Source organism: Pygocentrus nattereri, chromosome 13 (genome assembly GCF_015220715.1).
Source record: "Pygocentrus nattereri isolate fPygNat1 chromosome 13, fPygNat1.pri, whole genome shotgun sequence".
Lineage (NCBI taxonomy): Eukaryota > Metazoa > Chordata > Actinopteri > Characiformes > Serrasalmidae > Pygocentrus > Pygocentrus nattereri.
This window is the reverse complement of record NC_051223.1, coordinates 8,573,467-8,717,645: the sequence shown is the minus strand read 5'-3', so window position 1 is coordinate 8,717,645 and position 144,179 is coordinate 8,573,467. Positions and strand designations below refer to the sequence as shown.

Here is a 144,179-nt window from a genome sequence, read left to right as displayed (position 1 = left end):
AGGAGTGGTTGAATCGAGGACAGGCTGACTTTTCAACGTAATATATTACTGATTCAACACAATAATAAGAACATCTTTCAGTACAAAGAAATACAAATGATGTAGTTTACAATGCATCGTTTGCATCATGCGCACAGAATTTACACAAATTTTTATTGTTAATGTGCATCCATCTCATAATTCACTAATTTAAATACATTTTGTTCCAGTGCAGAAAGTCTTAATGAGCCCAGCAAAGCAGGCCACAGTTTTTAATTTATTTTTTGGGGATATTAACATATATTTAAATATTCTGCATCTCGATGCTCCTACAGGGAACTGTGTTCAGCTGGAACAATTATGAATCGCATATGATGCATAATTAGGTAACTAAAAGAAGCACTAAAACAGCACTATGTGGATCTCTCTCTCTCTCTCTCTCTCTCTCTCTCTCTCTCTCTCTCTCTCTCTCTCTCTCTCTCTCTCTCTCTCTCTCTCTCTCTCTCTCTCTCTCTCTCTCTCTTTCTCTCTTTCTCTCTCTCTCTCTCTTTCTCTCTCTCTTTCTCTCTCTCTCTCTCTCTTTCTCTCTCTCTCTCTCTCTCTTTCTCTTTCTCTCTCTCTCTCTCTCTCTCTCTCTCTCTCTCTCTCTCTCTCTCTCTCTCTCTCTCTCTCTCTCTCTCTCTCTCTCTCTCGGAACAGCATTGTTTGTGAATTGATTTTCAGCCCTGGGCGTCTGGAGAATTACTGTTCCCTGAGCTCAGAGGTTTTTAAAGAGAATTTGCAGTTTTATTGCAGCCTCAAGGCCGTCCTTGTCCAACATGATTTGAGTTGATTTTGGTGTCTTCCTTTGTGACGGCGGTGCACAAAGCTGTCACACTGTGTTGTATTGTTTTCCTGCAGCACACACTTCAACTTTTTCCACATTGTAGAATAAAAACACAGCCGTCAAAGTGATGAAACAAAACAGTCACTCTGAACACAGATGTTCGTCCAGATAGAGCAACTTAGTCCTGCCCTGCCAACAACACACCTGGCTCAAACACTTTAACAAGGGTGCACATTCCAGTAATGAACCTTTAGCAAGGGACACATTATAATTAGCCTGATATAATGATAGGCCTTTGACGTTTTCCAACTCTAAATTGCACTAAAGCTCTACACGAAAACTAGTTCTTGCATTTTTGGCAGGTATTTTTGTGGTGAAATTGAGGACTTGTCATGCTGCACTGCTTCTTGGAGGAGATATTAACATATAAAATTTGATCTTTTTGAAACCTAAATGTGAAAAAGCGTCCAGACACCCAGATTTTTGCACAGATTTGAGTTCGCAAATGCTTTTTCGCATTTAGTTATTGTTTCTTAGCTCCAGCACTTCGTCTGATACTGGATGAGCGATGTTTTCGTTCAACACTGAGTTATTAAAGCCTTTCTCAATCTTTCTCTCATCATTTAGGATCTGTTCATCCTCCTCAGCCCTCGAGCACACCCACCGGCAACCAACCACCTCAACACACAACACCCAGCCCTGGACAGGTAACAAGCACCATTCGTAAATCTTACTGTTCAGTACGTTTACCTCTAACTGCTACATGCAGACAAGTGACTTGTATTATTTGCAGTGGAAAATGTTCGAGCATTTTCTAATCATGGTTCTGGAGTATCTCTGTGCTGCCCTTGTTGGAGTTTCCTCTGCTTCCAACACATCTGATGCAACGAGTGAACTAATTAATGAGCCCTTCCTGAGGTGAAATGGGCGAGTTCATGCAGGGAAAACACTGCAGTGTGCATGGCAGTGAGTTGTGGTGTTACCATATAGTTGCCACCTGAACAAAACCTGCCATCTCTGCTTCAACTCCAATTCAAGGTCATAATGTCTGAAAATGACCTTTTTTACTATACATTTACTAGACAACTGAGCATTCATTGGATGCTGTCGTGTATTGTATACCCTACATTGCTGTTGTCAGAAGAAAATCTCCAAAATGGTAACTTTACAGGAGAAGGAAAAAACATACTTTTAATGTAAGTCAGTGGAACCAGAGTTTTTTCCAAGTTGTTTTGGGCCATTTCTTTTGGTCCACTCATCATTAAATGTACATACAATGTAAAGAGGAACAAGCATTTTCAAATTGTGTTAACCCAAAAACAACAAAAATGGAGATATGAGGTTTTCTTCTGACAGCAGTGATGTACAGTTTACTGCAGCAACCAATGTCTTAATAATTAAAAAAAAACTTTTATACATAAGTGTACAGTGTTCAGTTGCTAAGTAAATAGAATGATAAAGGAAAAAAATTTAATTTTAAGAATTATGACCTTTGTGTGCAATGTGTACATATCACTGGTGGAATAAAACAAAAAATGTCTACGTGTATAGATAAACAGTGGATATACGTTGTGTCTACACAATTGGTTCAAAGTCAGTTTAAAACGCACTTTAGACTAAAATCCTTGGCCCTATACCTTAATTTTATTACACTTATTTAAAATAAATGATCGAATTCTCCATTTTGTCTCTACCAAGTTGATCATAACATTTTGTAAAATTTTACCAGATGTTTCAGTAGTGGCTGTTACGGTAGTGACAACTTTAGCTCATTTTGTCAAAAACGCAGCCAGCACATGACTAGCAAACACAGCTTTCAGCAGCTGTACACAACAGAATTATAGTATTTTGGGACATACACTACTCACAAAAAGTTAGGGATATTTGGCTTTTGGGTGAAATTTATGGACAACATAAGTTCATGCTACAGTGATATTATATCATGAAAGTAGGGCATTTAAGTAGAAGCATGCGATGGTGATTTCCTCATCGTTTTTAGGTTTAGGTTTTCTATGGGATTCAGTTCTGGAGAAAGTGCAGGCCACTCCATTTTGAGGTATCCTGGTCTCCAGCAGCCGTTCCCTAATGATGCGCCCTCGATGAGCTGGAGCATTGTCGTCCATGAAGATGAACTTAGGCCTGTGTTGTTCATGCAGAGGCACAATGACTGGATTATAATGGTGTTATTCAGTAGTATTGGGCCACTGGGTCACTGTACCATTCACAAAGTGTAGGGAGCGGTTTCAAGACAATGGGATCTTACTCACCATGAGGGACAGGGATGCAGTCTCACTTCCTGCTCTAAAATGCAGGGGTGTAGCTAAAATAAAGCTCCATCTTTGAGCTAAATCTCAGTGTTTCAGTAGTGACATGAAAACATAGAACAGTGTTGTTTTTTGTGTGAACACTTTAATAGAAATTATTTTTTGTTTTTTTCTTTCATGAGCCACCTTCCAGAAGGAAGCGTCCTACAAATAGTTTTTCTCTTTTTTATGCATTACTAAACTTATTAAATATTTAATGTTTTCATTCTCTCTCTTTCTCTCTCAGACTCCTCAGTCCGGACCTCAGTCTCTGTATCACTCTGCTCCACTCTCTGCCGCGACCCCCCCGAATCTGCCTCCAGGCCACTCGTCCCCACAGGCCTCTTACTCACTTCAGGGTTACGGCCTGCATGGACCTCAGGCCATCACACACACATACTCTGCTTTGGGGCAGCTTGCACAGGTATGACTGGATTATGGGCCTGATGCATGTGGAGGGTGGGAAATAGGGGGATATACTAGATCAAGGGTCGCAACCCAAATGTTAAGAGGTTCAACAAAAATCTTGCCACCTTGGGAACCACAACATTTTCGTAAAACTTTTATTGAAGCAATGTTTTACCATCTTGGCTATAAACATGTCTTAGTATGTGCTAATGTACTAGTATATAATATAAACGAAAACACACTTATTTTGCTCTGCTTTAAGCTTTAGCTCAGCTATAGCCACTTTTCTCGCATCTCCAGCAGGAAACTTTTCCTCAAAAGTAGAACAGTTTCTTGTAAAACTGACTTTTTATGAGGCTGAAGTCCCTTCTCTTTCGCCAGCTTGGCGTTTAAATTTTCCTGTTCCACTTTGATTGGTGCCTGAGGTGCCAGAATGTAACTGCTGCACCATTTAGGGTGGAACATGAAAAATGTTAAACTCTGGTGACTTTTTAGTGTTTGTCAGTTTCCCACTACAGATTAAACGTATCAGGAAACCAACTGGAGTGAATATAAATGCAAATAAGTCAGTTCGTCTCCAAATTATTGATGTTTGTTTTAAATCTCTATGCCGCTTCGTTAGCTACTAGCTGGGCGAGATTGGTGTCTGTGTTGCTATGGTGGCCAGCAGTCTGTGCTGATCTTCAGGGTTAACGGGTGAATCAGCAGTTCTACGTTAACTCCAGTGTTTTAAGAACATTTACTGTTAAACTGTGTTGAACGATCAGCAGAGCTTTATTATACTGTAAAGGATGATTATTTTATTATTACCTACTGATCTAATTCAGCTGTGGAGCCACATGGTGCTGACCCTACATTATGTGTGTGTGTGTGTGTGTGTGTGTGTGTGTGTGTGTGTGTGTGTGTGTGTGTGTGTGTGTGTGTGTGTTAATGCAGTGTCGATTTTAATGTGATGTTTTTTTTTTTTTTATTATTAATTTTTTTTTAATGTAAGCATATTTAGTGCCTGTTATGCAAAGAGACACTTGCATTATGGATTAAAAAACGCTAAGCACAGAGTGATGATGATGGTAAAGCTAATGATAATTGTATTCCAAACCAAAATAATTTGAATTTGTTATTGTTGTTTTGAAAGGGTTCTCAAGGGTCATTTAAAAAGTCTTTCCAGTTTATATATTTTCTCTCTTGAGGTCTTAAATCTTTACCAGTGGAGTGTCACTGCATCTACCATGTCTCATGTATTCGTCCACAAAAAGTGTTGCCAGGCTTTACTGACCTGCAGAGTTGGTTACTGCCAGAGGTGGGTAGTTCAGGTCCAGAAGGTAAAAATCCTCACTGCCTAGGCAGTTGGAACATAAATATGGTGAAGATGTTAACTTTTTATCCCTGAATTACTCACCTCTGGTTACTATATATGAGAAATAATTGGAAAATCCATCTAATGGAGGCTTTTTACTCTCTTTGCTTGCTTTATTTGAATGTAACTATATAGGAAAGTGTACATAAAATCGGTTGGAACACAAGTTTACTGCTTGGTTTAAAAAATGCTAATTTGTTTTAAATTGTATTACAGCTGGCATTGAAAAAAGAAAAATGTTCATTTTTAAACTTACACACCCAGTTGCGTTGCAATAAGTTGATGTATTCGTGTGTGTTACGTCAGGCTCATGTTCCAGGCCCGATGTCTGCACCTCATCACTCAGGCAATCACGGCCCTCCACAGGTTGTCATGCTGCATGCCCCACCCCCACAGGCAGGCCATGGCTCCGCCCCCCAGCACCCACAACACGGCCCCCAGCAAGGACCACCACAACACTTTGCCTATATAGGACACCATTCAGGTAGGACTGACAAATACCTGCAAACGCCAGCAGCCATTTACACAGCGTCTGTAACGAACAGCTACTATCCCGTTAGAGAAGTACAGAAAGATCCGTTTTTCATAGCCTCCACACCGGTTAAGCAGACCTCACTGTGCAGGCATGTTTTGAGCACTATAGTTCTCTCTTCACTGAGAGAGATGTTTTGTTGCTGTTTTTGCCCATTGATCAGAAGGCTGTAAATCTGAGTCTACGCCCCTCAAACATGACGCTATTCTCTCTCCAACTGTTCACTCTGACTGACCCAAAAATCTGCAGTCTAGAGAGAGGTAACCAATTCAGACTGAGAATCATGGCTAGAGTCAGGGTAAAAGTCTTGTTTTGTAGCCCTGGCTGTAGAGTAACTGGTTTCTATTTAACACTCTATGTATTTTGTTTTTTTCTACAGCCGTACAGGTTCAGCCTCATCCTTCACAGCAGATTCCATTTCACCCTCCTGGAAACTGATTACATTTTATGAACTGAGATTAAACACCTGAAACCCTGCGCTCACCTTCGGACTGACAAGGAGACATGGACACCGAGGGGAAGACGGGGAGAGAGGGTATGAAAACAAGGCAAGAACTTTTCTCCTTTTCTCTCATTCCCACGTTTTTGCCAAGGACTGCCCATCGTTGCAGTATCTGCCATCAAGATGTGAGATGAAAATACACAGGAGCAAAGAAATTCCATGGCCGATGTCCTTCCTCCAGTCCTTTTTTTTCCCCCCTCTTTCTTTTTTTAAGGTCAACTCCTCCAGCGTCGTCAGATTTTAAAAGAGAAAGCTTCGTTGTTTTAGATGAGAAGAATATGAGAATGCAACCAGAAAAAAGGTTTTTAATTTTAGCTGGACAGTATCAATAAGATGGTTTTTCTTGAGCATACAAACCTCTGGACAAAAAATTAAATACGTTCTAAGCGCATTTTGGAGGGTTGGGGTGTAAAATAACAAAGGAAACCAGGACTTCTGTGTCAGCAACGAAGGGACGAAAAAGGACACTTTGACCAGAGGGGGGATAAAAGAAATTGCAATACCTCTGCCCTGTAACTACCTGTATTCCCTGAAACCTCTAACTCCTTTTTCCACTTTATTCCTCCGTATCCAGGGGAAACAAAACTTTGAAAACCGGAAGGAAAAAAAAATCACAAAACCCAACAATGACCAAAAAAAATAAAGTTTTAAACTTCATGCTGTTGTATTTTTTTGTATTTTATATGTATTTTTGTTCCGGTTATGTTAACGTGCACTTTTATTACCTGATGTGCCCACAGCAGCTTGCATGTTGCACGTTAGGACAGCAAGCGCAGTGAGTGACGGCAAAACCCCATAAAAAAATCAACAAAGTCTTTCAGGTGCATCACTACTGTGGCCAACGTGACCCAATGCAAAGTACAATGATGGGCTATGTTCACATTACAGGCCTCATTGCTCAAGTGCGATCTCTCTTATGCGATGGTTCACACTCTTTTATGAATCATGTGCATCATCAGCACAAACTAACAAGCAGAACGAGCTTCTCTGAGAAGATCATTAACTCTGACCAGCTCTCAGCTTCATTATTAGAGCCAGGCGAAGGAGAAAAAGTTAAGATGAGCTGCTTTTCCACCGTTTACAGGCTTTAACTTCTAAAATTAAATTCTGATCTTAGTATTCTTATGAAAGTTGCATGGCTACGAATTGGATACGAATCCGATCTAGAACCACATATGAAAGGCTATGTTTACATAGCAGGTAAAAGTGGCCCAAATCCAACCTTTTTCTTCATGTGCGACACGTGTCTGTGTGAGCAAATACCCACACATTTATTCTGACATTTTTAGTTCTAAGTTGAAAGGCTTTCATATGTGGTACTGAAATCCAATACGCGGCAATGCGACAGCCAGAACAGAATTCATGCAACTTTTACGTCAGTCCAACTGGAAGCATTGATCTTTTGCGTATGTGGGTCAGTTTAGGAGCTGATCTGTACAGACTGATGTCCCATACAGATCACATTTAAAAGATAATGTGAACATCCAAACAAAAAAAATCGAATTTGGTGAGAAAATCAGATTTGGGGCCCCTTATACCTGCTGCGTGAACGTAGCCAGTGGCTCAGGTCAGATTTGAAAAGATCAGATTTGTGTGTACACAGATCTGAAAACATCACATCTGAGTCACATTAGGGCAAAAAATCCAATTTTTGCCACTTCAACCTGGTAATGTGAACGTAGCCAGAAAAGACTTTCAAATTGGAAACACCTGAACTATATTTCACAAATTCACAGTAAATATAGAAACACTGAACCCCCCCCCCCCCCCCCCTTCATTTATGATGATGTATTTCTTTTTTAAGCCAGAAAATTTGACCTTACCAGCTTTGAGAAGAAGGGAGAGAAGGATTTTGATCTGAACTAAAACGAATTTCCAGAGCACAGCAGGACTTGACAGAACAAAATTACATAGTGGTCAGTCGTCCTTCCGGTCTGCTTGACTCACCCAAGTGCTAAGGAACACCATCAATCTGAGAGAATATTAGCATACACAGTCTGGCAGCATGTTGAATTTATTACCAACCACACTTTCCCCTGAAGGTGAATGAATGATTGCAGTTTATTCACAGTAGCTACAAAATTTCACATTAAATGTAGTGATTTAAACTCTGAATTCATTCACATTGCAATTAACTAATAATTAGCAAGAGTAGCCAATGAATCAGTGATTGGATTAGTGCAAATTACAGTATTAGAGCTGCACAGTATGGACAGAAGACTACCAACCTGCTACTTACTGTGACTTTGATCAATATTGTGATCATGGTTTAGGCTACGTTCACATTACAAGCCTCATTGCTCAGATCAGATCCTCTCTGACTCGACGGTTCACACTCGTTTAGGTAAGTGATTGAAATATGTCGTTAATGTGATGAACCGGCCTGAAGTGACCCCCATAAGCTCATCCTACTCAGTCACGTGACGATCATTGCATCATCAGCACAAACTAACGAGCTTCGCTGCGAAGATCATTAACTCTGATCTGCTCTTAGCTTCATTATTAGAGCCAGATGAAGGAGAAAAAGGTGAGGTGAGATTTCCACCGTTTACAGGCTTTAACATCTGTTCAGCACTGTTGCCATGGCAACGCATTAAGCATTAAGGTCGCATAGCCCCGAATCAAATCTAGGACCACATGAAAGTGGCTCAAGTGGGATTTGAAAAGATCAGATGTGTCCACACAGCCCCGAAAACATCAGATCTGAGTCACATTAGGGCAAAAAATCTGGTTCAACCTGGTAATGTGAACAGAGCCTAAAAGATTGTGTTGTGCATGGCTAATTGTAACAATTGAGTTGAGCACATTGTTTTAAGGCATTTTACTTCTTTCTTCCTTGCAAAGGACTAAAGTTTAAATCAAGAGCAAAGTACCATCCTTATTTCCCCAAAGTAGCTGTCTTCTATTTTTAATCTAATTTAATCGAATTAATCTGATTTAACACATCCACTGTCCTTTAAGACATGGTGAGTGTTGTCGCTGTATGAGGTGATCTCTGCTTCAGTGCGACAGCTTGTAGAGTTCCTCTGCGCTCTTCTCCAGTCGGTCTCTGTACTCCAGATTGCTGTAGTTACACGGAGGAACTCCCTCTGTTCCGTACAGCAAACCCCAACAGCAGCAGGCGATCACTGCAGTACTGTCACTGTCTCCTACACAGGAAAGAAAGAAGGTCTGGATATGAAAGATGTAGATGGACAATTTAGAGCTACATTGATTAGTTGACAGCTCCTGAGTGGTACAACCGTGTGAAACTCGACCACTAAGAGGGCCATTTTAACAAATCTCAACAAATCCGTGGGCCAGAGAGTCAGAGCGCAAATCACATTGCAGTGCATTGTGAAGCAAGCTAATTATTAATAGAAAATTCAAATATATTTATGGGCTGGATGGGATTGTGTCATGGCCCTTTTTCTGGCACATGGGTCTTGTGTTTGACAGATGGGGTCTAAACGCTGTCCTTATCAGGAGATGTATGTTTGATCTCTGGTGATGCTTCAGCCATCTATGGCCAGGAGAGCAGAATAACAACGCTCCTCCGAACACACTCAGCTGTCCAATGACGCTGTACGAAAAAGATGTAGTGGCGCTTCACAGGACTCAGAGGAACGCCTGTGTTTGCTTTTCACCCTCCTAGTACTGGTGGTATCGTGTAATTTGGGAGAGGCCTAAATAGTGGGTGGAAATGGATACAACTAAACTGGGAAGAAAAAAAAACTTTTGTACACTATATTGCCAAAAGTATTTGCTCATGTGCCTTCACACACATATGAACTTGAGTGACATCCCATTCTTAAAACATTGGGGTTTAATATGATGTCGGCCCACCCTTTGCAGCTATAACAGCTTCAACTCTTCTGGGAAGGCTTTCCACAAGGAAAGGAGTGTTTCCTCCAGAAGCGCATTTGTGAGGTCAGACACTGATGTTGGACGAGAAGGCCTGGCTCGCAGTCTCCGCTCCAATTCATCCCAAAGGTGGTCTATCGGATCAAGGTCAGGACTGTGCAGGCCAGTCAAGTTCTTCCAAACCAAATTCACTCATCCATGTCTTTATGGACCTTGCTTTGTGCACTGGTGCGCAGTCATGTTGGAACAGAAAGGGGCCGTCCCCAAACTGTTCCCACAAAGTTGGGAACCTGAAATTGTCCAAAATCTCTTGCCGCTGAAGCATTAAGAGTTCCTTTCACTGGAACTAAGGGGCCGAGCCCAACTCCTGAAATACAGCCCCACACCATAATCCCCCCTCCACCAAATTTTACACTTGGCACAATGTAGTCAGAGACAAGTACCGTTTTCCTGGCAACCGCCAAACTCAGACTCATCCATCAGATTGCCAGAAGGAGAAGCGTGATTGGTCACTCCAGAGAACACATCTCCACTGCTCTAGAGTCCAGTGGCGGTGCTTTACACCACTGCATTCAACTTTTTCCATTGTGTTTGGATATGTAAGGCTTGGATGCAGCTGCTCAGCCATGGAAACCCATTCCATGAAGCTCTCTACGCTGTTCTTGAGCTGATCTGAAGGCCACACGAAGTTTGGAGGTCTGTAGAGATTGACTCTGCAGAAAGTTAGCGACCTCTGTGCACTATGCGCCTCAGCATCTGCTGACCCCGCTCTGTTATTTTACATGGCCGACCACTTCGTAGCTGAGTTGCTGGAATTCACTGAGCTCCTGAGAGCGACCCATTCTTTCACTAATGTTTGTAGAAGCAGTCTACAGGCCTAGGTGCTTGGTTGTTTACACATGTGGCCATGGAATTCCCGAATTCAATGATTTGGATGGGTTAGTGAATACATTTGGAAATATAGTGTATGTACTCTAGTCCTCAGGAGAGTGGGTGGGAACACTGATATACTGGGGTGGAAATAAATTAGGTGTGAAATTTTAAATAAACCAATCCATTTGAATCCATTGAAATGTGAAATAAGCCCATCAAATTCTTCATGGTGTTTATTTTTATCATTTAGTATTCACGTTACAAGATAATGTGTGGCCCTGCGTGTCTACCCCCCAGAAGGACAGATATGTGATTACTGACCTCCGTGGAATCCCGCTCGACTCATCAGCTCCTCCCAGTTTGAGCCCGCCCCCAGAAGGGCATCCAGAGCTATCATTGGTGCATCATGGCCGCTGCGCCCAGCCCACCCGGAGTGACTGAAGCTTTTATAAGCCTCATCACGTTCAGCTGGCCCATATTGGTCCGGCCAGATCACTGGCTCGGTCCCCAATGACAGACCCCTCAGTTCAAGATACCTGAAAGAAGAAAATCGTTTTTTTGGGTTTTTGAAAATTTATGACCTCAACCATGGCCTGTTTTGTAATTATACCCCAGTCTGAGATATTTCTCACAGTCTGGTTTTGGATGTATATTGTAATCTACACTAAGCGTAGCTAAGCTTAGGGGTCGCAACCCAAACGTTAAGAAAAGCTATTTTGTCCTTTTGAGCCACATTTTATGTCCATTTTCTTTATCTTATCTTAAATATGTCTCAGTATGTGCTGATGAACTAGTAAAGGCTAAAAATATAAATGAAAACAGTTTGCTCTGCTTTAAGCTTGAGCTCAGTTACAGCCGCTTTTCTCGCATCTCCGGCAGGAAACTTTCTCAATACTAGAACGTTTTCTTGTAAAATGTCTCTCTTTTAGTGATTTACAGTTTCCATTCGTCTCCAGTGTTCATCTTAAATCTCTCTCTTTGCCGTTTCATAGCTACTAGCTGGGCGAGACTGTTGTCTGTGTTGCTATGGTGATTATACAGCAGTCTGTATAATCTTCAGGGTTAAAGGGTGAATCAGCAGTTCTACATTAACTCCAGCGTTTAAGACCATTTACTGTTAAACTGTGTTGAACGATCAGCAGAGTTTTATTTTACTGTAAAGGAGCATTATTTTATTTTTACCTACAAATCTAATTCAGCTGTGGAGCCACAACAGGACAGTAAAAGAGCCGCATGTTGCCGAATGCTGGCCTAGCTTTTATTCACATTGTTGAACTATAGTGAAAACTTGGTAGGGCTGAGGCCTGTTCTCAAAAAAAAATGTTTTAAACCTTTAATTTCTGGGAGTTCATCAATTATACACAAGAATAAGACAATTATGCGAAGAAGCAGTACAGCGTGCAAGTCATTGGACTGGAGCTGAATCCAGCACTTTTCTGTAATTTCTTTTCAACGCTGTACTTCTTGTCCTCCGAATTTAAGCTAGCTTTAGATGTTACATGAAAGAAGTCTATAAATCTTAAGGAAAGCCACAGGACAGCTGTGTTGGATGATCATGCCGATGGGAGCATGCAGGTCAGTTCAGGAGCCTGACTTGTTCAGACTTGGTCAGATGTAAAAGCTCCGTTTATAAGCTAATGTCAACCACCAATCCCAAAAAATTTGGAATGCACCATATCCCATTCTCACCATTCCCATTTCTCAGTGAAGAATCCCCAGTCCCTCTCCGTCTCCTCCACAGCATATCCTGCTGTTTTCACAAACTCCTTCGCTGCTGGACAGGCTTCCTTCACTAAGCCCAGTCCCCAGGTTGTGATTGGACGGCGCTGGACGGCGTAGGCCGTGAACAGAGCCGAAGCCACAGCGCCCAAGAATCCGGTTGGATGAGGGTGGGTCATTCTCCCCGTCTCCACGGCAACAGCCACCAGTGAGGACAGCTGTTCAGGCTGAGGGTATCTGGTACAAAGAGAGAGTCTTTTGGCAAGTAGTTTAAAGAGGTGAAAATATAGCTCTCTTATTCTCTCTTATAAGTTTCATGAAATCACAGTTCGTGATCAACCCGAAATTCCAGGTAAAGTTCTCTCACTGCTCTTCTGCCCTGAGGAAAACTCTCAAATGAGTGATAATGTGTTTAGTTCAGGCAACCCAAATGTTAATAAGATCCATTTTGTCAAGTTTCAACAAAAAGATCTAACCACCTTGGGAGCCACAACATTTTATGTCCATTTTATTGATGTAACGTTTCACCATCTGGGCTGTAAATACGTCTCGTTATGTACTAATATAGACTAAAAAATATAACACAGTCTTACTTTGCTCTGCTTTAAGCTTTAGCTCAGCTGTAGCCACTTGTCTCACATCTCCGTGAAACTTCCCCCAAAAGTAAAACGTGTTTTGTAAAATGTCTCTTAATGTTCGGCTTCTTGCGAAGTTGAAGTCGCTTCTCATTCACCAGCTTCTTGTTCGAGTTTTCCAGGTCCACCTAAAATGGTGTCTGAGGCGCCAGTATGTAGTTAACAATTGCAGAATTTAAGGTGGAATGTGAAAATTCAAACAAGAAGCTGGTGAATGAGACTTCAGCTTTCTTCAACTTCAAATTTCTTTTGCTTTCAAAAGCAGATAGAGCTGCTATAAGCAGTGTAGCAGTGTCCTCCAGATGAAGATGAAGTTGTCAAGCACTATTATTTGACCAATAAGAGTACTTAAATGTAAACTAGGGTGGTATGTTGAGGTGTTGATTTGTTGTTTTTGGAATATTACTTTATAGAGAGGTCAACTTAAGGCGATGTGAGCTAATTTTTATGTCAGAAGCCAGTGCAGTAGATCGTTTCATATCAGCAAGTAAGTAAGGTAACTGACAAACATGCCGAATTAGACATAAAATGGCCAAAAAGAACATGGAAATGATCTAGAACTAGTTGGTTCCTGCTTGGGTGAGTTCTTGTTTTCGTAAAACCCTGCAATAAAATGTGTGTGCATGTTTGTGATTATATGACTAAACCACACATGAAGTCATGAATTAATCAACTTGGCAGGATCAGATTTAAAAAAGCTTTCTATTTTTTCAATATCTCCGTTAAATATGTCTCAGGATTACCACAAAATCCTGTTGTCTCTGTGCAGCATCCTTGCTCTGCTGTTCTTTGCTGTTGTGGCGCATTAAGAACATTAACTCTTGACCTCTGAAGGTTAATACCAATCTAATATTGTGAAACTCTTCCTCACCTCAAGCCAATACACATAGACCTCATAGCAGCGCCGCAGCCTGTACCTTCTGGGTTATACGCCACCCTGTAGCCTCCTTCCGTGCCTGGTTTTAACTGAGACACACCTACAAACAGCGAACTTTGGTCAGAACAGTAGCATATAAACAATAAACAAAATGGTCATGTTCTTAACTTTGCATGGATAATAGTGGAATAAGATTTTTAAGCAAGTAATTTTAGAGCATTTTATTGCTGCATTTGTCATGAAATGTCATGTAATACAGTGTAAAAGTCAGTCTGTTCAATTTCAGTTTAAAAACAACAAAATTGGAGATATGAGCTTTTGTTTCAACAGTAATGATACACAATAGCTAGCTTTACTGTAACCTTGTGAATTTTGCAAGTGATAAAATGAAAATGATGCCGGAAGTTCAGTTGACAAATAATAAAAATTTTTTATTTTTTTTTGTACATCATAAATTGTGTACACATCATTCTCGTTTGTTGTCTTCTCTGACGTTTCCACTGAGCCCAAAAGCTCACCAAAAAAGGAAAGAGTTTATTAAAGTAATAAGCCAAGAGAGGCTGTGTGTTGTTGCGATTTGATCACGGGGAAGGGGTATTGTTAGGCACGGCATGAAGCAAAGAGTACCTAAAACTCCCTTCCCTGTGATAAAATTACCATAACACACGGCCTCTCCTGGCTTACTGCTTTTATAAAACGGCAGCCAAGATAAAATATTATAAAATATACACTTATTTTTAGAAATTATTAATAGTAATCAACATAAACAAGAATTCCACCAAGAAATGTAGTTCCTTTAGAGTATGGTATCATTGCTAAGCAACCATGGCTCATGGCTCTCAACTGGCTCCCTGCTCCCTACATAGTGCACTACGTAGGAGTTTAAATACTGGATCCTGCAGCCCAGAGCAAACAGAGCAAAATATAGCTAAGGAATAGTCGTTTGGGACTCAGACACATCCACACTCGATAAACGATGCACTGTTCGGCTGTAGAGGCTAGAACTTCTAAACTTTCATAGCTAGAACACTATTTAGGGAGTACAGAGCAGTTTGAGATTCAGCCTGGGCTTGATGCCATTTCTGACTGAAACTTGGACTTTTGAAGTTGGTCAGTCATTCAAGTGATATTCTTCAGTGTTTTATACTGCAGTTTTACAGTAAATCAGACTGTAAGTGCTTTTAATTAAAGCCTGTGATATTAATCATGGAGCTGTTTAGGCTGCTGGCTCTTTTAACCCGTTAGCCAGCTGACCAGTCAAGCTGTCAGCCCCTCAGTTTAAACAGAACCGGGTTCTTACTTCATCAGTACACTCAGTGGTCCACGCGAGCAGCATTAGAGTCAAAGATTATTCTATTAACAGCACAAGGGTTTTTCATGCAGTGGCGCATGGATAGTTCAGTTGCTGTGAAGTGGTCATAGCTTTGCGCATGTCGTGGATTTGTCGGAGTGGCTCCGAACGCTGCTCAGCCAATCAGATTTTAGGATCGGAACTATCAGTTTTATAATCCAGCTTCTACATCGTTACATACGGAAATCTAGCCGCAAAAACCTTTACACATGTTCACCTACTCAGCCTACAGCAGTTTAGCTACACCCACTCCCACTGAAGTTATAAGTAGTGTTTCACCCCACACTGCTTTTCTTTTTTTTTTTTTCTTCTTTTACCCAGAATGCTGGATGGTCCTGGCTTCCTTCCCTCCATGTCCTTCATTCCTTCCACATAACGTGAAGCCACTTCTTGCAGAAGCTCCTCCCCTTCCTTTCCTACAGGAAAGCGAAGAGCGTCACCTGAGCTTATACCGGAAATTTAGCTGAAAGTTTTTTTTTTTCTGACTGGGTGAAGAAACCTGTTGCTAAAGCTTCAGCCGTGGCCAGGTGGAGGACAGTGTCATCGCTGACTGGCCAGTCGGGCAGTTGAACTGTGATGCTCTTCAGTCCCCCAAGCTCCTGCAGCTCCTATACAAATTATGATATGATTATGATTATGATAGTTATGCAGGTAATAAGGCAAAAGAAAAAAAACCCACTTTTTTCTCAAACCATGTTGTTCAGTGATCTCATACAGACATGCTTATGTGGTTTCTGATATTGTATGAGTGCTACCAATAAACATGGACAATCATATAATCATACTGGATTAAAATCACTCCACAATTATTACAGTCAGTCTGTAAAACCTCCTCGAGCTGAATTTTCCATGACAAAAAGCCCAGGATAATATTTGTGCGGCCCACCAGGGCAGCATATCTGAAACATACTGTCATCATCCAGCCCATTTACACCCTCATGCCATCTGCTCCACGCTCTTATAGTGTCGGGCTAAATCCAGCAGTTAGAAACCTTTTTATTCTTGGCATGAGTGAAGCATCTGAGACGACTTCAGCTCTGCTGGAAAGGCAGACGTAAACAAACGCCTCCTTCTCAGATCTAGATATTAATCTGAGAATGCTGTGCAGCTTTCTGACAAACCCGGCCTTGGTTCATTTCACGGCCCAACACTTTTCTTTCTGCTGTGCAAGAAGCTTAAAGATAGTCTTTTTAGTTATTATAGTTTTTATATATTCTTTAATCAAGCTGGGATTTGCAGAAGCCAGACAGACGCTACAAATAAATCAAAAACATCTGAATCCAATCGCAAAGCTTAGCCTCAGGCGCTACACCTGCTGCAGTATTTTTTTCTGAAAGTCAAGGACATGAACATGTACACAGGCTACAAGCTGACTGAAGGAATGCGTAACAGGCCATGCTTAGCAGTAGCACTGCATAATGTATTGTTTACATGAGAATTGTGGGCGGATGCTAATCATTCACATACCTGTCGATGGCGATAACAATATGCAAACTCATAAAATCAGAAAATGTGTCTAAATTGGGCCTAAATCTTCCCAGATTAGAATTACAGAGAAATAGACAAACATTTCACAGAGTATCAACAGAATCACAGTATTGTGATATCATGATTATCGCAATGTGTCATGATAGTATCATATCATGAGATGCCCTGTGATTCCCGCCCCAATTTGTGATCTCATCCTGCATCCCTCACGGTTTCGTAATCGTCACTGCAATATTGTCCTTTGCGATACTGATATCACAAAAAAGCAGCAAATAACTAATCACAGTCTTGCTGTGTTCTGAGTTTCCTGATCAATCACAGCTCCAACTGAACGCTTTTGTGGGTGTTTTAAATTAATTATTTGTGTAATCCAACAAAAGTGTCATGTCACATCACTGATTCACAACTACATTCTAACATATTGCAAGGAACAATCGCGATACTAGTATTTTGTCCATATCAGGCAGGATAAAAGTTACTGCACTGCAATGAGAAGGTGGGTAACCGGCTACCGTCTTCCTTGGACTGACCTGGTGTATGGCCGGGCCGGACTCGTTGTACTCCCACAGCTCGTTCCTGTAGCCAAGAGCATCTCCAACTCCACTCAGCAACATGCCAGCCTTGTAGTGCTCAAGGGTCGTAAGGCTAGAACCAGAAAGCAGGTTCATTAGTTACCTAATGACTGAAGACTTTTATAAAGGCTTATGCCATGACGGTCAGTTGTCACAAAATCTGCATTTGACCATTTTTCACCTCAACCGGTGTTATGACAGTTGACGCCCGTTGGAATAAGCCTTTATAAACATCCACGTGGGTTAATGTTAATTGTCATGAAAAGGTCTGTAGGAGTTGTGTAGCCTTAGAAATGGTGCCCTTCAGTGAAGTGTTACTAAATATACATTGTTCTAAACAGCCTATGACCAAGGGTGGGCAATATGATGATATTTTATCCATTTTTATCCATTATCCATCCATCCATATATATGTGTATGTATGTATGTATATATATATATATATATATATATATATATATATATATATATATATATATATATATATATGTGTGTGTGTGTGTGTGTGTGTGTGTGTGTGTGTGTGTGTGTGTGATTGTGATAAATTATGTCTCAATACACTTTTCTGAGCATATTGTAAAATTAAAAAAAAAAAAAAACACTGACGAACCACACGCTCCATTACAAAGTGAACACAATTAGGCTGTTTAATTGGATTTACTGCAGCACACTTAATATGACCATTAGGCTACTGGTTTCATAGAGTCATAGATAACTGAATATTAGCTGAAATAAGTTTTTTTAATAGTCATAAGGGTTAAGTCAGAGTTTTTCATATGCACAGACTTAGAAAGAAGATCTGACTCTATATTTAGGCTTGAAATGCAAAAATCAGCTTTATATTGATGAAGATATGATGACAGCAGTAGATAATTCATGAGGGCTAAAGCACAGCCCACATTACAAAATCTTTTTCTGCACGTTGTGTGCAATTACACATTTCCACCAGAGGGGTCTCCAAATCCCCAAATCTTCCATGGTGTAGCCTTAATGAGATTTTTCATGGATTGGTGTGAACTAGCTTGATATCAAGCTAACGTGAGGCTAAGAAAACACAGACCAGACTTAATTCAACAGGTTAGGGTACATATCTTATTAGTGCTTTTAGTATAATTGACTGTTTAAACAACTAACAGCAGGAAAGGGTCCTGTATGGAGTCCTAAACCAGTCCATATTCTACTGTGTATTACAATATATGAGAAACCAGTAAGTATCATATTATGAAGCTCGGTTTGGATGGGACACCAATTAAAGACATCATCTCAGTCATGACAATGCTTTTTTGATGAAGAGAGGCAAAATAATACGACAGAACAAAAGCTTTGGACTAGCGATGGGCGATATGGCAAAAATATTTTCACTATACACAACATACATCACAAGATTGAACTTTTTCTGAGATTTAATAAGTTGGAACTGACAAAATATAATAAAAAACAAGAACTACTATTATTACTGGGCGTTATGGTGGTGTAGTGGATAGCGCTGTCGCCTCACAGGAAAGAGGGCGTGGGTTTGAGTCCCCGGCTGGGTGACCAGGGTCCTTTCTGTGTGGAGTTTGCATGTTCTCCCCATGTCTGCGTGGGTTTCCTACCACAGTCCAAAGATGTGCAGTCAGGCCAATTGGACATGCTAAATTGCCCCAAGGGTGTGTATGACTCTGTCTGCCTGCCCTATGATGGCCTGGTGCCCTGTCCAGGGTGTATCCTGCCTTTCGCCCAATGACAGCTGGGATAGGCTCCAGCATCCCCCACGACCCAGAAGGAGAAGCGGCTTAGAAGGTGTGTGTGTGTGTGTACTACTAATAATAATAAACCTATGACAGCAGTGATTTTAGTCAACATTTTACAGGCATCACTGCATTAAATCCAGTTAATCATGTTCACTTTGTATACAAACCTATGGAGTCTGCGTGGCCACGCCTTATTAACGAGTGGGAATGAGATCCTAATGCATGGCCCTGGCTTGGTAAGGCGTGGAAATGAGATCACGGCTTACTAAGTTGTGGCCACACATTAGGATCTCGTTCCCACGCTTTACTGAGCACAGGATGTCAGCAGTGGGGCTCCTGTGGGTAGAAACCTTAAATTCACCATTGCTTTTTACTGACAATGTTCATGAAATGCTCAGAAAAGCGTCTTGGTACATAATTTATCATAACAATAAAACATCATCATATTGCCCATTTCTACTCTGGACAGGCCTCGATCATGGTCCAGGAGTAGCTCTGCCAGACCAGACCAACTCAGGAAGGGCCTGTTAATGTGTTTATCAGTCAAAATCAAATAGTAGTACAAATATTTGGATATTATATATAAAAATATGTATTTTAATATACTATACATTTGGAGTAGTCACAAAATACGTGATTAAAGCTTGATCTGCAACTTACGTACTGTATATTTTTATACTGCTTTCTCTTTTCAAACTTTGCAGTTAAATAAAAAAATACAACCTTAATTTTTACAAAGTATTAATTAGCAAAGTACGTGTTTAGGGTTTTGTTTTTAATTCACATTAAAAAATTCAGCATGTCGACCTCAAAATAAGGTATAAATATGTTCAGAAATTATTTAATACCGACACATTATTGTACTAAATAATGCGAAAAATGTATCGAAACATGCTGAGGGGGAAACGAAGTGCTTTTAGGCGTTGTTAGCTTCAGAATATGTGAATATGAAACGCGAACTAGCTCACCGGGCCATGCTCGGGTCTCCAGCCGGGCTCAGCGACCTGCTAGCCGTTGAAGCGGTGCAGGAAAGTGCCGCGGATCTTCTCGGTCTTCTCCTGCTTTACCGCCTCTAAATTTCTCAGTACTGCTTTAAAAGTAAGATCCACGGCCAGTCAGAAGTGCAATATAATCTCTTGTGCTCTGTTCGCCGTTATTTGTCCGCCCACCGTGTCCGCTCTGTACTACAGAACGAAGCCGTTTTAGACTCCACACAAGCTGCGAGCTGTAAACGAGCGAAAACACCAGTAAAGCTTATTGAATTTAAAGCGTGTAAGTAAACCAAACCTATACGATTACTACTGCTTAGACTGAATCAGCAATATTCAGATAAAATGCTATATTCAGACAGAAATGAAGTCAGGAAAGCCCAGAGCTGAAGAGTTTTAAAAACTAGCAAGTTTCTGCAAGTTGTAAAAACGAACTAGGCCACCAGAGGGCGCCGCGTTTAACGTGCTCTAGATAATCAACTGAGGAGCATATTGACCCGCACTCAGTTCCCCTGACCATAAATCCTTACCTTGTCCTTTCACGGCTGTTCAATCCTACCTCATCCATCAAATACGCTGTAGTGCTGTGGAAGAAGGAATACAGCATTTAAACAAATCCTTCATATTAAGCAAATTACAAGTACTTATATTTTTGTGAGACCCATAATTTGTTGTATATGGTTCTATATAGCACCCATGAACATGGATCTCTATAGCATGGGAAAGGGTTCTTCTATTGCTGCAAGCCTGACATTGTGACAATAAAAGAACCCTTTTTGGTGGTAAATAAAACCACAGGCAGCACATTCTCCATCAATCTGAATGGCCATTTAAGCATGACATGGTTCTAAATAGAGCTCGTGGTTCTAAACAGAACCATAGCTTTTACGAAAGGACTCCTTGACGAAGCATCATTTTTTTAAACTGTGTAGCTCGTTTTCCCTCCGCACTGTGATGTGATCCTTAGAGTTTACTGCTGGAAGCCGAAAATCTCAGACGCTCTTTGTGTTATTTTATAAAAGTAATGTTTACAGAGCAGATCACTGAAGCGACGCTGTCTGTTTATAGTTTATAGCCCAGATTTGGGCAAAAATGGGTCGACTTTCAGTAGAAAAACAAACTGAGTTCAGCTTCTTTCATTATAAGGGTTTAAAATGACACCAACTATTAGACTAGAGAGAAGAGTTACAGCCTCATACGATGCCCAGCTTCTGAATGTAGCTTATGAAATATACAAGTTATGAAGGATATGACCAAGTGCGTTTTGGAGCCACCCGAGGAGGTCCTGAGGAGCTGAAGAGGCTACGTAAATCGATCGTAATCAGATTGCTGCAGTTATTGATTATATATTTATTCAGATGGTCGTGTAAACAGCACACTCTGGCTTCTTAGATCGGAGTGAGGTCCGGAAATCCGATGAAGAAATCTGATAAAGGGGCTGGTTTTAGCTCAGTGATCAGATTTCTCAGTGCTGTGAACTCTCACTCTGATTTCTGAGCATGTGCAATAACAGACGGCGGTACTGGAAATAAGTGAGCAGCGTCTACACGCGATGCAGCAAAACACTTTTGGAGCAACGCTGAAACGAAATACATGCTTGAAATGAAGGATTTCAAGATTTTTCATCTAGCTGAAGTGTGTTCATATTTTCAGGGACAGCGACTGTTTTTGAAAAAGCCGCAGCATGAAGTTTGAGTTTTATGTTACATTTACGTCTCGATTTCTTCTTTGAGTTTATCGACTGGTTGTAAAGCAGAAATCTGATTACTGTCTGACTCATGCAGACCTGGAGTTTCCCCATGTAAACGTGTTGATCAGGTTACTGATAAAATCAGATTTTCTGCAGTTATGAGATTATTAAGCATGTAAACACAGTCAGTGATGGGTGGGAGTGGAGGTGCAACATGACTTTATTGGTTAATGTCGGCAGCACGACTCATCTTCAATCTGCCCAAGTAACGTCACCCCACTGCTGCGCTCCCTTCACTGGCTTCCTGTAGCTGCACGCATCAGATTTAAAACCCTAATGCTGGCCTACAAAGCCAACAATGGACCAGCCCCTACCTACTTGATGGCAATGGTGAAATCTCGAATTGTACCACGAGCCCTTCGAGCTTCAAGTACAGCTCGGCTTGACCCGCCATCCTTCAAGGTGCGTGGAAGACAAGCGTCGAGAATGTTCTCTGTACTGGCGGCCAGGTGGTGGAATGAACTCCCACTGGCTGTCCGAACAGCAGAGTCTCTTGCTGTCTTCAAACGCAGACTGAAGACTCATCTCTTTACACAACACTTAAATGAGCACTGAATTATAAGCTGCACTTATTTTATTGTACTTCACTGTGTATTGTAGTTTATTGTATTGTATTGTATCTTATTGTTATTGTATTGCATTGAATGGCACAGAGTTCTGCGTTCAACTCTGTTTCTTTTTCTCTTGGTGTCTGCAGTGACATTTTGTTTCTAGCAGTATCTGAGCTCAGGACCGTCTTTTTCTCTAAGCTATTGGTAACTAGCAAAGATACTTTCTCTAGATTGACAAAGCACTTCTTGTAAGTCGCTCTGGATAAGAGCATCTGCTAAATGCTGTAAATGTAAATGTAAATGTTATTTTGCCCCACCCACTGGTGCATGGTGATGTAATCAAACTTTAGAAGATGTTTTAGAGGTAGGTAAAAGCCATCAAGTTTTGATAGAAGATTAGGGAAAAACACGAATGTTTCAAGGCCAAAAGAGTCTCAATTTCTGTCATTTTATCTGCTTTTTTCTGGAAATATCACGTTTTTGAATGATTTACCATTTTGACCTGGCAAACATGCTTCGTCACCCTTAATCTTTACGCTGATTTAACAAAACCGTAATCGGCACTTAAGAATTCTGTTCTGAATGAGCTGATGAGTTTGCTCAGTAGGAAACACCCACAAACATTGTCGCACACACTGAAACTGATAAAATCATTCGACTGTTGCCAACAGGGACATGCATGTGGCGTATATCTTAATACAGGGTGTCCCAAAAAAACTGACATCATTTCATAGTCTAATAACAGCCAGATCTCCCTCAAATCATCTCAAATTTGATCAAAATGTGTGAAAACTAACCGAGTTTAATTTTTAATGTTTTTTTCAGGCTGAAGAAAGGCGTTCACTAGAAATGAAAAGGCATTTTGTGTGTTAGAATATGCTCGAGCACAGTCAAGCAAGAGTGAGCAGCGAGAAAAATCAATAAAAAATGCACCAACTGGAAAGTAGATTTGGACCTGGCACTTAAATTTCAAAGAGGAAGGCTGTCTGTGCAGGGCAGAGGGATCTGGACGACCACCAGTATCGGAAGATAACGTCAATCAGGTTCAGGTTCAGGTTATAAAATCTACATCCCTCTGAATTTCTTGTTTGAGTTTTGATAAATAAGTCTTATACTTAGACATCAGATATTCACATCTCAAATGATGTCAGATTTTTTGTGGCACCCTGTATTTCCAGGGACTGAACTAAATATGTTGATTGCACGTTGACGTATTATGTACGTGTGCAGGAACCGTAAACGAAAAACACAGAAAAAGCATTTCAGAAACTTTATTTTCTGTCTGTACAGCAGCCAGTTTTAGAAGTGTTAAAGTGTGTAATAGTGTCAGGACTTCATGAGCAAAGTAGGAGCTCTTTAGACTAGTTCCAGGATGTGATGTTAACCCACTTTCAGTGCGACAGCTCGAACAGTCTCACTGCGCTGTTCTCCAGTCGGTCTCTGTACTCCAGGTAGTTGTAGTTGCCTGGAGGAACTCCCTCTGTTCCATACAGCAAACCCCAACAGCAGCAGGCGATCACTGCAGTACTGTCACTGTCTCCTACACAGAGAAAAGAGACGTTAACATGAGTCCCTCACCTTCTTACTGCGGTGAAAAGCCACACATTGATTCTCCACAGACTTTAATGAACATCTCAGCAACTTCTGTCATGATTTGTGTTCTATATCTATAATCCTGTATCCATGTTCAACATCTACCACTCTGTGTGTTTTACTATGTTCTGTATCTACCATCCTATGTGTGTTCCACCATGTTCTACATCTACCATCCTGTAGGTGTTCCACCATGTTCTACATCTACCATCCTGTATGTGTTCTACCATGTTCTACATCTACTGTGTTCTGTATCTACTATCCTATATGTGTTCCATCATGTTCTACACATTTTTTTGAAAACCATTGCTGACCTCCATGAAATGCCACTCGGTTCATTAGCTCTTCCCAGTTTGAGCCGGCCCCCAGAAGGGCATCCAGAGCTATCATTGGGGCGTCATGGCCGCTGCTTCCTCCCCATCCACTCCAACTGAAGCTTTTATATGCCTCGTCTCGTTCAGCTGGCCCATACGGGTCAGGCCAGACTACGGGCCCGGTCCCAGATGACAAGCCTCTCAATTCAAGATACCTGAGAAGAGAAAACCTTTTTAATTCTATTATATTCTGATATGTTCATACACTATATGTCCAAAAGTTTGTAGACACCTGCTCATCCACTGTTTCTTCTGAAAAGTGTTGTCAGTTTGTCCCCCCTCTGCTGCAGTAACAACCTCTACTCTTCTGGAAAGGCTTTATACTAGATGTTGGAGCATTGCTGTGAGGATCTAACTGCATTCGGCCACAAGATTTTTAGTGAGGTCAGGTGCTGATGTTACATGATCAGTTCTGGATCACTCCAACTCATCCAAAAAAAGCATTGTGTATAGACTTTATACAGCCTATAGATGATGCTTGGCACTAGGCATGGTGAATTTACACTGCAAAAAATATCTTGTCAAGTGAAATGATCTTAAATCTAGTCAGTGTATCCAATATTTCCTATTTTGAGATGGTTGTGCACTTATTATAAGATAATTCAGCTCATTTACAGGCATATAGACAGGAGAAGATAGGAATCTTTCGATGTTTATGTCCAAGTTCACAAGTTTGTAAACATCTGCTTATCCGTTGTTTCTTCTGATATCGATGGTACAAACAGGGACTCAGCCAGAGGGCATTAGGGAGGTAGAGTGTTGGATAATCAGTTGGATAATTATTTCATGATCACAAACGCCACTCCAACTCATCCCAAAGGTATTTCATGGAGCTCCATCACTCCAGCCCAATGCTGTATCCCTCTGATGCTTTGCATTAAGTATGATGACCTTAGGCTTGTGTGCAGCTGCCTCTGATCATTCCATTCTGTTGGCAATGCTTTCCTATGAGATTACGGTGCTCAACTAAATGCTAATTAGATGAATGTCTGGATACTTTTGGACACATAGTGAACATTGATAATTTGGAGACAAATGGACTTATTTGCATTACAGCTGGTTTCCTGATATGTTAAATATGCAGCGAGAAACTGACAAAACTAAAAAGTCACAAAGCTGAAGTCAGCTTCTTGTTCGCCACCCTTTTGTTTTAATCTTCCCATTCCATCTTAAATGGTGGCAGAATTTAAGTGATGCACCGTTTAAGGTGGAACAGGAAAATTCAAACGAGAAGCTGACAATTGAGAAGCAACTTTGGCCTAATAAAAAACGCTGAGAGTTTTACAAGAAAATCCTTTTTTGCAGAAAAGTTTCCTGCCAGAGATGCGATAAATACTAAAGCTTAAACCAGAGCAAAGTAATCTGCATTTCATTTATATTTTATACTACATTTATGGCATTTGGCAGACGCTCTTATCCACAGCGACTTACAATTGGAAGTGAAGGTCGTGGCCCAAGGACTCTTATTGGTATAGTCTTGGGTGTTTACCCAGGCAATTGGTGATAAATAGCATCTCTGTCTTAATTTCGTAATGATTCATGCAGTGTTTTTACCAGCGGTGGTACAACCTCCTGGTGCCCTCCCCTTCATGTCCTTCATCCCTTCCACATAACGTAATGCCACTTCCTGCAGAAGCTCCTCACCTTCCTTTCCTATGAGAAAGCAACAAATCAATATCAGCTTTTTACCCTGGAATGAGCTGTGAGAATGAACAGCTGGTTAGGCAAAGATACCTGTTGCTAAAGCTTCAGCAGTGGCCAGGTGGAGGACAGTGTCATCGCTAACTGGCCAGTCGTGCAGTTCCACTGTGATGTTCTTCAGTCCGCCGAGCTTCTTTACAGCCTACAAAACGAAAATAGAAAAGTTATGCAACTTCACAGGATCAGTTCTGTCCTTGTGCTGAATCAGTGAATTGGTGCAGATTCCTCCACGTCCCAAAAAATCACACCATGTCACTCTCGCGCCAGCCTAAGCTAAATTTACCCTAAAAGATTTGAGAATGAAACTCAGAATCAAGCTGTCATCATCCAGCCCATCTACAACTCCGTGTGCCATCTGCACGCATGTGCCAGAAGCTAAATGTAGACACCGGATGAGAAGCCACTGTTGCTGAAGCTATAAAGATAGTACCACTTTCTTCTGGGCCTAGATGCGTCTTTATCAACAGTTTAGCAGTTGGTAACCGAAATTATGAGTAAACCAATATTGGATGTAATAAATATCCATCAATATCCTTCATTTAGATCATCCTTTGCAAGTTTTTCCAGTGTTTAACATGCCTAGCTGCTGTTATAATGGAATATTCCTCACAGTATAATGCTAATACATCCATTAAGATGCTAATTTGCTTGCTATGCTTGAATTCAGCTGAAGTTTGTAAAGTTTTATATCTTTAAGTCATCGGAATGAGGATTAATCATTAATCATTCCATCCTTACACCTACCTCGTGGATGGCCGGCCCGGAATAGTCGAACTCCCACCTGAAGCCGATAGCATCTCCAACGCCGCTTAGCAGCATGCCAGCCTTGTAGTGCTCAACAGTAGCAGGACTGTACCAAGGAAGCAAATGCATTAGTTTATACTGGGCATGTAATATCTATTAACTTGGATAAGGTACAGGAATCCATTAGGTTCATAGTGTTCATGGAAGCCATTATGAAGATTTTTTACCCTTCTTGACACTTGAGATGTGGATGCTAACAAGTATTGCTGCAGTTTACATGCAGGATAGCCGCTGTACAGTGTAGAAGAACAGCAGGATTACTTTGAGGTTCATTTCCAGCTCCATTTGTTTTAGGAGGACTGTAAAACATGACACTTTCGCTTGTATTTGCGATTAAGTATGTTCATTACATCACACAGGTGCCTGAACATGAGCGCGTCGCCAAGAGAAGGCAAAGGCAGCGTAGCTGGCTCTGCTGTGCTGCTTTCGCTAACTAAGCTAGCTACTCTAGCTGAAGTTAAAAAGGTCCAGAAACAGCGAAATTATATTTCTTGACAAACTATCATGCTGGTACGAAGCCCCTAAGGGGCCGTGGTTAAGTTAATGGCAATGTGTTTTCTCACAAATGTTTTGCGTTACGATGCAATAGTTTGCATTCGCCTGCAAAAGCTGTGTTTTGCTTAAGGTCAGACATGAAGCAGCTCATTGAATTTTTCATTGACCTTGGATTGAAATATAAAGACATTTACAGACACTGCAGAGAACAATAATCACTTAAATGAGCATTGAATTATCAGCTGCACTTATATTTTATTGTATTGCACTGTGTATTGTAGTGTATTGTATTTTATTGCATTGAATGGCACAGAGTTCTGTGTTTAACTCTTTTCCTTTTTTCTCTCTGTATCTACAGTGACTTTTTGTTTCTAGCAGTATCTGAGCTCAGGACTGTCTTTTTCTCTAACCTATTGGTAACTAGCAAAAGACTTTCTCTAGATAGACAAAGCACTTCTTGTAAGTCGCTCTGGGTAAGAGCGTCTGCTAAATGCTGTAAATGTAAAACAATAGTTGAATAAACTCTGCACAGACTGGCGAAGCTGGGAAAACAGCTTTTAACATTAGCTATGCTAAAAACAAAGCTCTAATGTAGGCAATGTCATTGGCCACCTCTGGTCCCACGTTTGCTTGCCGTCTGACATTATATTTTGTGGAATTATTATATTATAGGAAACGCATATATTTTGCAAGGGAATGCAAAACATTTGCAAAGAAATGTCCTTAGGGCTCTGTATGTTGGCACATAGTCTAAGGTCTATAGTCTACTGCACTTCAGATGTACATTTACCTCCATGTTCACCTCAGGCATTTTTACTAGTGCATTAGGTGCAGTATGATCATTCTGTACGTTGCTGCTCAGATAAACACCCAGAGCTCCTCTGAATGACCTGGATCTGTTTTCACTGTTTTCTCCCAGTGCTATTGCCAGTTCCCATCACTGCCACCCACTCACCATCACAAAGCAGCTGTTACTGATCCACCATGCACGACTTAACACTTGCCCCTTGTTGCAGGTACAGAGGAACTGTATCCTAGAGTCTCCCACTCACAGAACCCTCTCTTCTGGCCTGTACATGTAACTGTAATATTAGCTGGCTGAGCTTCTGCTTTAGTAATATGTCAGTGCCACCTTAAAAAAACAGTTTGAAAAAATCACATTTGCACATTTCCCCCCTTACCTGAAGTCACGACAAGTTTAGCACTGCAACTGCGAGGGTGGAAGCCTATAATCCACCAACAACTGTGCAGTTGTTATATATTGCTGCTGTCAGAAGAAAACCTCCTATCTCCATTTTTGATGTTTTTCAGTTTTTGACATAATTTGAAAATTCTTCAATGTTGGCCTTTACATCAATTGTTATTTTCAGGTAGAATGGACCAAAAGAAATGATCTAAAATGACTTGGAATAATGTCTGTTTCCACTGACTTAAATTGAAAGTAGAGAATGTTTTTTCCTTCTTCTGTAAAGTTACCAATTTGGAGATGCAAGGTTTTCTTCCGACAACAGCGATATTTCAAATAGACATTGCTTATGTGGTTTCTGATACTGTATGACCTACTGTTGTCTATAGAAATGCCAAGAAAACGACATTCAGGCTATTTGAAGCAAGTGCAATAATTTAGGTTGCACACTAGAAGTTAGTTAATGAATAACAACAACAGCAACAACAATAATAATAATAAATAATAATAAATGCTTTATTTAGGAAAATACATAAAACAGTGGGCAACAGCAACTCAGCCACAAAGTTGTCGGCCGCTTAACATGGCAGAGCGGGGTCAGCGGATGCTGAGGGGCATAGTGCACAGAGGTCACCAACTTTCTGCAGAGTCAATCGCTACAGACCTCCAAACTTCATGTGGCCTTCAGATTAGCTCAAGAACAGCATAGAGAGCTTCATGGAATGGGTTTCCATGGCCGAGCAGCTGCATCCAAGCCGTACATCGCCAAGCACAATGCAAAGTGTCAAATGTAGTGGTGTAAAGCACCGCCACTGGACTCTAGAGCAGTGGAGACGTGTTCTCTGGAGTGACCAATCACGCTTTTCTGTCTGGAAATCTGATGGATGAGTCTGGGTTTGGCGGTTGCCAGGAGAACTGTACTTGTCTGACTGCATTGTGCCAAGTGTAAAGTTTGGTGGAGGGGGGATTATGGTGTGGGGTTGTATTTCAGGAGGTGGGCTCGGCCCCTTAGTTCCAGTTAAACGAACTCTTAATGCTTCAGCACCAAGAGATTTTGGACAATTTCATGCTTCCAACTTTGTGGGAACAGTTTGGGGATGGCCCTTTCCTGTTCCAACATGACTGCGCCCCAGTGCACAAAGCAAGGTCCATAAAGACATGGATGAGCGAGTTTGGTGTGGAAGAATTTGACTGGCCTGCACAGAGTCCTGACCTCAACCTGATAGAACACCTTAGGGATGAATTAGAGCGGAGACTGCGAGCCAGGCCTTCTCGTCCAACATCAGTGTCTGACCTCACAAATGTGCTTCTGGAAGAACGGTCAAAAATTCCCATAAACACACTCCTAACCCTTGTGGAAAGGCTTCCCAGAAGAGTTGAAGTTGTTATAGCTGCAAAGGGTGGGCCAACATCATATTAAACCCTATGGATTAAGAATGGGATGTCACTTAAGTTCATATGAGTGTGAAGGCGGATAAGCAAATAGTTGTGGCAATATAGTGTATATTTTATATTTTACTAAACTTTCCCTTCAAGCTACAGCATTTATAGGCCAGTGTAGGCCAGATACTGAAATGTGCAGCGCATTAGGCAGGGAATACCGGAAGAGGCCTTCAGTGCTGTGTTCTTTGACCCATATTAGATATGGACGATACCGTAGAGCAGTATGATGATGCTCATTTTCTAATGCACCCATTTATTATACAAGAATTTCCTGGCACTGAGCTGCCTAGTGAAACAGGTTTGTTACCCTGGGAAACAGGAACATGTAAGGACAAGTTATTCCTGTGAAAGACTTCTATAGTACATAACAGGTTATAAGAAAAAGGTTTTAGGAACCACCAACTGGACTGTGAACTCTCTGAACGCTTACCTGTCCATCTTGAGAATCCTTTTCTTTTCTTCAGTTGTTCTTTAACACAAAGTCCACAGGTCACAAGACACCCTGTCACTGTTGCGCCAGACAAAACAATGTGCTGCTGTTTCAATAACTCACCTCCACACTCTCTCGCCGGTAGGGTGGGTCCAGTGGACCTGATCAGATTAAAAAAAACTGCATTGCTTTTTATCTTATGTGGTTTGACAGGGCAGGATTTCCCCTCTGATTAAAAATATATTTAAAAAAAAATTATATATAATTTTCTTAGCTATATTTTTACTGTATTTTTTACTATTATAAATGTATATCAATCCCTCGTTTTGTGTAATGCTTGACTACATAGGCTCCACACAAGCTGTGAGTTGTAAACGAGCAAAAACACCAGTAAAGCTTATTGAATGTAAAGCGTGTAAATAAACCAAACCTATACGGTTTCTACTGCTTAGCCTTACAGAAATGAAGTCAGAAAAGCGTTAAACTGAGGCACCAGAAAAACTGGACCCAGGATTCTGCAAGTGGAAACGAAAAAGACCACCAGAGGGCGCTCAACATGTTCTAATGATTAAACTGAGGGACTTTGGTGCAGCATTGAAGGTGTATTCGACTCAATTTTCCTGATTTTGGCACAATTAGATGGTTCAGATGTAAATCGGGACATTCAGAGTGGTTTGAAGTGAGATCCTTTGTTCTAGAGAAACTTACAGAATCAGAATTGTTCATAGCAGTGGTGATAGGAACCAGACGTCAAACCTCTAGACCAGTGGTCACCAGCAGACTGTGTTTGGAACCACGCTCTGCATAAAGGTGGATCCTAAACTCATTATTTGTCATTATTTTGAATCCATTCATCGTGGATATAAGGTGTTAGGAGGCAAACTAGCCCACAAAGAAAACGCTGCAGCAACACTGATGTGATGGTGGTGTTAGTGTGTTGTGCTGGTACAAGCGGATCAGACACTGCAGTGCTGCTGGAGTTTTTAAACACTGTGTCCACTCACTGTCCACTCAATTAGACACTCCTACCTTGTCAGTCCACCTTGTAGATGTAAAGTCAGAGAATAGCTCATCTGCTGTTGCACAGTTTGTGTTGGCCATCCTCTAGTCCTTCATCAGTGGTCACAGGACACTGCCCACAGGACACTGTTGGCTGGATATTTTTGGTTGGGGAACTATTCTGAGTCCAGCAGCAACACTGAGGTGTTTAAAAACTCTAGCAGCACTGCTGTGTCTGATCCACTCAGACCAGCACAACACAGACACCACCACCACCACATCAATGTTACTGCAGTGCTGAGAATGGTCCACCATCCAAATAGTACCTGCTCTGTGAAGGTCCATGGGGGTCCTGACCACTGAAGAACAGGGTGACAAAGTATCAGAGAAACAGATGGACTACAGTCTGTAACTGTAGAACTACAAAGTGCACCTATACAGTAAGTGGAGCTGATAAAATTGACAATGAGCATAGAAACAAGGTCAGAATGTTATACCTGACCGGTGTATAAATACATGTCTTTATATAAACTCTGGAGAAAGCAGGGAACTCCGAGGTTCGCTGTTCACCTTATTAGGAATCTTTACATTGTACTTACACAGCAGTTCAGTCTCATGTGATCCATCAGACAAATTATAATGATGTTTGAAGAATGAAGAGAAAAAATGAAGTGGTATAAAGTGAGTGGTCAAAGCAGTTTATTTATGTGCAATCACCATGCTAAACTGGTCATTCTGTTCCAAGGTTGCTTTAAATAAACAAAATGAAAACGTGCATGTATGTATTCTTATCCAATTTGAGTCGACAGGCTCGGGTTGGGTTCAAAACCAATCTGTCTATAATGCCTTATTTTTTTTATGCCATGTAAAAAAGGCAAAAATTTGGAGATTTTGGCTTGCAAACTACCATTTTGTACAAGAAAACACATGAATAAGGCCCAACCAGCAAGATGGAGCACAAGTGGCCAGTGGTGGACGAAGTACACAAATCATGTACTTGAGTTAAAGTAGAGATAGTCTTTACTCTAGATCTCAACCTGAGTAAAAGTACAAAAGTATTTGGCTTCAAATGTACTTAAGTATCGAAGTCTATTCTGACGTCTATTACAATGATCATAAGCACAAAACACTGAAGGTAAACAGTTTCCATCAGGGAGAACCGAGTGGCTCTGAAATCACTTTTACAAACAAGCAAAGTTTCAGTTTAAGATTACTTTGTAAATTAGTTACAAGTTGAATAAAAACTTGCTTTAACCAACCGAAACTAATTTACTATAAAATGAAAGTGTTTGTATGAATTCAGAAAAAAGAAACGTGCCAGTCACGACTGCATATGTGTACATATTTCTATATTGTGGTCTACTTACAGGTTAGGTTAGTTCCATCATTGGTGTTCTTGCTTTGCACTTCTGTTTTGACATGTTACGTTTTTATACACACAAAAACCAAAAGGAACGACAGATTTCTCAAAATGTAGTGGAGGAAAAAGTAAGATATTTGACTTTAAAATGTAGTGGAATGAACGTAAAAAGTCGCCCAAAATGGAAATACTTATAAAGTACAGATACAGAAAAAAACTACTTAAGTACAGTAATGCATTACATTTACTTAGTTACTGTCCACCACTACCCATTTCATAGGGAAGATTTCAACCACCAACCCTTGTAACTTCAAAAGGCAAGAAGACACTCGCTGTTAGGGGTCAAAATAAGAAATGGGATTGGACCTATTTATACGAGTCACACATCAATCAAGCTTTAGCGATACTCTGATGAAAAGAAACATTAAAAGTGCTAAGCTGACGTTTTCCTTGTTAGAAAAAATCCAACAAAAAAAACAAAGCCGTGTGCATATTTTATGTAGTGTTAGGACACAAATTAGCATTCAAAAAGCAGCAGTTCTACACATTGAAACTAATCAAATCCACATAGTGTAACTCCTGGCGGTAGATTTCTTTTGTTTTTGTTTTTTTCAGGCCCATCATTTTTATGTGGTTGATATGATCAATCCTGGTTAACATTCATTTTCTGCATAGCGTTTTCTACTTCCAGGACGTGATGTTAACCCACTTTCAGTGCGACAGCTCGAACAGTCTCACTGCGCTGTTCTCCAGTCGGTCTCTGTACTCCAGGTAGTTGTAGTTGCCTGGAGGAACTCCCTCTGTTCCATACAGCAAACCCCAACAGCAGCAGGCGATCACTGCAGTACTGTCACTGTCTCCTACACAGAGAAAAGAGACGTTAACATGAGTCCCTCACCTTCTTACTGTGGTGAAAAGCCACATATTGATTCTCCACAGACTTTAATGAACATCTCATTTTACTCACCACATTTCACACCTACCACCCCATATGTGTTCTATATCTATAATCTATAATCTATGTTCTATATCTACAATCCTGAATGTGTCCACCATGTTCTACATCTACCATTCTGTGTTTTACCATGTTCTGAATCTACTGTGTTCTGTATCTACTATCCTGTATGTGCTCCATCATGTTCTACACATTTTTTTTGGAAACCATTGCTGACCTCCATGAAATGCCACTCGGTTCATTAGCTCTTCCCAGTTTGAGCCGGCCCCCAGAAGGGCATCCAGAGCTATCATTGGGGCGTCATGGCCGCTGCTTCCCCCCCATCCACTCCAACTGAAGCTTTTATAAGCCTTGTCTCGTTCAGCTGGCCCATACGGGTCAGGCCAGACTACCGGCCCGGTCCCAGATGACAAGCCTCTCAATTCAAGATACCTGAGAATAGAAAACCTTTTTAATTCTATTATATTCTGATATGTTCATACACTATATGTCCAAAAGTTTGTAGACACCTGCTCATCCACTGTTTCTTCTGAAAAGTGTTAATAGTCAGTTTGTCCCCCATCTGCTGCAGTAACAGCCTCTACTCTTCTGGAAAGGCTTTATACTAGATGTTGGAGCATTGCTGTGAGGATCTACAAGATTTTTAGTGAGGTCAGGTGCTGATGTTACATGATCAGTTCTGGATCACTCCAACTCATCCAAAAAAAGCATTGTGTATAGACTTTATACAGCCTATAGATGATGCTTGGCACTAGGCATGGTGAATTTACACTGCAAAAAATATCTTGTCAAGTGAAATGATCTTAAATCTAGTCAGTGTATCCAATATTTGTGGATGGCTGTGCACTTATTATAAGATAATTCAGCTCATTTACAGGCATATAGACAGGAGAAGATAGGAATCTTTCGATGTTTATGTCCAAGTTCACAAGTTTGTAAACATCTGCTTATCCGTTGTTTCTTCTGATATCGATGGTACAAACAGGGACTCAGCCAGAGGGCATTAGGGAGGTAGAGTGTTGGATAATCAGTTGGATAATTATTTCATGATCACAAATGCCACTCCAACTCATCCCAAAGGTATATCATGGAGCTCCATCACTCTAGCCCAATGCTGTATCCCTCTGATGCTTTGCATTAAGTATGATGACCTTAGGCTTGTGTGCAGCTGCCTCTGATCATTCCATTCTGTTGGCAATGCTTTCCTATGAGATTACGGTGCTCAACTAAATGCTAATTAGATGAATGTCTGGATACTTTTGGACACATAGTGCATATTCTAATTCAGACAGTACCATTACTGGGGATGGGAGTGGTTCTTCAAATGTACAGATACTAAAAACTCATCTTAGTATTCGAATACTTATGAAGGTTTTCAAGTAATGCATGTGTAGTTTAAAATTATTTGATATTACTTCATATAAAACAGCCTCTCATGTCCATATGGTCCATTTTCATTTTCCATCTCACACAGACCAGTCTCACCATTCCCATTTCTGAGTGAAGTATCCCCAGTCTCTCTCCGTCTCCTCCACAGCATATCCTGCTGTTTTCACAAACTCCTTCGCTACTGGACAGGCGTCCTTCACTAAGCCCAGTCCCCAGGTTGTGATTGGACGGCGCTGGACGGCGTAGGCCGTGAACAGAGCCGAAGCCACAGAGCCCAAGAATCCAGTTGGATGAGGGTGGGTCATTCTCCCCGTCTCCACGGCAACAGCCACCAATGAGGACAGCTGTTCAGGCAGAGGGTATCTGGCACAATGTGAATGGGATAAATAATTAATAAAGACACTTATGCTTATGCTTCATATGAACACATTCACACGTGTTCTCACCTCAAGCCGATGCACATCGCTCTCATGGCAGCTCCACACCCGCCACTCCTTGGGTTATAAGGAATTCTGTAGCCGCCTTCAGTGCCTGGCTTTAACTTTGATGCAGCTGCCGAGAGAAATTTGGGATTAGTGTTTTTTGCCATTCAAATATCCCTGTTTTTACACAAATACTTTTAGATTCCGTTTTAGCTAAAACAAGGAAGGTTTAACTTTTTTTTTTTTTGCCTGCAGCACTTTGTATTTTAGGCACATCTTATTTACCACACCACCCGTCGACTTACAGAACCTTATACAACCCCAATTCCAATGAAGTTGGGACGTTGTGTAAAACATAAATAAAAACAGAATTTTTTGCAAATCCTTTTCAACTTATATTCAATTGAATACACTACAAAGACAAGATATTTAATGTTGAAATGGATAAACTTTATTGTTTTTTGCAAATATTCACTCATTTTGAATTTGATGTCTGCAACATGTACCAAAGAAGTTGGGACAGGGGCATGTTTACCACAGTGTTACATCACCTTTCCTTTTAGCAACACTCAATAAGCGTTTGGGAACTGAGGACACTAATTGTTGAAGCTTTGTAGATGAAATTCTTTCCCTGTTCACTGACACTGGTTTTCTGAAGTCTTCCTGAGCCCATGTGGTAATATCCGTTACAGAACGATGTGGGTTTTTAATGCAGTGCTGTCTGAGGGATCAAAGCTCACGGGCATTCAATGGTGGTTTTCTGCCTTCTGCCTTGCTGCTTACTTGCAGAGACTTCTCCAGATTCTCTGAATCTTTTGATGATATTATAGACTGCAGATGATGAAATCCATAAATTCCTTGCAATTGCACGTTGAGAAATGTTCTTAAACTGTTTTAACTATTTGCTCACGCAGTTGTTCAGAAAGTGGTGAACCTCGCCCCATCCTTGCTTGAGAACGACTGAGCCTTTCAGGGATGCTCCTTTTATACCCAATCATGACACTCACCTGTTTCCGATTAACCTGCTCACCTGTGGAATGTTCCAAACAGGTGTTTTTTGAGCATTCCTCAACTTTCCCAGTCTTTTGTTGCCCCTGTCCCAACTTCTTTGGAACGTGTTGTAGGCATCAAATTCAAAATGAGTGAATATTTGCAAAAACAATAAAGTTTATCCATTTGAACATTAAATATCTTGTCTTTGTAGTGTATTCAATTGAATATAGATTGAAAAGGACTTCATTGGAATTGGGGTTGTAGCTTGAGATTCAGCATTTTCATAGCAGATCTGCTTAGATGCTCTTAAACACTGGAGTTAATGTTGAACTGCAAATTCATAGACCTTTAATCCTGAAGGTTGGCATGCAGACTATGGTCACAAAAGCAATGCAGGCAACAATCTCACCTAGCTATAGCTAACAAAGTGGCAAAGGAGAGAAAGATTCAAAGTGAACATTGATCATTTGGAGACAAATGGACTTATTTGCATTACAGCTGGTTTCCTGATATGTTAAATATGCAGCGAGAAACTGACAAAACTAAAAAGTCACAAAGCTGAAGTCAGCTTCTTGTTTGCCACCCTTTTGTTTTAATCTTCCCATTCCATCTTAAATGGTGGCAGAATTTAAGTGATGCACCGTTTAAGGTGGAACAGGAAAATTCAAACGAGAAGCTGACAATTGAGAAGCAACTTTGGCCTAATAAAAAACGCTGAGAGTTTTACAAGAAAATCCTTTTTTGCAGAAAAGTTTCCTGCCAGAGATGCGATAAATACTAAAGCTTAAACCAGAGCAAAGTAATCTGCATTTCATTTATATTTTATACTACATTTATGGCATTTGGCAGACGCTCTTATCCACAGCGACTTACAATTGGAAGTGAAGGTCGTGGCCCAAGGACTCTTATTGGTATAGTCTTGGGTGTTTACCCAGGCAATTGGTGATAAATAGCATCTCTGTCTTAATTTCGTAATGATTCATGCAGTGTTTTTACCAGCGGTGGTACAACCTCCTGGTGCCCTCCCCTTCATGTCCTTCATCCCTTCCACATAACGTAATGCCACTTCCTGCAGAAGCTCCTCACCTTCCTTTCCTATGAGAAAGCAACAAATCAATATCAGCTTTTTACCCTGGAATGAGCTGTGAGAATGAACAGCTGGTTAGGCAAAGATACCTGTTGCTAAAGCATCAGCAGTGGCCAGGTGGAGGACAGTGTCATCGCTAACTGGCCAGTCGTGCAGTTCCACTGTGATGTTCTTCAGTCCGCCGAGCTTCTTTACAGCCTACAAAACGAAAATAGAAAAGTTATGCAACTTTACAGGATCAATTCTGTCCTTGTGCTGAATCAGTGAATTGGTGCAGATTCCTCCACGTCCCAAAAAATCACACCATGTCACTCTCGCGCCAGCCTAAGCTAAATTTACCCTAAAAGATTTGAGAATGAAACTCAGAATCAAGCTGTCATCATCCAGCCCATCTACAACTCCGTGTGCCATCTGCACGCATGTGCCAGAAGCTAAATGTAGACACCGGATGAGAAGCCACTGTTGCTGAAGCTATAAAGATAGTACCACTTTCTTCTGGGCCTAGATGCGTCTTTATCAACAGTTTAGCAGTTGGTAACCGAAATTATGAGTAAACCAATATTGGATGTAATAAATATCCATCAATATCCTTCATTTAGATCATCCTTTGCAAGTTTTTCCAGTGTTTAACATGCCTAGCTGCTGTTATAATGGAATATTCCTCACAGTATAATGCTAATACATCCATTAAGATGCTAATTTGCTTGCTATGCTTGAATTCAGCTGAAGTTTGTAAAGTTTTATATCTTTAAGTCATCGGAATGAGGATTAATCATTAATCATTCCATCCTTACACCTACCTCGTGGATGGCCGGCCCGGAATAGTCGAACTCCCACCTGAAGCCGATAGCATCTCCAACGCCGCTTAGCAGCATGCCAGCCTTGTAGTGCTCAACAGTAGCAGGACTGTACCAAGGAAGCAAATGCATTAGTTTATACTGGGCATGTAATATCTATTAACTTGGATAAGGTACAGGAATCCATTAGGTTCATAGTGTTCATGGAAGCCATTATGAAGATTTTTTACCCTTCTTGACACTTGAGATGTGGATGCTAACAAGTATTGCTGCAGTTTACATGCAGGATAGCCGCTGTACAGTGTAGAAGAACAGCAGGATTACTTTGAGGTTCATTTCCAGCTCCATTTGTTTTAGGAGGACTGTAAAACATGACACTTTCGCTTGTATTTGCGATTAAGTATGTTCATTACATCACACAGGTGCCTGAACATGAGCGCGTCGCCAAGAGAAGGCAAAGGCAGCGTAGCTGGCTCTGGTGTGCTGCTTTCGCTAACTAAGCTAGCTACTCTAGCTGAAGTTAAAAAGGTCCAGAAACAGCGAAATTATATTTCTTGACAAACTATCATGCTGGTACGAAGCCCCTAAGGGGCCGTGGTTAAGTTAATGGCAATGTGTTTTCTCACAAATGTTTTGCGTTACGATGCAATAGTTTGCATTCGCCTGCAAAAGCTGTGTTTTGCTTAAGGTCAGACATGAAGCAGCTCATTGAATTTTTCATTGACCTTGGATTGAAATATAAAGACATTTACAGACACTGCAGAGAACAATAATCACTTAAATGAGCATTGAATTATCAGCTGCACTTATATTTTATTGTATTGCACTGTGTATTGTAGTGTATTGTATTTTATTGCATTGAATGGCACAGAGTTCTGTGTTTAACTCTTTTCCTTTTTTCTCTCTGTATCTACAGTGACTTTTTGTTTCTAGCAGTATCTGAGCTCAGGACTGTCTTTTTCTCTAACCTATTGGTAACTAGCAAAAGACTTTCTCTAGATAGACAAAGCACTTCTTGTAAGTCGCTCTGGGTAAGAGCGTCTGCTAAATGCTGTAAATGTAAAACAATAGTTGAATAAACTCTGCACAGACTGGCGAAGCTGGGAAAACAGCTTTTAACATTAGCTATGCTAAAAACAAAGCTCTAATGTAGGCAATGTCATTGGCCACCTCTGGTCCCACGTTTGCTTGCCGTCTGACATTATATTTTGTGGAATTATTATATTATAGGAAACGCATATATTTTGCAAGGGAATGCAAAACATTTGCAAAGAAATGTCCTTAGGGCTCTGTATGTTGGCACATAGTCTAAGGTCTATAGTCTACTGCACTTCAGATGTACATTTACCTCCATGTTCACCTCAGGCATTTTTACTAGTGCATTAGGTGCAGTATGATCATTCTGTACGTTGCTGCTCAGATAAACACCCAGAGCTCCTCTGAATGACCTGGATCTGTTTTCACTGTTTTCTCCCAGTGCTATTGCCAGTTCCCATCACTGCCACCCACTCACCATCACAAAGCAGCTGTTACTGATCCACCATGCACGACTTAACACTTGCCCCTTGTTGCAGGTACAGAGGAACTGTATCCTAGAGTCTCCCACTCACAGAACCCTCTCTTCTGGCCTGTACATGTAACTGTAATATTAGCTGGCTGAGCTTCTGCTTTAGTAATATGTCAGTGCCACCTTAAAAAAACAGTTTGAAAAAATCACATTTGCACATTTCCCCCCTTACCTGAAGTCACGACAAGTTTAGCACTGCAACTGCGAGGGTGGAAGCCTATAATCCACCAACAACTGTGCAGTTGTTATATATTGCTGCTGTCAGAAGAAAACCTCCTATCTCCATTTTTGATGTTTTTCAGTTTTTGACATAATTTGAAAATTCTTCAATGTTGGCCTTTACATCAATTGTTATTTTCAGGTAGAATGGACCAAAAGAAATGATCTAAAATGACTTGGAATAATGTCTGTTTCCACTGACTTAAATTGAAAGTAGAGAATGTTTTTTCCTTCTTCTGTAAAGTTACCAATTTGGAGATGCAAGGTTTTCTTCCGACAACAGCGATATTTCAAATAGACATTGCTTATGTGGTTTCTGATACTGTATGACCTACTGTTGTCTATAGAAATGCCAAGAAAACGACATTCAGGCTATTTGAAGCAAGTGCAATAATTTAGGTTGCACACTAGAAGTTAGTTAATGAATAACAACAACAGCAACAACAATAATAATAATAAATAATAATAAATGCTTTATTTAGGAAAATACATAAAACAGTGGGCAACAGCAACTCAGCCACAAAGTTGTCGGCCGCTTAACATGGCAGAGCGGGGTCAGCGGATGCTGAGGGGCATAGTGCACAGAGGTCACCAACTTTCTGCAGAGTCAATCGCTACAGACCTCCAAACTTCATGTGGCCTTCAGATTAGCTCAAGAACAGTGTAGAGAGCTTCATGGAATGGGTTTCCATGGCCGAGCAGCTGCATCCAAGCCGTACATCGCCAAGCACAATGCAAAGTGTCAAATGTAGTGGTGTAAAGCACCGCCACTGGACTCTAGAGCAGTGGAGACGTGTTCTCTGGAGTGACCAATCACGCTTTTCTGTCTGGAAATCTGATGGATGAGTCTGGGTTTGGCGGTTGCCAGGAGAACTGTACTTGTCTGACTGCATTGTGCCAAGTGTAAAGTTTGGTGGAGGGGGGATTATGGTGTGGGGTTGTATTTCAGGAGGTGGGCTCGGCCCCTTAGTTCCAGTTAAACGAACTCTTAATGCTTCAGCACCAAGAGATTTTGGACAATTTCATGCTTCCAACTTTGTGGGAACAGTTTGGGGATGGCCCTTTCCTGTTCCAACATGACTGCGCCCCAGTGCACAAAGCAAGGTCCATAAAGACATGGATGAGCGAGTTTGGTGTGGAAGAATTTGACTGGCCTGCACAGAGTCCTGACCTCAACCTGATAGAACACCTTAGGGATGAATTAGAGCGGAGACTGCGAGCCAGGCCTTCTCGTCCAACATCAGTGTCTGACCTCACAAATGTGCTTCTGGAAGAACGGTCAAAAATTCCCATAAACACACTCCTAACCCTTGTGGAAAGGCTTCCCAGAAGAGTTGAAGTTGTTATAGCTGCAAAGGGTGGGCCAACATCATATTAAACCCTATGGATTAAGAATGGGATGTCACTTAAGTTCATATGAGTGTGAAGGCGGATAAGCAAATAGTTGTGGCAATATAGTGTATATTTTATATTTTACTAAACTTTCCCTTCAAGCTACAGCATTTATAGGCCAGTGTAGGCCAGATACTGAAATGTGCAGCGCATTAGGCAGGGAATACCGGAAGAGGCCTTCAGTGCTGTGTTCTTTGACCCATATTAGATATGGACGATACCGTAGAGCAGTATGATGATGCTCATTTTCTAATGCACCCATTTATTATACAAGAATTTCCTGGCACTGAGCTGCCTAGTGAAACAGGTTTGTTACCCTGGGAAACAGGAACATGTAAGGACAAGTTATTCCTGTGAAAGACTTCTATAGTACATAACAGGTTATAAGAAAAAGGTTTTAGGAACCACCAACTGGACTGTGAACTCTCTGAACGCTTACCTGTCCATCTTGAGAATCCTTTTCTTTTCTTCAGTTGTTCTTTAACACAAAGTCCACAGGTCACAAGACACCCTGTCACTGTTGCGCCAGACAAAACAATGTGCTGCTGTTTCAATAACTCACCTCCACACTCTCTCGCCGGTAGGGTGGGTCCAGTGGACCTGATCAGATTAAAAAAAACTGCATTGCTTTTTATCTTATGTGGTTTGACAGGGCAGGATTTCCCCTCTGATTAAAAATATATTTAAAAAAAAATTATATATAATTTTCTTAGCTATATTTTTACTGTATTTTTTACTATTATAAATGTATATCAATCCCTCATTTTGTGTAATGCTTGACTACATAGGCTCCACACAAGCTGTGAGTTGTAAACGAGCAAAAACACCAGTAAAGCTTATTGAATGTAAAGCGTGTAAATAAACCAAACCTATACGGTTTCTACTGCTTAGCCTTACAGAAATGAAGTCAGAAAAGCGTTAAACTGAGGCACCAGAAAAACTGGACCCAGGATTCTGCAAGTGGAAACGAAAAAGACCACCAGAGGGCGCTCAACATGTTCTAATGATTAAACTGAGGGACTTTGGTGCAGCATTGAGGGTGTATTCGACTCAATTTTCCTGATTTTGGCACAATTAGATGGTTTAGATGTAAATCGGGACATTCAGAGTGGTTTGAAGTGAGATCCTTTGTTCTAGAGAAACTTACAGAATCAGAATTGTTCATAGCAGTGGTGATAGGAACCAGACGTCAAACCTCTAGACCAGTGGTCACCAGCAGACTGTGTTTGGAACCACGCTCTGCATAAAGGTGGATCCTAAACTCATTATTTGTCATTATTTTGAATCCATTCATCGTGGATATAAGGTGTTAGGAGGCAAACTAGCCCACAAAGAAAACGCTGCAGCAACACTGATGTGATGGTGGTGTTAGTGTGTTGTGCTGGTACAAGCGGATCAGACACTGCAGTGCTGCTGGAGTTTTTAAACACTGTGTCCACTCACTGTCCACTCAATTAGACACTCCTACCTTGTCAGTCCACCTTGTAGATGTAAAGTCAGAGACAATAGCTCATCTGCTGTTGCACAGTTTGTGTTGGCCATCCTCTAGTCCTTCATCAGTGGTCACAGGACACTGCCCACAGGACACTGTTGGCTGGATATTTTTGGTTGGGGAACTATTCTGAGTCCAGCAGCAACACTGAGGTGTTTAAAAACTCTAGCAGCACTGCTGTGTCTGATCCACTCAGACCAGCACAACACAGACACCACCACCACCACATCAATGTTACTGCAGTGCTGAGAATGGTCCACCATCCAAATAGTACCTGCTCTGTGAAGGTCCATGGGGGTCCTGACCACTGAAGAACAGGGTGACAAAGTATCAGAGAAACAGATGGACTACAGTCTGTAACTGTAGAACTACAAAGTGCACCTATACAGTAAGTGGAGCTGATAAAATTGACAATGAGCATAGAAACAAGGTCAGAATGTTATACCTGACCGGTGTATAAATACATGTCTTTATATAAACTCTGGAGAAAGCAGGGAACTCCGAGGTTCGCTGTTCACCTTATTAGGAATCTTTACATTGTACTTACACAGCAGTTCAGTCTCATGTGATCCATCAGACAAATTATAATGATGTTTGAAGAATGAAGAGAAAAAATGAAGTGGTATAAAGTGAGTGGTCAAAGCAGTTTATTTATGTGCAATCACCATGCTAAACTGGTCATTCTGTTCCAAGGTTGCTTTAAATAAACAAAATGAAAACGTGCATGTATGTATTCTTATCCAATTTGAGTCGACAGGCTCGGGTTGGGTTCAAAACCAATCTGTCTATAATGCCTTATTTTTTTTATGCCATGTAAAAAAGGCAAAAATTTGGAGATTTTGGCTTGCAAACTACCATTTTGTACAAGAAAACACATGAATAAGGCCCAACCAGCAAGATGGAGCACAAGTGGCCAGTGGTGGACGAAGTACACAAATCATGTACTTGAGTTAAAGTAGAGATACCCAAGGAAAAATATTACTCCAGTAAAAGTAGAAGTCTTTACTCTAGATCTCAACCTGAGTAAAAGTACAAAAGTATTTGGCTTCAAATGTACTTAAGTATCGAAGTCTATTCTGACGTCTATTACAATGATCATAAGCACAAAACACTGAAGGTAAACAGTTTCCATCAGGGAGAACCGAGTGGCTCTGAAATCACTTTTACAAACAAGCAAAGTTTCAGTTTAAGATTACTTTGTAAATTAGTTACAAGTTGAATAAAAACTTGCTTTAACCAACCGAAACTAATTTACTATAAAATGAAAGTGTTTGTATGAATTCAGAAAAAAGAAACGTGCCAGTCACGACTGCATATGTGTACATATTTCTATATTGTGGTCTACTTACAGGTTAGGTTAGTTCCATCATTGGTGTTCTTGCTTTGCACTTCTGTTTTGACATGTTACGTTTTTATACACACAAAAACCAAAAGGAACGACAGATTTCTCAAAATGTAGTGGAGTAAAAAGTAAGATATTTGACTTTAAAATGTAGTGGAATGAACGTAAAAAGTCGCCCAAAATGGAAATACTTATAAAGTACAGATACAGAAAAAAACTACTTAAGTACAGTAATGCATTACATTTACTTAGTTACTGTCCACCACTACCCATTTCATAGGGAAGATTTCAACCACCAACCCTTGTAACTTCAAAAGGCAAGAAGACACTCGCTGTTAGGGGTCAAAATAAGAAATGGGATTGGACCTATTTATACGAGTCACACATCAATCAAGCTTTAGCGATACTCTGATGAAAAGAAACATTAAAAGTGCTAAGCTGACGTTTTCCTTGTTAGAAAAAATCCAACAAAAAAAACAAAGCCGTGTGCATATTTTATGTAGTGTTAGGACACAAATTAGCATTCAAAAAGCAGCAGTTCTACACATTGAAACTAATCAAATCCACATAGTGTAACTCCTGGCGGTAGATTTCTTTTGTTTTTGTTTTTTTCAGGCCCATCATTTTTATGTGGTTGATATGATCAATCCTGGTTAACATTCATTTTCTGCATAGCGTTTTCTACTTCCAGGACGTGATGTTAACCCACTTTCAGTGCGACAGCTCGAACAGTCTCACTGCGCTGTTCTCCAGTCGGTCTCTGTACTCCAGGTAGTTGTAGTTGCCTGGAGGAACTCCCTCTGTTCCATACAGCAAACCCCAACAGCAGCAGGCGATCACTGCAGTACTGTCACTGTCTCCTACACAGAGAAAAGAGACGTTAACATGAGTCCCTCACCTTCTTACTGTGGTGAAAAGCCACACATTGATTCTCCACAGACTTTAATGAACATCTCATTTTACTCACCACATTTCACACCTACCACCCCATATGTGTTCTATATCTATAATCTATAATCTATGTTCTATATCTACAATCCTGAATGTGTCCACCATGTTCTACATCTACCATTCTGTGTTTTACCATGTTCTGAATCTACTGTGTTCTGTATCTACTATCCTGTATGTGCTCCATCATGTTCTACACATTTTTTTTGGAAACCATTGCTGACCTCCATGAAATGCCACTCGGTTCATTAGCTCTTCCCAGTTTGAGCCGGCCCCCAGAAGGGCATCCAGAGCTATCATTGGGGCGTCATGGCCGCTGCTTCCCCCCCATCCACTCCAACTGAAGCTTTTATAAGCCTTGTCTCGTTCAGCTGGCCCATACGGGTCAGGCCAGACTACCGGCCCGGTCCCAGATGACAAGCCTCTCAATTCAAGATACCTGAGAATAGAAAACCTTTTTAATTCTATTATATTCTGATATGTTCATACACTATATGTCCAAAAGTTTGTAGACACCTGCTCATCCACTGTTTCTTCTGAAAAGTGTTAATAGTCAGTTTGTCCCCCATCTGCTGCAGTAACAGCCTCTACTCTTCTGGAAAGGCTTTATACTAGATGTTGGAGCATTGCTGTGAGGATCTACAAGATTTTTAGTGAGGTCAGGTGCTGATGTTACATGATCAGTTCTGGATCACTCCAACTCATCCAAAAAAAGCATTGTGTATAGACTTTATACAGCCTATAGATGATGCTTGGCACTAGGCATGGTGAATTTACACTGCAAAAAATATCTTGTCAAGTGAAATGATCTTAAATCTAGTCAGTGTATCCAATATTTGTGGATGGCTGTGCACTTATTATAAGATAATTCAGCTCATTTACAGGCATATAGACAGGAGAAGATAGGAATCTTTCGATGTTTATGTCCAAGTTCACAAGTTTGTAAACATCTGCTTATCCGTTGTTTCTTCTGATATCGATGGTACAAACAGGGACTCAGCCAGAGGGCATTAGGGAGGTAGAGTGTTGGATAATCAGTTGGATAATTATTTCATGATCACAAATGCCACTCCAACTCATCCCAAAGGTATTTCATGGAGCTCCATCACTCTAGCCCAATGCTGTATCCCTCTGATGCTTTGCATTAAGTATGATGACCTTAGGCTTGTGTGCAGCTGCCTCTGATCATTCCATTCTGTTGGCAATGCTTTCCTATGAGATTACGGTGCTCAACTAAATGCTAATTAGATGAATGTCTGGATACTTTTGGACACATAGTGCATATTCTAATTCAGACACTACCATTACTGGGGATGGGAGTGGTTCTTCAAATGTACAGATACTAAAAACTCATCTTAGTATTCGAATACTTATGAAGGTTTTCAAGTAATGCATGTGTAGTTTAAAATTATTTGATATTACTTCATATAAAACAGCCTCTCATGTCCATATGGTCCATTTTCATTTTCCATCTCACACAGACCAGTCTCACCATTCCCATTTCCGAGTGAAGTATCCCCAGTCTCTCTCCGTCTCCTCCACAGCATATCCTGCTGTTTTCACAAACTCCTTCGCTACTGGACAGGCGTCCTTCACTAAGCCCAGTCCCCAGGTTGTGATTGGACGGCGCTGGACGGCGTAGGCCGTGAACAGAGCCGAAGCCACAGAGCCCAAGAATCCAGTTGGATGAGGGTGGGTCATTCTCCCCGTCTCCACGGCAACAGCCACCAATGAGGACAGCTGTTCAGGCAGAGGGTATCTGGCACAATGTGAATGGGATAAATAATTAATAAAGACACTTATGCTTATGCTTCATATGAACACATTCACACGTGTTCTCACCTCAAGCCGATGCACATCGCTCTCATGGCAGCTCCACACCCGCCACTCCTTGGGTTATAAGGAATTCTGTAGCCGCCTTCAGTGCCTGGCTTTAACTTTGATGCAGCTGCCGAGAGAAATTTGGGATTAGTGTTTTTTGCCATTCAAATATCCCTGTTTTTACACAAATACTTTTAGATTCCGTTTTAGCTAAAACAAGGAAGGTTTAACTTTTTTTTTTTTTTGCCTGCAGCACTTTGTATTTTAGGCACATCTTATTTACCACACCACCCGTCGACTTACAGAACCTTATACAACCCCAATTCCAATGAAGTTGGGACGTTGTGTAAAACATAAATAAAAACAGAATTTTTTGCAAATCCTTTTCAACTTATATTCAATTGAATACACTACAAAGACAAGATATTTAATGTTCGAACGGATAAACTTTATTGTTTTTTGCAAATATTCACTCATTTTGAATTTGATGTCTGCAACATGTACCAAAGAAGTTGGGACAGGGGCATGTTTACCACAGTGTTACATCACCTTTCATTTTAGCAACACTCAATAAGCGTTTGGGAACTGAGGACACTAATTGTTGAAGCTTTGTAAATGAAATTCTTTCCCTGTTCACTGACACTGGTTTTCTGAAGTGTTCCTGAGCCCATGTGGTAATATCCGTTACAGAATGATGTGGGTTTTTAATGCAGTGCTGTCTGAGGGATCAAAGCTCACGGGCATTCAATGGTGGTTTTCTGCCTTGCTGCTTACTTGCAGAGACTTCTCCAGATTCTCTGAATCTTTTGATGATATTATGAACTGCAGATGATGAAATCCATAAATTCCTTGCAATTGCACGTTGAGAAACGTTGTTCTTAAACTGTTGGACTATTTGCTCACGCAGTTGTTCAGAAAGTGGTGAACCTCGCCCCATCCTTGCTTGAGAACGACTGAGCCTTTCAGGGATGCTCCTTTTATACCCAATCATGACACTCACCTGTTTCCAATTAACCTGCTCACCTGTGGAATGTTCCAAACAGGTGTTTTTTGAGCATTCCTCAACTTTCCCAGTCTTTTGTTGCCCCTGTCCCAACTTCTTTGGAACGTGTTGCAGGCATCAAATTCAAAATGAGTGAATATTTGCAAAAACAATAAAGTTTATCCATTTGAACATTAAATATCTTGTCTTTGTAGTGTATTCAATTGAATATAGATTGAAAAGGACTTCATTGGAATTGGGGTTGTAGCTTGAGATTCAGCATTTTCATAGCAGATCTGCTTAGATGCTCTTAAACACTGGAGTTAATGTTGAACTGCAAATTCATTGACCTTTAATCCTGAAGGTTGGCATGCAGACTATGGTCACAAAAGCAATGCAGGCAACAATCTCACCTAGCTATAGCTAACAAAGTGGCAAAGGAGAGAAAGATTCAAAGTGAACATTGATAATTTGGAGACAAATGGACTTATTTGCATTACAGCTGGTTTCCTGATATGTTAAATATGCAGTGAGAAACTGACAAAACTCTAAAGTCACAAAGCTGAAGTCAGCTTCTTGTTCACCCCCCTTTTGAATTTTCCCATTCCATCTTAAATGGTGGCAGAATTTAAGTGATGCACCGTTTAAGGTGGAACAGGAAAATTCAAACGAGAAGCTGACAATTGAGAAGCAACTTTGGCCTAATAAAAAACGCTGAGAGTTTTACAAGAAAATCCTTTTTTGCAGAAAAGTTTCCTGCTAGAGATGCGAGAAATACTAAAGCTTAAACCAGAGCAAAGTAATCTGCATTTCATTTATATTTTATACTACATTTATGGCATTTGGCAGACGCTCTTATCCACAGCGACTTACAATTGGAACTGAAGGTCGTGGCCCAAGGACTCTTATTGGTATAGTGTTGGGTGTTTACCCAGGCAATTGGTGATAAATAGCATCTCTGTCTTAATTTTGTAATGATTCATGCAGTGTTTTTACCAGCGATGGTACAACCTCCTGGTGCCCTCCCGTTCATGTCCTTCATCCCTTTCACATAATGAAAAGCCACTTCCTGCAGAAGCTCCTCACCTTCCTTTCCTATGAGAAAGCAACAAATCAATATCAGCTTTTTTTCCCATGTGGAATTAGCTGTGTAAATGAACAGCTGGTTGGGCAAAGAAACCTGTTGCTAAAGCTTCAGCAGTGGCCAGGTGGAGGACAGTGTCGTCGCTGACCAGCCAGTCAGGCAGTTTAACTATAATATTCTTCAGTCCTCCAAGCTTCTTTACAGCCTACAAAACAAAATTAAGAAAGTTATGTAACTTCGCAGAACCAATTCTGGCCACTCACTGAATCAGACGTTGCATTGATCCACATCATGTCTCTCTTGAGTTTGAGTCAGATGAACTGAACTTACAGTTTTCGAGAATCACAAACTCAGTCTGCTTGTCAGACATGAGCTGTCATCACCCAGCCAGTCCACATCTCCATGAGCCATCTGCACACGTTTTGTGCCAGAAGCTAAATCTAGACACTGGATGAGAACCCACGGTTGCTGGAGCTATAAATACGGTACCATTTTGTCTTGTGCTAAGTGTGTCATTGTCAAGAATCTTTCAGCATTCAGCACATTTAGTAGCATTTAGTACACTTCTAAATTACAAAGAACATATCTGATCTTGGATATAATGAATATCCATCAGTATCCATAATTTATCCTTCATTCTTCTTTCCTGGCCAGTGGTTCATGTCCCTAGCCGCTGTTATAATGGAATATTCTTCCCAGTTTTATGCTAATGAATGCATCAACATGCTAATATACTAACTATGCTTTTATTCAGGGTATAACTTGTAGCAATTGAATGCTGAGAGTCACCCGAATATGCACTGTTATTTACTAATAACTTCACCAACCTTGTGGATGTCCGGCCCGGAAAAGGAGAACTCCCACTGGTAGCCAATAGCATCTCCAGCGCCGCTTAGCACCATACCAGCCTTGTAGTGCTCCAGAGTAGCAGGACTGGGCCAAGAAAGCAAATGAGTTAGGCTTGTAATATTCCTTAACTCCATTATAAGGTGCAGAAATGTATTGTGATCAAAGTGTAAATGTAACAGGTCCCTCTTGATCCTTGAGATGTGGATGCTAACAAGCATTGCTGTAATTTGCAAGCAGTATAGCTGCTGGACAATGTAGAAGAACAGCAGGGTTTTTTTTCAGAGGAGGTCATTTCCAGTACTTTTACTTGTTCAGTTGTTAAAGACATGATTGAGAAGGCAAAGAAAGTGTACTTGGTGTGGTATAGCTTTTCGCTAACTAGGCTAATTACTCTAGCTAATATTAGCTAGGTCCTGAAACAGCAGAAACATATATTATATTGCCAGAAGTATTCGCTCATCTGGCTTCACACGCGTATGAACATGAGTGACATCCCATTCTTAATCCATGGGGTTGAATATGATGTCGGCCCACCCTTTGCAGCTATAACAACTTCAACTCTTCTGGGAAGGCTTTCCACAACGGATAGGAGTGCGTTTATGGGAATTTATGACCGTTCTTTCAGAAGCGCATTTGTGAGGTCAGACAGTGATGTTGGACGAGAAGGCCTGACTCTCAGTCTCCGCTCTAATTCATCCCAAAGGTGTTCTATCAGGTTGAGGTCAGGACTCATTGGATTGCCAGACAGAGAAGCGTGATTGGTCACTCCAGAGAACGTGGCCACATGAAGTTTGGAGGTCTGTAGTGATTGACTCTGCAGAAAGTTTGTGACCTCTGCGCGCTATGTGCCTCAGCATCGGCTGACCCTGCCCTGTCATTTTATGTGACCAACCACTTCGTGGCCAAGTTGCTGTCGTTCCCAATCGCTTCATGGTACTACGCTGGAATTCGCTGAGCTCCTGAGAGCGACCCATTCTTTCACTAATGTTTGTAGAAGCAGTCTGCAGGATGACCTCCTTATCAGCCAACATTGCACCAGTTAATTCTAGTGTTTGCTCATTAGCTCATCCAATGAGACAGCCGCTGTCAAGTTACTCATTTAGCACAAATGGTCTACATGCTTTTAAGTGTATTCCTCTGCATGCGGATATTTATTATGTTACGTTTTTTAAATTGTGTACCATGCTGTCTCCTTAAAAATTGAGCCTACATTGATTTCAGCATTCTTTTTTATTGCTTTTAACCAGCGGTTAATCAAATTTTCGTTCATTAATGTTGGACACTTGAACATCAAAAAATTGGACAGAATGCACATCCATAGTTCCATTACAGTAAAATTAAAAGTAACTGTACTTTAGATGTACATTTACCTCCATGTTCACCTCAGGCATTTTTACTAGTGCATTAGGTGCAGTATGATCATTCTGTACGTTGCTGCTCAGATAAACACCCAGAGCTGCTCTGAATGACTTGGATCTGTTTTCACTGTTTTCTCCCAGTGCTATTGCCAGTTCCCATCACTGCCACCCACTCACCATCACAAAGCAGCTGTTACTGATCCACCATGCACGACTTAACACTCGCCCCTTGTTGCAGGTACAGAGGAACTGTATCCTTCTAGAGTCTCCCACTCAGAGAACCCTCTCTGCTGGCCTGTACTTGTAACTGTAATATTAGCTGGCTGAGCTTCTGCTTTATTAATAGATCAGTGCCATCTTAAAGTGACAGGTTGAGGAAAAAATCTAATTTACACATTTCCTCTTTCCCTTTCCTCAAGCCAAGACGAGTATTGCACAGGGGCTACAAAACAGCGTTCAGGCTATTATGATAACTTGATCTCTGTTTATATAGCACTTTTTATTTTATGTACAAGATCTCCAAGATTTTTTTACACAAGAAGATAAAACACTGGACCCAAAACAGTAGAAAGAAACTAGTTTAAATAAAAATTTATTATATATTTTATTATAAATGAATCGAGCTTTGATTATTCTTTGCAGTGCCATTCCAGAGTTTAGGAGCCTTATAAGAAAATGAGTTTCCACCAACTGAGCTGTTAGAGATTCTAGAGATACTGACAGGCTATAACTTTTCAACATAAATGTAAGATATACCAGAACTAGGACCTTTTAAGGGCTTTAAATGTCATTAATTCCACCAAATTTTCAAACCTTCTGCATGATTCAGTCATTATGATGTAAACAAGTCATTCAGAATGGTTTAACGTAAAATACTGCATAGTAGACAAAGTGGTGAGAGGAACCAGTGGTCACGAGTGAGTTTACATGCAGTTAATAATCGGAGAACATCAGATTGCGTCAGTAATCCAATCATGTGCTTGAGTAATCAGATAAAGGGAAACTCTGGGTCTACATGAGTGAGACAATAATCAGATTTCTGCTTTACAACCAGTGAATAAACTCACAGAAGACGACGTGACGTAAATATAATGCAACTCAAACTTCATGCCACAGCTTTTCTTAAAACATCGACTAACTTTACCTTAAAATATGAACATACATCATCTAGAAGATTTTAATCCTTAATTTCGTCAAGCCTGTTTGGTTTCAGGGTCACTCCAAAAGTGTTTCACTGCGTCTCACGGCAACTTCACCTCAAGCATTTCCGGTACCTCCATCAGTTTTTCGCACAGAAAGAAATCAGCAGAGGTGGACGAAGTTCACAAATCATGTAAAGTATTACTCCAGTAAAAGTAGAAGTCCTTACTCTAGACCTCCACTTGAGTAAAAGTACAAAAGTATTTACCTTCAAATGTACTTAAGTATCAAAAGTAAAAGTACTAAAAGATTAATTATGACTCTAATGTCCTGTTATCATTTTTATAACAATACTCGCTTCATGAACTCATTTCAGTCCTCCAGTGTCTCTCTTGGTAAACCAGTCTTTTAATAGAACGTCATTAATTAGTGACGCTGACATCTATTAAAATGATCATAAGCACAAAACACTGAAGGTAAACAGTTTCCATCAGGGAGAACCGAGTGGCTCTGAAATCACTTTTTACACACAAGCAAAGTTTCAGTTTAAGATGACTTTGTAAATTAGTTACAAGTTGAATAAAAACTTGCTTTAAACTCAGGATCACAAATGAGTTTCCTTTACTAATTCATCTGTAGGTCTCTGCTCATAAATATAAACTAACCGAAACTAATTTACTATAAAATGATTATAACTACTATAAAAGTGTATGAATTCAGAAAAAAGAAACGTGCCAGTCACAGCTGCATATGTGTACATATTTCTATATTGTGGTCTATTTACAGGTTAGGTTAGTTCCATCAGTGGTGTTCTTGCTTTGCACTTCTGTTTTGACATGTTACATTTTTATACACACAAAAACCAAAAGGAATGACAGATTTCTCAAAACGCAGTGGAGGAAAAAGTCAGATATTAGACTTTAAAATGTAATGGAGTGAACGTAAAAAGTAGTAAAAAGAAGTAAAAAGTCGCCCTAAATGGAAATACTTAAGTAAAGTACAGATACAGAAAAAAAACTACTTAAGTACAGTAACAAATTACATTTACTTAGTTACTGTCCACCATTGGAAATCAGAGTTCACTGAGAAATCTAATGAAATCTAAAATCCAGCCTCTTTATCAGATTTCTTAATCACATTTCTAGATCTTACTCTAAGAAATCAGGGTGTGCTGTTCACACAACCATTTGAATAATCAGATAACTGCAGAAATCAGATTATGACTAGATTACTGAGTGCATGTAAACACACTCAGTTTCTACAATACAAAGCCAATATATAGCCATTTTACCGTCTATCCAAAACTATCTGTGAAGAGAGTGAACACGTTAAGTTTTTATATGTAATACTGAGAATGGTAACATGTAAAAAAAAATGGTAAATCTGAAAACAATTTAATTTTTCCTTACACGAGCCTCTCCATCATTAACAAATTCAAAATGATCCGTTTTATCCCCAAATCTCCTCTCAAAAATATCATAAATAAACACCTCAGGTACCAGAGTATTGGTAACCTTTTCATGTATTAGCTTTCTGTGAGCTTTTAGAGGCGTCAAACTCTTCAGACGTCTGGTTCCTATCACCACCACTGTGAACAATTCTGATTCATTTGAAGCATTTTCCATCAAACCAGCTTTGCTTACATTTATCCATCTAATTATGTAGTAAGTTAGAAGAATTACTGGAATTAGGAAACTAGTTTAAATGAGTCAGACCACAGTAATATGCTTAGACTTTTTGTGACGGGCACACAAGCTGGCACTAGTTGGCGCCTGTATAGAGAGACAGCAGAGCTACCTGTCAGTAACATGTACAATGTACAATACTCTAAATAGCACTGTAGCTCGAGTGCAACACTAAAGAAGCCATGTTTAGACACTAAACATGTCTTGGCTGATCAACGACATTGGGAGCTAGAGAGGAAAAGTAGGTACATTTATACTTCACTGAACTTTTGCTTCAAGCTACAGCATTTTTGGGCTAGTGTAGGCCAGATACACTTACGCAGCACATTAGAATGTCAGGGAACGACAGAAGAGGCCTTCAGTGCTGTGTTCTGTGACTCATATCAGATATGGACGATACTGTAGAGCAGTATAAACATGCTCATGTATTAACCAGGCACTGCACAATGTAGCTTGTCCTCTGGTAACACACCCACTTTTTAAACCACAAGAATTTCATACCAATGACCTGCCAAGTGAAATCAGGTTTGTCACCCTTCAGAATATGAAAATATACCTATCCTGAAAATACATCACTTCTATAGAACACAGTAAGTTACCAAAAATTGGTTTTAGGATCCACCATCTGGACTAGTAGTCACAGTCCTGACTCTGCTTACCTGCCCATCCTGAAAATGCTTTGCCAGACTCTCAACAATCCAAGACACAGATGAAGACTTCCCCTTTTCCTTTTCTTGACCAGTCCTTTTACACAAAGTCCACAGGCCAGGACACAGCCAGCAACTTCTATAACTGTTCCACTAGACAAAACAATGTGCTGATGTTGAAATAACGTCACGGCCCATCGGCCTTCTGTGTGTATCCAGTAGATCTGCTGAGCAGCTATGATTACAAAACCTGCGTTTCTTCTTGTCCTCTTAGGGCTGGTGTAGGCCTAATAGGACAGCCCTCACATGCAGACTCACACTTCCTGGAAAAACCCCGCTTGGTCATAGGGGGGCGTCATTTCCCCCTTGATGACTCACTGCTGCCTTTTTTGGTGAAAAAGTGCATGGAGGTTTTTAAAGGGCTAGATATATTGAAGATGTAAAGCAGCAGCCTGTGATATTGCATTCCCATCGTCCACGTGCAACACCTTATGAGCAGAGACGGGCTTATTTTGTCCGACAGAGTGGATGTCATTGCTCATTAAGGTCTCAAAGGCACTGGGGCTATTTACCACAAGCCCTTCCGAGTTCAGCCATACAGCTTAGAAGTGCCAGGGATTAGACTCAAATCTGAAACACACAGTGCAGTATGACCAATGGCTTGGTCAAAGCACAGGTAGCCTGTGAGGTGAAGGATGTCTGGTAGGCCTAGCGTAAAAAATGGACTTGATTAAGCCATGAAGTCACAGAATGAGTAAACCGACTCTGTCCTTTTTTTAAATGTATGTTGGGTCACTTGAAGAACTTATATTGTGTAAAGCTCTCTTACAGTTTGGCTGTAATAGGACAGGGCTGGCGTAGGCCAGGACAGCGTTCACATGCAAACAAACAATTTATAAATAAATAAAATGTGGACAGTCCATGATCAGGACTTCATTGTTACAGTTACACAGTGCTCTTACACTTCGGCAACCATATTTAAGGCAGCTAAGGCAGCGTTATGGTAGCCAGTCAGAGCCAGTGTTTTTACACGTGTGCACCAGTGACACACGACACAAACGAAGAAGAGGCAGAAATGGCGGGTCAGGAGCAAGCCGAAGAAAAGTTAGCATTTTCAAGGTGGCGATATAAACATTATTTCAAATTCATTGAGGTTAAAGGCAAAAACGTGCATGTAATGTGTACTTTATGTCCTCGGGTGAAGACTTTGTCGACATTCACTGTAAGCAACTCTAATTTAATAAAGCATCTCACAACGACCCACGCAGCTACAAAGTTAGTGGCTAGAAACACAGACACCACAGATGATAGTAAGCCGTCCACTAGCAAAGGACTTGGAGCAAAGTCCGCCAAGCAGCAAAGGCTTGATTTTTCTGCCTCAGATCAAAAACTTATGACAAAGGTTGAAGTCAACCGCATGATAGGCAGGTATGTTGTTAAAAGTATGTTGCCATTATCAACGCTGGAAGATGATTCATTCTGAGCAATTATTGCTAAAATACCCAAAAAAGCAGGGGTCTGTACACCATGCTCAAAGACATTTGCTAAATTCCTGCATGCTGAGTATGCCAAAATGAACAGAGTTGGATTTTTTGTCAACAACTGCAGATATTTGGACTGCGCACAACCGCAGGTACCTCGGCGTGACTGCCCACTGGTTAGATCCACACAACCTGGAGAGAAAGAAAGCAGCCTTGTCATGTAGACGTTTTAACGGCCGTCATACATATGACACCATATGACAGCATTGCTACTGAGTTGAACAATATCCACTCATCCTTCAGTATTTCTCACAAAATCACTGCTGCTGTCACAGACAACAGTTCAAATTTTGTGAAAGCCTTTAAGGTTTACCAACCCATTAGGGATGATGACTCTGGGGAGGAGGAGGATAATGATGAAGTGACTTTTGTCGACCTTGATGATGTCTTGCAAGACATGAATGAGGAAGAGGGTGTGGAGACGGATGTTGTGACTTTGCTACCACACCACAGATGTGCATCGCACACAGCAAACCTTATTTCATGCTCTGATGTGGAGAAGTGGCTACTTTCAATGCGGGGATAAAAGTTGTGTACAGAAGTTCCATCTCAAAGTGCACAGCTTTGTGGGACAAGGCCAGCCGTTCCACAGTGGGTGCAGAGATTGTGGATGAAGTCCTTGAGAGGAAGCTCCTTGTCCCATGTACAGCCAGATGGAACTCGTTTTATGATGCCATTGCTCGTGTCTGTGAATTCCCAATCACCGAGCTGAAGGTCATCACAGATCGGGAGTACCAGTTCCTCCGAGAATATTGCACGGTGATGAAGCCACTAACAGTAGCCCTTGACATTCTTCAGGGTGAAGACAACTGTTTCTATGGGACCCTACTCCCCACACTGGAGACATTGATCACCAAGAACCTGGACTTGAAGACTGGCCTCCAAATCCTTGGTGACCTTCCAGAGGCTGTGGTCAAGGTAAGAGCTAGTGTTTCTACAGATACATTGAATGTGTAGTCCCATACATGAACTATGTATTAATTATTAAATATGAAATAAAAGTAAAATTAAATGTATAATATTGTAAGAATATACTACTACTACTACTACTACTAATAATAATAATAATAATAATAACTACTACTACTATTACCATTACTATTACTATTATTATTATTTGCTTATAATGTGTTTTGCTGTGTGTTTGATTTCAGGCAATCAAAGCCAGATTTGCAGAGGTGCTGCAAAGTGAGACTGCTGTCTTGGCTGCGGTGGCACTGCCTAGATTTAAGCTACGCTGGCTGCGGACACAGGAAAGGAAGGACAATGCCAAGGCAAGTCTGCTGGCAGAGTGCCGTAGAATTACCAAAGATGAAGACCAACCAACAGGTACCAATGCACCAACACACCACCTCAACACCAACTCAGCCACAGAGGATGATTTTTTTTCCTTCGAGGAGGAGGAGGACAACTCTGCTTCTGTGGAAAGCCAAATTGGTGACTATTTAAAATCAGGAGCACAACGGATGGACATGCTTAACGGATTCCCTCTAGTAAAGAAAGTTTCACTGAAATACAATGCAGCCACTCCATCCAGTGCCCCAGTAGAAAGACTATTTAGCCTGGCGAAGCTCGTCTTCACCCCAAAGAGAAACAGATTGACAGATTTGAAATGCTGCTGCTTCATAGATATAATAAATGGTTTGAAGGGTAGGGGAACCATCTAGGAGCTGATGTCTGTCCAACATGTAAAAACGTCCATTTTGTTAAACTGCTACTGCTACATTTTGTTAAATTTTCTACAGTTACTGTAAACCTACATTATATTATTTAACAGTTTTAAGAAAATACTTGAAGTTCCTGAATGTCTACCAGACTGGGTATTTGATTTATTTAATTAAGAATAAGACTATAGAGGTTTTGTTGTTAAGTTTACTTCTGTTGTGAACAAACCAGTTGTCTCAGGTTGAGAGAATTTAATTTAATTTGATAGATGTAAATGCACTTTATATAGTGTAACTCTTTACTTTTGCTTTTTTTTTTTTTACAAAGATTTGGGATTTTAAAGGATTTTATCCTGCACTGGTCTGTTGATGTGCAATAAATATCAAAAGTTATGTACAAACACCTTTCTGATCTCATTTCAACTGACTGTGAAAACTGCTTTTTCAAAAAAATCCTTATTCTTTGACACATAACCTTTTTTAACTGAAATGCAAATAGTTCCCTGGTAACGAGTTACTTTTATTATAGAGTAATTCAGTTGAACAAGTAGTGAGTAACTATAACTAATTACTTTTTTAAAGTAACGTTCCCAACACTGATGTTGAATAATAGAAATGCTTAACACCTTTAGATCGGGGCTTAATCATGTCACCCCTTAAAATCCCAGCTATTACACACTAAGGCAGGGTCGGCAATATGCACCTCCTTTACTGCCCTGTTGTGGCTCCAGACAATTAGATTTTATAGGTAAAAGCAAAATAAAATAAAGCTCTGCTGCTCATTCAACACGATTTAACAGTAGAACTGCTAAATCACCCTTTAACCCTGAAGATCAGCGCAGACTGCTGGTCACCACAGCAACGCAGACAAAACTTCAGACTTAGAGTCTGATTTAAAACGTTCAATCCATACCACATTTGTGTTTGTAATAAAAAGAGATATTTTATTATGATTTGAATTGGATTTTTGTTTTGCAGACAAAAGACATGCTTAACAGTTTTACCATTTTTTGTAAATGTAAGTTGAGTGTAAATATGATTTATTACATAATTTTGTGATTAATTATGTTGTTATATTATTTCATTTAGACAGTACAAATATTAGACAGTAAAAATATGTTTTGCCCTGTTTTCTCCCCAGTTTAGACCCAGTCCCTCTGTTTTTGCGCATTTATGTCTGGGGGTAGCGTGTCCCAATCCTTGTTGAGATAGCGGGATAGGGCAAAGTCTTGAGGCTACATGGCCCTCCAAATTAAGGTTTTTCAGAGACTCCAAACAGAGTACAGCCTATAAGGTAGGATATATGAACTAGCCATTAAGTGGAAGTAGGGGTTTCTAATATATTGGACAGTGGATAGTGACTGTATGGTGACAATATGTAGTTATGTCTTATTACTACTAATGTTCAATTCATGCATGAAAGCCAAGAAACATAGCATTAAATGTTGTAGTGGTGTGATTTGTGAAGGAATAAGAAGTTAAAGCATCCAACGGAATCAACGTTACACTGACAGTACATGCAGCAATGTCACAGCAGACATAATGAATGTGTCTTAAAGGCATACCAATTAATTTGAATGTTACTGCAGCTCCAGCTCACTCTCTGTGGCAGCTTTCCAGAAGTCTCTCACTGGGCCTATCGAATAAAAAAAGGCACAAACATTCTTGCTTGTATTTTTACAAGCTACATGAATGGCGAGAAGGCAAGGAAGGATAATTGAGTTGGCTGATAAACTCGCACAGAACATGTTTGGCCTCTATTATGAACAGTGGTGGATGCGACGAGGTGGTGTGAAGCCGCTTCAATCTGCCAGCAAATCTGCTCCACATCAGCTGCTCATTCAACAGGCTGAGAGACACAAGTGAAACACAATAAAGCGATAGTTTGAGCAAAGAAATGCACACAGCTTTTCTTTTTCACCAAATATAGCCAACCAGTGAGGACATACTTAGTGTCTGAGGTTTGCTTCTGTCGTTTTGCACTGAAAGCTAGTGTAGCTAACATGTAATGGACGCTTATAGCCCACCAAGTAGCAATAGAGCTTGATATATTCACCAGTAAGGCATAACATTATGACCACCTCTTTGTTTCTATGCTCATTGTCCATTTTATCAGTCCACTTTGTAGATGTAAACTCAGAGACAATGGCTCATCTGCTGCTGCACAGTTTGTGCTGGTCATTCTCTAGTCCTTCATCAGTGGTCACAGGACGCTGCCCGCAGGACGCTGTTGGCTGGATATTTTTGGTTGGTGGACCATTCTCAGTTCAGCAGCAACACTGAGGTGTTTAAAAACTCCAGCAGCACTGCTGTGACTGATCCACTTGTACCAGCACAGCACACACTAACACACCACCACCACGTCAGTGTCACTGCAGTGCTGAGAACGATCCACCACCCAAATAGTATCTGCTCTGTGAGGGTCCATGGGGGTCCTGACCACTAAAGAACTGGGTAAAAGGGGGTAACAAAGTATCAGAGAAACAGATGGACTACAGTCTGTAACTGTAGAACTACAAAGTGCAGCTATACAGTAAGTGGAGCTGATCAAATGGACAATGAGTGTAGAAACAAGGAGGTGGTCATAATGTTATGTCGGATTGTTGTATGTCCAAACCTAGTGGGACCTGACTGCTCATGTTTAGTTTGTTTGGGGTTGTCCAGGTTCAGGCGTCATTTCTCAAATATGTGTCAGGCTCATGTTGGCTCTTACAGTCCACTTTCCACTTTCAACATATTCCCATGAAAATAATCCCTGTGGATTTTCAGTGGATCTCTGCCTTTTACGACAGGTCTCTCACAGTAAGCACAGACAAAACAACAAAACCCCAGCCACCGTTGTTTATCAGCAGTGCTGTGAACAGACTCAGCAGTACTAATTGCAGCGATTAGCTTAATATGTGAAGCTCATTCTAAGGGAAAGTTGCATCTAAGCCAAAAACTACTTCATCATTTTCTGTGGTAGTCAAGTGTAAACAAGCTTATTGAGTGAGAGAAATGCATTTTTCTAAATGTCAGGAAAGATGTAATATAAAATTGTATTTTCAGAGGTGTTGCAAAATCAAATGCAGGCAGTGTTGCAATCTACATGTAGTACAGTCAACAGCTCCTTTTTGAATACTAATCATAGAGCAAGAGCAAGAACATAAACTTTTTACATGATAGATTTAAGTAAATTATATAGGCCCATGTATTGAGCCCTGAGGCACACCATTTAAATGCTGCACTAATGCTAGTGTGATCGCATTGTTTTTCACTGGTATCTAAGAAACAGTCAACAGGTAAAGATAAAAGAGCTCTTCACTGAAACAACACGGCCCAAGTATTGAGCCCTGATGCACTCCCCAGTTCAAAAACCTGTTATCACAATACTGAAGCTTGAAACACACTTTTTTGTTGGTACATAGGAAACAAAGGGCAGTAGAGTAAAAATGCCTCGAAGGCTTTGCTGTGTCAGTACCTTTATGTCCTGCTCAGTGATCTGAAAGATGACGAGTTGTTTTAATCTTGTCAAACTTTCAGACTCTGCTTTGCCAAGACAGCTTGTTTGTTCACTGATTTTATGGCCTCAGTGAGTGGTATTAAGTTCCTTTGTGGATAAGGGTTTGAGTGATTGCTTGTCAGAGAGTTTCGACACACTGGATCATTAAAGTGATAGACAGATGAGCTCCTGCGGATTTCTGTTGTTGCTGCTGTTGTTGCTTTTATCTCTTTAGCTGAAACTTTTAATGTAAGACTATTTCTCACATGCACAAACAAACCCTCAAACAGAGCTCCCCCAGTGCCTACCCCACCAGGCCTCGGCACCGATGGCTTTAGAGGTTTCTCCCTGTTGCCTAGCAACTAGGCTGAGGATTACTGTATAAAAAAATTGCGCGGATATTGAGGGTTTCTTCAGTTCATGGTACACGTCTATCTACAACAATTTCAGTGATAAACTTTACATAGTGCCAAAAATCTATACTTCTGCACTGGTAAAAACCAACTTTATTTTAGCTGCATAACCTTAAGTCTACTGCGAAATCTGCTGGGACTGGGCTTTTATTTTTCAGCAGCTCCTTGTACTTTGTATTCCGTCTGTAGACTAACACTTTACTTTTATGCATCCGCCACTCATACACAATTGTCTTATAGGCAAAAGCTGTTGTTAAAACAGAAACTGAAGCACTGCTGTAGCATATACAGTACTTTAACCTTTTCCACTTAAATGGCAAAACTGGCATTTGACCGCAAACCATTCACAGTATTTAGTCCTGTATGCAAATATCGTGTGATTTACCTGAATAAAAGATCAGTATTCATTTTCTCTCCTGTTTGATTATGACCTTTTGGCATAGCTAAAACAAGACATACACCACCTCCTTGTTTCTACCCTCACTGTCCATTTTATCAGCTCCACTGACCGTGTAGGAGCCTTTGTTATATATATACACTGCTCAAAAAAATAAAGGGAACACTCAAATAACACATCCTAGATCTGAATGAATGAAATATTCTCATTGAATACTTTATTCTGTACAAAGTTGAATGTGCCGAAAACAAAATCACACAAAAATCATCAATGGAAATCAAATTTATTAACCAATGGAGGCCTGGATTTGGAGTCATACACAAAATTAAAGTGGAAAAACACACTACAGGCTGATCCAACTTTGATATAATGTCCTTAAAACAAGTCAAAATGAGACTCAGTATTGTGTGTGGCCTCCACGTGCCTGTATGACCTCCTTACAACGCCTGGGCATGCTCCTGATGAGGTGGCGGATGGTCTCTTGAGGGATCTCCTCCCAGACCTGGACTAAAGCATCCGCCAACTCCTGGACAGTCTGTGTTGCAATGTGGCGTTGGTGGATGGAGCGAGACATGATGTCCCAGATGTGCTCAATCGGATTCAGGTCTGGGGAACGGGTCTCTGCTCTAATTCATCCCAAAGGTATTCTATCGGGTTGAGGTCGGAACTCTGCGCAGGCCAGTCAAGATCTTCCACACAAAACTCGCTCATCCATGTCTTTATGGACCTTGCTTTGTGCACTGGTGCATAGTCATAGTGGAACAGGAAGTGACCATCCCCAAACTGTTCCAGAAAGTTGGAGGAACATGAAATTGTCCAAAATCTCTTGGTGCTGAAGCATTAAGAACTCCTTTCACTGGAACTAAGGGGCCTAGCCCAACTCCTGACCCCACACCATAATCCCCCCTCCACCAAACTTTACACTTGGCACAATGCAGTCAGATAAGAACCGTTCTCCTGGCAACCGCCAAACCCAGACTCATCCATCGGATTGCCAGAAGCATGATTCGTCACTCCAGAGAACATGCTAGAGTCCAGTGGCGGCGCTTTACACCACTGCATTCCACACTTTGCATCGCGCTTGGTGATGTAAGACTTGTATGCAGCTGCTCGGCCATGGAAACCCATTCCTTGAAGCTCTCTACACTGTTCTTGAGCTAATCTGAAGGCCACATGAAGTTTGGAGGTCTGTAGTGTTTGACTCTGCAGAAAGTTAGTGACCTCTGTGCACACCTCAGCATCCACTGACCTCGCCCTGTTATTTTATGTGGCCAACCACTTCGTGGCTGAGTTGCTGTCATTCCCAATTGCTTCCACTTTGTTATAATACCACTGACAGTTGACTGTGGAATATTTAGTATTGAGGAAATTTCACGGCGTCCTATAACAGTATCACACTGGAAGTCACTGAGCTCCTGAGAGCGACCCATCCTTTCACTAATGTTTGTAGAAGCAGTCTGCAGGCCTAGGGGCTTGGTTTTATACACCTGTGGCCATGGAAGTAATTGGAACACCTGAATTTAATGGACTGGTGACCTGTCCAGGGTGTATCCTGCCTTCTGTCCAATGACCGCTGGGTAGGCTCCAGCACCCCCCCTTGACCCTGAGGGAGATGCGGCTTAGAAAAGGGATGGTTGGATGAATTGAATGATTTGGATTGGTAACTGAATACTTTTGGATATATATATATATATATATATATATATATATATATACACAAAAATAAAGGGAACACTCAAATAACACATCTTAGATCTGAATGAATGCAATATTCTCATTGAATACTTTGTTCTGTACAAAGTTGAATGTGCTGACAACAAAATCACACAAAAATCATCAATGGAAATCAAATTTATTAACCAATGGAGGCCTGGATTTGGACACAAAATTAAAAGTGGAAAAACACACTACAGGCTGATCCAACTTTGATATAATGTCCTTAAAACAAGTCAAAATGAGGCTCAGTATTGTGTGTGGCCTCCACATGCTTGTATGACCTCCCTACAACGCCTGGGCATGCTCCTGATGAGGTGGCAGATGGTCTCCTGAGGGATCTTTTTTAGCAGTGTGTATGTATGTATATATATATATATATATATATATATAATTTCACTACTCTTATGAGCATGATACATGTATGAGAATGAGAATGTATGGCCTTAAAATTCCCAAAATTTTACCTTCCTCTCCCACTCACTCATACATACTCACTGTCATCTTGTATTCTTGCTGAATATATTCATTTTCTTTGTGACATAATGAGGAGAATGTCATTATTAGCATTAATAACTGACAACTAATAGAATTGTCTAGTGATTATGGCCTCATTTCACGCTAATTATGCTCTATACAGACTCACACTGGACCTCATTCCACTAATACGGAGTAAAATGAATGCATTACCCGTGATAGCACCTAATTCATCTCTGTAATACATTGTTATATTCTGCCTGACTCTTTAATTTCCTCTTTTTTTGTCTGGTTGAGAAGTTAGAAGCAAGTGAATTTGGTTCATGGAGGAGATACACTGGAGATACAGGGCTAATGTAGCTAACAAGTATTGAATTGAGCACTCTCTAAATCATTTAAAACATCATACACTTACCCTAAATTGCTCATTAATGTTAAATAGACTTTCTTACATGGTTTCTCAAACTGTATGTCCCACCTTACTTCACATCAGCTATGGTCTGACATGAACGTACTCTGGAGCTACGAGGCGTAGCTAGCTAACATGTAATAGAAGCTACCTCAGCAATTAGCACCGTGCTAGCCATCAGACAGTTGCCTCAAACTGTGTTGAGTTGTTAAGTAACCTCTAATAAGCTGGCTTATGTTGTATTTGACACAGAATGGCATAATGTTAAGTGAAAGAAATTGACTTGAGTATGTAGCACAGCTAAAAACAGTTCTGTCAGCCATCAGGACAGGATTTTTCTCGGTATTTCGTTCATGATCATAGATGGCAGTATATGATACAGTGTAAAGAATCACGTGAGCGAGTCTATTTCAGATTACTGTACGACTCAAAGTGTGTTTATTAGCCTCATACAGCTCCAGTGAAAAACTAAACTAGCAAATGTCAGACACAAAACATGACTTCCATCAACTATATTTGAGGTAAGAGTAAAACTGCTCCCAAAACTCGGAGACCACCCTTCATTTATTTAACTTCCAGTCAGAATAGTCAATTAGTAAGTTTCAAGTTATTCATTAGACGACCAATTCAATGGAGATTTTTGTGTCCATAGTGTTTACAGATATAATACACATGAAAAACACATTAGGGTTACACTTTATCATTTAAAGTAAAACAATAAGTTATTTTAACAAATGCACCTCCTTGAGCCTCAATGTAGCAACATTAGTCTTTAAATCAATCATCATATAGAATTCCAAGCACCACAGAAGAGCTCGTCCCCACAGTCGTGTGTAAAGGCTGAGGCCATATTTTGAGGTAAAAAACATGTTTTTCTGCCATTTTAATTGCAATAATCCATACATGACTGTGAAATATAGGACTTAAATGACAAAAAGAAATCAAATGGCAAACAAATATTATTAAATATATAATGAAACTCCCCAGGAGTCAGGTCACAGGTGTTAATGCGTAACAAAAATCTCTTATTTTAAAATAAAAGTCACACTGATGACATCACTTGACTTCCTTTGACCTGTTTTCTGAGGATCTATGAAGCTGCACCATGGTGAGACCATGCACATGGTGAGTCCACTGTGTCTTTCATTTCTCACAGGTTTTCTCATTCAGCTTCATGATTTCATATGAAGCTTCTAGCTGAAGTCACTGGTGTGACCGACTTTATTCTGAGGATATTGTGAAAAAATAGAATACAAATGGTATAATAATTAAAGTACATATTTCAGTGGATATTCCATGACTGATGACATGTCGTTTGATGCTGTAGCAGCCGTTTAGTAAAATGCATTGTTCGTTAAAAATTTCTCTGGTGTTACCTTTTCTTATGTGTAACACCAATGATGATTGGTAAGACCGGTGACTCCTATGGATCGATAAAAAACGTGGACGTTTCTGTAGAATGACCCGGGTATATGATAATCCACTTGTTTAGGGAGAAGGAAAGTGAAAATAAAAATAAGCGACAGGCGGAGTGGAAAAATGATTAAGGCTACAGAGGAAATGGGACTCCTAACAACCACCTGCAACACCTGGTAGGCCATCAAAACTGTCCCCGTCAGATAAACGGCACGTAAAGCTTTCATCAACTCATCGCTATGGATGACAAAGATGTAGCCGGTGTTCTCAAAACAATGGACTGACCATCCCAGAGTCCAGGCGTATTGGGATTACTTGGATTGTGAGAAGCAGAAAAAGCAACCAACTTCTAAGATTAAACTGAAAACAAGTCTCCTGAAAAGAATGAGAGCTGTAATAAAGGTAAAAAGTGGACACAATAAACATAGACATATTTGATATTGCATTCAGTTATTAAGGCTTTTATGTAATTGTTTCTGTTAAATACTATTTTTTGCTAAAAAATGCGCACGTAATGTACACACACATTTATTGTTGGTATTTGCTAAGGCTGCTGTGTGTCAGCTCACACAATGGGGCTGTAAAATGGTATGCGTGTGCAGCCCCTACCAGAAGGCCAGTCATCTGGCCAGCTTGCAAAAGCCCTTGCTTACCCAGAGCGACCACAATCTGTCACAGCAGGGGCTGCCGGAGGAATGCGCTTTGTGGCCCAACCAAAGTCCGAAACGTGTTGCATTCTAATCCCTACACCAGCTACGAACATGACAGCGGTGGAGTGCTGGAAGGACCCCCCAGGCTCAGAGAGAGAGAGAGAGAGAGAGAGAGAGCGTGGGTGTCTGATGGCTCAGAGAGACGCAACATAAAAGCGGGTGTACACTGTGTACAGAAGGGAAAGATAAGAACAGCATAGTCTTGAAAAAAGCCATGACCAAAATTGTGAGAAACAGCACGGAGGACTCTGTCACTCAGGCTGAAGTGTCACTGTCTAATTATAGAGAGAGAGAGAGAGGAAAAGAGAGAGGGAAAGAGAGAGAGAGACAGTGAGAGAGTGAGAAAGAGAGCAACAGAGAGAGAAGGAAATAGAAAGATCGAGAGAAGGAGAGAAAGGAGAGAGGGAAAGAGACAGAGAGGGGGAGAGAGAGAGAGCGAGAGCAAGAGACAGAGAGAAAGAGAGAGAGAAAGAGAGGGAAAGAGAGAGAGAGACAGTGAGAGAGTGAGAAAGAGCGACAGAGAGAGAAGGAAAGAGAAAGATCGAGAGAAGGAGAGAAAGGAGAGAGGGAAAGAGACAGAGAGGGGGAGAGAGAGGGAGGGATAGAGAGCGAGAGCAAGAGACAGAGAGAAAGAGAGAGAGAAAGAGGGAAAGAGAGAGAGAGACAGTGAGAGAGTGAGAGAGCGACAGAGAGAGAAGGAAAGAGAAAGATCGAGAGAAGGAGAGAAAGGAGAGGGAAAGAGACAGAGAGGGGGAGAGAGAGGGAGGGATAGAGAGAGAGAGCGAGAGCAAGAGACAGAGAGAAAGAGAGAGCGAGAGCAAGAGAGAGAGTGAGTGAAAGAGACAGAGAGGGAAAGAGAGAAAGACAGTGAGAGAGTGAGAAAGAGAGAGAAGGAAAGAGAAAGATCGAGAGAAGGAAAGAGAAAGGAGAGAGGGAAAGAGACAGAGAGGGGGAGAGAGAGAGAGAGCGAGAGTGAAAGAGACAGAGAGAGGGAAAGAGAGACAAAGAGAAAGAGAGAGCGAGAGCAAGAGAGAGTGAGTGAAAGAGACAGAGAGAGAGAGAAAGAGAGGGAAACAGAGACAAAGAGAAAGAGAGCAAGAGAGTGAGTGAGTGAAAGAGACAGAGAGAAATAGAGAGGGAAAGAGAGACAAAGAGAGAGAGAGAGAGAGAGAGAGAGAGAGAGAGATATAGTTGGGGAAAAAATCTAATTCACACAGTCTCTCCGTTAACCCAAATGTAGTTGATCAGCCAAAACACTGTGAGGTTTGTTTCTTTACTTTCTTTAGTTCTAAAGTTTGTGCTGGAGCCAAAAGGCTAACAAGTAATGGAAGCGTATGGACGCTAATTAGCTTTGTGCAAACTGCAGGCGTTTAACCGTCGCTACATCTGTTGTGCTCAATCAGATCCTTCAGTCGTGCCTCAGTCACCTCTACAGCGAGATTTTATGGTTCGACAACTAAGAAAATCCTTTTCTGGTGATGCATCTTGAAGGTGAGAAGGTGAAAAACTACACCTGCCTCTGGGTGGATGTTTGGGCGCAAGCTGTTTGAAATGTGTTTGTTATCCTCCAGCTGGCTAATGACGGCTATCATTACTGCCAGGAAGCCAAATACCACATCTGGATTTATTAGCCTCTCCGTCGGTGGCAGCGCCAGCAGCAGTTCTTTATCGCTGTAAGAGGGGGATTACGAATATGTATGCTGTGTTTGAGTAAAGCATGCTGGGTGTTGTAGTGAGAGAACACTGATAAACAAAAACACAAAAAGGATGCAAAATCATTAATTCCGTCAAATTCACAAGACTGAGGGGAACAGTGGTGAACACGACAAGTAATGTTAAACGCTAGTGCTAGTCTTAGGCTGGCATTCCCATTTGAATTAAACCCAAAATGAGACAACGAAAATAGTAGTTAGCAGGTGACAATAGTAGATGACGTGGCTTGAAATGATCACAGAGAAGGGAAGGACAGTCTAAGGTCTTTAAGATAATAAACAACAGACAAATCGCTGCTGTCGGAAGAAAACCTCGCATCTCTGTTTTTGCCGTTTTTCAGTTTTTGACATAATTTGAAAATACCTGTTGCTCTTTACATTGTGTGTAAATTTCATGATGAATGGATTAAAACAAATGACCTACAATGACTTGGAAAAAATTCTGGTTCCATAGACGTCCATTGAAAGTAGAGTAGGTTTTTTCCTTCTCCTGTAACATTGTTCTCAAGTCTCACGCTTTGAGCGTGAGACACACGCACCTCAGCGAGTTCACACGCTCATAAGCCACACATGCTATTTCTCACTCTTGATTTTTTTTTTCTAAAAAAAAAAAAAAATCCAATCAAAAATTAATTCGCCCTGTCTACAAACCAGTCACAGCCACTGGTCACAGCGCTTCTGTGCTCAGAGAAGTTACCCAGTTACCCCACCCTATTCAGCCAATCCATCGGTTGCATATTATAAGGTACTCTCATTGAGCCAATCAGAATATAGATCGCTCAAATTGGTTTTAACTCTCCCACACTCGAGAGGGTTTTTTCCATGGTGGGCTTGAAAAGAACAAAACCAGAAATGCCTTGGCTCTGGATGGAACACTCTCGGCAATCATGACCGTCAAAATGGCTGGCATTGAGCCTCATTGCTTTAAATGGGAGCCCCCAGTGTCTGTGATAAAAAAAAAATCTCACTCCCACCAACCTTAAAAACTTGAGAGCCCTGTCCTGTAAAGTTGCCATTTTGGAGATACGAGGTTTTCTTCCGACAACAGCGAAATGCTAATCGTCTCCGCTAATCTTACTAGCCTTGTCAGGTCATAACTTATTGCACATTATAGCTCTTAGATGGAAGCCAGTGAGTTCATGAGGATAAACTCACAAAATGATGTTGAAAGTTTTGCTTCATTAAATCGATACGTGTAGTGTAAAATGAGCATGAGCGCAAGCTAGGCTTCAAGATGGCTGCTACTACTGTTCTGAGCTATGCTAAGTACTTCTGCTCATTTTTATAGATAATAGCCTGTCATACAGTGCCAGACACCACGTAAACAAGTCTTGTTTGAGATTACTTAGCAGCTCGGCAAAGCTTCTGTTACTTGTTAGCTATGGCGCCGTGCAAAAGTCAGAGACCACCATTTATCCATTTATTTTCCAGTCAAAATGACCCTTATGTACAGGTTGAGCCATATTGGAGCTGGATTAGTTTGATCTGGGGAGCTACTGTGAACTGAGTGATTCAGAGTTTAATCCAGTCGGAATCGGCAAAGTCTGCTAAGCAATAATTCCAGAGTGTATTGTCTTCTGTAATTTGCCGAACTCAGAGCTCCCCCAGTAATAGCAGTCCTGTTCAAATCACCATCATAGTAATAAATTAGGAAAACTAGATAACGGAAAATGGCACCTCTATTTTCTTTTTCTTTTTTGACCTGAGGACAAGGCTAACAGCTTAAAGGGGTTTGATTTGACCCTTAATTTCTTAATCCTCAAGTTCATGACAAGACCATCAAGTTTCACAACAATTTGATATACAAAGTCTCGTCCCTCGTGCAGTGGCGTTTTGTTTTTTTTTTGTGCCATGTTTGCCATCTGTTTGTCCTTCTGAATTTCCATGACCAAATCATAAGGCAAATTATTCAGGAACTGCATGAAATAAATGCAAATGTTTATTTTATTTATTTAATTCATTAATTAATTTATTTTTTAAAAGTTCCCCTCAAATTAACAGAACATGTGTTTTATGGTCACACATATTATTATATGCTTACAATTTACAGCTGAAAGCCAAAAATCTCAGATGCTCTTTGTATTATTTTATAAAAGTAATGTTTACAGAGCAGATCACTGAAGAAACACCGTCTGTTTGTAGTTTATAGCCCAGATTTGGGGAAAAACGGGTCGACTTTCAGTAGAAAAAAAGAGTTCAGCTTCTTTTATTATAAGGGTTTAAAATGACCATCACCATCTGTTTGACTGGAGAGAAGAGTTACAGCCTCGTACGACGCCCAGCTTCTGACTGTAGCTTATGAAATATGAAAGAATATGACGAAGTGTATTTTGGAACCAGTGGTGCTCCCAAAGGGTTTAAAGAGGCTACTGTTCCGAAATGTGCCACATCAGACGTACATGCTGACATGAATATACAACTGATGATGTTTTGATCCGGGCTATTCGGGGTCATTTTGAGAAAATCCAGCTTGAGCAGAAAATGTGGCTCCTAACAACCACCTGGAAAACCTGGCAGACACCAAAATTGCCCGCATCAGATAAACAGCACTAAAAGCTTTCATCTCTGAAAGAGAGGAGAAAATCAAGCTGCTTCAGACCTGAAAACATCCACAGGTGTTTCTGTCCATCCTTCCACTGTGAGGAGACCACTCAGCGCTGTGGGTCTGAAAGGATGTGTAGCTGATCAAGAAGTACCTCACTGAGAAAAGGAGACGGACACATCAAACAAAGAAGCTGAACGATGGACTGACCACCCCAGAGTCCAGACCTCAACACCACTGAATGGGTTTGATTACTTCAGGAAATGATCAACCAGCTTCTAAGACTGAGCTTTGGAGGCATGTCTGCAGGTTCTTGGAGGAGCTGAAAGTGAGTCTCCTGAAAAGAATGGAAGCTGGAATAAAGGGAAAGAGTGACTCACTGAACACTGAAAAAAAGTGATATTATATTTAGTTGCTGAAGCTTCTGTGCCTTTCTCTGTTTTGAATGATTTGTATTAAATGGCCATTTGGCACAAATCATGCCTTCGCCTGACATTTGAGGTGAGATGCTTAGGGGGGTATTAGTACATTTGATGTGCCACCAAACTGTCCCTTTAACATGGCACTGTTAAAAATACCCCCCAGCGGTGCATGTTGAGAGTGGAGTCCAAAGACAGCGCACAGGCGTGTTGGTCTCACAATGCTGCAGTGGGTGAGAGAGCAAAAGGGGGAGGGAGGAAAAGAAAGAGAGAGAGAGAGACAGAAGAAGGAAAAGAGAGAGAGAGAGAGATAGTCACTCGCATAACATCAGACGCATCACACACTCTCAAGGAATTTCTCTCTACCACCTTCTTTTTTCCTGTCGCTCCTCCCCCTCTTTTCACTTTTAATTTCTTCTGTCTATGTATTTCATCCCTCACTATCTCCGACGTCTCTCCCTGCTCAGCTTCACCTAAATTATAGATGCTGAAGCTGGATGAAGACTGCGTAGAAGCGTCCACTGTGCTCTCTCTCTCGCTCTCGCTCTCTCTCGCTCTCTCTCTCACACTGACTCGCTCATCTCTCTCTCATCCCACTTCCCTCCTTCCCACCTGTTAGTCCCAGTCCGTCTGGCGCGGAATTCCAGCCGTTTATGAGAACTTTCACGCTCAGGCTATCGCGCAGGTAAGAAAAGACCTTCTTGTGCTTCTCCGGCTGGGCTTTATTTCTTTTACTTATATTCTGTTCATCCACTGGTAAAGTGTGAATCAGTGTTTGAAGCAAAATCTGTGGCTTGTTTGCTTATTGTAGAGCCCAATTGATGGTCATTTGATTTTGTGGTCAAGAAAATAAGTCCAGTTAGTAACCAGAGGGGCAAGCCGGACTATCTGAGCATTACAAGTGTGATCACCAATATAAACACAAGACAACTATGACTTCACAAATGAGCCAAACCGCACAGCATTATGGGATATGGCAGCAACTGAGAGCTAAAGAGTCATAAACAATTGAATCATTAAAAAGAAAACATTAATTAAATTACAATTTAAGACTTTCCCTCAGGATTATTGTGATCATTTATTATTTATTTAGATAATTTGTATGAATATTCACGCTGGGTCACTAATCTTGTCTTAAAGTATGCCGCTTGCCTTCTGACTGAAATGAGTGAGAGAACATTTCTAATGGGGCTCAGTCACTCAGCAAACCACAGAATCCACAACAGAAAGAAGTCCGGATGCTGCTCCTGCATAAACTAATACTAATCCAATTAACTATCGCTCTGCCTGTTTTCCCCGTTTTGTACAGTAATACTTTATACTAATGCTGTTTGCTGTCTGGTGTCGACCAGAGGAGCGTTTTCCTTCTGAGTCTTGGTTCCTCTCAAGGTTTCTTCCTGTTGCTCTTAGGGAGTTTTAACTTGCGACTGTCGCCACTGGTGACGCTAATGGGGGGTCGGAACTGGATTTATATGTAAATCTGATTTGTGACAACACTTGTTGTGAAAAGCGCTATATAAATAAACTTTGCTTGCTTGCTTGCTTGTCCGCAGCTGAATAGAGGTGGACTTTATAACTGAATAGAAGTGGACTGTATAACCAAATAGAAGTGGACTCTATAACCGAATAGATGTGGACTTTACAATCAAATAGAGGTGGGGTCTATAACCAAATAAAGGTGGACTCTATAACCAAATAGGTGTGGACTTTATAACCCAATAGAGGTGGACTATACAATCAAACAGAGGTGGGGTCTATAACCAAATAGAGGTGGGGTCTATACCCGAATAGAGGTGGACTCTACAATCAAATAGAGGTGGACTCTACAATCAGATAGAGGTGGGGTCTATAATCAAATAGAGGTGGGGTCTATAACCAAATAGAGATGGACTCTAAAACTGGCTAGAAGCGAACTCTGAATAGGGATGGACTCCACTCCTAATTAGCGGTGGACAATACAATCTAATAGAGGTGGGGTCTATGACCAAATAGAGGTGGGGTCTGTAACCAAATAGAGGTGAGGTCTGTAACTGAATAGAGGTGGACTCTACAATCAAATAGAGGTGGGGTCTATAACCAAATAGAGGTGGGGTCTATAACCAAATAGAGGTGGGGTCTATAACCAAATAGAGGTGGAGTCTACAACCAGATATGGATGGAGTGTACAAGAGAACAGCGGTGGGCTCCACAACAGAATAGAGGTGCAAATCTATAGCTATTTACATCTTTCTATTCTCCAGCTTCTTATGGCTAACCTTTCTTCTGACTCCAGTAACTGACACATCTGGACGACGTCTTCACAAATGAGTTAGCGTATTTTATGGTATTAGCTCTATCTGATCCTCATGTTGAGTGCTCAGGCACTTGAGTCTACTGCTCTGTCTATCACTATTACACTTGAATGGGAAACCTCACCCTTTACAACATCTTGGCTAGCCAACTATCCAAAGTTGGGAACCAAACCAGTTGTTTCCAGTTCTGACAGCAGAGTTTTTTACGTTGATGGGTATCATGGTTAAGAATGGAATGGATCATCTTATTGCACGTTTTATATGTTATTGCACATTTTATATCATGAAATCGAACTGTATCCAATTCACAGCATGTATCATCTTACAACCTCCACAGGTAGTTTTTATCCACAGCAGCTTACGGTTTAATCATGTTACAGTAGTGGGTGAATGTAACGTTAAGAGTCTTGCCCAAGAACTCCTATTGGTGTGGCATGGGGTGCTTGCCTGGGCAGAGAACCCATTGCCCACTCCACTACAGCGCCTTGGTATAGCATGGCTGCTATAGTGCTCTAATCCCACATTATCTGCTAGTATTAGCGCCACAATACTGGATACAAGATGGATTTATTTGCTCACATTCTGTTCAGTTAATCTTTAATTTTGTCCCTTCTTGCTATTTAATGCACTTCCCTCTTCCCACCTGTGATGCCCGGCACACCTGTTTGCTCACTGTTTCTTCCCTGGACCTTGCTATTCTCCGGCTTGCCACAATTTCATGTCTTTTTCTCCCTGTCAGCTTCCATAAGCTGTTCTGTTGTCGTTGTTGTTGTTGTTTGGCACACTAGCATGAGTTGTCTGGTCAGCAACAAGCCTATGTGGTCAGTCACGCTCGTGTTTGCACACTGCGCACGCATGTTTTCAGCACGCTCACCTCTGTCAGTTTACTGTATTGTGACTGCTATGGCACCATTGTGACTATGAGGCTAAAGCACATTAGCATACACACATACACTTGAGTCATTTGTATAATTAGAAGCAGAGCACATCAGTAACAGGCTCGCGTATCTGACTCTCCACACTCGCGTATCTTACTCTCCTCCCTCACTTCCCTCTCTCGCTCTCTTTTTTGCCGTTGTCGTCTAAATATACTGGTGCATAATTGGCACCTGCTCACGTGGAGGTTGTAGATGAGTGAGATTTTCTCTATAATGAGGGGAAACGATGGAAATGACATCATATTCATAAAGTGTTCTTCTCAAAGGGAGATAGTTTGACTGATATAAGCAGAGTTCACACTGAAGGTAAAGCTGTAAGATTTAACAGCATGTTTTATCTATCTATCTATCTATCTATCTATCTATCTATCTATCTATCTATCTATCTATCTATCTATCTATCTATCTATCTATCTATCTGTCTATCTATCTATCTATCTATCTATCTGTCTGTCTGTCTGTCTGTCTATCCATCTATCTGTCTATCTATCCATCTTTCTGTCTATCTATCTATCTGTCTATCTCTCTCTGTCTGTCTATCCATCTTTCTGTCTGTCTATCTATCTATCTATCTATCTATCTATCTATCTATCTATCTATCTATCTATCTATCTATCTGTCTGTCTGTCTGTCTATCCATCTATCTGTCTATCTATCCATCTTTCTGTCTATCTATCTATCTGTCTATCTCTCTCTGTCTGTCTATCCATCTTTCTGTCTGTCTGTCTATCTATCCATCTTTCTGTCTATCTATCTATCTGTCTATCTCTCTCTGTCTGTCTATCTATCTATCTATCTATCTATCTATCTATCTATCTATCTATCTATCTATCTATCTGTCTATCTCTCTCTGTCTGTCTATCCATCTTTCTGTCTGTCTGTCTATCTATCCATCTTTCTGTCTGTCTATCTATCTATCTGTCTATCTCTCTCTGTCTGTCTATCCATCTTTCTATCTATCTATCTATCTATCTATCTATCTATCTATCTATCTATCTATCTATCTATCTATCTATCTGTCTGTCTGTCTGTCTGTCTGTCTGTCTATCCATCTTTCTGTCTATCTCTCTCTGTCTGTCTATCCATCTTTCTGTCTGTCTGTCTGTCTGTCTGTCTGTCTATCTATCTGCTTGCTGTAGAGCCAGTGTGACAACAAATGTCAACAAAACAAACTACTTCTTTTACATTGTTAGCCACACTTCTAGACAATGGTTTGCAACTTTAGTGGAAAGAAGGGCTAAACCAGAAAATGTGAATGTTAATGACATTCAATAATAAGAATAACTACTAATAATAGTTAATAATACATAAAATAATAAAAATATAATAATAATTGTGTTAATAACACAAAAACAACAAAATAACAAAAACACAAACAAACCATAATAATAATACAATTGCTAACCATAATACTGCCAATACAATAATAATAATAATAATAATAGTATGTTAACATTATTATAAACAAATAATTATGAAACAAAACAATACCAACAAAACAAATAAAATAATATTATTTTACTAGCAAAACAATTATAATAATTGAATAGTAACAATAATAACAGTAAATTAAATGGTAAAACAGTGAATTTTAGTAAAACAACATTGTTGTTTTTTTGTTATTATTATAACATTAAAAAGTTTTTCTTATTATTTATTATTGTTTATAAATATAATAAAATGATGTTTATTATAATAATAATGTTATTTTCATTATTGACAGTAGTAGTAGTAATTATAATAATAATGCTTGTTATATTGTGTTATCATAATATATTGATATATAATAAAAATGTAAAACATTAAATATTCACAATAATCATCACAAAAAATAATATACTTTTTGTTTTTAAATTGTGTATAACATTTTTGAGTATTACTGAATGTGTTTGGGGTTATTTGGATTATGAGAGGCAGAAAATGTACAACCAACTTCTAAGACTAAACCTTTTCTTTATATTTATAAATATACATATATGTATGTTTATACACACGCACACACACACACACACACATATATATATATATATATATATATATATATAAATATGATTAGAGCTAATAATAATATTAATATTAATGTAGTAATGTTAGTGTAAAATGTATATGTGAATAAGCATATGCAGTATATGAGCACGGTTTCTTCAGTTTTAAGCCTCCATAGTGCCTCCACTCTCAAATCTCATGCTCCACATACTTGTCCACTGTCACTCCATCTTTTTCATCCAGCCAAACCGACTTCAGATCATTCGCGTATTAAATTACAGATTTTTTCAGGGACCTCTTTGTAATATATATCTTTCATCCACATTTCTAACACTTCTACATCAACACTGACCCAGTGATACAGCTCTCACCTGGCTGAGGGACTCTGAGAGGCGTTTTGACAGGTAATGAAGACACCGATCATACGACATGTGGGGAAAACAAGCGCGAAGAGCAGAAAAGAGATTAAAGGAGAGTGAAGGAGTGTGAGGAGGGGAGGAGAGCAGGGAGCAACCGAGCAGGAAGATGAGTGTAATTAGAAGTGACTGAGAGAATGAGATGGAGAGGAGGAGAGTGGTGATAGTTGTGGGGGGGCTGCTTGATTTACATTGCTTTTCCCCAAGATACAGTCTGTCAGAATGTTTATGTCACACGGGACTAATGCAGCTCTGCAAACCACCAATTATATAAGAGCAGAAGTTTATTCATGGTTGAAGAGCTGTGTGTTGTTCTTGAAGACTTCTTATGCCTGTACATAACATGCCCTCGTCTGCTTGCCCTGGTCAGATCCCTGGCGCCAGTTTACAGTCCATTCCCTTACTTTATAATCGAGGGAAGTTTGTTGGATGAGCACTTGGAGATCAGCCATCTGGCACAAACTCCCTTCAACTTATTGCATCCCTTCCCTTTCCAAGTTTCCTGATGACAGGGAAAGGATTGTTCTGGACAGTGGAGGAGACGTAATGCCTCATAGATATATGGACCACAGAAGGCATTCAAGTTCAAAGTGGTTTATAAAAACTCTCAGTTGTCCTGCTTGAGTGTTTCTGTCCAAGAAAAAGTGTCGTATAGAAGAGCAAGATCGATCCACAGTTCAATAACAAACCCCTCCCTCAAACGAGCCCAAACTTAGTCCTGGGTGTGAACGTGTGAAAACGCCCTTAAGGACAGCACTGAAAGGGATGGTAGATGCTGTCATTGAGGATGCATGCAAAGATTCCATTGCAATGTCTTGCAATGTCTTGCAATCTTGCAAAATTATGACGTTCAAATAAAGTTATGACCAAAAACATTTAAACTGATGGCACTCTCTGTCCTAGGGTTTCAGTCACATGATTTTTCTGTTATTTGGGCCTCCCTGCTCTGCACAAACGTAGCTAGAGGTGAAAGATGGTTAATTACTAACCTTGCTCAGGAAGAGAAGAAACGTGACCTCAACAAAGACGATAAAATAGTCTGAGATCCTGATACAGTTCCCCCCGAACTCCTGATCCCAACGAAACTGGTGGAAAGCTGCCAAATCTGTGTTTTCCTGCTTTCATGCTTATATTGATCTCATACTCAGCCCCTCTCCCTGTTCTGGAGGGTCTCTCAGAGCATTTAAAAACACAGAAACCCACTGGCTCTTCACGTCAGGGTGGGTAAAGGATCCCATGGTGTTGCATAAAGAGGAGAAAAACTCTCATCATAGGAGGGAAACAGCATCAGCTCATTAACACGGATGTGATCAATGCAGAACTGTAGCTGATGTTAACAGTCGAGAGGTGAACAGTCAACAGTCAACGGAGCTGCAGACCACCGGTGTAACTTTACTCTCTGTTTCTGGAGATTTAAATGACGTTTGAATGGAGAAACATAAGTGTTAATATCAGATTGAATGTCATGGGACAGAAACGATGTCGTGTCTCAACAGACGTGATTCTGTAAGTTTGCCGGTGCAGTTAGTTTAGAGTTCAGCTCCAGTCCTGAAACCCCTGCCCTGCATAACTGTGGCTTCCCTGGTTAAAATACCTGATATTATCAGATGATTAATCTCTTCTTGAGCTGAACGAGGTGTGAACAGCAGAGAAAAACACTAAACTATACAGTGCAGGGGCTCAAGACTGAATTAAAGGTCTGTATAGTCGCACATCATTCTCAGCTTCCGTTGCATCTTGCAGGTGAGTCATTCAGCAAAGTGAAGGCGTCGGACAGCGCAGTCACTCCCTGATTCAGCCCTCAAAAAGGCAGCGACTACACAGTGTGATGTCACACGAAACATGAGAATTCTCACTGTTTTAATCTATTTCAGATTTCATTTACTAGATAATATGTACTTGTGATCTCCTGAGTGGTGAAACGGTCAAAGCATTGGCCCTCATCATCACGAGATCATGAGCTTGATCCCTAGTGATGATTACACCCAGCCATGGCTGGGGGTTCAACACAGCACACAGTTGTCCTTGCTCTCTGGGTGGGTAGGATAGCTCTCTGCCCCCCCCTCAATCAACGCTAAGTGACCAGAAGAGGATGGGTTCCTCTCTTGGGCCAGGGTCCCTCTCAAGGTTTCATCCTATTATGACTAGGGATTTTTTAATTGCCATAGTCGCCTCTGGCTTGCTCATGGAGGGGCCTGGTCCCAGATTTAGTTCCTTACGTCTATACATGGCCTCCATCTTTATTTTTCCTTTATTTTCTCTTTATTCTTTTGATAACCCTTCCATAAACTGCTTTCCTTCCACAAACTGATTCCTTCTATACGCTGCTTTGAGACAACACTATTTGTAAAAAGCGCTATACAAATTAATGTTGTTGTTGTTTGCCAGCCAGGACATCTGTTAGCTGATGTAACAGAACTGGCGGTTGGTGCTTTCCTCCAAGCGCGCTCAGTTGTCAAGTGACGTTGCGTTAGCGTCAGTTCAAAAGGATGTGGTGGTACTTTACGGGACTCGGAGGAGGCCTGTGCTAGCTTTCGGTTTCTAGCACTGGTGGTGTCAAGTGAAAAATGACGTTTTCTTTGGGAAAATTCCAATAAAACAAAGCCATTTAAGACCCTGAGAATATAAAGCTGTTTCCAAAATCACCTGGGATACACAAGGCACTTTCTTAGAAAATTCACTCAGGAAAATAAAGGGCCTGTGGGAACGCGGACCCTAGGGATCCCATTAGCATGCTAAAAGCTAGCAACAACAATAAGAAAGAGCACCACAGTTTTAAAGCAAAGTTTACAGCCTCACAAATTAATTATTCATCAAATTTATGTCCTATATACAGTGCTGTGCGAAAGTCTTAGGCCCCCAAAACACATTTTCAAAATCTATTTATTTGTGTAGTTTGTGTTCATTTGCTGAGAAAAGTGTTAATATTTGAATAAACAAAATTAATAGAATATAAATATATAATTAAATAGTGATTTTCTGGATGTTTGTGTGTTTGTTTAACCATTTTCAAGCCTCTCCTCGAGGAAGCCCAGTATTATATGTAGTTAAAAAGCAGCTCCTGGTTTGACCAATCATTTTTACATTTTATGGCATTTTGGCTGAGGCTCTTATCCAGAGCGACTTACAATTTGATCAATTTACACATGTAGGCCAAGGTGGTGTTAGGAGTCTTGCCCAAGGACTCTTATTGGTATAGTGCAGGGTGTTTACCCTGGTGGGGATTGAACCCCAGTCTACAGTGTAGAAGGCAGAGGTGTTAACCACTACACTAACCAACCACAATCAGTGCTTCAGTAAATTGAGCTCATGATGTAATTGATGATTTTAATGAGTCTCTGTGTCGGCTGTGAAGATGTCAAGGAAAAATATGGACCCAAGAAATTCTTGTTACTTTTTATTGTTTTTGTTTATTTGAATTATGAATACGACTTTATTCTAATGTGTATTGTGATAAACTCACTGCTGAGGTCAATTGTTGAAAAATTTGCTTAGATGCCTAAAACTTTCGCAAAATACTGCATATATATATATATCAGACTTCTCGAAGAAATAGTTCACATTACAAAGTCTAGCTAGCTAGGCTAAAAAGCTGAGGGGGAATCGAAAAACAGAGCTAAAACAAAGCTGCGGTGTTCATTTTAGGGTTGTTGTGATGGAGATCAGTTCTGATGGGGCAACTTTAATACTTGTGCTAGGACTCCAATTAACATCTTTCTGAATGAGGTGATAACTCCTTTAGCTTCGATATTTAGTGTAGCCTCATAGAGACGCTGCACTGCTAAGAGAAATGATGGCAGAGATCCATAATGTCACCTTAGCATCTTGCCCCATTTCATTAAAGAGGCGTTTTAAACCATTCAGTCAACCCATTAACCTCCACCTTTTCAACGTGTTGCTCTTTGTCTTTAGCCACTGCTGTCCTTCTCGCTGAGCGCTACGCAGTGGAGCCGATAAACCCTCTGCCTGTGATGATCCTGAGATGCGCCGATTGCTTTCTGCATGTGTAATTATGTGAAGCCATTACACCAAGGCAAGATTTACTGACCATAAAAACAAAGATTGTTCTTATCTATCACCTCAGACTCGGCTGAGCTAATTGAGGGCAAATGACGGAGGACGTCGCTACGCTTCCAACAAAGCCAAGGCTTTACATATGCTGTACATGGTATCATCCTTCCGAGGTCCTTTGAAAGTCAGAAATTCACATTATCTGTAATGGAGACTTCATTGTTCTTATATTTTCAGTCACACTCCCCTCCGATGCTTGGAAAAGCATTCTGGGGCTCTACTTTCACACTGTCTTTCTCTTTCATCTGTCACAGCTCTCGTGTATACAGGATACTACCTGCTCCAAGTGGTTTGCTGCAAGTCTTTTCATTCAAGCTTTTAGTGACCATCTGTCCTTCCCTTCCTTCCCTGAAAGTGCAGTCGGCACAATGTGACTGCTAATGAGTCATAAATATTGCTTTCAGCGTTAGCTAGTCTCGCATCAACGAGTAAGAAAGCCGTCTTTTTTTTTTTCCCCGTGAAATGAGCTGCTGGACAACTTAACTGTTTCACTCGCAGACGGTGTGACTTTCTTCATGGAAAGTTTCAGTGGAAAGTTATTTAATAGTATTCTTTCATTCTCTCAGCATGCTAGCATGTGATCGGCCTTGTGTGCAAACTTGGATTATGGCCAAAATTTTCACGTTTTAACTCTTTTAGTCTGTCTTTATCAGTCCGTTTTTATTCACAAAGCCTTGCTTTTCTCCCCGGCAGTGAGTGAGTTTACATGCACTCAATAACCCAATCATAATCAGATTTCTGCAGTTATCTGATTATTCAGATGGTCGTGTAAACACTCGGATTTCTTAGATCAGAGTAAGGTCTATAAATCCGATTAAGAAATCCAATAAAGAGGCTGGATTTTAGCTCAGTAATCAGATTTCTCAGTGCTGTGAACTCTTACTCTGATTTCTTTCCGATTTCTCAGTCTGAGCATGTGCAAAAACAGATGGCAGTAAGGGAAATAAGAGAGCAGCGTTACCACAGTGGGTGGGTCTCTGGGTGGGTAGGATGGCACCCTGCCCCCACCAGTCCAATGCTAGCCAGTGCAGATGTCTGTTAACTGACCTAGCAGAACTGTCAGTTCGCGTTGTCCTCCAAGCACATTCAGCTGTCCAATGATGTTGTGTTAGTGGCGGTTCGACAAGATGCTAGCCTGTGCTAGCTTTTGCTCTCCTACAGCTGGTAGTATTGTGGGATTGGGGTGTCCTAACTAGTGGATGGAACTGGATACATCTAAACTGGGGAGAAAATGGAAAAGAAGAGTTTCCTCATCAGCTGCTTTACACTGACATGAGTTCAGCTGCCGTGCTACTACAGAGCACGTGTCTATATGGGTCTTCCTGTCTTTTTGACTTTTTTCGGCTTTGCAAGATTCACCAGCTTAGACTGACCCAGCTTTGCTACTCACTGAAATTCACGCTGACAAGCTGCTAACAGGTCCTCCTCTCACGATTGATGAGTAGAATGTGTCCAGAAGGCTAACACAGTTATTGGCTAAGACTGCTGAGGACTGTGAGTGCCTCTGGACTCAGCAGGCCAAACATTGTAAAATGCAAATTCCTCCTTTTTTCCTTTTAAATCTGTGTATTGTGTAAACTGTCAAACACTAAAAAGTTGCAAGGCTAAAGTCAGTTTCTCAATCGTCAGCTTGTTTGAATTCTCCTGTTCCACATTAGATGGTGCAGCGGTTACATTCTGGCACCTCAGGTACAATTTAAGGTGGATCAGGGAAGTTCAAATAAGAAGCTGGTGAATGAGAAGCGACTTTAACCTCGTAAGAACGGCTCTACTTTTGCAGAAAAGTTTACTGCCAGAGATGCGAGAAAAGCTGGGCAAAATGAACACATTCTGAGACATATTTACAGCCAAGATGATATGTTGTGGCCAAACATCGTAAAAGGCAAATTCCTTCTTTTGTTCCTTTTAAATCTGTGTATTTAAATGATTTAATATGTACAAATATGCAAAGTGATTTGATGTGAAATCTGCCATTTTAAAGTCAGAGCTGTTTACAATGGTGGTGATAGGAACCAGACGGCAAGAGTGGGGCGTGATTTCCTCTCTCTCAAAGGCGAAAGCTGTAAGTGCTGTTTTCTGTCAGGTCTTGCAGGTGGTTGTTAGAAGTCACATTTTCTGTTGTTTTTAATCAGTTTTTGAACTTTCTCTTTCATTATGTAAATAGATTACCTTATATCTAATCTCCTCTGGCTTGTCCAGTGATCATCCTGCAACAACACACTATCTCAGCATTATACACACTTAAGCAAGATGGCTCTTCAGGGGTTTGAAGTGAAGTGGTCTTATAGAATCATGAACACTCACTTTGCACTTTGAAAGGTTCTTCAGATTAATGGAGAAGGTGCTTTAGATAGTTCTTTTGGAAAGGGTTCCGAAACACGTGAAGCACCACTTCACGTCTTACTACCGCTAACACATTGTCATTGGACAGCTCAACACGCTTAGAGGAGAATGCTTACTGCTTATTCTGTTACATGAGTGAACAGACACTTGCGTGGCTAGCTTTATGCTGAGTGATGGCAGGAAAGGGAGGAGGAGAGAGGCCAGTATGCCCCGTTGGACTGCTCGAATGGTTGTGGTATTGCCAGGGATCAAACTTGGGATCTCCCGGTGAAAGCGCCAACACTCACATGGTTACAGATCATTACAGGAATTGATTTTTTATGTGACCATAGTGTAGAATACACACAGGAGATCCAATCTGAGCGGTGTTGTGGTGTGTTTCAACCCAAATTATGCTAGCAGTAGGAGAGAGAACCACGGTTGTAAAGCTTCTGTGCAGAAAACCCTGAGCCCTCTGTTCCGTTTAACAGTAGTGAGCAGTGAGATCCTCAATTCCAGACCAGACGTTTCTGTCTAGCACACATTATGAGGCCAGATGAGCTGCTGTGACTGCCTCTCTTCAGGGTGCCAGTGCTCTTTCCACAACTGATCTGTGTCAGCTGATATGGTGCTCATTCAGGACCTGAGGCATCATTAATAACACCGTCCATTCAGATTTAAATATAAAATGCATAGTTTCAGGACATTTTCCCCACACTCAGATTAAGCCCAAATTTATGCAATCGTGAAATACCTTTGGCATTGCAATTTAATCCAAGACTAAGCATAATCCAAAGTTGTCCTCATATGAAAATTTGCTTAAGTAAAGCAGTAAAGCATGGTTCAGTCAAGGTTCAAATCTACATAATATTCACCTTTAACCACACTGTGTTGTTAATCTCTCTCAAATGTTGTTTAGTTAGTATTTGAGATTACTTAAACCTCAGTGCAGTTTGGTCCAAACTTGGTCAAACAAAGGCAGGGGTCGGCAACGCATGGCTCAGGAGCTGCATGCGGCCCTTTCACTATCCTGTTGTGGCTCCACAGCTGAATTAGATTAATAGGTAATAATAAAATAATCCTCCTTTACAGTAAAATAAAGCTCTGCTGATCGTTCAACACAGTTTAACAGTAAATGGTCTTAAATGCTGGAGTTAATGTAGAACTGCTGATTCACGCTTTAACCCTGAAGATCAGCGCAGACTCCTGGTCACCTTGGCAACATGGACAACAGTCTCCCCCATCTAGTAGCTAACAAAATGGCAAAGAGAGAGATTTAAGACGAACGTCAATAATTTAGAGACGAATGGATTTATTCACATTTATGATCATTGCAGCTGGTTTCCTGATACGTTTAATCTGCAACGATAAACTGACAAACACTAAAAAGTCGCAAGGCAGTTTCTCAATCGCCAGCTTCCTGTTCGAATTCTCCCGTTCCACCTTAAATGGTGCAGCGGTTACATTCTGGCATCTCAGACACCATTTAAGGTGGAACAGGAAAATTCAAACAAGAAGCTGGTGAGAAGCTACATGAGAAGCAACTTCAGCCTCGTAAGAACTGCCTTACTTTTGCGGAAACGTTTCCTGCTGGAAATGCGAGAAAAGCTGGTCTAAAGCTTAAAGCAGAGCAAAGTAAGTCTGTCTTTTCATTTAGATTATATATTTAGAATATCAGCACATACTGAGACACATTTACAACCAAAATGGTAAAATAGACATCAAATGTTGTGGCTCCCAGTGCTCATTATTATCTGTTGGAAGGACAAAATGGCTTTTCTTAACATTTGGGTTGCGACCCCTGGCCTAAGGGGAAAAGCCATTTGTTTTGTGATGAGCTGTTCCTTTAAAGACCCTGTGCCCTGACATTTCTTAGGTTTTTTTTTGCGCATGAGATGGAGGAATCTTGGTTTAAATATCAGTCAAACCTTCAGGGAAGATTTTGTCACACATAGTGACGAGTGGCTCATGAGGTGGCCACACAATGCTTTCTCATTTCAGAGCGTTTTAGCAGATATTATAAATGAGTGTGTAGCGGTGCTCTCTTGCTGAATGCCTGTGTGGGAGCAGGGTGGAGAGTGTGGAGAGGCACCTCTCTGTACCACATCAGCATCATTGGAGTGTCACTGAGGGCAGAAATCCAGAGCTTATTTCTAGTGGTGGACAGTAACGAAGTAAATGTAATTATGTTTCTGTACTTAGGTAGTTTTTTTTTTGTGTATCTGTACTGAAGTTTCTCCATTCTGGGCGTTGTTTTACTTTCACTCCACTACATTTCAAAATCTAATATCTGACTTTTTCCTCCACTACATTTTGAGAAATCTGTCGTTCCTTTTGGTTTCTGTGTGTATAAAAATGTAACATGTCAAAATGAAAGAAGCACAAAGCAAGAACACCAATCAGGGCACAGCGGTCACTTTGGTTAGAGCTGGTTTTGACCTGTTGGTCATACCGACCCAGTGCAGCTCACGGTTCAACGTTAGCGCATCAGCGTAAAATTTTGGGAGAGTCTGTTCAACATAAATGATGAACTAACCTAACTTTGTGTAAATAGAGCACAATATAGAAATATGTCCACATATGCAGTCGTGACTGACGTGGCTTTTTTCTGATTTTCTACAAACACCATTTCATTTTATAGTAAATTAGTTTGGGCTGGTTTATGTTTATGAACAGAGGCCTACAGACCAATATAGTAAAGGAGCTCATTTGTGATCCTGAGTTTAAAGCCAGTTTTTATTAAACTTAAACTTTGAACTAAGTTGTAAATTGGGCAGTCATGGACTGGAGGTTAGGGAACCAGCCTTGTGACCAGAAGGTCACCGGTTCGATCCCCAGAGCAGACAGCACATGACTGAGGGGTCCTTGAGGAAGACACCTAACCCCCAACTGCTCCGCGGGCGCTGCGGATTGGGCTGCCCACCGCTCTGGGCAAGTGTGCTCACTGCCCCCTAGTGTGTGTGTGTGTGTGTGTGCTCACTAGTGAGTATGTGGTGTTTCACTTCACGGATGGGTTAAATGCAGAGGTGAAATTTCCCCATTGTGGGACTAATAAGGGTCAATCTTAAACTGAAACTTTGCTTCTTTGTAAAGTGATTTCAGAGCCACTCGGTTCTCCCTGATGGAAACTCTTTGCCTTCAGTGTTTTGTGCTTATGATCATTTTCAATCAATCAATCAACCTTTATTTAGTCTCAGAGAACATTGAGGGTGCCCCTCATTTACAATGTTGCCAAGTTAGTACAGAGTAAGCAGATTGATAATGTCTAAGAACATATCAAATGATAAAAGTAAATTTAATAAATTAAGACTCAAATCAGGTAAGTATAAAAAGTGAAACATTAATAATAATAAAAAATACACAAAAATGTAATAAAAAAATAATAAAACAGAATTTAAAATATATATAAGATATAACGGTTAATAAAACCAAGTTAAAATAAAACGAGGAAGATAAAATAAAAAAAATATTAAAATGACAAATAATAAAACAATAATAATTAAAATAAAAATAAGAATATGAATAAATAGATAAAATAACAAATAGATAAGTGGAGGTGGTTAGAGAGTAGAAGTTTAAAATGACCAAATGACACCAGCGAGCTGAGCTTTAGCGTGTCCTGTATTAAGTCCCAGCTTGCTGGTGCTGTAACTAAAAGCAGATTTCCCCAGTTCAGTAAAATAAAATAAAAAATTTAATAGATGTCAGAGTCACTAATTAATGACATTCAGTGAAATGAGTTTTACTACAATACTTGCAGAGTTTAAATACAACAAGCAAGATGATTACGTTAATTAAAAATAAACTAAAAATGAGAGACATGTATTTTTTTTTATGTCACTCAAATCTTCTCTGAAGGCCTGGAAGGCCCTGAGGGTTCCCCACTGTCTAAAATAGAACTAATGTAAATAGAACAGGTGCAGGTGACACAGCTGTGTACAAATGCACCCTTTTTTCTTGCTTTCAGATTTTTCTGACCTTCAGACATTTCTGAAAATAACTGACCTTAAGCGGAAAGACGTCGACTTTAGGCTAAAACCACAACTACTTGGAGCTCCTCCATCCAAGACTGTAATTCTGGTCTTGTTGAGGACACTGAGTCTTTCAGGCAGCTTGGCAAAGTTCCTGGTCCAGTCTGCCAAAGCTACTGTAGAGTCATTGAAACTGATAGATGGGTGGAGCGAGTGTGTAAATGGCATTTGAAGGAGATCGTATGAAGATGTTTATCAGCACTCGCACCCACGCAGTTTTACTGGTAGAATCCCTGTTGTCTGGAACTATGCATTATGCATAACACTGTAGAAAACGTCTATAAAATGGAAATGTGCTTAGAGAACACAGCGCAGCTTCTAGGATGACAGGCATGTGGGAACTGGTTCATTCAGGCAACAAAAGCCAACAAAACCACCCCAATGTTCACCCTTTTTGGTAAAAAACAATAATAATGCTACATATTATATGTGTAAAATTAGTTCTTTTTCTCACCACAAATAGTGTCAATATCTCAGCCCTAGTTTTGTGCTGTCCATCCGTTAGTCTGTCCCTCCTTAAACAAACCTATATTATGCTCAAGCGATCAGTGAGAGTTCACAAAATGCCTCATGAAATTCTATTAATATGCAATATATTCCAGAAATGCATGAATATAAGGGTTAATATCAGTCAAGCCTGACTGTTCTTCTACAGGACCAGCTAGTTGTTGATAATATAAATCAGGGAAAAGCTGATGCATTGATCATATTGTCATATGATTTATGAGGTCATTCTGACAAACTGTAATACACCGCAGGAAGTGTAGGTTGCAATATGTTTTAATATTGTTTCATTTAAAAAGCATTTAATATTGCTCTATGATGTTTCAATGATCACCCAATCGTTGTGACAAATTGTTGTACACTACAGGAAGGGTAGGGGGCGATATTTCTTCTGTTGTTTTGTATAAAAAGCATGTAAAAACACTCTAATGTTCATATGATCCACGCAGTCATTGTGACATATTGCTATACATTACAGGAAGGGTAGGGGGCGATATTTCTTCTATTGTTTCATTTAAAAAGCATTTAGTATTGCTCTACAATGTTCATATGATCCACGCAGTCATTGTGACAAATTGCTATACATTACATGAAGGGTAGGGGGCGATATTTCTTCTATTGTTTTGCTTAAAAAGTGTTAAGTATTGCTCTATAATGTTCATATGATCCACGCAGTCATTATGACAAATTGTTATACATTACATGAAGGGTAGGCGGTGATATTTCTTCTATTGTTTTGTTTAAAAATAACCTTATAATGCTTTGTAATGTTCCTATGATTGCAATACACTACAAGAAGTGTAGAGAATGATACTTCTTCTATTGTTTTATTTAAAAAGCGCTCTGGAACGCTTTGTAAGGTTTATATGATCCATGAGGTCATTCGTTTGATATCTAGCTGCAATTCTGCAGACCACGTCCCAGACTGGACAAAACTTAACCAACTAGCTAGCCAACTCTCTGAGTTAACTAGCTAACTAAAGTTTGGTGAGGTCATATAATGTTAGGTTAATGCTTATTAGCTAAACTGTTTCAGAGAAGGCAAGCTAGTTACTTAATTCCATAGAGTTGGGTACCTTGGGTAACCCTTTCTGTCCCTGCTGAAAAACGTGACCAGCATTTGTTGTTTTAAACATATTTTTGCTGTTGACCAGCGCTGGTTGTGTTGTGTTGTGCTAGCTAGCTAAGTTTATCCCTAGCACTTTTTCCTTTGCCATTTTATTTTGAATGAACAGTTTACACTAGCCAACATTGCAAGAAGAGTAACCAACCATAACCTGAAGCATAACGCTTTAATTTTGAAGAAATTCACACAATCTAATGTAGCTGGGGAGCTAACTTATGGTATTTATCTAATGCTAATGTGAGCTACCTCACCAGTACTTTAGCTAGATATGTAGCTGGCTAATGTTTGCCTAAGCTGGACACTTCTGGATCATTCTGACAGATTGTAATACACTATAGGAAGCACAGGGGCGACATTTCTTTTACTGATTCGTTTAACAAGTGCTGTTATGCTCTGTAATGTTCATATGATCCATAGAATCTTTGTGAGAGAATGTAATACACCACAGGAAGTGTAGGGGGAGATATTTCTTGATGTGTTTCGTTTAAAAAAACACTTTATAATGTTCGATCCATGCAGATGTGTAGCACAGTTTGGTGAATTCCCTGCTCTCAACTCATCAGTTAATTACCAGGCTTACACAGCAGAGAAAATACCAAAATGTGCTGGACTACAGCCCTCCATGACCACAATTAGTGACCTTATTTAATCACCTGCCATTGGTTAGTTATGCCAGCTGACACTTCCTAAAAGCTAACATCCTTCTCTGTCTGTACTTGCAGCTAGATGACGGTGCAGAAAGGGAAGCGGATGGCCATCTCCATCCAGGAGCACATGGCCATCAATGTCTGCCCAGGCCCCATTCGGCCAATCAGGCAAATCTCGGCCTACTTTCCTCGCCTCTCCCCAACATCTTCCTTTTCTGATTCGCTGTCGCCCAACCAGCCGGGGTTTCCGCCGGCTGGAGGAGGGGCTTCTGGGGGAGGGGGCCTGCTGTCCCCTCTGTCTCCGGGGGCAACTGGAGGCGGAGGGACGCTATCCGTCATGAGTAGCATGGACACATCAGTGGAGATCGACAGCTGTGACAGCGATGACAACAGTGAGTGTTGTACACAGTACTAGCGCTCCCTCAGCCGTGCTCCCGCAGGGCTCGTCTCAAAACTGACTGGTTTTGTTAAGCTGTAAGACTGTGGGAGTGAGTTTCACCACACATACCCACATGGAGGAAGGCAGTTTCATGAAATGTATAAGATTAATTCATTCAGTAGAAAAGCAAAATACTGACTTGTGTTCAAAACATGCTCCCAGATGTTCAGGTGATGTTGAACAACAGCTCAGTTGAGAATCAGCTTATGGTGTTTTAAAACAGGCAAAATGATTTGGTTACTGATGCTAACCAAGACTGGAATTGAGAAACACTTAAGTAAAAATGTGGACCATTTTTCTGATTTAGTTAAAAATAAAATGAAAAAAAAAACAACAACCATAAAGTAAATAAATCTCTTTAAACCCAGAGCACTCCTTGAGATAATAATAAATAAATAGTACTTTTTGCAAAAGCTTTGTTCACTTCTTTTGTGAAAGTTGAAAGATTTAGTTTAGTTGTCCCACATTTTTACGTCACTACTGAAACACAGTTTTAGTCTGTAGGCAGGGCCTTATTTTAATAATGGAATGGACTTATTAGCATTTATAATTACTCCAGCTGTTTTCCTAATATGCTTCATTTGCAACAAGAAACTGTCAAACACTAAAAAGTCGCGAGGCAGAAGTCAGTTTCTCATTCGCCAGCTCTTTGTTCGAATTCTCCCGTTCCATCTTAAATGGTGCAGCAGTTACCTTTTGGCACCTCAGGCACCATTTAAGGCGGAATGGAAGAATTTGAACAAGACGCTGGTGAATGACAAGTGACTTCAGCCTCGTAAAAAGTCAAGCATTGAGAGGCATTTTAAAAGAAACTGTTCAACTTTTGTGGAAAAGTTTCCTGCTGGAGATGTGAGAAAAGTGGCTAAAGCTGAGCTTGAAGCTTTAAGTCTGTGTTTTTGTGTTTTGTGTTTTTTTATGTTATATTTTTCAGCCTATATTAGTACATCAGCACATACTGACACATATTAACAGCCAAGATGGTAAAACGTTACTTTAATTAAATGGACATCAAATGTTGTGGCTCCCAAGGTAATTTTTTAAAAGGCTCTTCTTAACATTTGGGTGTCCTAAATTGAAAAATTCTTGGCTAACAAAAACATGACTATTAGCATAAGGCATGGCTGCTAAAAGCTTTTATTTTCTCTATGTCTAAAAGGCTTAAAGTGAAAGGTATCTAAGGTTCCTCGGCAGTTTGATTCGCACTCATGCTTTAAGCTTCTTCAGTTTTAAACCGGAGTGACGTGGCTCAGTGTGCTAGATTGTAGGGTTGCATTATTCAGGCTGGGAGTGTTTACATTTTAAAGAGGAGTCTAATGTGGTGGAGATGGTGGTGAAGATGGTGACCTCATGTGAGGCAGTTCATTTAGTCAAGAAAGTCCTATTTTACTCAAGAAAATCATGCAGGACCTCCCAAATTTAATCTTGTCTCTCATATGGGAGGTCCCTTTGCTCCTATGGGAGGTCCAGGATCCATTCAGGCCCCCCCTTAATTCAAACCCTGATAATACTATTTGAATGTAATTAGTTTTACATGGGGAGGTGGCGTAATGTAATTATTGCCTGTGCAATTAAGCAAAACAATCTCTGTCATGAGCTGGAACCACTGGATTAGATGATCTATTTATTAGTGACTGCTCTGGTTCTCTGTTGCAGCCTCTTTAGGCACGCTGGAGTTTGACCTGCTCTACGAGTCAGCCACAAGTTCCCTGCACTGCACCGTTCTCAAAGCCAAGGTAATCCAACAGCTCCTGATTTCTACTGCTGTCTGCAGGAATTGAATGACTTGTGAATGTTCACAACAGTATTGTCATTCATTAGTCCAAGATTTCTAGGGGGTTGGGGGTTATTTTAAGGTGAAAGCTGGACTTCAGTGGAGAATAATCAAGTAGACCTACATGTGTTTTCCATTACAGTCTCATGTCCTCTTAGATCTATAGTCCATCTGATTCTACAGTCAGTCTAAGCTTTTAGCCCATTGTATAGCCAGTATTGTGTACAGTGTATCTGAAACTATAGACACTCTGGATCCTTAGCCTTCTTGGATGTATAGTCAAAGTGGATCTCCATGTATTTTCTGTTTATATAGCCCACATGGATCTACAGTTCATCTGGTTCAATGGTCAATCTGGGTTTTTAGTCCATCTGGTTCTATAGTCCATATAGGTCTATAAATATATATAATATTCTGTCTGGTCAACAGAACACCTGGATCTATAATCACCCTATGTCTTTAGTCTATATGAATGTATAGTCAATCAGGGTCTTTAGTTCACTTGTTTCTAAACTAATATGGGTCTATAGTCCATTTAGTTCTATAGTCATAATTAGATCTATAGTACACTTGTCTCTATGGTGAGTCTGCATATATAGTCAGTGTGAGTCTATAGTCCACCTGGATGTGTAGTCAGTCTGGGCCTTTAGTTTACCTGTTTCTGTAGTTAGTGTGAGTCTATAATCCATTTTGGTTTAATTATCCACAGTCCATCTAAATCTTTATTCAGTCTAGGTCTATAGTCCACTTGGATGTATAGTTAGCCTGGGTCTACAGTACACCTGGCTCTGTAGTCAGTCTGGATGTATAATCAATTTGGGTCTATAGTCAACCTGGATATGTATTCAATCTGGGCTTTTAGTTTACCTGTTTCTATAGTCAGTGTGAGTCTATAGTCTATCTGGTTCTGTAGTCAATCTGGTGCTACAGTACACCTGGATCTGTCTTCATCTGGACATATAGTTAATCTGGGTCTATAATCTATCTGGATGTTTAGTCAGTCTAGGTCTCGTCCATGTAAGCAAAAGAAATCGGCCTTCAGAGTTTTTGTCTTGGTACCTACAGCTTTCTTTCTTTCAACAAACAACCTTTGAGTGGAGGGCAAATTTTTACAATATGATTTATAATGTCTACAAACGGACCCTGCCAAAGTGCCCACTTTATAATCAACCCAGAAACTATTCCAGGATAATGCACAACCTGGGACTGGAGTAGGTCAGGTTATATGACATAATAATTAATATGTGATGACAAAACACATGTAAACAATGAATTTGAGCCATTAAATTTAAATTGACACACAGAGTCCTCAGTCTAATGTGTCTGTCAGACAAGAGGTTTCAGCTAATCCCAATCACTACTGAGCACTCATTTCGTCAGGACGGGGAGAGAATTTAAACGAGCAGCAACCTGCCATCTTTCAAATATGTTACAGAAGACACGTATAGTACTTGGGGACATAATTTAATCTCTAGTGCATGAAGTCATTATGTTTTTGCCACTGGGTCTAGGCCACCGGTTGATAGCTGGAGTACTACATGTGGTCTCATATGACACCTAGGAAGTTAATAATCACTCCCCATTCAGCCTCAGTGTCGGCAATGAATGTGACAGGAGATGAGCTGGATTGTATTGCAGATAGGCTCCATGAGGCTCTGGCACTGCTGTTTTCCAGTCATTCATTCTCTCTTGCAAAGAGGCTATTGACTCCAGGCTCCAGATGCTTTGTTCGCCGGGTGCAGCTGCAGAATCTCTTGCCGTCATCTGTAATTCAGCAGTCGAAATTCATTTTTGACTATTTCTGACTTTAGAATAATAGTGAAGTTGTCAAAACTATGAAAAAACACGTAAGGAAGTTTGCAGTGACCAAAAAGTGTTAATGTAATGAGATTCTTTAAGGTAGCCCATCCTTTGCCGTCACGCTGCTTTGCACGCTCTTGGCATTCTCTAAACAGCTTTCTGATGAGCCACCTGGGATGCTTTTCCAGCACATATGCTCAAACCACACTGGCTGAGAACAAGTACTTGTTGGGGGGCATTTAAAGGAACACGAAAATTAAAAATGTCTGTTTTGGGAATTAATTCATTGATAGGCATCATCGTCATTGCTTATATTCATTGTAGAAACAAATTTCAAGCATTTAAACAAGCATTACACTGATACTGATACTGTATTGGTGCCGATACCAGCACTTAAGCGCAATATTGATATCAGTGAGGGGGATACTAATATACAGGTATCCCCATTACTCACATATATATAGTGGTTGGTATATTATAGTGGGTAACATCTCTGCCTTCCATGCTGTAGACTGGGATTCACCCCCTGCCTGGATAAAATAAGATAAGATACGATAAGATAAGATAAGATAAGACAGGATAAGATAATCCTTTATTAGTCCCACAACAAGGAAATTCTCAAGCACCCTACACTATACCAGTAAGAGTCCTTGGGCAAGACTCGTAATTTCTGAGTTAAGTTGAACACACAGAACTCACAAAGGCCTTATTAATTAGCTGATGAGTTGAATTAGATGTCCCTAACAATTATTACCATGGACAGTAGTGACTTACAGTAGTGCATAATGAGAGGATACAGTGGAACAGGAAACGAGCCATTATATGTAGCTACTGTAACAATGAATTGAACGCCAAAGAGCACCAAAACTTCAATGACTCTCAAGCCTTTTGGAATAATATTCTGTGGACTGATGAGTCAAAAGTAGGGCATTTGGGAAGACAGTGGTCCCATTAGATCTGACATAAAGCTAACACAGCATTCCACACTAAAAACATCATGCCAGCAGTGAAACATGGTGGTGGTAGTGTGACTGTATGGGGATATTTTGCTGCCCTACAGCGATGCAAAGGATTGATGTCAAGTGATGGAAAGCATTAGGTTACAGTTGTTGCTACTAAAAGTGGCACAACAGATCATTTAGGAACTGCGTTTTTGTGTTTCCTCATGTTGTCTTGTATTACCTTTTCTATGACGATCTGAACATTTGGCATGACAAATATGCGAAAAACAGAAGAAATCAGGAGGGGCAAATACTTTTTCATAGTGCTTTACGTCACAATTTAACTTTTCTGGGGTTAACCACTTACAATCCCAAGTTTATTACATACAGATGCTTATTATTTGGTACATGAACTACAATGCAAACTGTCTGAGCTGTTCTTGGGTTATAGAAATGTGTAGAAAAACTTTGTCTGTTTTCAGGGTTAAGGTTCAGAGAGGGCTCTTAAGTGGTGTAGCTATCACCCTAATTTCAGGACGTGCTTTAAAATGTGGTACTACAGGTTCAGTATGTCTGTTCTGACTTTTAAACCCTCAGCAAAATATCATGATACATGATACTGTGTATTTTAAAAAGGTCTGTATTAATATTATAATGTAGTGCCCTCCCCTAAAGACACATGCACTCATTATGGCCTGGTTACATCCTCTCTCTCTCTTTCTCTCTCTGTCTTACAGGGTCTGAAGCCTATGGACTTTAACGGGTTGGCTGACCCTTACGTGAAGCTACACCTGCTCCCTGGAGCCTGCAAGGTCTGCTCTAATTCCTCTCTTTTCTGAGCATGTTCCCCTTCTTCGCCCACCAAGCTAATGACCATGACAGTCTGATACTGTTATTTACGTTCATGTTTGATACAAGATTTCAACTGTTCGGTGGCTCATTTGTCGTATTTTGCATGTCATAACCCTCCAAAAGGACACAGTGTCCATGATTTCCAAAAAGATTTCAAATGTTGACTTGTCGGAATACAGGACACTTTTCAACTTCACCTCAGTCCATTTTAAATGAGCTCAGGCCCAGAGATGGTGGCAGCATTTCTGGATCCTGTTTATATCTGGTTTCTTCTTTCCATTTTAGAGTTTTAACTTGTGTTTGTGGATGCAGCGACGACTGTGTTCATAGACAGTGGTTTTCAGAAGTGTTTCTGAGCCCATGCAGTGATTTCCACTACAGAATCATGTCTGTTTTTAACGCAGGGCTCAAAGATCACGGCCAGCAAATACTGGTTTTTGGCCTATTCCCTTATATACATAGATTTCTCCAGAATCGTTTAATGTTATTGTGTACCATAGGTGATGAAAAGCCAACGTTCTTTGCCGTTTTATGAAACGGGTTGGTTGACCCCTACATAAAGCTACACCTGCTCCCTGGAGCCAGCAAGGTCTGCTCTAATTCCTCTTTTTTCTGTGCACATTCCCCATCTTTGCCCACTAAGCTAATGACCATGACAGTCTGATACTGTTATATACATTCAGAAGTCACACAGTCACCTCAGGATAAAGAGAGAGAGAGAGAGAGAGAGAGAGAGAGAGAGAGAGGTTTCTGCTCTAACAGCTTAATACATGCATGGTTCCCCCTCAAGTAACTGTGCTGTCTTATCTTTATCCTACTTTCAGAAAGGAAAAAAACATGACGCCATCTTGCCAGTGGTTTTCCCTGAAACATGGTTAAAGGCAAAGGGCTGAGTGTGACCAGTTGGGGGTTTGAGTGGTGCTGGACATGTGCAACACAAACTCAATCAACCAAGAAGATTTGACTGCTTCACATTTTTGCTGATATCACTGTAATAATCTATATTTCGTTTCTGTCAGAACAAAATCTCATATCTCCATTTTTGTTGATTTAGATTTTTTTTACATCATTGAAAAATGCCTGCTGCCCTTTATCTTGTGTGGAAATTTCCTGATGAATGGACCAATAAGAATGTTCCAAAATTGGGTTGTTGAGTTAAGAACAGGGATGTGGGAAGATTTCAGGATTGATAAAAATAATAGATAATAAAAAGTTCTGAACTTTATAGTAATTTGAGAGTAGTGAAGATTCATGTGTCCTTGTTTTAGAGTTGAGCTTGTATTTTTATACAACCCCAATTACAAAGAAGATGGGACGCTGTGCAAAATGCACATTAAAATAGAATGCACTGATGTGCAAATCATGTAAAGCATATTTTAAAGGAAAATACTACAAAGACAACATATCAGCCATGTAGCTGTCCAGGTAAGGTAAGGAGGTTTCATGTTCAGGGCACTTTGCTTCTGATCTGTGATGACTCATAAATTCCTAGCTAAAACCAAGCACGGCCACTGAGCGTGACATCACCTTCATAACTTAAATTAACATAATACATCTCAGATTATTTTGGATTGTTATAGGCAAAACAGCATCCAACAAAAAATTCTGTATTCTATAAGCTAAATAGTGATCCGATTCTTTAATTCAATTCAGTGAGTCAAGCTTCTTTTAGAGGGAATGTTCCCAGTGTCTACATCAATGGGTCCAACGGAGTCCAGTTCCAACCTCAATCTGCCACACAGCTTCAGCGAATTAACTTATTCAGAGGTAATTGGTCAGAGGGAGCAGCATGTTTGATGCCAGTTGGAATGAAACACTGCAGGAAGGATACCCAGGAAGAGTGTTGGTGACCACTGGTCAACACATTGCATTTTAATCAATGGTCTTCAACCTGGGGCTTGTGGAGTGGTTGTCAAGGTCCTCATCAAATGACCTGTTTTCTAAGCGAAAAGAAGCACATTTCCTCTACACATGTTGGCCCATTTTACTGCACAATTGATATTTATTTGCTGAATTTAACATATTGGGAATAGAGGCGTGCACTCATCCCTTTGGCCCAAGTGACGGCCGCACGAGCCAGCAGGAATACAAGACCCAAACTCCGAGCCCAGCCAAAGCCCTGCGAAGACAGCAGGGAGAGGATGAAGTCCGTGAGGGAGTGGGGGGATGGCACACAAGTCCCGAGCCCTGCCTCCTGGGCACCGTCTCCAGACCATGGTGAAGCCAATTTGATTTGACTCATGTTCGAACCTGGTGGACGAGCCAGAGAGTGGAATAGGAGATGAGGCTTGGGACTTTCACGCCACCCCCACACCCTTGTGGATGTCATCCTCTTATACGGGCTCGGAGTTCAGGCCCTGCTTCTCACGGTCATCAGCGGGGCAGATGAGATGGGCACATGCCCCAGGAACAAACCTAAAACATAACATGGGGCATGTGCAAAAGTTATGGCATAATATGTATTGCTGTCTTGTCAAAAGTCTGATCAAATTAAATTAAAGCCAATATATATAGCTGTTGTTCAGCTTATTTATGATCGGCAGTATCTGAGCAAATCTCTCAGTACAAGCCACTTTATTAGGTATTGTTCAATTGCTTGTTAACACAAATAGCTAATCAGCCAATCACATGGTCGCAACTCATGTAGCGGTGGTCAAGACAACTTGCTGAAGTGCAGACCGAGCATCAGAATGGGGAAGAAAGGGGATTTAAGTGACTTTGAACGTGGCGTGGTTGTTGGTGCCAGATGGGCTGGTCTGAATATTTCAGAAACTGCTGATCTACTGGGACCAAAAAAAGAGAAAATATCCAGTGAGCAGCAGTTGTGTGGACAAAAATGCCTTGTTGGTGTGAGAGGTCAGAGGAGAATGGGCAGACTGGTTCGAAATGATAGAAAGAACACCTTGTTGAAAGTATGCCACGAAGAATTAAGGCAGTTCTGAAGGCAAAAGGGGGTCCAACCTTTTCGTAGCAAGGTGTATCTAATAAAGTGACCGGTGAGTGTAACTTTCCACCCTTGAGGTATTGGTGTGCGTTGTAAATGCTGCCTGAGTCGTTCGTGCACTGTGGCACTAATGGGAAAGGAAAATAATGTGTTGTTAGACTGTATGTGAAAAGCATTTCTTTGAACATGTATTATTAATATATCACAATTCATTACATTTTCAGCATTTGCAAACAATTCAGTATCACAGCACACCCACAACGCTTATTTTAAGCACTGCACTTTGGAGAAAACACTGCATCCCGAACCCCGTCCTCCAGGCCGAATGACAGAAAAACAAGTAGGAGGCTTTTGGGTGTCTGTACTCTGGGCTTTGACTGACACATTTCCTGGAGTTTGTCTCATTAATATCATGCAAAAATACACTTGCAATCCCACATACTGGCAACCCAATTTGATGGCCCTGGTGATATATTAGTTGCTTCCAGCACCGGGCAACGAGTTACACTTATTGGTTGTGGCATGTCTGTCACAGTCCTCTTAGAGTTGATAATAATAAATAGGTTAGAAAGAGGTCAGTATTTCTGCTTTGGTTTTGGTTTATTCTAGATTACAGATGACTCGAGTGTAAATCTCCAGCAGTTATAGCTCCATAAACTTATTACTTTCACTTAAAATTCCCAAATGCTAAATTTAGCATAATGGGATAAAATTATGGGTGTTTCTGCAATTACAAGCGCTTGTGAGTACAAGCGAATATACAGTAAATATGCAGTAATATACAGTAAATGCTTAATGTGACAAGTTGCAATTTAAATGAAGTGTATTGTGGCTGTCAAGAGGTGCTGCACTCACAGTAGGAGGGACATTTCTTGCAAATCAGTTGCCGCTAGCTGAACATGTGCTTGTATGTTGGTATTCTATGCTGGGTTGTGGGGTAGTTAGGTGGATTAGTGTCTACCATGAAGGAGAGTTGTGTGGATAGAAGTGCCCGGCTGCTTAGTTAGTGCTGAGCAGTGACTCTCCCTTGCTGCCTATTCAATTAAAAAGCTTTCTCCTGTGCTGCACAATGTTTCCTGTGGCATGTTCTTCACCGAGGCTACACTGGTGTCAGAAATGGTATAGAACTTCCCAGTGGTGTGGGAAGTGTATGCCCGCAGAGCAGCACAGCAGCCTGGCAGCATAGTTGGCCCATGTGGCTGCCTTTTAAGGTGTGGATGAGTGAGCTGGCAGGGGAACCTAGTGCAATGGTTCAGCAGGCATGTCTGTTGTTCAAGAGTGCGGTCCGGGAGGAGTTGGCGCTGGGGCACCTCCTGGGTGCACTGCTGCCAGATGAGTTGGGACAACGTGTAGCTTTCAGCACCAGCCGGCTGAAAGCCATCATAGCCAAGACAAGGAGTTCTGGTGCGCCTCGGGAAGAGGACACAGCCCCAAGAGAAAACTAGAGGGACGTGCATGGCCAAGGCACTCGAGCTCTGTGACATTACTGGGGGATTTATGGTGTTCCATCACTTGCTCATGCTGCATTGGAGGTGACATGCTTGTGATAGGAGAGACATTTCTTGTAGATAAGTTGTTGTTAGCACAACATGTTGGTTGTGTTATTCTGTGCTGGGTTGGAGGTAGTTAGGTGGGTTAAAGTGTCTTTAGAGAGGTAAGAAGTGAACTACCTACTATCTTGGCTGCTTGGTTAGTGGTGAGCGGCAGGTCTCCCTTGCTGCCGGTTCAATAAAAGAGCATTCACCTTTATAGCACAGTGTTTCTCACTCCTTCTTCACTGATGCCACAATATTTATTTTAATTTAAACAAAAGTTTGGTTTATATCTCACACAATTTCAGATTTACTTAAATCTAAGCTGTATTTTATTCTTGGTAAATTAAAATATATATATAATTGATTGTTTTTCTTTATTATTTTTATAATCAGGCATTCGTATGTTTTTTCTTTAAAGATATCTGCCCCATATTTATACATGTTGCTGCATCACTGACAAATGGGCTTACAATGACGTTTCCAAATTAAAGCATAGTTTCCACAACATAAATTTACTAAAAAGCAGTCACAAAAGGGCAGGGAAGCTAATCCAGGTGTTCACAAATTCCCCAAAAAACAAGGCTGATGCCATCTTTTTCATATACATTGTTTTCTGTATATCCTTACTGTACAGCTTGAACTAGAATAACAGATAATATATAAAAATTTGTGTTCAGATTTTACACGGTAACAAAGACTATATTATGATTTATTTATCCGTTTAAACCCAAAACAATAATTAAGATAGTAATAAGCTAAATATATATAAAGTCATCATTTACAAAATTTTTGTTGGTAGCTGCAGCCTCATTTTAGCCACACCCCTATGTTTTACACCATTGAGACTGCATCCTTATCCCTCATGGCCACATAGTACACTCTCAGAAAAAAAGGTACGACACTGTCACTGGGGTGGTGCCCTCTGGGGTACATCCCAGTACCTTTAGTCAGGGAACATAACTGAACCATAATTCACTGAAATGATATGTTCTAAGCTGTACTGACTCCACACACCCTGTCTCGCCTCCAGGCTTTTACTTTAATGTTCTGATTTAAAACATTCATTTATAAAACGATACAAATATCTGGTTTTCCACTGGGGAAAAACTCATGTAAGGTACACAATTGGACCTTAAAACCACTGCTGTACTCCTTTGAGGTACAGCAGGTACAACAGTGTAGCAGATCTCACTGTTTAGAAGCAAACGTATCTCAAAATCAGTGTGTAACATTAAGAATTGTCACTACCAAAACTCGTGTTTTCTGCGAAAAAGCTTTTTTTGTGTTTCAGTGAAAAATATGAAGATTTTATGTCTACATCTGTTCAAAGTTGTATTTGCTGGTCATGTACTGATATATATATATATATATATATATATATATATATATATATATAAAATTTAATACACATAATTAAGTGAACCACTCTGAATGATTTTGTTTATATCTAGACCAATGAATGATTTCCTGTGATATTTCCCCTATGATAAAGTGCCATTTATCAATGATGTGCCAATGTTTATCCACCCAGGCCAATAAGTTGAAGACTAAGATTGTGAAGAACACCCTGAATCCCGTCTGGAATGAGACTCTAACCTACTGCGGCATCACAGAGGAGGACATGTACAGAAAAACTCTCAGGTAGTCTTTCTTTCTCCTCCCTTCCCTCTTTTGATTTTCTTATTTTCCTCTCATTCCTTTTACCCACATCTGTTCTCCGTTATTTGTGGTTCGTTATTCAGCGCTGCCAGAGGACACGCTTTTAGCTCAGCTACAAGGTCAAGTTCAAAGCAGTGAAGCAGTTTGTGTATTAAGAGGTAGGTTCTTCCACTAATCTCCTCAGCTAGATCAATCCGCTTTAGCTTCAGATGGCTAGCGGCTAGGGCAAGCAGCTTCTGCCGTTCGAGGGCTGCTAAAGAAAAAGAAGACTTTCCTTCTGTTGGCTGGACTTCCTTTCTTCGGCAGCGATACAGATGAAGCAATGTGACACTCTTTTTTTGATTTACTCACTGCTGGTGTAGCTACTGTTGGTGCTAGCATGGATGCTAAGACAAGCGAGAAAACAGTGTCAGCTGGACACCTACCCCCATAATAACTTGGCATAAGAACCTGGACTCCCCTCCATGTCCAGTCTTGGAGCCTGGACATTTTTTCCGATGTGGATCAGCCAGATCCCATCAGCCATCTATGACTTCACAACAAATGTGTGATGACTTGTAGCTCTTTTGGATGATGGCCATTAGTGAGCATGGCTGCTCATGCACCCTTGGATTCCCACTCGGCAGTTGGGAGAGCCTGCTGGAGAGGCCTTTGATCAATGTGTCCAAGTTCCCTCCGTCCAGCCCTTTCCAGTGTTGGAATGCCGGCCCTTATAGATGCCCATAATCCAACAATTGCCAGCCCTGGACATGTCAAACTGGGGACCTTCCAGGCCAAAATGTACAGAGATGAATGTTTACCCTCATCTAACGCTCTGAATTCAGTTCGTGGAGGCCTCGCTAATTAGCTGATGAGCTGAATCAGGTGTGTTTAATGAGGCAGTGAGCTGAAGTCTGCAGTGTTTTGGCCCATGAGGACTGGAGCCTGACTCATGTGGACTATACTGACTCTAGAAAAGCTCTGGTGACAAGATGCTTCACAGAAGCACAGCGTCAAACAAGCAAGACATATAGTACCTTTGAGAACATCTCACTGACCACTGACCTTCCCGTCCTTTCTCCTGAAAGTCATTGCTCTGACTCATGGATAGTCAGATCACCTCCTTTTCACCCACAACCGCACAAGCTGTGAAAAATCTGGGGATTCTGGAACCTGGTGGTTTCTGGTTGGCTATAATGCTGCGTATTTGATCATCAAAAAATGTGTGACCTTCAGCCACAGTACCAGCTTCAACTGCGGGTGTGGCTGCTGGAACAGATGTGCTCCACTGGTGACCGCCATGATTTCTTATGTCCCTGCCAATGCTAAGGATTTCCAGGGGTAATAGTTCCTCTGAAGGACATTTTAAGAAGTGCTTGATGAATATCAAGTGAGTGGAGCTGCTTTCTATAATTGCTTTCCACAGTTTTTTGGTGATTATAGAATTAAACTGGAGGCTAATGCTATCATCCTAGCATAGTTTGTCAAGTGTATCATGAATCTAGCTCTGTCAGTCTCTCTCTACTGTGCCTGCTACCTGACAGGCTCTTGGGTAATACAGATAGTGTCCACAAGAAAGACCAAGCTGTATGCTTTCCTAAGCATTGCTGTTTTACACTATTCCTGTTCACACTATCGTGGAACTTTACTTGGGACTGAAATTTTGGTTTTGAGTCCAACCTCGACCCCACTCAAACTACATTATCATGTTTTCAGTCCGAAACCGACCTGAGCCCAACAAATTCTGTCTGAAACTGACCCGGACTGGCCTATTATAATCCAAAATAAAAGCTGATACATAGTGACAGCACCAGTCAAATTACCACGTAATCGCAATAAAAAAAATTGACATTAGATCAAGGACAAATAATGAAAAATATGGAAGATAATATGATAAAACAAAATAATCAGCTGCCCAAAATCAAGTTTAAATTATGCTTTAACAATTCTGTTCATCAAGCTTTGCTATTCAATATCCTACATTCCTAAATCAACAGGAAAATTCAAATAAGAAGCTGGCAAATTCATCCATTCGTCTCCAAATGGTCAATATTCATCTTAAGTCTCTGTCTTTGCCTTTTCATTACCTACTAGCCAGGCAAGATTATTGTCTGCGTTGCTATGGTGACCAGCAGTCTTCGTGCCAACCTTTAGGAGTAAAAGTTGGCAAATTAACAGATCTACATCAACGTCAGCGTTTAAGACCATTTATTGTTAAACTGTGTTGAACGACCAGCAGAGCTTTATTTTACTGTAAATGAGGATTAATTTATTTTTGCCTACAAATCTAATTCTAGAGCCGCAACAGGGCAGTAAAAGAGCTGCATGCTGCCTACCCCTAGCATATCTATTGACATTAGTATGAAGCTACAAAGCCAGCCCTGCGTGTGGTCTTTGATGGTTCTCGTTGCAACTATGCCACACAGGCAGGTGTGCCCCCTGTCTCCATTGCTGTTTGCTCTTGTCATTCACTGAGGTCTGTGCTGGTCAGGAATAAGGAGGCTGCAGTCACTCAGCATTGCCACCGGGGTTGATTTGGCATCCAATAAGCGCTCTTAAGGTTACATCCCTCTCGCGTAAATCGTCCTTCATTGCTTGCATGTCACTACATTTTATCATCTGGGCTCCCCCTGCAGTTAAATCTGGGATGTATATGAAGATGTAGGCCAGTCTCATGCTGCACCAGTCAAGTTTTTTCACTATTGCATGGTCATACAAGATTGGTTTTGCCTTTAACTCTTGCTAACAGTCTACATTGTGCATCCAGTCAACCTCTAATGAATTATTCTCATGGCATTATGTGCAGTGGTGGACAAAATACACAAACTATGTACTTAATTTAAGGTAAAGACACCCAAGGTAAAATCCCTCCCTTTAGACCTCCACTGGAGTAAAAGTACAGATGTATTTGCCTTCAAATGTATTTATGTATCAAAAGTAAAAGTACTAAAAGATTAATTATGACTCTAATGTCCTGTTATTTTTATAACAAGACTCGCTTCATGAACTCATTTCAGGTGAAAATCCTCCAGCGTCTCTCTTGGTAAACCAGTCTTTTAATAGAACGTCATTAATTAGTGACACTGACGTCTATTAAAATGATCATAAGCACAAAACACTGAAGGTAAACAGTTTCCATCAGGGAGAACCGAGTGGCTCTGAAATCACATTTTACACACAAGCAAAGTTTCAGTTTAAGATTTATTTACAACTTAGTTCCAAGTTTAAGTTTAATAAAATCTGGCTTTAAACTCAGGATCACAGATGAGCTCCTTTACTATGTTGATCTGTAGGCGTCTGTTCTTAAACATAAACCAGCCCAAACTAATTTATTATAAAATGAAACGGTGTTTATATAAATTCAGTAAAAAGCTGCGTCAGTCTCGACTGCATATGTGGACATATTTCTATATTGTGCTCTATTTACACAAAGTTAGGTTAGTTCATCATTTATGTTGAACAGACTCTCCCAAAATTTTACACTGCTGCGCTGACATTGAACCATGTGCTGCACTGGGTCGGTATGACCAACAGGTCAAAACCAGCTCTAAACAAAGTGACCGCTGTGCCCTGATTGGTGCTCTGGCTTTGCGCTTCTTTAGTTTTGACATGTTACATCTTTATACACATATAAACCAAAAGGAACGACAGATATTAGACTCTGAAATGTAGTGGAGTGAAAGTAAAAAGTCACCCAGCATGGAGAAACTTCAGTACAGATACACGAAAAAATACTTCAGTACAGAAACTAATTACATTTACTCAGTTACTGTCCACCACTCCTTATGTGCACGGTAGTATTGAAATGGTCAGAACTGATATATTGCACATGACCCAAATGTCTGTAACTGCTGAGATTGTTTGGCCTTATTACCCGGCCCTACCTGCAGCGTTCCTCTACGATTGTTTACTGTCAGCACATTCTCTCTGTTCTGTTCTGTCTCTCTCTGTGCCTCTTCCAGCTGTAGTGACAGATTGAGGTCAGAGTTACTTCTGGAGGGCATTTAATTTCACTGACCCTTGGAGAGGTTGTGAGTAGTGTGTGAGTGCTTGTTTGTGTGGGTGAGTGCGAAAGAAAGGGGGAGAGAGAGAGAAATAGAGGATGGTGGTGGGTGTCGGTCTTCCCGGGCTAAGTTAAACTGCTCGAGGCAGGTGAGAACTCATATTAACCTCTGCGGAAACAGACACAAATAGCACGCACTCAACAAGCGCAGGGGATAAGAAACGTGTGTGAGAATTTGCGATGCAATAGTCAGAGACCCCCTTCATATATTTAATTCCCAGCCATTTTACAAGTAGATGCCATTCATTTTTCAAGCACAGGAAACTTATATTTAACTGAAAATGACAATAACTAAGAATAATATTAATGTTTTCAGTAAATAATGTGTCCATACGTTACCTTTACTGCACCTTTCATTCTTGTAGGAAGAAATCTGGATGCCCCAAAGTTCAGCCTTAGAAGTTGGTCGCATTTTGACTCATCGGTGGAAACTCCTGTTTTTGAGTTTCTCCTTTCTTACGCTGTTAGAAATAAAGGTACAACAGTGGTAGACGAAGTACACAAATCATGTACTTGAGTTAAAGTAGAGTTGCCCAAGGTAAAATATTACTCCAGTAAAAGTAGAAGCTCCTCCCTTTAGACCTCCACTTGAGTAAAAGTACTAAAGTATTTACCTTCAAATGCACTTAAGTATCAAAAGTAAAAGTACTAAAATATTAATTAACTTAACGCAACTTAGTTCCAAGTTTAAGTTTAATAAAAACTGGCTTTAAACTCAGGATCACAGATGAGCTCCTTTACTATCTTGATCTGTAGGTCTCTGCTTATAAACATAAACCAGCCCAAACTAATTTACTATAAAATGAAATGGTGTTTGTATAAATTCAGAAAAAAGCCGCGTCAGTCACGACTGCATATGTGGACATATTTCTATATTGTGCTCTATTTACACAAAGTTAGGTTAGTTCATCATTTATGTTGAACAGACTCTCCCAAAATTTTACGCTGCTGCGCTGACGTTGAACCGTGTGCTGCACTGGGTCGGTATGACCAACAGGTCTAAACCAGCTCTAAACAAAGTAACCGCTGTGCCCTGATTGGTGCTCTTGCTTTGTGCTTCTTTCATTTTGACATGTTACGTTTTTATACACACAGAAACCAAAAGGAATGACAGATTTCTCAAAATGTAGTGGAGGAAAAATTCAGATATTAGACTTTGAAATGTAGTGGAGTGAAAGTAAAAAGTCGCCCAATATGGAAAAACTTCAGTGCAGAAACACGAAAAGACTACGTAAGTACAGTGACTAATTAAATTTACTTCATTACCATCCACCACTGGTGGTTTTACGGTCCAATTATGAACCTTAAATCAGTTTCTCCAGGTGAAAAGTTCATATTTTGTACCTTTTCATAACCAAATGTTTTAAAACAGCAGTAGAATAAAAGCCTGGAGGCGAGGCGGGGTGTGTGGAGTCAGTACAGCTTAGAACACATCATTTCAGTGGATTATGGTTCAGTTATGTTCCCGGACTAAAGGTACTGAGATGTACCCTTGAGGGTTCCACCCCAGTGACAAGAGGAGGACTGACTCAGAGACAGCTTGCAAGTGGATCATCTTCTATCTAATCTCCTCAAAAACATCTCCTTTAGTCATTTTAGGTTCACAAGAGAAAGAAATTCCTAACGTCTCGAAGGATACACCAGCTATGTCCTTGTATTTTTCACAAACTAAGGACTAGTTTCTCAACCACATCTGAAGGATCCTACAAAACAGGACAGCCTTTAGTGATGCAATGGCCGAGAAATGCAGTCCTCTTCAGCTAGATCCATAGCTTTGAGACAGCTTTTGCTGAGAGAATGCTGTTACCCTGTCTTACTTAGGCCCTGTGTTACGCACTAAATCACCCATACATACCAGCATAACTGTGCAATAGTATAATGACCAGCCTGTAATCAGTTGATCAGGCCAAAGATTTACATACACAAAACAGTCAGTGGCCCTGTTTACATCTGGTCACTTCATGCATCTTGAGGATCAGGATTATGTCTAAACACATAATCCTCATTATGTCAAAGCCACATTATAACAGTGTTATAACATTATAACACATCCGTCTCTCCAAGACACATTCAACAACCGAAACCCTCCCTGTACAACAGAAACCCCTCCCAGTACAATCAAACCCCCTCCCAGTGCAACCAAAACTCCCAGTACAACAGAAACTCCTCCCAGTACAGCCAAACTCCTCCCAGAACAACCAAAACTCCTCAGAGTACAACCAAACTCATCCCAGGAAACTTTTCGGCAAAAGTAGAATAGTTTCTTGTAAAATGTCTCTCACTGTTTTATTTTTATGAGGCTAAAGTTGATTCTCATTCACCAGCTTCTTGTTTGAATTTTTCCATTCCACCTTAAATGATTCTTGAGGTGCCAGAATGTAACTGCTGCACCATTTAAGGTGGAACGGGAGAATTTGAATGAGAAGCTGGCAAGAAACTGACTTCAGCCTCACAACTTTCTAGTGTTTGTCATTTTCCCTCTGCAGATTAATCGTATCAGGAAACCAGCTGGAGTGATTATAAACACAGATAAGTCCATTTGTCTCCAAATGATCAATGTTCGTCTTAAATCTCTCTCTTTGCTGTATTGTTAGCTACTATCTGGGTGAGACTGTCGTCTGTGTTGCTATGGTGACCAACAGTCTGCGCTGATCTTCAGGGTTAAAGGGTGAATCAACAGTTCTACATTAACTTCAGCGTTTAAGACCATTTGCTGTTAAACTGTGTTGTATGATCAGCAGAGCTTTATTTTACTATAAAGGGGGATTATTTTCCTTTTAACTACTGATCTAATTCAGGTCTGGAGCTGCAACAGGACAGTAAAAATGCCGCATAGTGCCAACCCCTGCCCATGGTGATACAGCAATTCTGTGATAAGATGTCTATGCATGGTATGTTAACTGAAGAACATCTGAGCTGAACTGCAGATTGCAGTCAAGTTAGTGTAGTTAAGAATAACATACACTGGGTCCACCAGCGGTTGTTTTCCATTAGCCATGAATCATCCTCTTAGCTTTCCATTTCGACTTAATATTACCTACTCTGAACTTTTTAAAGCCTTTTTAGAGCCTTTTTTGGAAGAGGATAAAATTATGGATTCCCGTTAAACTCTCTGTTGGCAAATTATGAACCGAATGAGCTGTTCTGCATATAAATTGCTGACTTCACACCGTCTGAAATTGATCCATGGCTGCTTTAAACCCCTCCAGACTAAGTAGGCGCACTTTTCCAATAGCCCTGCCGACTGTTGGGAAATGTCAGCTGCCACTCCAATAGCAGAGCGATCATTTACTCTCATGTAAAGATTAAGTAACTTAATCTCTCCATCCTTCTAGACGCGTCAGTCATTATTATTATCGTTATTATTATTCTATCTATCTCTCGCTCTCTCTCTCTCTCTCTCTCTCTCTCTCTGGTGTCCCTCTTCAGCATAAGTGAGTGTGTGGCCGGATTCTCATTTTCCGCTGGGATGACAGGGTGACGCACACTAAATTACTGGCCGGTCCTTAAAAGACTATCGACCCGCGCCGTTTCCCGGGGCAACGCTCGTCTGGCATACCGCGCATGCTTTTGCATGGCCTGAGAGTTCCGGAGGCCGGTGACAGGACCCAATTTCACCACTCTGCTCCCAGGGCTCCAAACGGAGGGACAGAGGGAGAGAGAGAGTTAGGGAGAGAGAGAGAGAGGAAGAGAGAGAGAGGAAGAGAGAGATAGGAAGAGAGAGGGTGGAGGGGGGGTAGTGAGAGGGAGAGAGAGAGAGAGAGAGAGAGAGAGAGAGAGAGAGAGAGATAGGAAGAGAGAGGGTGAGGAGGAAGAGAGAGGGAAAGAGAGAGAGAGAGAGAGATAGGAAGAGAGGGAGAGAGAGATAGATAGGAAGAGAGAGAGAGAGAGAGAGATAGGAAGAGAGGGTGGGGGGGAGATATGGAGAGAGAGAGAGAGATAGGAAGAGAGGGTGGGGGATATGGAATGAGAGAGAGAGAGAGAGAGAGAGCAAGCGTGAGGGAGGAACACAAAGAAAAAAGAGACAGTCTGAACAAAGAAGATCCCAATACAGTCAGAATTCAGGACCCTCAGAAATAGGTCTAAACAGACTTCCTCTTCTTTTCTTGTGCTGTCTTCTGCTCGTCTTCTACTCCACTTTGTTCTCCCCATCCACCTGCCTCTCCTCTCCTCTCCTCTCTGCTCCTCTCCTCTCCTGTCCTCTATCCTGGACTTCTCTCTACCTGTGTTCTTTTTTATTTTGATGCCTTATCCTTTTTTCTCTCCTAGTTCTCTCATTGGCTGTTGCCTGAATCACTTGTTCACTTTCTTCGCAACATTTTGAGTTTGTTTGAAAATATTTGTTTGAAAATATCCCCGCGACCCTGAGGGAGAAGCAATCAATAAAGCGGTAAATATTGACTTGTTTCACACTACCAGATCATCTATGGCCTCAATCACTTCATACTGAGCTCTCATTTTTGTGAAAATATTTGTTATAAAGGGGCAAATCAGTGTTAAAATCGGGCTGAACATTATAGTAGTGTGCACTCAACATACGGTTGTCTGGTATGCATGGTGCTCAGGTAGTAATAACAACGCTTGTCCACCTCCTGGAAAATTTTAGTCCATCAAGAAACAATTACACTTTTTGGTAGAACATGTTCTTGAATTGTTTATGTGTTTCACAACGTTTACTGACAGAATTTAGAAATTGCTTAGTGCCTTCGAAACATTTTTTTTGGTCCATACATGTTTCCATGTTTGGACCATGTCTTTATCATATAGATATAGATCCAATCCCATTTCACCCCTCGCCCCATCACTGAGCCCTTAGCCCTCCGTTTTGTGCATTCATGTCTAGGGGTAGGGTGTCCTGATTTTTGCTGGGATAGAGAGGTGGGGTGGAGTATTTCATAACAAGCATAAAAAAATGTACGTAGTATGCTAGTGTCTTGGTAGCTTGCTAGCTAACTTTCCCATTCCACCTTAAATAGTCCAGCAGTTCTAATGCCTGAAGCCCCAGAATGTAACTGCTACTCCATTTAAGGTGGAATGGGAAAATTTGAACAAGAATCTGGTGAATATCTGACTTCAGCTTCATATCACTGAAGAATTAGTGGTGGGTGAAAAAAAATAATTGCCCCCCTCTTTGAAGGCATATGATGCCCTAAATGTAACTAAAGCCCAGCAGTGAGGAGCTGAATTTTACCCTCCTCTGCTGTCACTGCAGACGGGCAGGGTCGCCTACAGAGCAGCGCTAGTAGCTGTTAATGAAGCAATCTTCTTCTCTAGGAGAGACACTTGACACAAGAGGTAAGGGTTAAAAATAAGAATGGGATTGGAAAGTGATGGAGGGAAGAGAAGCTTCTGCTTGGAGCTGGACCGCCTTTATTAGATGGTGGTAGGACTGACAGGTACAACTGAGCAACAGAGGAGATGCAGTGGTAGTGGGGACTACAAACACTTTGTCATTGGAAACAGACAGTAGAGATGGGAATTTACAGATCCTCAAACTTCATTAATTCCATGAAACGTCGCACAATTATGCCATAATGTAATGCTGGGGAGCGATGATGAGGTGGACGCATATGCGAAGAGAAGCAAGATTTATTAGGGGCAAATGCAGATTCAGAGTTAAAACGGTCCAGGGTCAAAGAGCCAACACGGATAGATCAGGGAACAGACATGACGAAAAGAAACACAGACTAAACACACAACTTAAATCAGAAAAAACAAGACCAAACAATATAATACATACAGTACAATACAAAGACCAGCAAACTCACAGGGGAAAATACAGGGCTTAAATACAGGCACAGGTTAACAAGAGGGTTAACAAGAAACAGGTGAGGACCAATCAAGGGCGGAGTCTAGAAACAAGGGGGCAGGAGAGGGAGGAATCAAAACAAGGAAGCAAAACAAAAGCACATGGAGGACTCAGAGGGGCTAATCGTGACACATAACTTATAGATGATGGATAAAAATTGTATTTCCTTAAGTATTTCTTTAATGATACGGAGACTCTTTGTCACCTGTTGGTGTTAAGGGATACGGTGGGAATGTGGACCCAAGTGCAGAACTGCAAAACCCAGCAAAAACAAAAAGGCAACAGGATATGCAGTTGCAATTAATGAGGTGCCCAGCCCGAAGTTCGCTGTTATGGTCGATGGTCCGCGGCGCTATCACTGCGCCACTAGAGTGTGCACACAGTGACGGTCAAAGCACCTCAAGGAAGGCGTAAAAAAGCACAGAAACAAATGACAAAGGAGACGCCGCAGCCGGCATGCTCAATCAAAGGCTTAGTCGAAAGGTGAAACAAACGAAAATGAACACACAAAGACGCTGCCACCGTAATTATGATGGTAAGGCAGACTTTCCTTCACTTGTTTGCTCTTTCAGCAAACACCTTTGGTATGGCTTGGGTTTTTGTTTTCTGTGAGCAATTTGGGGCAATTACTCTCTTTTGTTTTCTCCAGCCCTCTTCTTCTCTCTTTTTTTTTGGGGGGGGCAATTTCTTCTCTCAGCCCTCATTTCCTTCTTTTGGTTTTGGGGCAGTTTCTTTACTTTTCTTTGACTAACTACCATTTATAACCCATTTATAAAGTGTTTGCCAGCACCTTATATAATGAAGCATCCAGGTGCGTCAAGTTAGTCTAATTGATCCATGGCACCTTGCCACTGTCGCCCTCTGCCAGCAGCATGCGGTGCAGGCTGAACCCTTACAGTTGGAATGAAAAAAGATAAGGCATTTTATTTGAATGGTTCGGTGACCAGGGTTTCAGTGTCATTGCAGAACTGTCCCTTCTGCAGTATAACAAACTGACAGGCACAGTTCTCATAGCCTAGGTTAGATTAGCTTCTACAGGCTTCTTTAAGTGAACTATGTTTCTTAGCTAATTAGCCAGTCAGCCCTGGAAGCCCTAATACAGCTTTTTTTTTATCAAAGTCTTTTTATTGGAGTTTTACAATAGGCAAAATACAAACAATCCCACTCCCAAGTTCCACCCACATCCGCCCCGCCCTCAGGCCTGTAACAAAATCATGTACGCTGTGCAATATTTATATAAAACTAAGACACATAGCATATCCAGATAAAAAAAATATATATATAAAAAAAAATAAAGATGTGCAAAGTAAAAGAAAATGACTTATTATGGGTTCAGATTCTCAACTTCCATATTCTCCAGGAAAACTAAGAAGGGCTGCCAGATTGCATAAAATCTCTGTACAGACCCTTGAAGGAACATATCTTCTCAAGCTTGAGATATTGCGTAATCTCTTTGATCCATTGAGAGTAAGTGGGGGGATGAGGATCTTTCCACCTAAACCGTATCAGTCGCCTGGCTAATAAAGTGCAGAAGGCTAACATATTGCCTTTATATGTACTCAGATGAGAGTCTAATGGTAAGGCACCAAATAATGCAATATAAGGGGAATAGTCTATTGGGATTTCTAAAATTCTTGAAAGAGTATTGAAAATAGACTGCCAGAATTGATATAGTTTTGGACATGTCCAAAACATGTGTAATATATTAGCAGTATCTTGTTTGCACCTATCACATGTTGTATCCAGATTTGGTTTAAACTTAGCCAGTTTTACTTTACTCCAATAAAGTTGATGAATCTTAAACTGAATTACAGAATGTCATTGACAAATAGAGGATGAGTGTGTTCTTCGAATAATTCTATGCCACATATCTTATGGGATTTGGTCATTCAGATCTTCTTCCCACCTGTTTTTGAGATCATTTAAAATTGCCTGGTTGTGTGAAATAAGGAGATCATATATCCTACCTATAGCTTGTCTAGAGTCTATCCCGAGTTTTAAGATGAGATCTAGTAGTGAAATACACTGCTTAAAAAAATAAAGGGAACACTCAAATAACACATCCTAGATCTGAATGAATGAAATATTCTCATTGAATACTTCTCTACATTGAATGTTCTGTACAAAGTTGAATGTGCTGACAACAAAACCACACAAAAATCATCAATGGAAATCAAATTATTAACCAATGGAGGCCTGGATTGTGTGGGAATGGAGTCCCACACAAAATTAAAGTGGAAAAACACACTACAGGCTGATCCAACTTTGATGTGATGTCCTTAAAACAAGTCAAAATAAGGCTCAGTATTGTGTGTGGGCTCCACGTGCCTGTATGACCTCCCTTCAATGCCTGGGCATGCTCCTGATGAGGTGGCGGATGGTCTCCCGAGGGATCTTCTCCCAGACCTGGACTAAAGCATCCGCCAATGAGCACAACCCCCATCTGTGGACGTCGGGCCCTCATACCATCCTCATGGAGTCAGTTTCTAACCGTTTGTGCAGACACATGCACATTTGTGGCCTGCTGGAGGTCATTTTGCAGGGCTCTGGCAGTGCTCCTCCTGTTCCTCCTTGCACAAAGGTGGAGGTAGCGGTCCTGCTGCTGTGTTGTTGCCCTCCTATGGCCTCCTCCACGTCTCCTGGTGTACTGGCCTGTCTCCTGGTAGCTCCTCCAGCCTCTGGACACTACGCTGACAGACACAGCAAACCTTCTTGCCACAGCTCGCATTGATGTGCCATCCTGGATGAGCTGCACTACCTAAGCCACTTGTGTGAGTTGTAGAGTCCGTCTCATGCTACCATGAGTGTGAAAGCACCACAAACATTCAAAAGTGACCAAAACATTAGCCAGAAAGCATCGGTACTGAGAAGTGGTCTGTGGTCCCCACCTGCAGAACCACTCCTTTATTGAGTGTGTCTTGTTAATCGCCAATAATTTCCACCTGTTGTCTGTTCCATTTGCACAACAGCTGTGAAATTGATTTTCAGTCAGTGTTGCTTCCTAAGTGGACAGTTTGATTTCACAGAAGTTTGATTTATTTGGAGTTATATTGTGTTGTTTAAGTGTTCCCTTTATTTTTTTGAGCAGTGTAGGAGGGTTTAAGGGGAAGCAATCAAAGAGCGATGTTACAAAACTTTGCAGCTGTAAATAGCTGAAAAAAGTTGTCCTAGAGATTTTAAATGTATTCCCTAGTTGTTCACAGGATGCAAAATGTTTATTTATATATATATATATATATATATATATATATATATATATATATATATATATATATATCCTTTATTGATGAAATTCCATTCCTAGACCAGATATTAAATACTCTGCCACTGAGGGGGGAGTATTTTAATATTGGAGTATGAACTGAAGCACCTAAAAGAGCAAATGCCCATTTAAACTGGTTCCAAATTTTAACTGATTGTATAAAAATAGGATTTTTGCTGTAGTAAGGGATAGGCTTTTCCCACGGGAGCCTGGAGCACAATAATGGGTAAGGGGATAGTGGACAACCTTGTCGAATGCCTTGCTGTAGATGAAAGTAAGCAGACAAGTTGTTGTTTGTGCATACTGCAGCCATAGGAGAAGAATATAGTGTTTTAATATAGGATATATATTTTGGTCCGAAACCAAACATGGAGATGGTTGGTGTAAAAGTAGAGGAGGCCGTGGATAGGGCAAGATGGAGGCAGATGATCTGCTGTGGCGACCCCTAAAGGGAGCAGAGGAGGCAGTGGATAGGGCAAGATTGAGGCCGATGATCCGCTGTGGCGACCCCTAAAGGGAGCAGCCGAAAGAAGAAGAAGAAGAAGATTTTGGTCCGAAACCGAACTTCTGAAGCGTAGAAAAAAGATAACCCCGCTCCGCCTTATCGAAAGCTTTTTCTTTCATGTGCTAAAATTTTCCCTGCCTTCTCCCCGTGCTCATATGTGCGGTGTCTAGATTTTAAAATTAGATTTTCCACTTCACATGATATAAGAAGTTCAAATTCTGTTTTCAGAATCAAACGTTGTTTAAGTATATCGTCCAAAGGCAAGTAACTATATTCTGTATCCAGTTTTAAAATATCATCTGTCAGTTGCTTGATGCGCTCAGTGTCCATTTTCTTGCGCATTGCGGAGTATGAAATAATTTGGCCTCTTAGGTATGCTTTTAATGATTCCCACACTATGGAGTACGAAATTCCTGGGGTTTGGTTGTGGGTAAGAAAAATTTTATTTCAGATTTAATGAAGTTTACAAAGTGTTCTTTAGAGAGTAAGAGGGTTACGTTTCCATGGGTGATAGCTGGGTACTGAATCTGTAATGTAAATATTCATTGTAAGGGGGCTATGGTCTGAAATGACTATGGACTGATATTCACAGTCTCTTACCCTAGGGAGAAGTTTTTTATCAATAAGAAAATAATCTATTCATGAGAACACCTTATGAACCGGAGAAAAGAATGAGTAAGCTCTAGAATTGGGGTTTTGGAAACGCCATATATCTGCTATACCATATGTATTAAGGAAGAGTTTTACCGATTGAGCTGATTTTGAACAGTGTGTTACAGCAGAAGAACTACGATCTAAATTTGGAGAGAGTACGCAATTTAAACCCCCCCCTAGTATGAGATGATGTGTATCCAAATTTGGTAGTCGGGAAAAAAAGTTGGTGAAAAAAGTATTATCATCAAAATTTGGGGCATAGATGTTAGCTAAAATAACTGGAAATCCATATAACTGACCTACTAAAATGACGTAGCATCCTGCAGAGTCCGTTCTGTGCTTGACGCTACAAATGGTACATTTTCTGGTGATCAATATAGCCATCCCTCTCGCTTTAGAACCAAAATTTGAATGGTAGGTTTGCCCTATCCATCCTCCCCCCACCTGGCCTGATCGACAGTACGAAGATGAGTCTCTTGGAGATAGGCAGTATTGGCTTTGAGATATTTAAGTTGTCTAAGCACCTTCTTACGTTTCACTGGATGATTTAAAGATTTAAGATTCCAACTTATAAAGTTAACCAAACAACTTTTAGGTTTTCTGAAGCTATTTGAATTTTCCATTGGGCATAATAAGGAATAACATCACAGTTCTGACCCAAATAGTCGAAAGCACATGAATGAAAAAGAAATAGTAAGTTAACAAAGTAAACAGTTGTAAGTACAGGTCTGATAGGTCCCCAAACCTGTCACCCAAGAGAACATGGTGACTATAACACCCCTCACAATAAAGATCACACATAACGCGTTAACAGTGGGGAACGACTCCGTGACCAGCCTGTCGGCTCCTGCCTAACTCGCCACAATTAAAGAGACAAGAATAGCCCGAAGGTAGAAAGGCGCAGCTTAACATATTAGCGTTTGTTGGCGTCAATGAAATATGTTAGGGCTACATCATAAGCATAGAGATTTGTACTACCTGAATGTAGTCCGTACAATCATCTGAAATAGGCTGAAATAGAAAGCGCATGAAGTGAGACATTCAGAGCAAAATGGGTCAAGTTGCGGTGATGCCTTTCACGTAAGTCATCGCCTTTTCAGGATCCAGAAAATCCTTCACATCACTGTTGAATGAAATGCGGAGCCGAGCCGGGAACATTATACCATAGCGAATATCACGCCAGCCTCGAAGGAGATTCTGAACATCGTTGAACGCCGCGCAGGCCTTGGCGACCTTTGCGGTGTAATCTGAGAAGATGACTATTGGTTCTCCCTTGTAGCGAAGCGATCCGCTCTCCCGAACTCAGCGCAGCACTTGAACACAGTCCTGGTAGTAGTGGAGTTTAGCGATAATATTCCAATATTCCAATAGTCCATTGCTGACTCTGGCTGTGGGCTAGGTGATGTCCGCAGCACTTTGCGACGCTGGCGTTTTAGGCCTGCTACTTGCGGTCTCGTTATACTTGTATTTACGGAGATTGGTGGCCATAGGTGGAAAACTTATAACTCCGACTAGCTTTGAAGTGTTCTTACATACCACGAGGTACAACTTGTGCCATATTTATGAAAATAATGCGCAATAAAATAAAGAAGTATTTGAAGTAAAGCAGGAGCCACGCTCTATGCGACCTACTCCATTGCCGGCTCCACTGTGCCCCCCTAATACAGCTATTTAAAGGTAAAATCCATGGTGGGGTCCATCTGCTGTGGTCTGCATTGGATGGTTAGTAGAGGATGCTGCTTTCAGAGTTACTCACAAGTTAGCGGCCTACAGTTTGTTGTTCAGGAATTAACATTTGGCCTGTGTTAACAAGGAAATACCCATACAGTACCTGTTTGAGTCTAAATGTCCCAATAATGTCTGATTTATAGGGTTAAATTTGTTGTCTTCCAGTCTTTCACAACATCCATCCACTTTGAAAACCTGCCAGAATAATACAGCAGCTAATGCTAACAAATCACTAAAATGTCATCAGCCTTCCATGACTAGGGGTCGTTGTTGTTCTGCTAGTTATCAAGAAGCATTCTATGGTCAATAACCTGCCTTCAGGAGATCTACCTTCAAGTCCCAAAACATGGTCAGCTAGTCAAGGCCTTCTGAAAACACCGGCTAATCGTGCAGTCCAAGGCCTTGATAGAAGGTTCCAATGCAATTAGCCCAGTCACTGACCTTGAGCTGTAGCAGGAAGAATCATCAGTCCAGTGCTGTGCAAAGGAACCATGTAATGGACCGGTCCTCTGTCATATAAGAGTGAGCTTCATTCCTACATTCCAGTCTTCAAGTGAAAAGCTGAGGGCAACATTGTGAGATTGGAATAATGAAATAATAATGAACTATTCATTTGACTTTTAATTCCAATTAAATTAATCCTGGCATGGAAGGACCTGGCGGCTAGACGCATAAAGAAAAACCTATCGTCTCTCTTTAAATAAGTCAGGTTTTCGTTCATGTCAGCCTAGTGATATGAAGCAGAACTGAATGAGTAATTACCACAACTTCCTTCGTTCCTGATTAAGCTGTGCCTGAAGGCTCTGTTATCAGAACACAATGGGAATAGCATTTTACGCTTGTTCTTTTTTAATCTGAGTTTAAATACTTTTACGAGTCCCCAATCTTCCCCCTCAGAGGACAGAGCTCCAGTTGGCACAAGTAGAATGCAACATGTCTTTGTGGCTGCAGAATGATGTCAAGGGGAACCTCAGTGGAACATTAAAGGAATAGATTGACAAAATATGTACAAAATTTGTAGTCCATAGTCCATCAGCCAAAAAAGATTTGGTGTCCTTTAGTGTAGCGCTGGAACTAAGAGGCTAACAAACTAGCTAGCAAACACTAGAAGTCAATAGCCACTCAAAACTTTTCCATAAATGCATCCCCAAAACATATCTTAGTCCAATTAAACCACAACCAGGTCTTTATTAAGGTTACGTAGATAGTCAGTGTTGTTTTAGTTTACAGTGTGACATACAGACCATGTACATACTGACCATGTTCATGACCACGTACATACTGATCATGTTTATGACCATCTTCATGATCATGTACATACTGACCATGTATATACTGACCATGTTCATAATTATGTTCATGACCATGTTCGTGACAGTGTACATACTGACCATGTTCATGACCATGTTCATGACCATGTACATACTGACCATACTAACCATGTTCATGACCATGTACATACTGACCATACTAACCATGTTCATGACCATGTACATACTGACCGTGTTCATGACCATATTTATGACCATGTAGATACTGACCACGTACATGACCATGTACATACTGACCATCTTCATGACCATCTTCATGAATATGTACATACGGACCATATTCCTGACCATGTACATACTGACCACATTAATGGCCATGAACTATAAAAACTTCACTGTGTTGCTGAAAGCAGTGGGCAGCCGTTTTAAACAAAGGGTGTGGTGTTAAATTCTGTTTAGAGACATTTTGGGTCATTTGGGTGACTATAGACTTCTAGTGTTTGTTAGCAACATTAGCTTCGTAAAGCCAATGCTAACCTAACAAAAAAAGGTACATTTGGTTAGATCAACCACATCTGGGTAAGTGAGGTATTATAAATATGATAATATAGTAAAACGAATCCAAAGATTAAGTCTATTCACAGTGACTAATGACAGCAAAAGTTACCAGCCTACAGTTTCTTGTTTAAGCAAGTACCTGATTGGGTGAAAATGTCTCTAATTACCTTTGGTTCATTGGGTGAAAACTTGATGTTGTTCATTCTTTCTCAGTGTCTCCCTGCTTTGAAAGCTTGTCGGAATGAATGCAGTAGCCAGTGCTGACAAATATTCAGCCTCCTTTTGTTTACTGGCTGTTGTTTTGCTAGTTAGGAAGAAGTTTTCTGTGGTCAATAACGAAATGTTCCTCCTGGAGATCTACCTTCATGCGGAGTTTGGTTCCAGACTGAAAACTTGAAAATTGTGTAATTTTTTGCTGAACTATTTCTTTAATGCTGTAGAAGATGCTGGACTGGCTAATGGAGCTATTTCAGACATGGATTTTAGCGCTGATTCATAGCTTTACCCCTCTATGACTCTTGGTTTAAATATATTGCTATGTGTATGCGTGTATGACAAATTTCCTTTCTACCTGACCTGGAATGACATTGTTTGTGCAAATGCACATCACTCCCTCTGACTTTCTCCCTCTCTCTCCTCCCTCTCTTGCTCATGCTTTCTCTCCCTGTCTATCTCTCAGGGTGTCCGTGTGTGATGAGGACAAGCTGACGCATAATGAGTTCATTGGGGAGTCGAGGGTGGCCCTACGTCGAGTGAAGCCTAACCAACCCAAGCACTTCAACGTCTGCCTGGAACACCCACCCCCCGTGAGTGTGTGAATGTGTTTCTTGGCCTGGAAGATGGACATGCTCAGTGCCCAGAGGCGGCAGACACAACATATGAATTATTCAGCTATTCTACCTATTTATAAACTTAATAACATACAGACAGAGGAATCTTCAAAACACAGAGAGTCTGAGAAATGGGGAGCAAACAGCTTCAACGTGTATTGATTTGAAATCCCAATTAGGAAAGGTTGAGTCAGCAACACCCTCACTTGCTAGACGACGTCTCAGAATGCCAAGAGGGAGCTCAGGGAGACTGAAATGTTCCTTCTTTCTAGTGATTGCCAGTGATCGCCATCGCTAGTGATGAATGATAGCTGGCGGGGGCTAATTAATCATGCTAACTTGTCACAACAGCTAACAACGAATGAAGTGGAGACAAGTTGGCATTGCACAAATTAATCATGCTTAATGGATGAAGTATTGCTTTAAGGCCAAGTATACATCTTTGCGTCAGAAACACAGCTACTGTGGGACTCGTTCTGAGGATGCTAAGAAAGATAAGAGACTGAAATATCCCTTGTCAGGACCATAGATATACATACCTAGATGCCGTGTTGGCTCCAGACAGGCATGCCATTTTGGGGAGGTCAACATTGCTGCTGGACTGCATTCAGTATCATTACAGAGTGGCAGTTTAAGAAAGATAAGTTTCAAGAATATTGCTCTCAGAAAACAGGACAGAATTATATAACGGAGGGAACGCAGTGACCCACACTCATGTCTCTGTGGTGTTTATCTCTGGTTTTATATTAAGCTTATTTCATTTAATAATCTGTTCAGGGGGTCTTAACTTTATGTAGTAATTTTTTCTCATTCCATCTTAAGTGGTGCATCAGCCAGCTTCTTGTTTCGAATTTTCCTGTTCCACCTTAAATTGTGCAGCTTCAGGCAACAGAAAGTGACTGTTGCACCATTTAAGGTGGAACAGGAAAACTCAAACAAGAAGCTGGCGAATAGGAAGCCGACTTCAGCTTCGTCCTTCTGTGAATAAGGATTAGAAGTGATTCACACATTGATGGATTTGCTGATTGTGTTTTTACCAGAGTTTGCAGACTGAATACTTTCCTGCTGGTCTGGACAGATAATTGGCACGATCAGTTACTAAAGTAATAAATGCTAGCGAGAGCAGTCCATACAACCTAGAATCATCTGTGTCTGAGGATTAGAACAAAACAAATGGGGTGAAAATTGGTTGAGGAATAAGGAAGTTGTGGCTGATTTAATCCGGAGATTCTTCATCTCTCAATACAAGTGAATCTGTTCACAAGCGGATCTTGACCTCTCCAACATGGCGGACATGCAAACATATTACTTTGCATAGAGAACAACGGCAACGCAGCGTCTAGGTATGTATATCTATGGTCACGACTGTTAATGAAGAAGCACATCATCGCTACAAATAAGAAATGTTTCTGCCTTTTAGCAGGTGTAAGTGTTGAGGAAACCAACGAAAACCGTATATATGACTCTTGGTAATCTAAGCTCAAAACACTAAATGCTATATGCTAAAAATAATCATCACCCTGGTTTGAGCTCTGAACATGAATTTAACACCCACAGCTCCAGCTCAGTGAGACTGCCAATTTGGCTAAACTGGCACCTCTGTTGTTCCAGTTGGCTAAAAAACATTGTTTAAAGATGCTACATACATGGTTGTCGCAAGGAAATATTAAAGAATAAGCAGACAAGGCTTACAGTCTTATTCAGTTCAACTTGTACACATTGTTTACTTCTATGCTGAATATATAGTGAGACTGCTAGCCAGTGGGTCCATAGCAGTGGGTTTGTAGATTAGTTCTGAACAGGCTATTGTCATGTTAAACTAATGTATGCATTAGTTAGTTGTTACTAGTAAAAATATGACTGTTGCAGCTGGTGGTTGTGATCAAATTTAGTACCCAAATAGCAAGCATATATTGCTCCGTTGGCTTGAGAAGTTCGGCACCCCACTGACAGTTTGCCACTGCTGGGCCACCCAGATTACTGTCCGGCATACAAGCTCAAGCGATTTGTGGGTGAAGTTCTGGTTTCAAACTAACTGGATCTCTGTCTTTCAGCTGGCGTCTCCGACTGCTATGAGCACAGCGCTCAGAGGGATCTCCTGCTATCTAAGAGAGGTACATTTCCTTATTCTCTCTTTCTGCTTCCCTGGCTCTAAATCCCAGCACCAATTTGACGGTCTCATTTTCCCGTCACTAATGCACCACTTTGCCCTGCCCATACTCTCGCTACCATTAAATATTTAACTAAAGTGGGAGAAAGCCAGTTCGGTTTCTCCGAGGACAGCAGCTGTTGCCCCCTTTCATGTCGCTCCCTCATTACCGGACCATTTGACACAGCCAGACAAACCAGTTCAGCAGATCACTTCCTGAGACCTGCTAATTAGTCAAATGAGGCCAGGACGAAAGCACTTGACAAGTGGAACCAGAAAAGAAAGGGAAAGGAAGAGAGGTGGTCTTGAACGAGCGCAGCTTTCTTGGAGAGGAAGGACAGTTTAACGGTTCGTTGATGAGGAGGGCAGGAAGGAGGATTTATTTGGGAGTCTTCCTCCACTCAGTGATCACCTTTGTCCTATTTTCCCGAGAACGGGGTGCTGAGAGATTGAAGAGCTGCTGGAGAAAATTGCATCTTTCTTGTTGCACATTTTTAGAACTTGTCTTGATGTATTTAAAAATCCTTATTAGAGTCAGAGATCTTGGCAGGCTCAGTGGAATGTTTTTGCAGGGAGCCGGGTTACGTCACACGTGAAACTGATGGCTCAAGTACGGCTTAAAATAATGTGCCACTGGAAGGCTATAAATACATGCGGCTGTACATACAGAGCTGCCTATGGTCACAAGTGACGCACACTGTGTTGGTCTCTTCTTCTCTGGATTTTGTGCTCACTTTTCACTCATCTGCTCTCCCCCCTCACATGCTCCCTCAGTCTTCTGCCCTCCCCTCCATCTGCCTTCCAGCCCGATGGCAGCTTGTCATTAGAAAGCTACGTAACCAGTTCATTACACAATGACGTGTACTGGGATTTGTGAATAAATCTAGTGTTTTAGTTGCTGATTGAGCTCTAGTGTAGAAGAGGTGAAGTGAATAGGCACAGACCCTACATAACTGCTTAAACTGAGGAACTAATTAAAGCCATAGGATTGGCTTCCCTTAAACCTGGTGCCCATCATTCTTCAGTAAACACCATCTTTCCTATGGCAGAACTGATCCAATGACTGTTGGATACTCTGGAACGTTCTTTACTCATTCACACTGGTACATCTGGCATTGGGTTTGTTGGAGAATGCTGGGTCAGTGTGCTCCAGCCATCGAATTCTTCAGCAAACTTCAAAATTCTCAAAAATTTGGAGAATTAGTTTTTTATGTTTTTATTTTCCTACAAACACCAAGACATTCCAAACATTCTCCAACAGTCACGTTTTCCCACAGACTGCAACACTAATAACATCAGGAATCTTAAACAGAATCTATTCTCCAATACTGTCCAACAAACTTCAGAATTCTTCAGTAAATGCCAACATTGTCTACCAAAAATACCAAATACCATCATTCATCAACACCTCCATTCTCCACTGAACACCTATATTTTCCACCAAATATCAGTCTGCACCTAATAATGATAATAATAAGTTCAATTTTTATAGCACCTTTCTCAAACCCAAGTACGCGATACAAAAAGAACAACAATACATAAAACAACACTGTACAGAAGCACATATACACACCACTACATTCCCAATAGCAAGTGAGGGGGTATTACAATGACCACAGTATAGAGTCACTTAGCAAACTCTCACCCCACAATTATGGTATCCAAGCAGTCAGCCCGGTAGCCACGTATCTGTGATGTAATGTCGATCAGGTAGTTCAGGCTCCAGGCCCCAGGTAGTTCAGGCCACAATACAACGTCACTCAAGGGGCTGGTCCAGGCTGCATTATAGCTGTGATGTAGCATCACCCAAACAGCCAGCCCAAGAAGTCTCTGAGCCACGGGTGCAAACTCGCTCTCGGCTGCTATCTCAGTGGAATGAGGGCAGCATGTTTCCCAGCAGGGATGCATCAAAACATCAACACAAAGAATACGAAACAAAACAAATGAAAAACCAAAGTGAAGCGGCAGCCATATTACGCCAGAGTGCTTACAATGGAACAAACATGTGCGTGCGGCTAAGGCCCAAAACCTACTTCACGCAGGGGTTCAAAATGTTTCACGATGATTTCAATTTCACAACAGAAACACAAGCTACATTCTGAGCGTTACAGCAAGATGTGCTACGACAGCCAAGCCTGACTAAGCAGCCTTGTACTCCCAGCGTGCTTTGTCAGCTGTCATGGCAGACGAGTCTTACGCAAAGACGGCATAAAAATATGATTAACTATCGCATTTCCAGGTGAAGAGGTAAAGCAGCTCACTCTCCTCTACTGTCCACCTTTAGCTGTCAAGACTGTTGGAATAGCAGTAGATTCCTCTCTGATTTGTACTCTATCATGAAGGAGCGAGCGCTTGCAATGTGTTGACGGAGCACTGTCATTTGTGTTCATGTCTTTGTATAAGGTACGTTTCGGGTCTAAGACCATTCTCCACTAAATGATACCATTCCCCAACAAATACAAGTTCTCCACCAAACATCATTTTCCAGCAAACCCTAGCATTTGCAATCAAACACCAATACTGTCTAACCTGCATCAACAATGTCCATAGGTGTGTCACACAAACCCAACGTTGAGTTTATTGGCATTTTAGATGGAGGATGATGGGTCCTGGGATTTTAGCATGTCGCTATGTGGTATGTGCCCGCCCCCTGGGCCCCGACGATGATGGCCGAGAGAACCGGCAGAAAGGCGGGGCCTGAACACTCAGCAGCGGCGAACCTCATTGAGGACGCCGGGGAGAGAGCTGCAAGTGTGGAGGGGGTGGAGCGCAAAGCCCGAGCTCCCCGGATAGACGCGAGGCATGAGAGTGGTGGTGGGAGGAGCTGGACGAGGACACTGGTGCCATCCGTGAGAGGCACCAGTGCAAGGAGCGAGTCCTGAGCTCCACCGCCCGGGCCCCGCCCCCTGTTTCGTAGTGAGGCCACTACGTTCGACCCAGGCGGCTGAGCTGCCAGCTGGGGGCGGTAACTGGGAGGCAGAGCGGTGAGCTCTCGTTCTCTTTCAGCTCTGGTGCTTAAAAAGGGCTGAGCGGGAACAGAGAGAGAGAGAGAGGAACAAGCAGCAGCACAAGACTGAAAGAGCTGAAAAGCTCTGTGAACAGATTGAAAAGGTTATTTAGCATATGCCACTGAAAAGTGTACAGCTTAGCACTGGTTGGTCTGTGTTTATTTTGTGTGAAAATTAAAAGTAATGGCTGCTGCCACCCTGAACCCTGCCTCCACCCTCCTCCTTGAGCCCGGGGTAACACATGCCATGCTACACGCAAGCCTAAAACAATACAAGGTCTAAAGCCAGGTTTAATATCCAACAGTGTGGTGTGGTGCTGATTTTTTTTTCACTGAGTTCTTATTATTTAGCAGTTGCACACAGTGTGTCAACTCTAATATCGTGATGAAGCTAAAATATGAAGATTCTCCCTTGAAGCGCTGCTCCTTGCCTGATTTCCAAATGGCAGAGGTTAAAGTGGAAAGGCCTTTCTTTTTGAGAAGGCTTTTATCCAGCCTAACTGGTTCATACCATAGTTCATAGCTCACATGTTGTCCCTCATGTTACCTTCTGTAAGCAAGCTGGACTCTAATTGAGGCCGACATGATTAGTTTATGTACAAAATACCCGAAGGACTTGTTGGACTGAGAGAAATCGCTTTGGCACTTTCCATTATAGTGTTCGAGTGGATTAATTTCACAGCGAGAGATAATGAACACCAAAGCAGGTAGAACGGAATATAAGCGAAAATTAAAGCACTTACGCTGTTCATTTGGGATGATAAGTATAGCACAAACGAGTGAATAGCGAGTCAATAGGGCGATGTCTCGGGAACCTTCGGCAGAAGCTGGCACTCTGCAGTTGGGAACCTACCATTGATCATGTTAGCTTTGTTCTGCGTATCTCCTGGGCAAATCTACAGAAGACAGATTCTCCCTATCTCCAGCGACTTCCATTCCGAATACCAAGCAGACACAGCAATAACAAGAAGCGGCTACAGACCAACTTCCTTTCATTGTTGAGATTTATTGTTATTCATGTATTCCAGCGCCTAACTATTGCGATTTTATGAGCCAGGTTCCAGAAATTCTAATCATCTCTCCCAAGGTAGCAACCTGTGGTGTGCTGTACTGAGGCTTGTTATGTCAAGTTTAAAACAGACTGGAATTCATCAGAGTGACACATCAGTAAGAAATTATGGAGGAGAAGAGACTTACAGCCTTTGAAGCATTTTCCACTGTGGGTAAAATTCATCTTCAGCTAAACTGATTCCTTATCCTGTGTACAGCTGAGCCAGAGATGCAGCTATAGCGAACAAGCCTATAACATCCATAGAGTGAAGAGACACTTGTTTGTGTTACTTCCCAGTGCATATATGCATTTCAAATGTATAAATATGAATTAATGCATGAATTCATAAACGTAAGCAAAGTTTAAAAGCAATACAGAGGGGAAAAAATTGGGACACCACATATGAATAACTTAGATACTAAGTCATTGAGTGCATCTACATGCACTCAATATGATCGTAATCGAATTTTTGCAGTTATCTGATTACTCAGATGGTCCTGTAATCAACACACTCCGATTTCTTAGATCGGAGTGAGGTCCAGAAATCCGATGAAGAACGTGGATAAAGAGACTGGATTTAAGCTCAGTAATCAGATTTCTCAGTGCTGTGAACCCTTACTCTGATTTCTTTCGGATTTCTTAGTCTGAGCGTGTGTGGAAACAGACGGCAGTACTGGAAATAAGCAAGCAGCATCACCGCGAGACGCAGCAAAACACTTTCGGAGTGCCGCTGAAATCAAATACATGGTTGATGAAATAAAGGATTTAAATATTTTTCATCTTGTAGATGATTAGATGTAGTATTTTCAGGTAAAACAGCGGCATATAGTTTTACATGATATTTTTGTAAATATCTTATTCTGTGAGTCTATAGGCTTATTGTAAGAAATCTGATTACTGTCTGACTCATGTAGATCTGGAGTTTCCCCATTATCTGATTACTCAGGGGCATGTAAGTGCATTGATCGGATTACTGACAAAATCTGATTTTCTGCATTTATCAGATTATTAAGTGCATGTAAACACAGTTGGCAATTCTCGGTCTGACATGGTAAGAAATAATTAGCTTTTGGTAGCATCATGGTTCAAAATTTGGCCTGTTCCTCTTGGCAAACTGTATTAAATTCCCCAAGGTTACAAGGGTCCCTCTGTTGGACTTGCAATTTCAAAATCCTCCATAAATTTTCAATGTGATTTAATGCAGGAAATTGGCTAGACAATGCACTTACCTTTACCAGTAATTATGTTACTAGTATTAAGTTGTTTTGACTGTATGTTTGGGGTCATTGTCATTTTGAAATCTTCACCCTGTTCTTGGCTGACAAGACTAAAATATCCTCTAATATCTCCAAGAATGTTGTTCCATTTATGTTTCCTTTGATGTTGGTAATCCTCCAGTACCACTTGCAGAGAGGCAGCTCCATATCATGATTTTCCCACCCTCTTCACTGAGGTTATGGTGTTAACCTCACAATCCTTCCTCACAATAGTTGCATTATGACTGTATGACAGCTACTGCCTTATCTGATATATATCTGTGTGTTTGTAGTGGGAGACAGAGCAGCAGCGGAGCCTGGAGGAACGGGGCCGCTTGCTCCTGTGCTTGCAGTTTCTGCCACCAGCCCAGGACACCGATGGTGGAGAGGTCCTACCAGAGGCCAAAGAGAGAGCCAAGGGTGGCCTGTGTGTGGGCGTCCGACGCTGCGCTCACCTAGCCGCTATGGACGTCAATGGCTTTTCTGACCCCTACGTCAAAACGTAAGCGTGTGGGCTCTGCAGTTGCCTAATTTAGATCTGATGCACCTTATGGTAACTTACTCACTCAAGTTTTGCAAGCTGAACGTTCTTCCCAAGGGGGCAGTATTAGCAGAAATTAGATGGTGAGACATACATTATATTTCCAAAAGTATTCACTCACCCATCCAAATAATTAAATTCAGTCGTTCCAATCACTTCCATGTCCAAAGGTGTAAAAAAACCAAGCCCCTAGGCCTGCAGACTGCTTCTACAAACATTAGTGAAAGAATGGGTCGCTCTTAGGAGCTCAGTGAATTGCAGCATGGTGCCGTGATCGGACGCCACCTGTGCAACAAGTCCAGTTGTGAAATTTCCTCACTCCTAAATATTCCACAGTCAACTGTTAGGGTTATTATAACAAAGTGGAAGAGATTGGAAACAACAACAACTCAGCCACGAAGTGGTCGGCGATGTAAAACGACAGAAAAGGGTCAGCAGGTGCTGATGCTCATAGTGCGCAGAGGTCGGTAACTTTCTGCAGAGTCAATCACTACAGACCTCCAAACTTCATGTGGCCTTCAGATCAGCTCAAAAACAGCGTAGAGAGCTTCATGGAATGGTTTTCCATGGCCGAGCAGCTGCATCCAAGCCTTATATCACCAAGCGCAAAGCAAAGCATGGAATGCAGTGGTGTAAAACATTACCACTGGACTCTAGAGTAGTGGAGACGTGTTCTCTGGAGTGACCAATCATGCTTCTCCATCTGGAAATCCGATGGATTAGTCTGGGTTTGGCGGTTGCCAGGAGAACGGTACGTCTGACTGCATTGTGCCAAGTGTAAAGTTTGGTGGAGGGTGGGTCATGGTGTGGAGTTGTATTTCAGGAGTTGGGCTCGGCCCCTTAGTTTCAATGAAAGGAACTCTTAATGTTTCAGCACCAAGAGATTTTCATGCTACCTATTTTGTGGGAACAGTTTGGGGACGGCCCCTTCCTCTTCCAACATGACTGTGCACCAATGCACAAAGCAAGGTCCATAAAGACATAGATGAGTGTGTTTGGTATCAAAGAACTTGACTGGCCTGCACAGAGTCCTGACCTCAACCCAACAGAACACCTTTGAGATGAATTAGAGCGGAGATTTCAAGCCTGGCCTTCTCGTCCAACATCAGTGTCTGACCTCACAAATGTGCTTCTGGAAGAATGGTCAAAAATTCCCATAAACACACTCCTTTCCATGTGGAAAGCCTTCCCAGAAGAGTTGAAGCTGTTATAGCTGCAAAGGGTGGGCCGACATCATATTCAACCCTATGGATTAAGAATGGGATCTCACTCAATTTCATATGCGTGTGAAGACAGACGAGCTAATACTTTTGGCAATATAATGTATTTCTTTGCACAAAATACTGGGTACATAGACCACCAGTGCTTCATCAATCATACCGTATGTATTCTACCATGTTCTACGTCTGTCTTCCTGTATATGTTCCACCATGATCTACATCTACTATCCTGTATGTGTTCCACCATGTTCTACATCTATCTTCCTGTATAGGTTCGACCATGTTCTACATCTACCATCCTGTGCGTGTTCCATCATATTCTGCATCTTCCATCCTGTACGTATTCCACCATGTTCTACATCAACCATCCTGTATGTGTTCCACCATGTTCTACATCTGTCTTCCTGTATATGTTCTACCATGTTCTACATCTACCGTCCTGTATGTGATCCACCATGTTCTACATGTACCATCCTGTCTGTGTTCTACCATGTTCTACATCTACCATCCTGTACGTGTTCCATCATGTTCTGCATCTTCCATCCTGTACGTATTCCACCATGTTCTACATCTATCTTCCTGTATAGGTTCGACTATGTTCTACATCTACCATCCTGTACGTATTCCACCATGTTCTACATCCACCATCCTGTATGTGTTCTACCATGTTCTACATCTTTCTTCCTGTACATGTTCCACCATGTTGTACATCTACCATCCTGTGTGTGATCCACCATGTTCTACATCTACCCTCCTGTTGATGGTAGATTGGGCAGTCGTGGGCTGGAGGTTAGGGATCCAGCCTCGTGACCGGAAGGTTGCCGGTTCGATCCCCAGAGCTGACAGCATATGACTGAGGTGTCCTTGAGCAAGACACCTAACCCCCAACTGCTCCCCGGGCGCTGCGGATTGGGCTGCCCACCGCTCCGGGCAAGTGTGCTCACTGCCCCCTAGTGTGTGTGTGCTCACTAGTGTGTATGTGGTGTTTCACTTCACGGATGGGTTAAATGCGGAGGTGAAATTTCCCTGTTGTGGGACTAATAATGGTATCTTAATCTGTATGTGTTCCAAAATGTTCTACATCCACCATGCTGTATGTGTTCCACCATGTTGTACAGTTGTCTTCCTGTATATGTTCTACCATGTTCTATATCTACCATCCTGTATGTATTCCACCATGTTCTACATCTTCCATCCTGTATGTGTTCCATCATATTCTACATCTACCATCCTGTATATATTCCACCATGTTCTACATCTTCCATCCTGTATATGTTCCACCATGTTCTACATCTTCCATCCTGTATGTATTCCACAATATTCTACATCCACCATGTTATGTGTGTTCAACCATGTTCTACATCTATCTTCCTGTATTGTGTTCCACCATTTCATTTTTAGTTTTTTTTTGTTTTATATATGTACTGTGTGGTTTGAGGAACGAATTATGTGTTTTGAAGCTTTTAACTTTCTCTTTTATTAAGAAAGTAAACAAGAAAACGAGTTCTTCATGATATAGCTCCTTTGGTGTTGGGGTTTCCCCGATGAGAAACGTTGATGACATGTGAAACCTGAAATGGGAGGTTAGCGTACATTTTATCATTCCTGATGCCTGTCTGTAGTGCATGTGTTGGGAGAGTGATAAGTCCTGACAGATATCAGAGGGAAAAGTGGGTCTCCTGCTATATTTACTTGAATGCCACTGATGTCCTTAAGCCTAACATCACAGCCGTTGTCTTATTTACTCCTTATTTCTTTCCTTCCCCAGTGCGTCTTTCTTTTTTTCCTTTTGATTCATTTTGTTCCACTTTCTCATCTCCTTTTGCAGATTTTATCAGTTTCTCTGTGGCTCCCCCTCCTTCATCTATTCTAGTCTGATTCATTCTTCTGTATTGTTTTGTATTTGTATCTTTTGCACATTCTCTCCATTTTTTTGTCACCTTCTTTCTCAACTCCATCTGTTTTCTCAATATTTTTCTCATCTGCCTTTACATGTTCTTTCCATTTTTATTCGTCTTTTTTGTCTTTCTTCTCTCGTTTTCCATTTTTTACCCATCTTCGTTTTCATCTTCCCTCTCTTTTTCATTCCTTTTCATTTTATTTTCTTTTTCTCAACCTCATTTGCTTGCTCTCTCTTTTGACTTCTTCTTTTCTTTTTTATTTAGTTCTTTTACTCGCTATGTTTTACATTTCATCGACATCCATCTCCAGCATCTTGAGAAACTTGAGATAAACATTTTTTATTTTATTTTTATTTTTCTGTGTCATTTGAGCACAGCAGCTGCCCTTTGAACCAATAGAAATGTTACAAGTCACTCATTTTGCAAGAGATATTTCTGAAGAGATTGGATCTGAGATCATCCACTTGCATAAGGAAGGAGAAAGACAAAGGCATGCGAAAACTGGAGTTCAAAAAATGATTAAAAGCTACAGAGAAAATTTTGCTTCTAACAACCACCTTGAAGACCTGGAAGACACCAAAAACAGCCCCCATTAGATAAACAGCACTGAAAGCTTTCTTCTCTGAGAGAGAGAAGAAAATCAAGCTGCTTCAGATCTGAAAACATCCACAGGTGTTTCTGTCCATCCTTCCACTGTGAGAAGACCACTCAGCGCTGTGGGTCTGAAAGGATGTGTAGCTGTTCAAGAAGAACCTCGCTGAGAAAAGGAGACGGACACATCAAACAAAGAAGCTGAACGACGGATTGACCACCCCAGAGTCCAGACCTCAGCACCCCTGAATGTGTTTGATTACTTCAGAAAATGATCAACCAGCTTCTAAGACTGAACTCTGGAGGTGTGTCTGCAGATTCTTTGATTAGCTGAAAGTGAGTCTCCTGAAAAGAATGGAAGCTGGAATGAAGATGAAGGGTTTAAATATGTGTTCAAGGTAAACTCGCTATTTAGTTCCTAGAAGTCCTCATGCAGTTCTTTATTCTGAAGGGATAGGAATTCCCAGTGTGTTTGTTTTGGTGGCGAGCCGGAGTAGCCAGGCTGGGGACAGTAGAGCCTGGCTATCTGGTGTGCTGCATGTTTTCCTTTTGGCTGAAGCTGTTCTGAGTGAGGTATTAGTAAAGCTGAGCTATGGCCCAGACCCCTCCACCAAGGTTCTTCTGAGACCCCCTATCGCTACAGTATGTTTCTGCTTCTTTTCCTGATGCTGAAAAATCAATAACTTAATTGCTTGTACTTAATGGCTGTTTTGAGTGGAAATTTTGAGTGGAAATTAAAATGATGACGAGTGGTCTCTGACTTTCTCTCTCTTCTTTATTCTTTGACTCGCTCTTTCTTTTTCCCACACACACACACACACACACACACACACAAACAGTTATCTTCCTATGAGCAAATAACAAATATGGCAACCACTCATTTCTGGTCTCACACACACACACACACACACACACACACACACACACACACACACACACACACACACACATTCAGACAAACAAACACATGCATGCGGCACACACTCACTGTCGTCATTACTGTGTATTGTGTGTGAGGTATGCGTAGGCACGCACCACATTAACAGCAACAAAGGACAGAAATAAGGGCCATTCATTCAGAGAGGCTTTGAACATTCTTCATTATTAACTGAGTCTCTCTCTCTCTCTCTCTCTCTCTCTCTCTGTCTCTGTGTCTGTCTCCCTTTGCAGGTACCTCAAACCAGACGTGAAGAAGAAATCAAAACACAAGACTGCTGTCATTAAAAAAACACTGAACCCTGAGTTTAATGAGGTATAAATATATATAATGTGTGTGTGTGTGTGTGTATAAGTGTGTGTGTGTGTGTGTATTATTCCAAATTTCTTCTGAATCATGACTATGTGGACATTGTTGGGGATGATTTTCTGGAAAATTAGGAAAAATGTTTTTTTTTATTATTATTGATTCTTTCATTCCAGTTCATCCATCTAGCTAAGTCTCCCCCATCACATGATCCTACCAAGCTGGGAGGGTGAAGACTAGCACATGCTTCATCTGAGACATGTTAAATGATGCCACATCTGTTCTATAACCTAAGCATAGCTCAACCAGTTTGCATGAAAGACCCTGTAGTTACTAAATAATACACCTTAGTATGTACTAAGACTGAGATTTTAAGGTGTTAATCCAGGGGTCTGCAACCCAAATGTTAAGAATAGCCATTTTTCCTTTCAGTAGAAGGAGCCACAAAATTAATGTGCATTTTACCATCTCGGCTGTAAATATGTCTCAGTATGTGCTGATGTGCCAATATAGGCTAAAAAGTATAAATAAAAACACAAACTTAAGTTTTAGCTCATCTATAACTGCTTTTCTCACCTCTCCGGCAGGAAACCTTTCCGCAAAAGTGGAGTAGTTCCTTGTAAAATGTCACTCAACGTTCGGCTGTTTATGAGACTGAAGTCGCACCTTATTTACCAGCTTCTTCTTTGAATTTTCCCGTTCACCTTAAATGGTGCCAGAAGCACCAGAATGGAACTGCGGCACCATTTTTAAAGTGGAACAGGAGCATTCAAACAAGAAGCTGGCAAACGAGAAACTGACTACAGCCTCACAACTTTTTAGTGTTTGTCAGTTTCTCATTGCCGATTAAATGTATCAGGAAACCAGCTGGATTGAATATAAATGTAAATAAGTCCATCCGTTGCCAAATTAACAATGTTCATCTGAAATCTTTCTCTTTGCCGTTTCGTTAGCTAATAGCTGGGTGGGATTGTTGTCTGCATTGCTATGGTGACCAGCAGTCTGCACTGATCTTCAGGGTTAAAGGGTGAATCAGCAGTTCTACGTTAACTCCAGCGTTTAAGTCCATTTATTTTATTTTTACCTAATAATCTACCTGGAGCCACAACAGAGTAGTAAAAGAGCCGCCTGCTGCCGAGCCCCGGGTTAACCAAATTACTGTGGTAACTGCAGTGATGATGCCACAAGTGTGAGAATAATGTTGTTCATTTATTGATTTATTTAATTCAATGTAAACCTATCTGACCTTTTAAACATGAAGGTTGAACATGTTCGGTGCTTATGCCTGTACAAAAAAGTGTAGGCCTATAGTACAGCATAGGGATTGGATGTTATTTGTGTGACTTGTTGCAATTCTCATTATTTTATTTGCCAAACTTTGGCAGATGTCATGGACTGGAGGTTAGAGAATTGACCCTGTGACCGGAAGGTTGCTGTTTCGATCCCCAGTGCCAAAAATATGTGACTGAGGTGTCCTTGAGCAAGGCACCTAACACCTAACTGCTGCGGATAGGCCTGCCCACCACTCCGGGCAAGTGTGCTCACGGTCCCCTAATGTGTGTGTTCACTAGTGTGTATTTGGTCTTTCACTTCACGGATGGATTAAATGTGGAGGTGAAATTTCCCCACTGTAGGACTAATAAGGGAATCTTAAGATTGTACTTCAACTCACACACGGTCACTATTTGCACTATCAGCAAATGTACTACTACTACTACTACTACTACTACTACTACTACTACTACTAACAACAATAATAATAATAATAATATATTAATAATATTTTTCTTCCTGTAATTTTAGATGGTTCCTAACTCTGAAACATTAATTTAGCTTTAACCAAAACTAAAGCAAAGGAAGGGAAGATACCTCCCCACAACCCCTCATCTGAATACGAGGATCATTACCAGCACAGGTGTATGTAGATGGTTTTGCCATAGAAATGCAATTGCCCCCAAAACTGCAGCTTTTATTTTAAAAATCCAAAGAAATTGTTAAATTGTTAAAATTCCAACAATCTAATCTAAACAATTTGCAATGTAGATATGCGTATGCTTATGTACACCAGTTAGCATTAGTGGAAAACACCTCACAATGATGGGAAAACACACCAGTGTGTATGTGTGTGCGTGTTTTCCTGTGTTCCTGCTTGTACATGAGACTCAAGAGACACACGTGCGTGTCTGCATTAATGCTCTACTTTTCAAGGGTCACTACAAACACTGCTTAAATGTCAAGTGTCTGAAAAAGCAAGTCAAGCAGATAAAATGGGTCAAAATTACATAAAGTTGTGGCCTGTATTTTAATGATGCAAACTTTTGAATCAGTATATCGCTGCTTTCGGAACAAAACCTTGTATCTCCATTTTTGTCTTTTTTTGGTTTTTGGCATAATTTGGAAGTGCTTGTTGTCTTTCACATTGTCTAAAAATATTATGATGAACAGAGCAAAGGAAATGGTCCAAAATGACACAGGAAAACATCTGGTTCCATTGACTTACGTTAAAAGTAACATCTGTTTTTTCTTTCTGCTGTAAAGTTACTATTTTAGAGATTTTGATCCGACAGCAGCAAGATATAAAAATGAAGTATTTGTACATTTCCTGCATAATTCCACCTCTCAATTTCTCCTCTATAGGAGTTTTTCTATGAGATCACATTCAACGAGCTGGCGACTAAGACACTGGAGGTTACAGTATGGGACTATGATCTGGGGAAGTCTAACGATTTTATCGGTAAATAGCGTTTCTACTGTTCCACTTGTCTTTTCACAATAAATCTGCACTTTCCATTCACTTAGAAACTCTGTGCTGTTGTACAGTTAAGCAAGGTTTACATGTTGTTTACTTATTGTTTACTCATAGAGGTACACGACCATTGGTGGCACGCAGTAGTGGGCAACATACTGGTTTATTTGGTATCCCAGTTGAAATCCTTCATAAGTCAAGAACTTTATTACCGTTATGCCACAAATAAGCATAGAGAATGCAACATACATCCAGTGCCAAACACACTTATTCCATCCCCTTCCGTGTAGCAAGTTGCAGGCTGAGGTAAAATAATTCAGTTTGTATGTAGAACGTAATGAGTTTAAGGGAAAAATAGAGTGGACAGAAAAGCCAGTCTCTTGGGGTTAGCCGTCTACAAGCTGGGGTTAACCATCAGCTTCTAAGCTGATACTGATGGCATGAATGGCTTATAATATTTAATAAATTCCTAGATGTCATCTATCTTATCTAGGTCATAGATAAAGCATGCATGTCAGAGGCACATGTATAAGACAAATGATGTAAAAAATTCAAGCATATTTTGATATTCAGCACTATTTTTGCCATGTAGTCACCTTTATTTTGTTTGGGTAATGAAGCAATATTGACATCTGTCAGTTTTTTTTTTTTCATTTCCGATTTTACTATTCATCCCAATAAAAATATTTTAAATTTACTCAAATAGGGTTTTTGTTCAAATTGAACAGACATTGACTATTATTAATCAGGTAAATGAACAAAATTAGGTTTACTCAAGCATCCAAAATGGTTTTATTCTAGAAAGAAATATAAACTCTTACTCTGATTTCTTTCGGATTTCTCAGTCTGGAAATAAGCGAGCAACGTTGCCGTGAGACACAGCAAAACACTTTTGGAGCAGTGCTGAAACCAACTACTTCCAGAAGGCCTAGAATGATGCTGATAAAATGCTATCTAAATTCCTTCTGCCCATTGGAAATAAGAATGTGATTGATTCATTTAATACCTCATAATTATGCATATAGTTATTCTAAGTGTCAGTCTTTCTACTGGTTATGACTTCAGGAGCTGAAGAGACTTCAAAAGCTCACTTATTTATCTCCACCTGGTCACCACAGAGAAATTTGATTGGCCAGTATTCCACTGGGTGTATAACCATTTTGAAGAATTTATCCCTTTTGATTTCATCCAAAACTTGGATGAAACAAGAGTAGTACTGTAATACTCTGAGTTTCAATACAGTGTAATTCTATTGAATAAAAATGAACTAAAATGTGCATCTTTTAATTCCCAGAAATCATTAGGCCTTCACTGAAGGCCTAGAAGGTCCTGACAGTTCCCCACTGGTTCAAATAACAGATGAACCACTCCATTAGGACAGGCGAAGCTTCGACAAGCATCTGACTGATGGGCTAAGCAGCCGCAATTGTTTTAGCATTACCACCTGATCTATTCTAAATAAGCTGTATTGGCATTTTGCTCATATTCTATATAGCCTGTCGCAACCGTAGCTACTAAAACAATGCGTTTGTGGGAGGAGCCTAGATAAGTCAGTTAGCACACTGTATCACAGGATTCGAGTGCCTTTAAATTTGTTAGCGGAAGAGCACGAGTCTCCTTTTTTTCCCATGATTATTAGAGAGAGGCAGTCAGTCTTGGGCTCTGAATAGAAGGCTGATTACATGTGTGCACATCACCGTCCCGCACAAGCAAACTGATAATTACACGTTTTGTTCTCTCCATTCGCATCTCCCAGGGGGCGTGTCTCTCAGCTGTCAGTCGCAGGGCGACGCCCTCCAGCACTGGATAGACTGTCTGAAGAACAAGGGCAAGAAGGTGGAGCGCTGGCACACACTGACCAACGACCTCCCCGGATTCCAGGAATGAAGAGGCCAAAGCTCATGGCCGCTCGCCGGCCTTGTTTTCATTAACATCGGTCCGTTTTGCAGCTGAATGGTTGTTCACATCAAATTAGCCACAGGCGACTATCATGCAGCCACGCTGTATGAGCTCTGCTTCTAGGAGTTTGTGTTGGAATCAGTCCCACATGGAGGAACTTCATGAGCTGGGGGGAACCATTTCTGTTATTACTCAAATCTTCTTAATCTCTGGGTTTTATTCACAGCTAGGCTTTTTATATCTGTTCCGCTCTACCAACTCACTCCACTTCACAATAACACGCCTCTGAAATGCAATTAGCTATTGTTTTATGAAGGTTAATGAAACTGTTGTTTCACTGATGCATAATCTCAAACGGTTTATTCTAGGATTTATTGTATAAGATCGACCCTACGCAAATGAGTTTTAAATCTGGGCAGCTTTGAGAAGTAATATATTTAAAATGGTGCCATATTTTGGTTTTAATGCAATAATGTCCAAGCTTTTTTTTGCAATAAGGCACAGCCCTGTTTGACAACGCTTCCTACCAATTCCTGCAGAAGTTGTCTTAAATCCAGACATGCAGTTTTAAAGAAATCGCCAGTGAACTGCTTGCTGCTGATGTTGTAAATTACAGTTGTTCTTTATTTAATGAAGAATAAGCAATGACGTCCTCGCTAATGGTATGTTCGTGTATATTGTTCGGCATGCTCGGTGTGTTGATATGGCTTTTCCTTTTCTATGTTTCTCTTTCGGAATGCAGCCGCCACTCCTAATGTGTTTCTGAGAGGGGGGATTAAAAGAATGCGGCTGTCTTTTTGGACCTACTTTGGATTGGGCCATTGCTACTCCATGAGCAGCTCAGCAGTGCCATGCTTGGCAGATTCACTGCATTACAGAAGCAGTTCTGAATTCTCTCTCTCTCTTAACGCCTCTTATGTCGCTCTTATTTAAGGCCAGTTCCAAGAATTGTTCTACATTTCTGCAACGTTCAATGATCGAAATGTAAACACAGCCATTCAGAGTGGCTTGATGTGAAATGGTACACTGTAGAGAAACTTACAGACTCAGATTTCTTTACAGTGGTGGTGAATGGAACCAGGGGTCACAATGTCTACCACACAATCATAGCCATTTTCTTTGCTGCCCAAAGCAATTCGTGAACTTACACTTGGAATGTTGATAACGATAGTTGTGATAAATAGTGATAAATCTACAAAAAACTAAGTTTGTTTGGGGAGTACTTTGGCCATACTGCACTCTCAAGCAGTGTATTTGTAACCACTCCATATATTAACTTTAAGGGATGCACCCAAAGTTCGGCGACCGGAAAAGGTTGGTGTGAAAAAGGTTGAAAGTGGCATTTTGGTTTCCATCTTGTTGGCCCAAAAAGCGTCAAACGGTTAAATAGGCATGCTTTCCTGCACAGTTCAAACAGTTGGAGCAGCAGAAAAACAGTGAAAAACTCAAGCGCTGTCCCCAGCGGCTCTGTTTATAGTTTGTAACAGAAATCACATTAGTAACACAGTGGAACTCAATATCTTTTGGTAATAAACTTTCTTGCCTTTCATTTTGGAAGTTTGTTTGTTAGGTGATATTTACACTACCAAGCTGAAGTGGCACAAATCAGAATTTTTGCTTTTATTGGTGATCGGATCATGCACGGATTTTACTTGATTGCAGGAAAAGCCAGGTGTAAACACCCCCTGGTGCATCGTGATAGTATTACAGTCTGTCATACCACATTCAGAGCTGGTCAGAGATGGATCTTGACTGCATTTACACATGTAACAGGTGTAAATGGATTATGTATTCATATACAATTATAAGACCAGAAATGCTTCTGCCGAGCGTTGACCAGCCGGTGACCGGATAAACGACTAAACAAAAGATGGAGGACCCGTAAGTTTCCCCAAACTAGGAGCCTTCTTGAACTCCAGGTCGATACAGATCTCCAAGCTTAGCTTGTCCACTCATATCTTAATGGGGAAAACAGTAAACAAAAGTAAAATGAAAACGATGCACGTGCTAATGTGCTTTTATTAACGTGGGAAGTAAACTTGGATCTTCTCTGGCCACACACATTGTAGTGATTTTAGTAAATGGAATCTGGCCAAGGTTTATCCAGATATGATCAGGACATGAAACACATTAATGCAAGGTGTAAACAGGCTCAGAGCTGATTTTTCCTGAGCTGTGTGGACACAAAAATCAGATCTTTTCAAATCAGATCTGAGATATATGGTCACGAGATAGATGCTTGTTCAGACTGCCAGCCCAAGTCCAATATTTGGCGTATTCAGATTGAATCCAGATTGATTGTTGATAGTCTGGACAGCAACAAAGCGCATGAGGACAAGTCTCAGTCTCGACGCTCTGGACGCTCAAATTGGATTTCAGAGTATCTTTTATGTCACTCGCAACACGATAAACAACTATGATCTCAAATCCAGACTGACGGAATTGCTGGGATTCAAGAAGAGCACCAAGGATTAATACTTACGCCAGAGAACCCCGAAGAGTTTGGAGGGCCAGATGATGCACCTCCATCTCTCCTGCATCCATGTTTGAAATTGGTGTCCTGTACAGTTGCTATGAAGTTACTAACGCCCACATTGTTACCACGGCAACCCATGCGGATAGACTGGTGATGTCAGACACAGAAATTTGTAGGCTGTGTTCAGACTGCAGGCAAATCGGATTTTTATCTTAAATATGATATTTGGCATATCCGGATTGTGTCCAGATTGATTTTTGATTGTCAGGACAGCAAAAAAAACACAATCATATTTGTGCAAACTGCATCTAAACCATATTTGGAGGTGGTTCGAAATGTGATTACAATCGGATTTTTATAATTACATCTCAGTCTGGATGCTATGGACACTCAAATCGGATTTCACAGTGTCTTTTACATTAATTGCAACAGGACAAACAGCAATGGTGTCAAATCCAGAGTGACAGAAGTGCTGGGATTCAAGAAGAGCGCCAAAAATTCATGCTCATGCCAGAGAATTCAGACGAGTTTGGAGGGTGAGGTGATGCATCTCCGTCTCTCCTGTATCCATGTTTGAAATCCATGTCACCAGCATGACTACGTCCGATCTGATCCCTTACAAATAACTGCACTCAGTCCTCTCAAAAGATCTTTCTGGAGAAACAAATCCGATTTGCCTGCAGTGTGAACATAGCTTCAGTGTCTCGGATCTGAATCGTTATAATCAGATTTGTGTGTTTACACAGCGCTGAAAACACCAGATCTGTTTCACACTAGGGTAAAAAATCTGATTTGCTCCACTTCAGCCTGCTAATGTAAAAGCGGCTGTAATAAACAGCTGAGAGTTGATCAGAGCAGATTATCTTCATGATGAAGGCTTTTCCTGCTGGTTAGTTTTTGTGTAGTAACTTACACTGATGTGAACTCTTACGTTCGAGAAATCGGATTTGAGCAACTGAATTGAGCAGCGAGGCTTGTAATGTGAACATAAGATCTTGCTGAGGCTTGAGGCCATTTCTCTCTAAATGACAAGCACTAAAGCGACTTGTGTGCTAATAGCGCCCTCTCATGGAGAAACTTGATTCTGAATTATTATGTTTCATGCATAATTTTACAAGTTGTAATATTTTACATTATTTATCCAGCTGTTTACAATTAAGTTAGTGCTGTAGTTCTCAGTTTTCCATTAAGAATTCAGGCGTGGTTAAGAATTTTCATGTCAGTGCATCAAGTGCACCTGTTATGTAGCTTTTAAAGGCATGAAACTCTTCAGACGTCTGGTTCCATTCATCACCACTGTGAACCATTCTGACTGTAGTTTGTCTAGAACACACTGAATGACTCTGAATACATATTCACTGGTTAATCAGGCAGAAATTTTGAAAAGTTGTTGGAATTCCCCTTCATTCCATGAACTTTAGTGGTGACTTATATCGCTACAAATGCCATGCGATGTATTAAAAATGCATTTGCAACCCCTTGGATGTGATTAAAGACTGGCCTGTACTATTTTGACCAAAGTGATTTCCATTGGTTGGATCAAATTAATGCTTCGAACATCCAAAGAACACCTGTGATTGGTCAGGATGCTCACAGCATATGGTAAAATATGGAGTGATTGGTTTGCATTTGCATATTTCAGTCAGCCGTGATATCAGTGTTCAGTATGAAGGCTCATGTCATGAAAATGAATCACAAACAATATAATGCAGACCTAATTAGAGCTAATTAGAAGCACTGATTACTTCCCGAATAGTTCAGTTTCAGCAGAAGTCATAACATCGTCCCGATCACTGCTCTTATAACAAAACCCTAATTAACGTGACATTCCGGCCCAAAGTTAATCATCGGTTTGACGGACGGAATTCACGATTATGTCTCATTTTTGTGTTTGCACTACAATTCCCAGCATGCTTTACACAAATACAGCATCCAGCCACTGGGAATCCCAAGGAAATAAAATATAGGGGCTGGTATACCAACGTGATACCCAGCTTCCTAGCGCTAACGTTAGCTATCTGGCCAGCAAGCAGGAAACAAAACACATTTCAAACATCCCACCCTCAAAAAAGGAGTTGTAGTTCCCCCCCTGACCTTCAGATTACATCATCGGGGGGGGGTGGTTAGCATTTAGTTTGGAAAGTCTCACTCTATAGACCACTGTGGCACCACTGGAGGAGGTGCGTAGGCATGTTTACAAAAGATTTAAGCAACACTTCCATTTCTCAGTTTAATTCTATTGCCCCTTTATTATTGGGTTCTATTAGCCCCTTTATTATGATGATATTTTATATTTATCTATTGTTCCATTCATCCTGATACGTTCACACAGTGGAAAAGCCAGCAGTCGCACTGGTTTTGATATGACAGCAACAATATCGCTGCTGTCCATAGAAATCCTGGTATCTCCAAAATGGTGACTTTACAGGAGAAGGAAAAAACCTACATCACTTTTAATGCAAGTCAATGGAACCAGACGTCTTTCCAAGTCATTTTGGGCCATTTCTTCAAAGGTCAAAAACGACAAAATTGGAGATAAGAGGTTTTCTTCCGACAGCAGCAATATATTCAACAAATGTGGTGAGTTTTCGGTTCTCCTTTGTTTTGTTTACTCTGTAAAAATGATAATCCATATCAGATGTATACGGTTTGTACACTTATACCTGATCTTTTATTTTACTGGCTGTTGGAAAGGTTTCCTTTCTCTGTCCGTTTGTTGAAGCGTTTCAGTTTTGTGAACGGAGCATGCTGTTGCTTATTAATGCATGTGTCATAACTGGAATAATAACAGATGTGTGTTTGTACGTTTCTCTGCTGTTGCGGTCTTCCTCTCAAATGATGATGTGAAACAATATGATGATGCATTTAGTGCATTTCTGTACACTGGTTGTTCGTCACCGTGCCTGGAATGATGCATGAATGTTTCCTTTTCCAAAGTGAGCCTGTTCTGTCTCCTCATTTCAAAGACTTTTCTTAAAAATAAATGGTGATTTGCTTCAAATGAGAGCATCTTTTTTATGAATGTAGCTGTGTCGTTGGGCACTGATGCTGACCGGTTAATCAATTTTACAGTAGAATCGCACATTTACAATTTCAATCATATCTGACATTACTCAATGTTGTCTTAAAGGGGAACTCCACCAAAATTTTAACATTTCTGCACTAATAAATGGTTGAGATGTAAACAAAGTCATTCAGAGTGGTTTGGTGTGAAAAGTGAGTCAGAACTGTTCACAGTGGCGGTGATAGGAACCAGACGTCCACCTCTAAAAGCTCCCTCACAAGTTATCACATGACATGGTTATGAATTCACTGCCTGAGGCCTGAGACGTTGTTTTACGATAGTTTTGAGAGCTGAAATGTATGGGCTTAAATCCATTCATGGTGGAGGGGTATGTGCAGGTTGTTCTAAGGCAAAATAGTCCCTTAAG

The 144,179-nt window shown here is 40.9% G+C and overlaps 7 protein-coding genes across 10 annotated transcripts in view; 3 read left to right on the top strand and 4 right to left on the bottom strand.

Moving 5' to 3' along the window:
• LOC108411013 (ataxin-2-like protein) overlaps positions 1-6,564 on the top strand; it is a 25,792-nt gene extending 19,228 nt beyond the window's left edge. For all 3 annotated transcript variants that reach the window (XM_037544255.1, XM_017682378.2, XM_017682377.2), the window contains exons 21-24: positions 1,433-1,512; positions 3,356-3,532; positions 5,180-5,357; positions 5,785-6,564. In XM_037544255.1, the coding sequence (XP_037400152.1) occupies positions 1,433-1,512; positions 3,356-3,532; positions 5,180-5,357; positions 5,785-5,843 (494 nt within the window). In that variant the 3' untranslated portion in view covers positions 5,844-6,564. The remainder of the gene's footprint in view (positions 1-1,432; positions 1,513-3,355; positions 3,533-5,179; positions 5,358-5,784) is intronic.
• Positions 6,565-7,905: 1,341 nt separating this feature from the next.
• LOC108411014 (protein ADP-ribosylarginine hydrolase-like) lies at positions 7,906-20,428 on the bottom strand. Its single transcript, XM_017682380.2, has 8 exons — positions 19,967-20,428; positions 17,224-17,338; positions 15,705-15,813; positions 15,523-15,621; positions 13,849-13,954; positions 12,313-12,579; positions 10,945-11,159; positions 7,906-9,056 (listed from the first exon to the last, which is right to left on the bottom strand). Exons 1-8 carry the CDS (start codon positions 19,972-19,974, stop codon positions 8,908-8,910), a joined length of 1,068 nt encoding a protein of 355 aa, XP_017537869.1. The 5' UTR covers positions 19,975-20,428; the 3' UTR covers positions 7,906-8,907.
• Positions 20,429-23,544: 3,116 nt separating this feature from the next.
• LOC108411010 (protein ADP-ribosylarginine hydrolase-like) lies at positions 23,545-30,337 on the bottom strand. The gene is made up of 7 exons (XM_037544275.1): positions 30,315-30,337; positions 26,701-26,806; positions 25,990-26,098; positions 25,810-25,908; positions 25,147-25,183; positions 24,196-24,410; positions 23,545-23,828 (listed from the first exon to the last, which is right to left on the bottom strand). The coding sequence occupies exons 1-7, from the start codon at positions 30,320-30,322 to the stop codon at positions 23,680-23,682; spliced, it is 723 nt and encodes a 240-aa protein (XP_037400172.1). The 5' UTR covers positions 30,323-30,337; the 3' UTR covers positions 23,545-23,679.
• A 2,818-nt stretch (positions 30,338-33,155) lies between these two features.
• Positions 33,156-41,956, bottom strand: LOC119265025 (protein ADP-ribosylarginine hydrolase-like). 2 transcript variants are annotated; one of them, XM_037544375.1, is made up of 8 exons: positions 41,934-41,956; positions 38,320-38,425; positions 37,609-37,717; positions 37,429-37,527; positions 35,464-35,569; positions 35,114-35,380; positions 33,846-34,060; positions 33,156-33,533 (listed from the first exon to the last, which is right to left on the bottom strand). In XM_037544375.1, exons 1-8 carry the CDS (start codon positions 41,939-41,941, stop codon positions 33,385-33,387), a joined length of 1,059 nt encoding a protein of 352 aa, XP_037400272.1. In that variant the 5' UTR covers positions 41,942-41,956; the 3' UTR covers positions 33,156-33,384. The 2 variants fall into 2 exon arrangements, with proteins under 2 accessions (XP_037400272.1, XP_037400273.1); XM_037544376.1 differs by having other exon boundaries at positions 38,320-38,430; positions 41,934-41,952.
• A 2,854-nt stretch (positions 41,957-44,810) lies between these two features.
• Positions 44,811-55,166, bottom strand: LOC108411011 (protein ADP-ribosylarginine hydrolase-like). The gene is made up of 8 exons (XM_037544374.1): positions 54,855-55,166; positions 49,991-50,096; positions 49,260-49,368; positions 49,076-49,174; positions 47,119-47,224; positions 46,769-47,035; positions 45,501-45,715; positions 44,811-45,188 (listed from the first exon to the last, which is right to left on the bottom strand). Exons 1-8 carry the CDS (start codon positions 54,860-54,862, stop codon positions 45,040-45,042), a joined length of 1,059 nt encoding a protein of 352 aa, XP_037400271.1. The 5' UTR covers positions 54,863-55,166; the 3' UTR covers positions 44,811-45,039.
• Positions 55,167-55,491: 325 nt separating this feature from the next.
• LOC108411002 lies at positions 55,492-58,094 on the top strand. Its single transcript, XM_017682358.2, has 4 exons — positions 55,492-55,544; positions 56,708-56,796; positions 56,886-57,301; positions 57,538-58,094. Exons 1-4 carry the CDS (start codon positions 55,492-55,494, stop codon positions 58,048-58,050), a joined length of 1,071 nt encoding a protein of 356 aa, XP_017537847.2. The 3' UTR covers positions 58,051-58,094.
• A 13,936-nt stretch (positions 58,095-72,030) lies between these two features.
• On the top strand, positions 72,031-143,749 carry LOC108411015 (double C2-like domain-containing protein alpha). Its single transcript, XM_017682381.2, has 11 exons — positions 72,031-72,421; positions 90,144-90,460; positions 92,161-92,240; positions 95,757-95,831; positions 101,882-101,991; positions 120,518-120,644; positions 122,723-122,782; positions 128,425-128,633; positions 133,555-133,636; positions 136,265-136,361; positions 138,130-143,749. Exons 2-11 carry the CDS (start codon positions 90,148-90,150, stop codon positions 138,258-138,260), a joined length of 1,284 nt encoding a protein of 427 aa, XP_017537870.1. The 5' UTR covers positions 72,031-72,421; positions 90,144-90,147; the 3' UTR covers positions 138,261-143,749.
• Positions 143,750-144,179: the final 430 nt, after the last annotated feature.

What these genes read in the sequence shown, in the direction of transcription:
- LOC108411011 (XM_037544374.1), bottom strand. An exon ending in AGGAGGTTGTACCATCGCTG is followed by an intron (nt 47,225 to 49,075) that starts GTAAAAACACTG and finishes TTCTCTCGGCAG; the next exon opens with CTGCATCAAAGTTAAAGCCA. An exon ending in CCGAGTGGCATTTCATGGAG is followed by an intron (nt 45,189 to 45,500) that starts GTCAGCAATGGT and finishes TTCTCTGTGTAG; the next exon opens with GAGACAGTGACAGTACTGCA.
- LOC108411002 (XM_017682358.2), top strand. Translation starts at nt 55,492, where the DNA reads ATGACCAATGGCTTGGTCAAAGCACAGGTAGCCTGTGAGGTGAAGGAT. An exon ending in AGACATGAATGAGGAAGAGG is followed by an intron (nt 56,797 to 56,885) that starts GTGTGGAGACGG and finishes GATGTGGAGAAG; the next exon opens with TGGCTACTTTCAATGCGGGG. An exon ending in TTCCAGAGGCTGTGGTCAAG is followed by an intron (nt 57,302 to 57,537) that starts GTAAGAGCTAGT and finishes GTTTGATTTCAG; the next exon opens with GCAATCAAAGCCAGATTTGC.
- LOC119265025 (XM_037544375.1), bottom strand. An exon ending in GCGATGTGCATCGGCTTGAG is followed by an intron (nt 35,381 to 35,463) that starts GTGAGAACACGT and finishes ACATTGTGCCAG; the next exon opens with ATACCCTCTGCCTGAACAGC. An exon ending in CCGAGTGGCATTTCATGGAG is followed by an intron (nt 33,534 to 33,845) that starts GTCAGCAATGGT and finishes TTCTCTGTGTAG; the next exon opens with GAGACAGTGACAGTACTGCA.
- LOC108411015 (XM_017682381.2), top strand. Translation starts at nt 90,148, where the DNA reads ATGACGGTGCAGAAAGGGAAGCGGATGGCCATCTCCATCCAGGAGCAC. An exon ending in CTGTGACAGCGATGACAACA is followed by an intron (nt 90,461 to 92,160) that starts GTGAGTGTTGTA and finishes TCTCTGTTGCAG; the next exon opens with CCTCTTTAGGCACGCTGGAG. An exon ending in TGCTCCCTGGAGCCTGCAAG is followed by an intron (nt 95,832 to 101,881) that starts GTCTGCTCTAAT and finishes TTATCCACCCAG; the next exon opens with GCCAATAAGTTGAAGACTAA.
- LOC108411014 (XM_017682380.2), bottom strand. An exon ending in AGGACCATCCAGCATTCTGG is followed by an intron (nt 13,955 to 15,522) that starts GTAAAAGAAGAA and finishes CGCTGTTTGTAG; the next exon opens with GTGTGTCTCAGTTAAAACCA. An exon ending in TCTATGTGTATTGGCTTGAG is followed by an intron (nt 12,580 to 13,848) that starts GTGAGGAAGAGT and finishes TCTTTGTACCAG; the next exon opens with ATACCCTCAGCCTGAACAGC.
- LOC108411010 (XM_037544275.1), bottom strand. An exon ending in CCGGGCCGGCCATCCACGAG is followed by an intron (nt 26,099 to 26,700) that starts GTAGGTGTAAGG and finishes TTCGTTTTGTAG; the next exon opens with GCTGTAAAGAAGCTCGGCGG. An exon ending in TGCTGAAGCTTTAGCAACAG is followed by an intron (nt 25,909 to 25,989) that starts GTATCTTTGCCT and finishes GCTTTCTCATAG; the next exon opens with GAAAGGAAGGTGAGGAGCTT.